The 120196-nt window shown below is 48.1% G+C and overlaps 1 protein-coding gene across 2 annotated transcripts; it reads right to left on the bottom strand.

The window, feature by feature from the left end:
• Positions 1 to 15517: 15517 nt before the first annotated feature.
• LMCD1 (LIM and cysteine-rich domains 1) lies at positions 15518 to 75571 on the bottom strand. 2 transcript variants are annotated; one of them, XM_012647221.1, is made up of 6 exons: positions 75329 to 75571; positions 45562 to 45650; positions 41012 to 41267; positions 32701 to 33036; positions 17942 to 18157; positions 15518 to 16179 (listed from the first exon to the last, which is right to left on the bottom strand). In XM_012647221.1, exons 1-6 carry the CDS (start codon positions 75368 to 75370, stop codon positions 16021 to 16023), a joined length of 1098 nt encoding a protein of 365 aa, XP_012502675.1. In that variant the 5' UTR covers positions 75371 to 75571; the 3' UTR covers positions 15518 to 16020. The 2 variants fall into 2 exon arrangements, with proteins under 2 accessions (XP_012502675.1, XP_012502685.1); XM_012647231.1 differs by lacking the exon at positions 17942 to 18157.
• Between the last annotated feature and the right edge of the window lie 44625 nt (positions 75572 to 120196).

Genomic DNA, 120196 nt, shown 5'->3' with positions numbered 1-120196 from the left:
ACAGTACACCCCCAGATGTGAAAGTTCCTGACATTGAGTAGGCCCTCAGTGAAGCCATTTATTTATTCAACTGGTATTTGTTATGCACCTACTGTGTGCTAGGCAGTGTGCTAGGCCTTGGGGTAGACTGGTGGCTCTACCCTCATTTGATCTTGGTGGAGTGTGTGCTGAGTGCCAGGCTGTGAGTGGGGGTAGGAGACCACATTAAAAGGTAGATTTTATTGTTACTCAGGTTTGGCGAGACCAATGGATCAAGAGTGACTGCCACTGAGAAACTGTTACTCACAGTTCCCACGGGGAGGTGCCCTGTGCTGCTGGGGAGGCAGAGGGCTGGGGGGAGCAGGAGCAGGAGCCTGGGGAACAGAGTCTGGACAGCAGGAGCCTGACAAAGGGGGCAGATGGGGGGGCGTGGACCTGGGATTGGCTGGTCTGCGTTCAAAGGCAAGCTCGCAGGCCAGTCCTTTCCTGTCTCTAAGAATTGGCTGGCCCTGGAGGGGGCAGTCCCTCCTCTGTCAGCAAGTCCCCAGATGCCAGGGTATCAAGAATACAGAAAATAAGAAAATATAGTTAATTCAGAGACACATGCTCTGGCACAAAATGCTTGTTCCCTTGAGACACTTACAGGCCAGCTTGAGAGGACAGTCCTGTAGGCAATGAACCGTGGCAAACTTAAAATCGGGAATTCTTCTCTCATTCATTCCTTTCGTAAATATTCATTCCCTCATTTGGCACACATTTATTGATTGCCCACTATGTGCCAGGCACTGTTCAAGGTACTGGGGAATAGGGCACAGATAAGTCCCCTGCTCCGTGAAGCTTACCTTCTAGTAGGGGAGACAATTAATAAGTAAAAAGCAAATAAACAAGATGCGCTCCTATCTTGATATGTTTCACAAAGAAAACAAAGCAGGGGGATGTCATGAAGAATGACTGGGGACCAGCCTTTCAGATAAGGTGGTCAGGGACAACCTCTCTGAAGAGGTGATATTGGAGTTGGTCCTGGATGGCAAGAAGGTGCCAGCCATGTGGTCATCCCATGTGATGATCTGGGAAAGGAAGGAGCATCCCAGGCACAGGGAACAGCATGTGCAAAGGTCCTGAGGTTGGTACTGGGTTTATTTGTTACAGCTCAGGCACAGGAAAAAGGCCCGTGTGGCTGGAACACAGTAAGTGAGGGAGGGGAGGAGGGAGATGAAGATGGAGAGGTTTGCAGGTGCCAGATCTTACAGGTCACAATAAGGAGACTGGATTTTATTCTATGGGGAGACATCACAAACTGGGAAGTAGGAAGACTTGAACTGATGCTAAACATTAGCTTGTGGGGAATAGTTCACAGGAGGCCAAGCTTGGAGACTAGTTGGGAGGCAACTGAAGTCGGCCAGGTGAGCAATGGTAAGTGTCTTTTGAGTGCATAGTGCCGTGCAGGGCGGTAAAGGTACCACAGTCCTGGTCCTCAGGGGCTCACAGTGCGGCAAACAGACTGCCAGGGAATAGCCCCTCACCTCACTGGGACAAACACGAGCAGCTTGTTGTCCCCTGGGCCAGCTGTCTCTCAAACTAGGCCATGGGGTTCTTGAAGTTCCCAACTTTCCTGCAGAGCTCTTCTGCTGGGAGAAACCAGCAGCGCCTCTTTGTAAAGTGGCCCCTGCGGAGCCTTCTTGAGGACTTAGAAAGCTGAGCTCTGCCTTGCAAGGCCAGGGTCACCGCTCCCTGGAGCAGCACATGGCAGAAGGTCCTGGGCCCCGAGCTCTCCTCTCCACTGCCATCTAGGAGAAACGTAAATAAGAATCCAGGGCCCGCAGCGTGTGCCTTGAGCCTGGGTGGCTCTGCCAGGGCCTTGCGCCATTGTTTTCCTGCCTCTTGTTGCAAGTTCCCACTGGAATACACGGCTCGGAAGTGTGTCCCCAGGCCAGTCAACGTTTTAGTGTGGACATATGAGACTGGAGGTCATATTTTGTCTCTTGTGGCTCATCAGACCACAGCCAGATTCTGGGGAACAGGGATGCTATCGGCTGGCAGAGACCAGGCTCAATATGCATTCAACTCATTGAGGCGGCAGCATTTTTGTTTGTTTTTAAACTGAAAATGAACAGAGGGCCAAATTGCACTGCAGGCAGAGTCTAAGTGAAGAATTACAACCACGCAACAAGAAAACAAGTGTTTAGAATGTTTGTTCTTTGCTTACCTACCTTAATTAAATCCTCTCACGAGAAGAACAGCAAAGATGCTGATGACAGCACCATTAATACTTGCAGCTTGTCTCACTGGTCCCACTGCCACTCTTAATAGGAGTAACGTAGACAGAAGTCAGGGGCAGGAACCAGGGCCACTGGGATCCAGCCCCAGCTCAGCTCCTCTGAGCCACGTGGCCTTGAGCGAGTCACATTTCTCTCTGGACCTGTTTCCTCACGTATAAAAATCCCTCAGCACATCTCATGATCTGTGAAATGCAGTGATCCCTTTCCCGTCTGCCCCTGTCCCCCATGTGACCTTGGGCTTGCTGCCTAACCTTTGTGAGCCACGGTTTCCTCATTTGCAAAAAGAGGGTTAATCGCACCCCTTCATCCACATGCGCAAAACACGGCATATGGAAGTGGGTCCCCGGGACACACCCTTCTAGGCTGCACTACTGACAGTACCTAACCTACTTGCTTCAGCTGTCCTGACATTTTCCCTCTTGGAATTTTCCTCTGCTCCACGCTGACTACGTGGGGATCTGTGATGACGCAGGCCAAGGACACAGACACAGTAGCTTTGAGCTTTGCTTTCCCAGTGCCACGGGGCTGTCAGTTTGGGGAGAAAATAGGACTGAGCAAGTCCTCCCCAGTTGTCTGAGGCCGGGAGCTGCGACAGATCGTTTTTCATGTGTGTGATCTCTCGTCTCCCAGGCGGAGTCAGAGTTTGGTTGGATTGAAGTGGTCATCCCAGGGTTAGCTGGTTCTCTCCCTGACATCAGCATCTTGGGTGGGACAGACACCCCAATGTCCTCTATCGGGAAGACCCTGAAATCTGGTCTGGAAACTGGCAGCTCCAGGGCCAAAATGCTGCCCTGTTTGGTTGGTTAGTTTAGGAAAATAAACTCAGGGAAATTTCCCCTGGTTCTTCTCCTTTGCATCACCATGTGGGCATGGGTGGTGGGGGGTGGTTGTGGGGCTGGTTGCTCTTGTGTCGTGTGTGAAGGGAGGCTGGGCTGGGCGAGACTTGGAGGAGAATAATCAAATGTGCCTTGATGATCTTTGCCCAAATCTCCAGCCTCATCTGTAGCCGCTGGACTTTTCGCTGGCCCCCCAAGCTCCCACTGACACCCCCTTTCCTGCCTCTCTCCTTTGAACCTCGCTGTCAAGTGCCTGCTGTCAGTCCTGCCTTAAGGAACTTGCGGAAGGAGGAGGGCCTGGCGGGCCAGGAAGGACAGGGAGCTTCTGCTCCTGTCTCTGTGTATGAAGCAGTCGCCAGCCAGGGATGGGTGTTTTGGGCACGATCTGAGCTAGAGCTTTTCATGCCTGGCTCCTGCAAGCCCTGGGGGTCTGTGGAGAGGCCTCAGAAGCTGCCAGGAGAGGCGGAGACTCCCCAGTAGGGGTAGGGGGAGTCTCTAGCTCCTGTCCCCCTGCTAATTCTTGCAGCCCTACTTCTATTTTACTTCGTATGTGGAGAGACTATAAAATTTCATTGATATTAACAGTTCAAAAAATATTTGAATATGCCTGAATTAGCCCATTAGTACTGCTGAAAGGATGCCCGTTTCGAACCAGTTCAGGGGAGCGCCGATGTGCAAACGCAGGCCGTGCAGGGACAGGGCTGTCTGCGGTTCACACAGCTCTTGGCTCTCACCTGTCCAGTTTGGTCCACCTGAGACATGGGCGGGGGGATGGTGTCATCCCGCCTCACAGGTGAATATTGAGCTTGAGAGCTTTCTCGTGATGTGTGAGTGTGTGGCAAAGCTCACATCCGAGCTCAGGCTTTCTGCCTTCTTGGCCAGGCCTTCTTTTGTTTCATGTCTAGAGCCCCCAAGATCTGGGGAGCCCTTGGTGGCTGAAAGGGGACCGTGGCTAGGAAAAGCCTAAGCTACTCTGCCGGCAGTGCTCCTTGCCAGGGTAGCGACGAGATGGGTGCGGCGAGGGAGCATCAGGACGGTGTCCTAGCCTTCAGCGGCCTCGGAAAGTTCTTCTCGCTAAGTAACGCCTGGACTTCTCTGATGGGGCATTTGGTGCTGGGCTACGTATACCTTTTCCTGAAAACCGCCATTGGAATGTGTGCAGGAGGGGAGGGGAGCCCAGATGCCTGGCCTCGAGTTAAGGGGTGTGTGTGTAAGCCCCCTTTTCCCCCATAGAAAGGAAGCCTGAGGCTACAGGAGTCTCTAGCAGAGCAATCGCCAGCTCAAGTTGCCTGCAGATGACTTAGCCTTCTGGAAAAAGCCATCGCCAGGCAAAATAGCTTGGATTGTGCGTTTTAAACAGAACAGACAAGATCCAGATTACTGCCATTCTTGTTTTGTTTTGTTTCCTTTTGCAAAATTTCCTAGCATGGAGGATGCCACCTTGTGTCATAAAACCTTTGTCTGGAACTGGGTTTGCCTTTATGTTTTTGAGGTGGAAAGAAATTTCTCAGAGTGAAGGGTGCCCTGACCACTCCCACCCATGTGAAATCAGTCCCCAAGCCGCCCTTCATAGGAAATGGGTGGCCCATAAATAGGCCACATGCGCATTCTCATGCCAGGGGATTCCTCTGCAAGACAGTAGAAAGCTATTGGGATTTTGGCAAAATCTGGAGAATCTCACTCTAACTTGCCGATGAACAGCTAACAAAACCCAAACCAAAAACATGCATACGTGTGCCTGATCGGAAGGTGCTTGCCTGTGACTCTGAACGTGAAAGAAGAAATGAAAGTCAAAGGATGCGCAGGCCTGCTGAGGGCCACTGCAGGCTGCCAGGGGTTTGCGGACTTGAACGACTGCCTTCTCAGTGGCAATAGTGGTTGTCTCTGGAGCTGCCTAAACCATGGTGCAGTCATTCCAAAATAATGGGTTTTGGTTTTAGGCCATGGGTGTTTCATCTATAATCTTTCCCGTTTTCTTCTAGACTCTATTTTAACAAAAATTTGTTTAAAAAAAAATGCTTTGTTTTAAAAATGTGAATATGCAGGTGCGCTCCTGGCTCTCAGACCCACACGCCAATCTGGGATGTGTGCTCATTCAGCCCCGACGGAAGTGAGCTGCATAAGTGAAGTTACCGTCGTCACAGGCGGCGTTTAACTTCTGAAAGGAAACAGCAGTTTTCTGTCGCTGCTTCCAAGTGAATCCAGGCCTTTCGCCAAAGCACGATGTCTCTCCTACACGGAAAGGTGTTGGCTGCCCCGACCTAGAAATTTAACTCGTCAGATCCTGTCACAGCGGGTCTCAAACCAGCTCCCTCTCTGAGGCTGACGTCTTTCCACAAGTTGTTTCACACTGATCTGACGTGTTTGCGCCGGGCTGTGCGTGCCGCCCGCTTAAGTGGGGGCTGGAGGGAGAAACGCTACCGTGTTAAATGTGCGTTGTGACTCTAAGATCCCCCATTCTAGGAATGCAATGATTTCGTTTGATGTGTACTTTGGAATTGAAGAAACAAGACAGTTAACTTCTGTCCTCCGTTTAACTCATGGAAGACAACCCTTTATTGACCTTGAAAGATACAAGCTGTATTTTTAAAATACTGTTCTATAAGTTGCACTTTGTATAAATAGAGACCACATTCCCCCCAGTTTGTCTAATCGGCCACGGCAGGGGTCAGCAAACTGCGGCCCACTGGCCAAATCAGGGCCACCTCCTGATTTTCATATATAAAGTTTTATTGGAACACAGCCACGTCCGATCATTGTCTATGTATCGTCTGTGTCTGCTTTCACGTGACAAGAGCAGAGTTGAGTAGTTGCAACAGAGGCCGTGTGGTCTGCAAAGCCTGAAATATTTCCTATCTGGCCTTTTACAGAAAAAGCCTGCTGACCCCTGGTCTAAGGTTATAGGGGTTGCAAACCGGCTGCCCAAAGGCCAGTTGTCGCCTACAGCCACGTTTTGCTGGTGTTTTAACAAGTGAGCCATGCAAGCAGCCAAGCCCCAGCTGTCGGCGCCCGGCCTGCCTCCTGCACTTACTCCTGGAGCACTGGGACCCGGCCCCTGGGTTAGCAGGTTCAGAACAGGTGTGGGCTTGGGCGTGAGGAGACCCGGGCTGTGTTCTTGGCTCTGCCTGGAGCTTGCCGTGTGATACTAATAAACTTACTTCGATTTTCTGGCCCTCAGTTTCGCCAATTCTCAGGTTGAGGGGTCAGATAACCAGACTTCTAACCAGCCCTTTCAACTCTAGTGCGCTCCGGCCTTGCTCCTCCAAGCCTGGTCCTCAGACCGCAGCTTCGGCGTCACCGACACCGACTGAATCGGCACCTGCACTTTGGTGAGCTCCCGTTTGAGAAGCGCCTCGCTAGAAGGTCACCTTCCTGCAGTGATGTTCGTGGCAGATGCTGGTCTCCACTTGCTAAATGGGAAGTCTTTGGAGATTTAAATTTCTGAGTTTTAATCCTAGGGTGAGTTAGGTGAGACATAAAGCATATGGTCCTATTAGTATAACATTTCCCCAGCCCCCTCCCAGCTAGTATCTTAGGACTTCGCGGGACCGTCTGTGGGTCTGAGGGTCAGTGCAGCCACTTGCCATTCTTAGAACATGCACAGCACAAACAGGACAGGCAACGTGTGGCTTTGAGATGGCAGGTAGACCTCGCCAGGAAAGAAAGAGCATGTGCGTTCACACTTGGGCGTGTGTGTGGCAGGATGCTGAAATGAATCAGCGGGTAATATTTGGGCACTTTCCAGGTCTCAGAGTAAAGAAAAAAATTGATGAGCAATTCTGATGATGGGCTTTAAGAAACATACACACAATTTTTAATAAAATCGCTATTTCCAAGAGTAGAAGAGATTGCAATTGAGTCATCTTCTTCCGGGGTTCCCTGCTGGGGAACACAAACAACAGCAAGGCTAATAGTTGGTTCTTAATGAGCACTTACTGTGTGCCAGGAGCTGTTCTAAATTTGTTAATGTGCATAAGCCCATTTAGTCTTCAGAACAACCCCATAAAGTAAAAACTATTACCACCCCCATTTTATAATGGAGTAACTCTGGAACAAAGTGAAATGACTGATCTAAGGTGCCACAGTAGTCAGGATTGGAATCTGAGGCGTCTACACCTGCATTCGTGCTGCTAATGATGATATTGTGCTGCCAGACGTGTTGGGTCTATACGGTGAGTGAGTGGGGAAGACCAGACCTGCAGTGCCTATTTGCAGGGGGCTGAGTGATATCTCGGGAAGGAACATGTCTGGGATTCTGCTGGGATCCGGCCATGTCTGAGTAGATGATTGTCTATTTGTTCTCCGCGGATAGATTGCAACCCCTTTAGGGCAAGAGCCACGTCTGCTTGGTCCACTATTGTATTTCCAAGGCCTGGGACAATGTGTTGTTGAAATTGCAAGGGGGTTTCAGTCTAGGTTCAGTTATTTGTTGCACAAAGATCCAATTACTGAGACAACAAAGATTGCCAAGGAAGAAAGGAATTTTTTAGTACGACAGACATCTTGTCTTTTTGTCAAGAGAAGCTGCCTCAAATCCGTCTCTCCCACGAACGGAGGTCATGGGCTTTTAGAGGGGCCACGTGCCTTGGTGCAGGTCATGGTGTAACTAACAAGGGGCCTCGCCCACTGGGACAGGTGGTGGGGAATTGAGAGTCATCAGGAAGCCAGTCCACTGGCCTCAGAATCTCAGCACCTTTGTCTTGCAGAAAAACCACCATTTCTGGGAAACTAACTACTTGACTAAACAGGTCAAGTGGTTAGTTAAGGGATAGCATTATATAGGGGTTATTGAAATTTGTTCAATGCGGGGTCATGGTAGGTGCTGAGTAAATGCTCAGAATCAACTAGTGAGTGAGTGAGTTGCCCATTATTTGGAAGACGAAACAGAGTCTGAGATAAATATAGTCTGGCCACAGGTCGAATCAATCACACAGTCATTTGAGACTGAGAACCTAAAGCACCATCTGCAGGAACCAGGGAGGGCTTCCTGGAGGAGGGAGAGCTGGTGCTGAGCCTCGAAGGCAGAGGCAGCTGGAAGGAAGGCTTTTCAAGTGAAAAGTTCAGTGTTTGTATGCTCGGGGCCCAAAATGTCACAAACGCCTCCGCTGTGGACTGGGACCACACAGGCAAGGTACTAAACAAACAAACACTCTTCTGCTTGGCCTGGGGCTTTGGCTGAAGCACATTCTTCCTCCCAGCTCTGGCACAGAGGGTCCCCTTGTGTCGGCCAAGGACGCCTGCCCATCTGCTCCTTCTCTGTGTCCCCTTATCAGCTGAAGATGAACTCCACAGAGCTCTCCTGTCAACTGAAGCACAAACCATTCCCTTGTAGGGCAAAGGCTTGCAATTCCTTGTAACAATATTTCGTAATTTATATATTTGGTTAAAAGCCAGAACTTGTGCCAGCAGCCCACATAGTCTAACATGCTGGGATCATTAGCTGCCTGTGTCACTCTCCTATTTTAAAACTTTCCATATTTGAACTCATGGAAGTACGTCCTTCACGTTTATTAAACTTTTCCCATAAAAACAGTTTAGTGTGTCTCCATCATCTTTCATAGAATTAAAAACAAAGGGCCGCGATAAAACCCTTTAGACATTGCCTTCAGGGAATACCATTTGATTCAGGCCTTTTAAAAACATTTGTCTTATCTTGCTAGTAATTTTTAAAAATCGAGACAAATGAGAATTTTGGTGGCATTGTAATTACTCTGAGACGAGCTCTGGGCGCTGGCTTTCCCCCGGCCCTTGCTGCAGCTCTTCCCAGCCTCCCGCGAGAGCCTCCACTCCCCAACCCTGTGACACAGGCTCAGTCTCTTAGATGCCCGGGTTCGTTCTCCTCCAAGACTGCTCCTTTTCTGTGCTTGGCTCCTGTCGTTTTAGCTCCCTGGAATGCCCAACCGCTCTTTGGAAAGCTGAGCCAGCGCCACCTTGCACAGAAGGCTTTTCTTATTTTACTTCTGGGTCTACAAAGGGACTCTTTTTTATAAGGCGCCTGCTTCCTGTAATTGGGGTGTGGCTGTCTTTTCTGATTCCTCCCCCTGCCCCACAGCAGCTGGCTGGTCGAGGCAGGATCAAGGCGTTGCCAATCAGAGTACCGCAGCCTGCTGAGCACAGAGGCTGGTCAAGGTCTAGGCACGTGAGCCATGTCGAGCCTGCCAAAGTCATCTCTGGAAAGCCCCAGGAAGAGACATTACTTTTTAACTGGGCTCACTGGCTGCAGGGGCAAAAGTGAGCCCAGCTGCTGCTGGTGGCTGTGTTTGCAACACCTGGGGGAACCTGCCTGAGAATGGAGCCATCTTGGAGGAAAACAGAGGCGAGAGATGGAAATAAGGAGCAGAGTCTTTTTTTTTTTTAATTTTTCACGTTTTTATTTTTTAAACTTTTATAGATCTGGGGAGTACGAGTGCAGATTTGGACAAGTGCAGACACGGACATATTGTGTAGTGGTAAAGTCTGGGCTTTTAGTGTACCTATAACCCAAATAGCGTGCATAGTACCCCACAGGTTATTTTTCATCCTTCATCCCTCTCCCACCCCTCCCGCCTTTTGGTGTCTCTAGTGTCTGTTATTCCACTCTATGTGTCTGTGTGTACCCACCGTTTGGCTCCCACTTATAAGTGAAGAAGCAGAGTCTTAACTTACAATTTGAAACTGCTGTATCCAACTGTTCCTGAAGATGGCATTTCTCTTGAACTTTCTGACCAGAAAATAGATTGTAGAATGCAGATCCCTTCTCCCCTTTTCTTTTTGTTTAAACTGGCTTGAACTGTACTTCCCACACTTGCGACAGGAGAGACCCGGATAATATTTCTTCTGTCTGGAAGTCTAAATCCTTTCTGTCTTTCAAGAACCAATGTCGTACCAAAGTCAGAGCAAAGAAACGATTTATGCTGTTACCTGCAGTTTCTATTATAAGAGAACTGAAGAAATCAGACAAGAGATAATTTTGCTTCGAACTGAATCAGACTGAAGGCAAATGCCTGTTGAGAAAAAGGAGAAAACGTATTTCTTCCTTCAACAGTATCATCTCTAGTCTTGGCTGGTCAAAGGCATAGAGAGATGCCGTTGTACAATCTCATCTTTCATGTAACGTTCTCATATTTGAAGCCAAACATTTGCAGCCAAATTCTGATAACCCAGTGAGTGAAGCTCTAATGTCACTCTTGCTCATGCCCCCATGGGACAGCCTTGATTGAAAATTGCTAAGACAGTAGATTTTAAATGTTCTCACCACAAAAAAAATGATAAGTATATGAGGTAATGGATATGTTAATTAAGCTTGATTGAGCCATACCACAATGTATACATTTAGCATTGTGTTGTACACTATAAATATATACATTTTTGTCTGTCAATTAAAAACAAATCCAAATAAACTAGGAAGTGTCATGGCTTCAGAAATGTGTAATTCACCCAAGCTACAATGTGAAACGTCTTGGTATTAATCCCACTGTTTTTGGCTACAATTAAAATCCCCAGTAATAAAAAACTGTATGATGATGAAATATATTAAACAACAAGGAAATGTATTGCCCTACATAAATTATAAGGAAATCAATTTTCTCATGTAATAAGAAGTCCAGAGGTTAGTTCACTGTCTCCATAATGTAATCTAGGGGTGGGGGACCTGGGGGATTGGGGCCACATGTGGCCTTCTGGATCCTTGAGTGCAGCCTTTGACTGAATCCCAATTTTACAGAACAAATCATTTTATTCTTATTTATTTATTTTTGAGACAGAGTCTCACTCTGTTGCCTGGGCTAGAGTGCCGTGGCGTCAGCCTAGCTCACAGCAACCTCAAACAACCTGGGCTTCCTCCTGCCTCAGCCTCCCGAGTAGCTGGGACTACAGGCATGCACCACCATGCCTGGTTCATTTTATTTTTATTTATTTATTTTTGAGACAGAGTCTCACTCTGTTGCCCGGGCTAGAGTGCCGTGGCGTCAGCCTAGTTCACAGCAACCTCAAACAACCTGGGCTCAAGTGATCCTCCTGCCTCAGCCTCCCGAGTAGCTGGGACTACAGGCAAGTGCCACCATGCCTGGCTAATTTTTTATATATATATTTTTAGTTGTCCAGATCATTTCTTTCTATTTTTTTAGTAGAGATGTAGCAAGAGATAGTCTTGCTCTTGCTCAGGCTGGTCTCGAACTCTTGAACTCAAATGATCTGCCCGCCTCGGCCTCCCAGAGTGCTAGGATTACAGGCGTGAGCCACCACACCCGGCCAACAAATCATTTTAATAAAGGGATTTGTTCTGTGACATTTGCCAGCGGCTGGCAAGGGTAACACAAGATGAGCCTGGAACCCTTTATTGTGCCAGAATGTAAATGTGCTCAAAGAATGATGGGATATGTCAAAAGGAAATAGCAACCAGCTTAAGGAGCTTCCTTTGGCCAAATGTGGAGACAATTTGAGCATTAAAATAAATAAGAACAGTAATTGATAAGGACAGCATTAAATTATAAATAATTTAATGAAAACTGATATAAATAAATGAATTAATAAATGGGGAGAACATAGAGCTTATCCTTATAGTAGACTGCTAATAAACGTTGAAGGAATGATTCAATTGGAAAAATCAACATTTGGCCACTGTGGTAGTAATAATTAATTCAATCAAGAAACATCAATGGATACTAAGAATCGGGTGGAATTTTGATGAGGAGTAGAATATTGACAGTCTCAAAGTATCTCTCTGCAAAATACTTCCTAAATACAAAGGAAAAAAGAGTAAGCTTACAATGGAAAAATATGCAGATATTAACATGATCAAATGTTCAAGATTAATATCAACACTAATGGAACAAATGCAAACCCTATACCATCTGATTGGATGCAATGAAAACATCATACTTACCTGGTATTCCTACCAAAAATGCATAACTTGGGCCTAATTATGGGGAAATACCAGACAAACTCGATTTGAAGGACATTCTATTCAATAACTGGCTTTACATCTTTTAAGATGTCAAGGTCATGAACGTTAAGGAAAGAACAAAGAACACTTTCAAACTGAAGAAGACTGAAGAGACAAGATGACTGAATGGGCTGTGATCCTGTACGGCATCTTTTTGCTAAAAAAGACAGTATTGGGACAATCGGGGACGCTCGGAGATTACATGGTAGAAATGTAATCGCCGTTGATGTTAATTTCCTGATTTTGATGGTGGAACTGTGGTTGTGTAGGAGAACGTCCCTGTTTGTAGGAATTACACACTGAAATATTCAGGGATGATGGGCATTGCGTCGGCAACACCGTCACATGTTTCTTTGTTCTCGTAACTTTTTTTGTAAGTTCTCTTGAAATTCTACCAAAAGAAAAACAAAGCACAAAGCAGGGTTATTTCCTCCAGGGCACCTCTTTTCATTAAGGAAGAGAACTTTTCTAAGACACTCTCCAAGTAGAAGCCCCATTGGCCAGGGTGGAGTCACGTGACCATTCTCTAGCTGCAGAGGATGCTGGGAAAGCAAGTTTATATAGTGGAAAGTGAGTTTACATCATGGAAAGTGAGTTCTTCCCACAAGGAGGAAGGCGGTAGGGGTGGAGAATGGCCATGTGTACGCAGTCATCGTGTGTGCCTCGGTAGAAATTTTTATATTTGATCTTGGCCATTTTGGAATACAGTAAGTGCCATCAGCAAAAGTGAACCATCCAAGAGCCCTCGGTTGTTTATTCTTTCAATTAGGTGCCGGAATTTGTACTAAGCGTTGGGGAATTATCCTTTAAGAAGTTCAAAGGTGGAACCTTGCGTGCACAAATAATTATAGCTCAATAAAAGCAGTGCAAACATCACTGTAAGCCTGGGGTGTTAGGAGCTTCTAGATAAAGGGCACCTAAAGCACCCCGAGGGAAGGGAGCGGCCAGGGGAGTCCTCCTGAAGAGTGAGAGGGGTGGGAACGGCCCCTTTCCCTGCCACACAGGGATAGAATCATGCCCAGGTTAACACTGTGACATGTGAAAGCCTCATCCTTCTGATTCGGGTACAGAAGCCTCTCAGCCATGGAGGCCCCCTGGACAGGGCGGTGAGTAAGCACAATGTGGCGAATTCCAGGACAAGGGAACAGCCTGAGCATTGGCACAGAGGTAGGGAAAGCAGGGGCACATGTAAACTATCCTTCTGGCTTCTGAGAGGGAGCAGGAAGGAAGGTGGGCTGAGGCCAGGAAAAGTAAGAAACTTGATTGCCAGGCAAAAATGTTTCACATTTGTCTTGTGTATGCAACAGGGAGTCCCTGATTGTTCCGGAGGAGGAGAGTGCATCATGAGACATGTTTCTGGGAAATTCATCTGGAAGCTGTGTGTGGAGAGGGTGGGTTCCTGGCAGGGAGACACCCTAGGAGACTCTTGTCACACTAGGCAGAAAATGTTCGAGGTGGGACATGATCTCGGGGAGGGAGGGAGAGAAAGGATGGAAAGGACTGGACTGAGTGACCCGTCAGATAAGGGGGGTGTCGGAGACGATTTGGGTGCTCCGAACGCAAGGGCGGGTGTCCTTACAGATATGAGGAGGGTGGGACAGGCTCTAGGTTGTGCCCCGTGGGGTCTATTGTGGGCGATCACGTCCACCCACGATGGTGTGACCCAGCGGACAAAGTCAACCAAGCGTCACGCTGGGGTTTCAACTGAGAAGAGATCATGTGCCTGGTAATCTCCCAGCCGTTACTAACTCCGGCTTAAATCTGTCTGAAGGGTCCTCATTGTTCCTAGGACAGAGACCAGACTTCCGTCGTTGCAGCAGGCTGGCCCTGCCCACCTTCCATGCCTCAGAGCCTACCCTCCTCATGCTGTGCTCTTGCCACACCAATCTTCTTTCAGTCCTGTCTGTGGGACGTGTTCACCATTGTATCTCTAATACCAGTAAATAGGCATGGAATAAACTGGTGCAGCTTCAACCGCAGGGCCTTTGCACGCACCATTCATGTATCTACCTTGAACCATTGTCCTTTCCCTCTTGGCTGACTAAGGGTCTACTCATCTTTCAGCCCTCAGTTCAAGTGTTGCTTTCCCAGAGGCACCTCTCTCGACATTCTTGACTAGGTTCAATTTATATTTTATATTATATTATGTTTTATATTACAGCATCCACAGTTGCTATAATGTTATGTTGACTTGCGGGAGGATCTGCCTGAGGCCCATCTTGCCCACAGACTGTAAAATGCACGGGTAAAGGGTCATGGTTCTTTTTGTGCGTGCCGTGCCCCTGTATTCAGCATGGAGCTGGAACTCTGTGGTGCTCAACGAATACTTGTGGAATAAATCAATGAATGAAGAATGAGTGTTTCACTAGTGCTTCAGGGAAGGGCCAGAAAAGCAGGTTAGGCTTGAGAAGTACCTTCTAGGGTGAAGAGAGTTTGGACAGACAGAGCTGGCCTTCAGGTCACCAGCCCATAGCTAGCAACGGCACAGGGAGGAGCTTGGGCGAAGGGAGCTTGTGCGTGTCCAGGAGAAATAGGGAAATAGAAATCCAGGGAAATAAAGGGCTCTAAGGCCAGAAAGACAACTAAGCCAAGTTTTGGAAGGATCCAAAGGGCAGAGTGAGGACTTTGTCCTTAGCTTGATGGGCGGCGGGGAGCCGTGGAGGTTGAGTGAAGGAAATGACCCGCTCGAAACTTATGTTTGAGAAGATGTCATGACAGGGTGACTGGGGAGGGGACCTGGGAGCCGGAAGCCACCACCTTAGGGTATCACGATAGCTTTGGCCAAACTTGGAAAGCACACGAATGGGCGCACTGTAGGTAAGAGATAGTGACAGCAAAATTTGGATGGTGAAAACCACCGGTGACCGGACTGTGAGTTTCTAGGACTTGTGTCTTTTTCATCCTTACATCCCCAGTGGAAAAGATACAGTTTTTTCTTAGAAATCGTGGGAAGGAAATTAATTTGAGGGCTGAAAATGCTCAGAGATACCATAAAAGGGAGATAAAATCTGGCCCAAAGATCTATTCTATTTGGCTTATTCAATGTTCAGTTAGAAACATCTACAAACCGAGAGATTTCTCAGGAAAGTCCCACACAGCACTCGCTGGTGGAGCTCAGGTGGCCCTGTTTGGCAGCTCCCAACACCGGTGTTATTCTCAGAGGGGTTCACTCATGGCCCGCCTGGGCTCTGAGGGCAGCTGAGTCAGGTCCCTGTCTGAAGAGAAGCTGATCAGGCCCGAGGAGACCATTTTTGGGTGTGCTGTGAAACGTGGCACGCATGTTACACCCGTGATCTGGGAGTGTCTATAATGGGAAGGCAGGAGGACGGTTCTGCCCTGAGGGCCCGCGCTCCCACTGGAAGTCTGAGGACACATGGAGGGAGAGACTCATTAGCCTTGACAGTATTTTCTGCCGGCACCAACATTCAAGGTCATGGGGTTAAATAGATGTTGTAAAATCACTGCCATGCTGTAAAAAATCAGATAAAAGGGTGTTTGCAGAATTCACAAAACTTTTATTGATATGTTTATCATGCCACAAAAAAAGTTGTTTATTTAAAATTCAAATTCCACTTGAAAAAGAGGCAACAAGTGATAGTTAGGGTCCCAGCCTGCTCTCGGAGGGGCTCCCATGCCCACAAAAAAGCACTCGCATTCTATAGCTATGTGATGCGATCACTCAGAACTGCAAGTCGGGAAATTCCTCCCACAGCTCCCCCTGCAGGCTGTCGTTTGTGTCTGTAGTTAGTTGCAGGTGGGAAACAACAACAAAACCAAAAAAGCACTCCATCCCTAGACTTCTTAGAACATTTCTGGTTTTGAAACTACGGACCCTCCAGGATCCATTACCACCCAACCTGGAATATATTTATATTCCCGCTGAAAAAGCAATCACTTTGTGTTGCTTGCTGGCTCTTGCATTAGACCCTTAGGATGGCCTCAGCACACCTGGCTCTCCTCCCTGGTGGGATCCCGCGGATTCTGGCTGCGGGCGGGCAGCCGCTCAGGAGCGTTTGGACTTGCTGCAAGTTGGGCACAGAAGCTGCCCCTTGGTGACGATGTACGCCCGGCCGCTCAGCAGCTGCTCGCAGCCCTCACAGACAAAGTGCTTCCGGTGCCACGCCAGGTCTTCCACGCGCTGGCAGTCCTCGGTGAATATTATCTGGGGAGGGCAGCAGAGGAGATGCATGACTCAGGTTCGGTCCCTAGGTAGAGACGGTGTATCTAGGACAAGTTACAGGGGAGTGGTTCGTTCCATCCCATTCTTATTTCGACTTTTAGAAACCTCAGTGGAGAAATCTGACATAAATTTGAGGCAGAAAGTACAGTAGTTGGTGAAGGTCATGGATGCATCTTAGCTTCCAGGATGGAAACAGAAATCCTCCACCACAGGCAGGCTTTACTCAGCCAGCGTCCGTGATACTCTTTGGGCCAATTCCAAAGTCCCTGTGTTCTGAGCTGGGATTACGCACCCCGGTGAAGACAGCTTAAGGGCAGATAAGCTGCCAATGGCCAATCTTCAAGAGCAAGAATGCAGAGGGTTGGAATAAAGTGTCACTTTGGAGCATATGTATGCCAGGAACCCCTCAGGCTCGGGCAGAATAGCATGGTGGTTATGGGCCTTCTGATTTTGGTGTCAAACAGGAACCAGATATGGGCAAATTAGTGCATCTCTCTGTGCCTCAGCTTCCACATCTGTAAAATGGGGACACAAGTACTTCCCATCCCATAGGGTTTTATGGGAGCTGAATGACCTACGACATATGCCATGCTTGGAGTAGTGACTGACACAAAGTCAGTGCTGCGTGATTGTCGTTGGCCTTTCTGAGCTATACTTTCTTCAAATGTGAAATAGAGACAGTGTGAGCCTCTCCTGAAAGAGTTATTGTGAGATGCTCATACGTGCAGTACACAGCAAATTACTGGCCTGCTATAAGCCCTTAATGAACGATGGCGAATCGTTATTGTGTGCATACTGTTGTCCCCTCAAAAATGAGGTTAAGGGGCAGGCCTGCAACAGTCCTTTTGGTTCTTACTATCACTCAATAACCTAGTTATTAGGCAAGAGGACTACAGAGTCTTAACTTCACACGAAGACCAATATGTAGGTGGTGGTGGGAAGCAGATTTTGGCTAAATATGAAGAAGACATATCTAGCCCTCACACATGCCAAAGATGGAGGCAGTGCATGGCCCGCTACTACGGGTGTGTAAAGGGTCCTTATCATTATTAATATTGTAATCAGTGTGGCTATTATTAATATACCTTAGAGTTCCTCTTGTCTCAGCCTGTATCAGAGTCTTGAATCCTTTCCATGGCATCTATAACTATTGTGTTGTATTGTGTTACGTTAATGTATTGTGTTACGTTGTATTGTGTTACATTAATGTTAAATCATTATATTGTATTGTATTAAATTATATTATCATAAGACTAATAGCAGGTACCATTTATTAGTTAATAGGTTAGGCCCTGTGCCAAGAATTTTCGTGCATCATCTCATTTATCTTCATGGGATGGGTGCTATTCTCATCCCCATTTTACAAGTGATAAAACTGAGGCACAGGGGTTGGGTAACCGCATGACTATACTAACAGATGCAGGTCCCTGTTTGAACGTGGGCAATCGCCTCTGGCACACCTGCTAATGCGCTTCTGGGTACTGACTAAGTGCCAGACATTGTGTCAAGGACAAGGCTCGAGGGCACTCAGTGTCTGACCCGTCCCAACAGCCTCAAGGGTGGGAATTAGTATCAGTCCCATTTTGCAGATGAGAAAATGGAGGCTGAGAGCACACAGTGAGGCCTGACCTCAGTTTCCCTATCTGTGGAGCACATCATCAACAAAGCCACACTCCCGTTGGGCCCTGGACTCTCCCCGCAGCAGTGGGGGTACCCCCTCCGCCTCCAGCCCACTATCTCCCACCTCATCGCAGCCGGAGCACCGGGGCCGCAGGCTCTCGCAGTAGTGGCGGCCACACCAGGGTGCCCCGTTTTTCCAGAAGTAGATGAGGTCCACCAGCGGCTCGGAGCACTTGACACACACAAAGCAGACCGGATGCCACTGCTTGTCATAGCCTGCCCTGTCTGCATAGACCACAGGGCTGTCGGCAGGGACCGGGCCCTTGCAGAGCTCGCAGACCTGGAGGATGGGGAAGGATCACAAAGATACGAAGAAGTCAGGAGAGCACAGTGACACGGGTTCGAATCCCAGCTCCAGCCTCTCTACTTCCTGGGTGACCTTGGGAAAGTTACTATACTTCTCTGTTCCTCAGTTTTGTCATCTGCAAAGTGGGATGATATTATTGCCTGCCTAAAAGGTTGTTTGTGAGAACTAAATAAAGTTACTCATTTAGTGCAGTGATTCACAAGTTGTTTGGTCTCAGGACCGTTTATACTCTTAAAAATTATTTGAGATCCTCACAGAGTTTTTGTTCATGTGGATAAAAGCGATTGATAGTTACCACAAGACAAATTAAAAGCAGAGAAAAATTTAAGTATTTGTTTATTAATTCATTTAAAATGGCAATAATAAACCTATACCATGCTAACACACAATTTTGAAACTAAAACTATATCTTCCAAAACAAAAAAATTCAGTGAGAAGGAAAGTTTAAGACATTGTGTCACATTTTTGCAAATTTCTTTGATGACTCCCTTAAGACAGCCAGATTCCAGGGCTGCTCTGCACTCCGCTTTTGCAGTATATTGTTTTGGTTGAAATATAGAAGAAAATCTGGCCTCACAATGATACAAAGTTTGAAAAGGAAGGCAGGGGTACTTTAATAGCCTTTCAGGATAACCGTGGATGTTCTTTGATATATAACAAAATTCAGCAGACAGTGCTTTCTTGTTCGTTGCACCGTGAAATCCAAAAGCATGTCAACGAACCTTTCTTACCTGGTTACGTTAAAACCTGTTGGTCCACCTTGCACTTTGAAGGGATCTTTTACCCAGGCGCAATTGTTTTTTGATAAGCTTTTTATTTTTGAGTAGTTTTAGATTTACCGAAAAACTGCAAAAGTAGTACAGAGAATTCCTATGTACCCTGCACTTAGTTTTCCCTGTTCTTCACATGGTACATGAATATGGTATATTTGTCACAATTAATTACCCAATGTTGATACGTTATTATTAACTAGTGTCCAGACTTTATTCAGATGTTCGTAGATTTTGCCTAACGTCCTCTTTCTATGCCAGGATCCCACCCAGGATGTCACATTACATTTAGTTGTCGAGTCTCCTTAGGCTCCTCTTGGCTGTGACAGTTTCTCAGACCTTCTTTGTTTTTGGCAACCCTGCCAGTTTTGAGGAGTGCTGGTCAGGTGTTCTGTAGACTGTCCCTCAACTGGAATTTGTCCGGCGTTGTTATCATGAGTAGGTTGGGAGGAAGATCACAGAGGCAAACTGCTGCTGTCCTCGCGTCCCACCAAGGCTGCATCCTATGGCCAGGACCGATCACGGTGGGGTTGGTTTGACCGCCCGGCGGAGCAGTCCGTCAGGTCCTCCACGGTAAAGTAACTTTTTTCCTCCTTTCCATACTGTTCTCTTTGGAAGAAGTCACTGTGTGCTCCACGTGTATAGACGGCTCTACTTCCTCAAGGCTGAATTTGTCTGCATAAATTACTTGGAATTCATGCGTAATTTTGATCCCACAGATCCACCAAAAGGACTTTGAGAGCCATGGATTGGCACATCCTCTGGACTCAGTCGACGTTAGCTCATGATATTTCTGGACGTCTGAGTGATCAGTTGATTTGAGCCTGTCTCCTCCACTAGGTGGTCAGCTGCAGAGGGCAGGGAAAGGCTGCTTGGCCACTGCTCTGACCCGGGACCCTCTATGGGGCCCAGAACACATAGATTCCCCATCTGCAGTTGCTGAATAAAGGAATGTGCCACTTGCCACGGGGCCTTTGCACTTGCTGTTCAGGGCACCTGGCACATTGTTCCAACTCCTGTTTGGCTGGTTAACTCCTTTTCATTCTTCGGATCTCAGACTTGAAGATCTTTTGTTCTAGGAAACCTTTCCTGACCCTCCTGCAAGGGCGATCAAGCCTGTATTAAAGCTTCTCTTCTCACCTTTCTGTGTATGACTGTTTGAATGGGTTCTGTCCACACTAGGTGGAAGCACCTTGGGAGCAGGAGCCACACCTGAGTACACCTGCCTTCACATACACCCAGTGCTGGCACATGGTAGAGGAGCAAAGAATGTGTGGCGACCTTTGCCCTCCAACCTCATACTTCCTACCTAGGGGACAACGGGTGAGTGTGGAAGACACTCGCAGATGATGCTCCCATCTGCACCTTGGAGACAGGTTTAGATGAAGTGCGGCAGAGGCAGGGCTCCAGAGACAGTTATGTGGACAGCCTTTGGGAGCTTTCAGGGCACTCTTGCCTTTCAGTGACTCATCATGTTTACTGAGCACCTACTGTGTGCCAACCCCTGGGCTGGAGTGCTGGGGACACAGCAGTAACCCAGACAGATAAGGCTGGAACCCTGAGGGAGCCTGGGACTAGGGGTGAGGGGGAGGAGGAAAAGAAATATGTGAACAAACAGATGAGATAATCACAGAGTGCGATGAGTACTATGGTAAGGGAATGGCGAGTGAGTGACTTGGGGACCGGCCAGCAGGGGCCACCTCAGCAGGAGAGGCCTCTCCGAGAGATGAGGGCTTAGAAGTCCCCATACCAACCTTCTGGGTAGGTAATGCAGGTACATAGGGGATGCACCCATTTTACAGATGAGAAAAGTGAGGCTCAGTGAGATGAAATAGCTTGTCCAAGGGTCGCAGCCAAGAAACAGAACTGGGATGCAAACTTCAGCCCTTGACTCCGTGGCTTTCTGTGGGAACCGAGCTCAGTCTGGTGGGGACACTGAAGTCGGGGGGTTATCTGAAGTGCTCAGAGGACCCAGGAGAGTGAGTTCCGATGTGGCAGAGGAATAGCACGCCTGAGGGCTGGAGGGGAGCAGCAGCTTCCCCACAGGGCCTCTGGGCAGTTAATGCAGCCGGCCCCTGGCTGCCTCTGGTCCTCTTTCCGTCGGGGCTCCTCTGTCTGTCTGTCGCTGCCCGTAACGCCTTTGCTGCCAGCTCAGGAGCCACGACAAGGTGGAGCTCAACTCGTGTCGCTCCTTAGCTGTGGTTCGGAAAAAGACTTCATGGGGAGGGTGAGCGTGCCTGGGAGAACTGGACTGCGAGAGTCCGAGATTCCTCTCTTCCGCCTGGTCCCCAGGAGCGGAGAGAGCTGTCGGCTGCTCCTCCATCCATGCCGGGCTCATCCCTCGCACGTTTGTAACGCGCCTACTCTCACCCTCCAAACAGTGGGGACGTGACGTGCTCAGTCCATAAAATCTTTTGGGCCGTTTTGGAGTCATCCCCCGCTCTTCAGCGCTGACGACGACGACGATGATGACGATGATGATGATGATGTGATGACCATGGCCGTCATGTCCTTAGGGCATGTCTACAACCGGCCTGCACTCAGGACTTGGCACTCACTGCGCACCCCTTACACACACCTGAGAGAGTTGTTTCCCTCTAGAGTTGTTTCTCTATCGGGGAAATCATTATTTTCTCTCCTAGATGTGGCACAAGCGAGGTTCAGAGAGATCCGGCGAGTGGCTCGACACCCCGCAGCTGACGGGAGGCACAGCTCGGCCTCGAACAGAGGCCAGCCCGACGCCAAAGCCAGGGTTCTTTCTCCTGCATCCTGTGGCCTCCAGATCTGGTGTCAGCAATCTGCGGCCCATGGCCAGACCCGGCCACTGTCTGCTCTTGTAAGACCCGTGAGAATGAAGAATGAATTTCACATTCGCCCTCCAATTAAGTGAAATGTTTTCTCTCAAAAAAAGAACTCCATTTTTCTCATCAGTAGAATTATATTTAAAAAAAAACCTGCACTCAATTATTATTATATTTTGAATTTCATCAATAAAAATCCCATGGAAATTTGTTTTCTGTCTTGTTACATAAAGTGCCTATATAATATCCTCAATTTTGGCTTTCGACTCACAAATCCTAAAGTATTTAGCGTGTTCCCTCTGCCCTTGGCTTTAGGTGAAAATTTAAACTTACTAAGCACTGACCGTGTGTCAGCCAACACAGAAATATTTATTGCTTTGCCACATAAAGATGGGGAAGCTCATGTTCAGAGTCTGAACACTTACCGTTCTTAAATTAAATACTGTAAACACACACTCCATATGCTCTTATATATTGAAGAGTCAATGAAAATAAAAATGGTGAAAATCAGGAAAAGAAAACCGGAAGACAAGGAACGTCCCTGTGCTGACAGCAGTTTCCGAGCGTCGTAGTTGGTGAGTGAATGTCTGTATCAGGAATGTGGTCGGTCAGCTGGATACATCTTGAACGGGGCCCGACTGCCTGATGATGTTCCTCAGAACGTGCTAGACTGGTGGTTTCGGTCGCGCCCACGAGAGTGAACGGCCTGAGTCCCTCGCCACAGTGAGACCCAGCTGCTGTTCCATGACCGCCGGGTCCCAGCCGCCCGGAGCTCACCGGGAAGCCGGCGGCGCCTCTGCGCCACGTACCGTCACCAACGCCTACGCATAGCCGGGACTGTAAACTGTTTTGCCAGGGCTGTTTGAGTGCAAAGTGAGTTTTCCGTCTGGCTTCTAAGTGTTACGGAGAGAAATTTCCAGCCCTTTCCCACCCACACAGAAAGGCCTTCCTGTCGGTCCCCCAAACGGCACTGAGTGGAGTAGCATCAAGATACGTCCATGGGGCTCCCAACCCCCAATGCCCAGATCCTGCTTGGCATGGATGCAGGGGAGGCGAGGGGCAGAGGTGCAACTGAACTTGTCTGAGCAGCATCGGCAGGTCCCCGCGACCCGCAGAAGGAAGCGGGGGGATGTGAGGTCAGAGAGGTAGTTTGGGGTGATTATGGGTGGCTTGGAACCCAGGTTACAGGTTGGGACTTCACTCTGGACGCAGTGGGGAGCCATCACTGGTTCTTGAGCTGAGGAGTGCGATGCTCTGATTTGTACCATGGGGAGAGGACTCTGGCGGTAGCATGGAGGAGGGCAGAGTCATGTTCATGGGGCTTGGTCTCGACCGTCTCATCTGTCGGAAAGTGTTTTTCAAGCCCCTCTTGGAGGAGTGTCCCCTCCCTCACTGTTCTCCCTAGCATCCCCGGCTCTTGGCCCTGTGACTACCAGTAGCCAGCACTTTTCAGCAAACAGTGGCACTATCATTTTATGGAGACAAGATGTCCTGTCAACATGAGTCAGGAAGCAATTTTCTCTCCTTGCCTCTGAGCTATTTTCTGTGCCCTTTTCCCAGCTGTCGCAAAGGATGAGATATCTGAGGTTGTCCTGGATGTGTCAGCCTGGTGGCCCCTTGGCCATCGGGGACAGGCTGGCAACCAAGATTGGAATGTCCAGCCTGCTTGGGTTGGCCTTGTTGTCCTGGCCTTGTCTTTCTCCACACAAACTTAATCTCCTCCCACAATCCTTGGTACTGAAGTTTATGATTTCTAAATTTCAATGGGTGGTTGAGAAGGAAGATCTCGAGTCAGGCTGCCTGGGTTTGTAGCTGTGTGACCTTCGGCAAGTTACCTAACTTCTCTGTGCCTCAGTTTTTTCACCTGTCAAATGGACATAGTTATAATAGCAACATCACGGGGTTGTTGCATGAATTAAATGAGATAAAGAAATTTTTGGACTTTATAAGGGCTCAATAACGATTAGCTAAAATCTCCTGTTATCCTTACCTCGGCCCTCCTTGTAGGCTAGAAACTAAGCTCAGAGGGGTTAAGGCACTTTCCTAAGACAACGAAGACATATTGGAGGCAGGTGTGGAGGCCTGGGCTTCCCTTCCGCGCCACCACAAGCACGCAGACTAGCAGGAGGGTCATTCCTCCCACCGATGAGCTTTGCTGTGCCCATGTCAGTTGTCTCCCGGTGGGCAAGGCCAGAGGGTCGACTTGTGCAAGTCACTTCGCCGTCTGCCACCGCTCCAGACCCAGCTCACTCCGTCCCTGGCCTGGGGTCCTGCTTCTCCCGTTCGCTGATCCCAGCCCCTCTAAGACAGTGGTTCTCAGGCTTGCACCTGCTTCCCCATCCCCTAGAGGGCTTGTTAAAACAGACTGCTGCCCGCCCCCCCAACAGTGCCTGATTCAGGAGATCCGGGGTGGGGCACAAGGATTTGCAACTTCCCCAGGGATTCAGGCAGGGCCAGGGGCCCTTACTTTGAGAACCAATGACACAGAGTGTTTAAAGATGACCCTATACATAAGCTCAGCAAAAATGATATCCAATTTGGCTCAGTTACAGCAAAGGCCAATTTGAATTCCTGGAATGTTTTAACTCTAGATTGTTTTTCAGAAAGCCCAATGCGGCCATTCTCTGGCTGTTTCCTCTCAAGGAGCTGCTGCGGGCAAGTAGAAGTTCTTTGGGATTATGGTAAAAGGCATGGGGAGGAACAGTTTATCCTGAGCATATCAGTTGGCTCTTGTTCACACTCCCCGCTATCTGAAAGTAGAGCTTGCTCATGAGAATGTTTCTAGCATTTTCCACATCACTTTGTTTGCAGACTGTTGTCCCCCTCGAGAGGAGCTGTGGCACAAACCTTTCAGAAGTAGAACGAATGTGAGGTTTCTCCCTGTGCCAGGCAAGTTTGCCCTGTCTTGTTCAAATAGTGCAGGATCCTTCATTAAAAAGGGTTAAGATGAGAGATTTTGAGTATTCCGTGCTTGGGGCCTCTGCAGTTGTGAGCGCAGCTGGGAGAAAGCTGAAGAACATTTTACATTCCTCTGTCACCTAAGCTAAGACCCTGGTGTGGTGTGTGGGGTTCCCCTAGTCGCACTGTGTTCAAATCATGGTGGCAAATTCCTGGACACTCTTCCAGCCAACATGGAATTTAAGTTCCTTTCTGCGGCTATGGCTCCACCGTAGTGACTCGAGCCTGTAGGACAGAATGTGGCAGAAGCCATGTGACGCAACCTCCGAGGTAGTCACGAAGGCAGTACAGCCGTCTGCTGGGGGCTCCCTCTCAGTACACACGTGGGAGCCGTGAGCGGACAGGAAAGAAGTCCCAGCATCCTGCGGCTGCCGCGCGAGGGTGACCGAGTGGAGAAAGCACACAGAGGTAGAGGCCGCGCCCCCAAAGGCCCTGCTGGTCTGGGCCCAGCTGTGTGTCTTCCGGGCATCCAGCCAAACGCGTGAACGAGCAGCGGATGACTGCGGCCCCAGCCGGCGAGCGGCTCCGAATGGCGCCGAGACGAGCTGTCCCGCTTGGCCCTGCCCAGGATGCTGATCAGTGGGCAACAGCCATCACGCTGGTTTGAGCCGCTCTGCCTTGGGATGGTTTGCTATGCAGCGTTAGGTATCCGGAGACATGCAGAATTATTAAGGCTTCTGAAATGGAAGTGACCAAGACACAAGTGCCTCAGGCAATGGCAGATTCAGGACAGTGGCCCAGGGTCACACGGCTGCAGAGCCGTCTCTGAGGACTGAGCTGTGTTGGCCTCCGGAGCGGGAGCAGCAGACACGGAGAACGCTCCACAGCAGCAGTGATCTCTGCCTCGGGCTTGCCAGAAGCTCTGTCCCAGTGGTGTTGTTTTCTTCTGGAAGGCTCTTCTCCAGAGGCCCGCCCAGTCTAAACCCAGAGAGCCTCGTGAAAATCTCACTATTACAATATAGTAAATATTAATACAAAGGCCTTGAATTCAGGCGCTGGGCTCTTTCCAACACAAATACTCAACAATTTATTTATAAACAGCGTCTCCCCATCTCCTCTTATGGTGATCGTTACTGTCTTCGCTTCACAGCCTCATGCATCCCAGAGGGATTTTTTCCTCTTTTCTGACCTGGCATCATTTCTGGCGTCCTTGGAGCTCTTGAGTGCTGTTCCCCCACATCGTGGCTCCGGCGGTGCAGAACGGGTAGGCTGGTGTGGAACGGGCAGGTCACGCATGGGCTTTGGGATGTGGTTCTTACCAGGCCTTCCTCACCGGTGAAGCCCTTGGACAAATCCTCCACCCGTCTGAGCCTCAGTTTCCCCATCTGTAACACGTGGCAGGCCCTGGCTGGTAGCAAATGCCTCACACTGGTGCTGGTGCTCACTGCTGTTAGCCACCCCTCCTCCTTGGCATTCTTCCTGGGGCAGGTACCAGCACCCTTTTCAAGAAGCCAGTCCTTGAGCCTGTGCTCAAGGGGGTGCCTGTGCGCAGCCTGTGCTCACCAAGCTGGGTTCGAGAACAGCCCAGACCGTGTTCTCTTGTGCAGGGAACATTTAGGAAGCCTTTCTGGCTCCATCTCCCCCTTCCTCACATAAGGGGTGAGGGAGATCCAGTTAGACATGCTAACCTTTCACCTTGCTTGGGAAAGCCTTCAATATTCACTATTTGCCCTTTACGGAAAAAGTTTGCCAACCCCTGTTTTAGTCAATGGAATATTATGTAGCCTACTCAAAAGAAGAACAAAAATGCTTATGAATGCCATGTGGCAACATGGGAAAGTATTTATAGCATAAAAAGTGGGAGAAAGGGAATTTTCTTTGGAAAACAGATCTCCTTGGATGTCACTAAAATATCTCCACTATAAAGAAGGGGGGAGGATGAGAAGCTGGTAACCGTGGTGATTTTGCGGGCTGCTCCCAGGCTCCTGCCATTTGGTGCCGAGGCAGGGGGTGGCTGGAGTGTGGGGAGCAGGGGTTCCTCTGGCTGAGCGACCCCAGGTTTGTCCCTGGGCTTCCCACCCTCCTGTCGTCCTGCTCAGATGGCTGGCAAAGGGGGGAAGGGTGGTGGTTTCCGATTCCCAAACGGGGCTGGCAGGAAAGCCAGCCCGCCTCCCATCCCACAAGCCAAACATCTGCTCAGACAAAGGCTTGGAAGTCCCTCGCCCACAAATATGTCCCTCTGTTGGGGCTGAAGTCCGGCCGAGCCGCCAGCTGCTGTAAGTTTCCATGTGAGAGGCAGACCTTTAGTGGGAGGGAGGGGCCCAAGGCCTCCTGACCCCCTCTCTGCATTTTTGTGGGGAAATGGGGCACGGACTGTGCTTCCAGCAGGGTCCGGGTGGATAAGTGGGGCCCATACTCACACATCTTTAGGATTGTGAGGAGGAGGAGCATCTTCGCTCTCTCGGGTTACTCCCCTCCTCCTAAGTGTGCTCTCTTGGGGCGATCGCTTGGCCTGGGATGGGGGAGGTGTGGGGGAGGGCAAGGCAGGGGAGGCTCCTGGCAGAAGCGACACTTACTAAAGAGGAGAGATTACATTCAGTGCTATGTTCTGGCTTCCTTTCCCCTTTCTTCAGTTACAAGTTCGGTGTGCGGGAAGGGGCGGAAATTCCTGGGCGAAATAACCATGCCCAGGAAATCTGTGTATTTAATTTCTGAGAAAATATCCAGTAAGCTCCCTAAATGCAGGGAAATGGCTGAGAGAGCTGTTAACAATCGGAGCATTTAAGATCATTGCCCGCACGGTGCTGGGGCCCAGATTCCACCCAGGTGGGGAGCACAGGGCTTGGCGAGTGGACAAGGGGTGAATTGGTGTGACCAGTCCACCAGACCAGTGTGAATTGGTCCAGGTTCTTGGAGCCAGCAGCTGCCTGGCCGTGGAACCCTTTGATGCCCGCAGGACCCACGGGAACCCACGGTGGAGGGAACTGGGCTGGGCCAGGGATGTCCTTCCCTTGTTCTTGGCACGCAGATAAGAGACTCCCAGATTCTTCAGTGGGCTGAGCTGGGAGTCCCTCCAAACCCTGCGTTCGCCCCAGCAAACCTAAACACTCACACGCACACCCCCTGGCGCTGTGGGCCCCACCCTGCCTAGGCCCCACCCCAAGGCTGCTCAGACTCCACACACCAGCGAAGCAGAAAGGCCTGGGGCTGACTCAGAGCCCCACCACGCATCAGCAAGCTGGCGAACCCTGCCCTGCCTCAGGGTCCTCATCTGTGTAATGGGTATAGCAACCCCAACGTCGCTCACACCTCTCACAGGGTGCTGCAAAGATTTAAGGGCATCGAGACCTTGCAGAGTGCCTGCTGTGCTGGAACAGCCGCCCGTCTCGCCTCCCTATTCTCACCTGATCCCCCCACCCCTACACACTGGGACAAGGGAGGGAAAGGGAGTCTGAGTATTGTTAGGTTTCAGTTGGCCTTAGTGATTGAAAAGGGCTCCTTGGGGAGTGGCAGGGGTGAGTCAGTATCTGGGGCTGGGATCTTCTGGTCTGGTATTTCCTCTGGAAGAGGGATTGCTCTGACAGCCTGGTGGCTGAGGGCATTTCCCATGGTGTCCCGCCTCTCCTAACCTCCGTCAATACGCTTTCAGAGGACTGCCCGAGGCAGGCGTGGGCGGCCACAGCTCTTGGGTTCGTTTCTCAAGTAGACAGAAGTGCCCAGGCTAATTTTAGGTTGCCCCGTCCTGGTCCTGTCCCTGGGCCCGTCTGAAGCCTGGGGTTGGAAAGCTGGGGGTGGGGTGCAGATCCGCACACCCCGGCCATCTGGGTGGGCTGCGCTGCGACAGCTCTGTGCCCTGCGACCTGGCTGGCCCGCATTAGCTGGGTTCACTCAAAGCACAGCCCTTTTCTGGAATTCCACACGGGCTTTTGCACAAGGCCTTTGGCAGTGCTGCTCTCCGGCATGGATAATACTTCCTACTGGGGACAGCTTGGTGGAGGGAGGATGCAGCGGCTGACCCCGCCGTGGCTGCGACCTGAGCCCCTCCCAAGGTCCCGGAGGAAGGACGTCACCCCAGCAGGCTGGCAGGGCAGGGAGCCAAGTGAGCCCCACTGAGGGCTCTGCGGAGGAAAGTTGGGCCGGTGGGCCTGACGCTGCTGGGACTCAGCGACATCAGGACGGGCGGTCAGGGTGGGTGTGACGTGTGTCCTAGATCCTGTGCCTGTCGCCAGGACCCCCACAGACAGTGAAAGGAACAGGGAGTGCCGTGCAGCATGCCCAAAGGGGGCTCCCTTGAGGTACCCCCCCCAAATAAATAATACATAAAGGCCAAGTAGATCTAGAAAATGCCCACGTTCTCGTCTCCTGGACTCTCACTATATAGCAGACTGCTGATATCATTTTTGCTGAGCTCACGTCTAAGGCGAGTTTTAACACTCTTAGCAGTGGTCCTCAAAGTCTGGCCTCCAACCAGCATCAGCATCATGGAGACGGGTTAGAAATTCAGATTCTCGGGCCCCACCCCGCACTTACTAAGCAGGGATTCTGGGCCTGGGATCTAGCCTTCTGAAGTTAAACAAGCCTTTCAGGTGCTTTGAGTTTAAGAAGCACCTAAATCACCTACTAAAGGCTCTGAGAAGTCCTGCCACGAGGAAACCCATGTTGTTTTATTTACTCTAATGTCGCCCAAACGGGCCACATGACCCTTCTGTGGCAACGTATTGGTTCCCGCTCTCAGGAATAAGCCTTGGGAAACGGGAAAGAACACGGACTAGATTTCTGGTGGACACCATTCGACTCCCAGTTCTGAGGCCCACCAGCCTGGGGAGGTGCGGCCTCTTCACATGGCTGGGTGGGCGGTGGTGAGCTGCCAATCGGCTCCTGTCCTGCAGCGCTGCCCTGGGCTCAGAGCAACACCCGCTGAGCTGAGGCTGCTGACAGTCATCATAACCGTCACTGCTACGAATAATAACAGGCAGGCGTTACCAACAGAGTTCCAGAATGTTTCACGAGTCTCTCTTTTTGCCCTTCATTTTCCCCCATAGATCTCTGTTTGGTTTGGGGGTATCAGGCTGAGTCCTACAATTTGCTCCCCACACCTGCATTCTCAGGTTGAAGGCCCCGACTATTCATGGCCTCTCACCAGGGGGGCAGAAATCAGGCTCCCTGCCTGGTGCTTGCTCTACGAAGGGGCACAAGCACACAAGACGGCCCTGGGGTACTCAGGGAGTGCAGCCACGCCCACCCCGGGATTTGCTCCCCGCCTCAAGCAGATAAACAGGGAGTTAAATAAGAGCATCCTGTCTTCTTTCTTCCCAGATCAAATAACTTGGCATCGCATAGTACAAAAGAATATTGCCTCTTACAAACTGCAGGGTCTTGGAACAGTTACCTAGTGGCTGAATCTTAGATTCCTCCCCTGTAAAATGGGTTTGGTAAAATTCACCCTACCAGGCAACTGTGAGAATTAAAGAAAGATCCTCATAGTGTGAGCACAGCGGTTGGGACAGAGCAGGGGCTTAATAAATGTGGAACTGGACTCTCACTGTGCTCCTAGGCAATGTGGCCGTCCAAATTGAACCCATCTTTCAAGGCCCAATTGAGTTCAAACATTCGTACATTCATTCATGGGTGGCATAGTTACTGAGCGTCTACTGTCTTTATCAATGACTCCTGTTGCAGATACAAAGCTGAATAAAACCTCAGCATCTAGAGGCCGTTACAGACATTGTAACTAATTACATAGTTACTGAATTAAAATTGTGGTTAGGGCAAAGGAGAAGTCTGTCTTCTGCAGCCAGCTCAGCCCGGCCCCACCCATAATGGGCTTCCTTCGGATTCCCTACTTATTTTCTGACTGTGGACTTTACCATGTACTGTCTAGTATTGTTATTTGAATTCTTCCCAAGTGTCACAAGTATTTCTTAAAGCTGACTGTAGACAAGGACGGGGATCTCAGGCTGCCTTTGCCACAGTTCCACACAGAACAAATACGCAGGGCTCAGTCAACAACAAAATACATTCTCAGCTTAGCATCTCTCTCTTGGGAATAGCAATGTGGAAATGTCACAATGACTTAGAGGTCTCCTTCCAACTTGGAATTATCAGACAGACAACTATTTGAGTGTGTACAGAAGGGTAGGATTGGGATAAGGCAAGGAAGGCCAGTTTATGGAATGTGGTAACTAGATCTGATTTTGCTGTTCTGGTTGTTTTTATAAAAATAGAGACGGGGTCTCACCATTGCCCAGGCTGGTCTCAAATTCCTGAGCTCAAGTGATCCTCCTGCCTCGGCCTCCCAGAGGGCTAGGATTACAGGCGTGAGCCCCCTTGCCCAGCCCTACATCTGATTTTTTAAAAAGTTCCTAGCACACATATTCTTCCTGAGAAATGGGTCTTTCCAACGTGATTGTCAAATCTGTAGCAGAGAAAATAAACGTTGTTCTTTCATCTTAGATTTCTCAGCTAAAACGGCGTGAGGCCACCGTTCTTTGAATGGCAATCCCAGATTGTGCTCATGAGATGGGGGCGGGAGCTGGAAGAGCAGGTTTCAGACAACTGGCCTGGGTAACTCCAGGGGAGAGGGAGCCCGCCCTCTCTGGGTGTGGCAGCAGCGTCCTTTGTTCTGGCATTTCCTTGGGTTGTGGGCTCATGTGACAGTTAGCCTGTCCCAGCACGGCAGGGGATGTGCTCCAGGACCCCGTGTGTTAGGACTTTTGTCTCCGAATGTCAAATACTATGGAGAGAAATGAGGCCACCTGGCTGATGGGGGCAGGGAAGCAAAAGTAAAGGGGCCGGGCGGGAACCCAGTGAGCCCTCACCCCATGTGGCACCAGTCTCAGGCTGTTCCTTTCGCCTCCTGTGGGGCCGTTCAAGGCAAACCAATCCATGAGGCTGACATGTCCCAAACACTGGCTGCTCTTTTGTGTTTTCTCAAAACGGCCTGCAGGGGCGCACCCCCACAGCACTTCGCAGTGCTCCTTGCTGGGGTTTGGAAGGCCTCTGCCAGAGGCATGTTGAAACTTAACCCCCAAAGTGGCAGTATTCAGAGATGGGGACGTGAAGAGGCGGTTGGGTTGAGGGCTCTGCCCTCATGGATGGATCGATCCACTCACGGACTAATGGACTGATCGGTTATCATGGAGGGACTAAGAAGAGGAAGCGAGACCTGAGTGACCATGTGAACACGCTCGGTCCCCTGGCCGTGTGCTGCCCGGTGCCACCTGGGGAATGTGCAGGGGGACCCCACCAGGAAGAAGGCCCTGCCCGGATGGGCCCCCGTGACCTTGGACTTAGCCTCCATAACTGTAAGAAATAAATTCCTTTTCTTTGTAAATTACCCAGTTTTAGGTATTCTGTTATAAGTAACAGCAAATGGACTCAGGCACTACTACAGGAGACTTTTGAAAGCACCGCTCGGACCATCTGATGCCTCTCATCAAAAGCCTGCCCGCAGCCCTGAGAACACAGTCCTAAGTCCGTGGCATTCTGCAATTTGGGACCGTGTCCTTTGCTTGTTTGGTTTCCTGGGGGGTGGCAGGCAATACAAGCTCATCGGTATTTGAGGGATGAATGGATGGGTGCCATGGCTCTCCACGGCGCGGCTCCGTGGCGACCCTCCCAGCCTTGGTCCCCGGCTCCCCAGGCAGGCCGAACTTTGAGTCACATGGGACTTCTTTTAATGCTCTGACTGCACGGTGCTTTCTCAAACTTACGGCTTTTGTTGCGCGTGCTCCCCTCGAAGCCTGAAGGCATGGATAACCCCTACTCACTCTTCAGAGGCGGAAGCCTACCCTCACCTCCAAGCAAGCTTGGGTGGGTGCCCTCTCTCTATGCCATGACAGTTTGGTTGCCTGTGACCTCCCCTGCACTATGAGCCTTTCGAGGGCAGTGTATTATTTTCCACAGGACAGTGTCTGGCACAGAGTAAATGAGCAACAAATATACGCCAAATGCATGAATTCATGAATAAATGCAAGAACGAAGGCACGAAGCCTCACGCTGGGGCCCTGGCTGTGCGGCCCGGGCCAGAGGCATGGGAGACACTTACGTATTCCACTTCTTTGGACGGGTCTCCGAGGCTGCCGTTGGTGGTAGGGGCAGCGGTCTCTGCGGCCTCTGGCTTTTCCTGTTGCTTCCCCTCCTCCTTGGGCAAGCCACCCTGCCCCGGGAGGGCCACCTCTCCCACGCCGAGGGCCTCGCTCTTATATTGCTTAACAAATTCTTCCATCACTTTCAACTCGTTCTCCAAAAGTCCACGGCAGCGAGAGGGGTCCTGGTCGTAGATGGGGAGCTGATGCATGAGCTGGCGCCGGCGGTAGTAGGCGCCCTCGGTGCCCGTCACTGGCTGCTTCTCCTTGGGGATGAGCTCCATGTACTGCAGGCCCTGGGGGAGGAGGGAGAGACGCGGTGATGCGGACGGGGCTCCATCAGCCAAAGAGGCAACGACAGAGTTCACTTAAAACTCAAAATGCAATACCTTCCAACAGTATCAGCATCTGAAAGACATGGAATCTTTATTTTTTAACTTAATGTAGCTTTTTTTTTTTCAAATTTAGAAGGTACTATCTGTCCATTGTCACAAGTAAGAAAACACAGATGAGAGAAAGAATGTAAAAAATATGCAATCTCTATCTACCTTGTGTGTAGGAAATGTTCTATATCTTGATCTCGGTGACAGTGCCACAGCAGTGTCTCTGTGTCAAGTTCAGCAGGCTGCACACACAAGATGCACACGCTTTACATGTGCATGCTTTACATGTTACACAGTCATTTCAGTGCATGACGGACCACACACAGCAGTGGTCCCATGAGAGTATAATGGAGTTGAAAAATTCCTGTCACCTAGTGATTTGTGCTCCAATTGCCTGCTGTGCTGTACGTGGTACAGTCACGTGCCACACAGGTTTGTGGCCCGGGCGCGACAGGCGACACCGCAGAGCGCAGGTGTGCAGTAGGCTGCACCGTGCAGGCTTGTGTGAGTACATTCTATGACGTTTGCACAATGATGAAACTGCCTAACCACACGTTTCTCAGAACGAATCCTTGTTGTTAAGAGGCCATGACTGTGCTTTGATTTAAAAAGCATTGAAAAAGTATACCTCACTGGCCCATGGTGACAGCTCGATAACAACTCTGTGTTTATCCTTCCAGACTATTTTCTATCTGTATTTATTAAAACTTATTTGAATTTTATTTTCTGTGTGTGCATGCGTGTGTGTGCCACTTAAGTGCGTCCTTGATGAGTGGCGCTGTTTCTCCTGTGACTGTGACAGCCCACGTTCACTGTGGGCTGAGAACAATCTCGACACGTGAGAAAAAGCACTTGTTTGCACCTGTCCATTTACGCTCTATTTGTTCATTAACCAGCTGGTCTCTACTTGCTAATAATAATTATTGTTTTATTGCTTATTCCCCAAAGACTACTGTAGTTTGCATTTTTGGATAGCGCTGGGAAGAGCAAGGAGTCTTACTATATTTACTCGTGGGCCAGGTTTTCCAGTAGAATTTAAATGAGGGTCATTTTGCTTTGTTCTCTGACGTGCAAATTATGGTCACAATTACCAGTTAGCCTCTATCCCCAGGGGAAAGCTGCTATTTCCAAACCTCTTCTCTGCTGTCATTTGCTGGAGAGATGCCAATTGATAAAACTCTTACAGTATAATGACAGAAGTAACACAAGCTGGCTGACCTCATAAAGCCTGTGCCCCACTTGGGACTGTCCTCTCACGGGCCCTGCACCCGATGTGCTTAATTTCTACCTTCGCTCACGGAGTTACCCTCCCTGGAAGAAGAAGCCCTCTCCTGCCTTTCCTGTTCTCACGAGCAGCACCATGTGCTTTGGCCTCGCCCTGGTCCCTGACGATCCCCAGCATGTTTGAGCCAACCCTCCGGCAGGACTGTCCACTCCCTGCGGGCAGGGCAGGCTGTGTCACCTCTACTTTGTCGCAAGAGCGAAGCCCTGGTCCTAGGCATGCCAGCTGTGTCACCGCAGCCACGTCCTTCCCTCCCTGTGCACAGGTTCCTCGGCTGCAAAATGAGGACCCTAAAGCCTAGGGTGGTTGTGGGATTGGTTAACAGATCTACAGCATCTACACTGTATATGCTGTTGATTTCCCCTCCCTTTCCATTTCGATCTGTGACTTTTCTGTCTTTTTAGATCTGTGTCTTCCATTAAACTCACCAGCTGTATACCTCAGAGCAGTCTTTCTCAAATGGTGTGATGTATGACGACCGTGTGGAGAAGTCACTGAAATGCAGACTCCCAGGCACCACACCCGCCCCCATCAGGATCTCAAGTCAGCAGTTGAGGTGTGGGTTCAGGAATCTGCATTTTTAGTAAGAGTCCTGGGTGACTCTGATGCAAGCTGTTGGCCCCTGGACCTTACTCGGACTACTATTTCAGTAAAACACTGGCGAGAAAAAATGCGATCAGCCAACCGTGCTTCTCAGGCATTGGGCACCGATCTGAGGAAAGGCTGGTGAATGAGTCTTGGCTTCTTCAGGCTTTTGCAAAACCCATGGATTCTCAAGGCAGAAATGTGAATTTTGGTAACGCATGAGAGGCCTAAACGAGCTTTTACTCTGTCCCAAGTTGTAGTCACAGATTGAAGCTCTTGAAGAGAATGGTGTGACTGAAGTAGATGTTCATTTTAGGTTTGCTGGCTTTGCAACATGGATTTTTGTTTCCATGAAATGGAATATTTTTACTTCGTTTACTTCATGGGCAATACTCCTTTAATTAAAAAAAAAAAATCAACCTAGTTTAAAATTGCTTTCTCTTAGAAAAGTACAACTCAGTCGTTATGGGCATACGGTAGTTCATGGTTTATTAATTTAAAAATAAGCAAAGGCGCCTTCTAACAGTAGAATCAACAAGGTCTCCAGTCAATACCTTTCCCATCAATATGACTGGAACTGTCTGAATATTAACGGGCTCACAGGCAGCTGTCCGACTTGGCTTCATTTATTTATTTTCGTTGAACAGAAATCTTCCCCGTGGTGGGTCCTGAGGATGGGGAGATTAGGGGAGATGGAGGCCTGGGAGCTGCGAGAGGCTCCCTGTTAATCCTGGACAAGCACTTTCCATTCCCGTGCAGACCGTGACCCTGAGCCTTAGCGCCAGCTTTCCTGATTCTGCCCTTTTAGAACCGCCTGTCCCATAGCTTAGCACTTGGAGCTGGACTCATTTTGGAATTGTGGGAGTTCACATGGAAATTCACACTGAAATTCATAATAAATCGTCCCATTTGTTGCCTGATCCTCCCCTGGGCACACAGACAAACAGAAGGCCCGTGCATCATACCCCCAACTAAACCGCTGGGCTTAGTCCTGACCCCGCCTCAGGAGACTGGGATTTTCCTCTTGGTCAGTATGAAATGACAGGTGGCTTCCGGCACCATGGCGGACAGGCAGGTCTGAAGAATCTCGTCTCAGCCTTCAGGGTGCACAAGGATCACTTGGAGGCCTTTCGAAAAAGCTTCTGGGCCCACCCTTAGATTCCGATTTAGGTGGTCTGGAATGAGCAGTTGGACAGGTTCTCCTGGGTGGGTCAGACACAGGACATCCTTCTCTGGGGGCAGCGGGTGGGGAAAGGAAGTGGGCCCATCAGAGACAGTGGGAAGAGGCAGCCCAACAGCCCACAGGCTGGGGCAGGGCAGAGGGCCCTGGGGATGGCAAATATACCCACACCACCTCCTTCCTAGTTCTTGCCCAGGGCTGGGGCTGCTCCTGGGATCTAGAGGATTTTGGAGGAGTGGAAACGAGTGGCTTTGCACACTATGCCAGAGTGGGCATCAGGCCTGGCCAACGTCCTACTAACTCCAAGTGTTGAAGCAGCCCCGGTTGTAGGCTGATTCAGCTCATGGGAGAGTAATTGCTTCTCCTACGAAGACAGCTGACTCTCCCAGGTTCAGTGGTTTGAGGAATGGCAGGAATAGCTAACACTTAGGGAGTGCTCACCATGTTCCAGGAACTCTTCCAGCACATGCTAACCCATGTAATTCTCACAACAGCCCTAGGAGGAAGGTATTAATGTTACCCCTTGGGAAACTGAGGCACAGAGAGGTTAAGTAGCCTCCCCAAGGTCACACAGCTGGTATGTGATAGAGACAGCTTTGAACTCCGCAGCTTGGGTCCCAAGCCCCTTGGAACTGCCTCTCTAGAAGATGGATGATTTTCAAAGAAGGAAATGTTCCCCAATTTCTGGGGCTGTTTCCCTTTGTTGTCATTTCAGGGTGAGTGAGCTGTGTAAGCATCACCTGGAGCCGGGAGCCCCCATTCCCTGGATGTGTCTGTTTCTCTGGCCTTCCAGGCCCCGCACCCTTCCCGGCTCAGCTTTACAAATAAACGCTGTGTCAGGAACCCTGGGGCAGCAGCCTCGCCAGCCGGCAGCTCACTGATCCCTGCATTCGCAGCATCCCTTCCCGGCTCTGTGCTGGCCGCAGGTGTCTGTGGCTGCAGAGCTAATGGGGTTCCTAGCCAGGGCCCTGGAGAAAGGGAGTTTCCCTCCTGGGGATCCAGGGTTCCGGTTACAGCTCAAAGCCCCAGCCGGGTGCCGCTTTGTCTTTGCATCGTCACGGCCACTGCATGCAGCTGCCACTGGTGTGTGCTTTGCCGTGCCTGGCCTTGCCTGGTGGCCTGAGACTGCTGCCACCGCCCCCTATTCACACAGCCATGGCAGGCACTGCTCATCGACCCCTGATGAGGGTTTCAGAAGCCCCCTCGACACTGCCCTCCGGGCAACCATTATCGACTGGCATAGACTTGGGGAGGGAGTGGCAAGGACAGAGGTTTGGGCCCAAGTCAACAGGTTGGTGCTGCTTTGCCCTATGAGAGAACCTGCCAGGTATCTCTCCAGGAAGCTGACTACGGTCATGTTCCCATAACCCATAACACGACAGGCGCTTTCGCAGACCACTTGGGAAGATTGGTTTAGGTTTCAACTTTTCCCTGAGGACCTTTCCCAGTTATCTGGTGCTCTGCACTCTGGTTGGGACATCTTGGGTGGAGAGGTTCCCAGAATCTGTCTGTATCAGGAGAGAAATAGAAAACGCAGAGCAAGGTGAAGTGCAGGTGCTCTTGTATCCTGGGTCGGGCGGGAGGACACGCTTGGGCTCTGGAATCGGAAGACCCAGTCCTGATTCTTCTCTTCCTGACTCTTGTCCTGCTGTCAGCCAAGGACAGTAAATGGGCTTCATCTTGCATGTCAACCCCAGTCAGTAGTGGCGAGCTGGAGTGCTGTGTTGAGAAGGATTCTGAGGGCCGACAAGGGCTCAGTGGGAAACAGTGCTCTAACTGACCAGCGATGTCTGCATGGGTGTGGGTGCACAGGGTGAGGGTGAGAGCATGCCACCCCTGCACAGGCTCCTCTCACAGCTCTCCTCCCCTGTAAAATGAGCTGTAACGTACTCAGCACATAGGGAGCGGCGAGATGTTGATGAGATACGTCCGCAAAACGCTCAGTGGATGCGGCTTCCTCCATCTTCTCCCTCTTGCCTCCCCCAAATCCTGGCTAGGTTTCAAAGACCCATTCAAGCTCCTCCCTGTTCTTGACAGCCTTGCCTAGAAATGCTAAACCAGGCTACCTGCTCCCTCTTGCCTCCCCTCCCACCTGCCAGTTCTCCTGGTTTGTCCCAGTAAGGAAGAGCCCAAGCTTTGGAGTCAGGGTGGCCTGAGTTCAAGACCTGGCTCTGCCACTCAAATTAGCTGTGGGACATTTGCTTAGTTGCATCATCTCTCTGAGCCTCAGTTTCCCCCTTTGTAGATGAGGGTAATGTTAATAGTAAATGCCTAATGGTGCTGGAAAATTAGATGAGATTGTGCAGGGATAGCTCTTAGCACAGTGGCTGGCGCACAGTAAAAACTCAATAAATATTGGCAATTAGGCTTATTGTTACCAGTCTTTAAAGGCTTAAGAATTTCTCTGGCTTGGAAGAATGACAGATAGCAAGATTTAGTCCCACTCCCAAAGCGCAATCAGTCTCGATGACTTGGTAATTAAAGAACGGTTGGGAGGGGGAGTGGGAAGGGGAGTCGTCCAGTCTCAGGAAAGTGACTTGCTTCAGCACCCCAGGAGCGGAGCAGACAGAGGGGCTCTTTGCAGCCGCCTGGCTTTATGAGCCAGCATTACTCACTGCCTGACGGTGCCGTCCCCTGATTAGTCTGGGGTCCAAGCGTTTGGGATTTTCACCAACCAGTTCCTGACACCCGCAGCCAATGCTTTTATGAGCTGCTTGCTTTAGTTTCCACTGACATCTTGGAGACCCACTTGAGGGCTTACCCAGACCTGGGGCTGGAGGCAGATCCGAGTTCTGAACCACCTGGCATGTCCTGGCTCTGCTGCTGTCTGATGCCACCCTCTGTGGCCTGGAATCAGCCCCTGCCTAGGCCCGAAAACTTGCAAAGGCCAATTAGCAATTCTGTCTTTCCTTACATGTGCAACGATTCCTGCCTCATGGGTTGGGTGAGCCCATGAATGCTGATATGTTCTTTTAAACGTGCTTTATGCTTTTCAAAAAGTACAGATTAAGAAAAAAAAAGTCTTAGTCTCTCTTCATTTTGTCTGTGAGGGATCCCCTCCCCCAAGCGACAGCTTGGAACTGTGCTTCTCAAACTGTCTCTGGCGAAGGGTCGAGGTTTGTTTTCCACTGACTGCAGCATGATTTGTGGTCTCACTCATGTGATTAGAATGTAGCGCATGCCCCGTGAGATTCCCACGTGAGTCTGACCGCAGCAGAATTGTTCAGTGAGACGAGTTCTCGTCTCATCACATGGTTGCACATCAAATTGCTAGAAAATTTTCCCAACATTTATTTTCAATTTCTGCACTTTTGTCATTGTGCACCAGTCACAGGGACTTTGTGGAAGGGCTCCAGTCCACAACCCACACTTAGAATACCTCTGGCTTGGAGGGTGACATTGCAGCAATCCTCACGTGCCCCGAACCGTGCTGGGTGCTGGGGCGCCACGGCGGACAGGACAGGCAGGGTGTCTGCCCTTGTGGGCTTCACTTCACCCCCGTGTGAAGAAGAGATGAGAACTAAGCACAGAGGTGCAAAAGGTAATCACAGCTTGCAATAAAAACTTATAAAGAATCAGAAAGAGAGAAAACATGTGGCATCTACTGTAAATTGAGTAGTTGGGGAAGGCCTGTTTGAGAAGAGCCCAGCCATGCCAAAGAGCAGGGAAAGAACGTTTCAGGTAGACGGAGCAGCAAGAGCAAAGCCCCCGGGCAGGGCAAGAGCTTGGCGTGTTCTAGAACCAGAAGGAGGAAGTCAGTGTGTTGCAAGGTCTTGAGTGAGTGAGCAGGGAGTAATCGGAGTTGCAGGGACAGGACCATGCAGGTCTCCAAAGGCTCTCCTTTTCTTCCAGTAACGGTTTAATTAAACGGCTTGCATTTCTAAAATTGTTGAAGCTTTTACAATTTTATCTCACTGACTTATAGAAACCATCTGGTCCCTTGTTACTCCAGGTGTGGCCTGGGGATCAGCAGCATCAGCATGACCTGGGAATGTCAGGAGCGCAGAGTCTCAGGATGGCCTAAACCTGCTGGGTGCATTTTAATGAGCTCCCGGGTAACTTATATGCACGTTGAGATTACAAGAGCCCTGGATCTTGAAGGCGGCTGCTTGGGGCATCACCTGGGAGTCCTTTAAAATGCTCACATACAGTGATTTGTACTCTGCAATGCGGAGCTTCTGATTCAATGGTCTTGGGCAAAACCTGGGTGTGGGGACTGTGTACAGCTCCCAGGGATTGCACGGAGCAGCCAGGGTGCCACCTTGTGTGAGTCACTTGCTGTCTCTGGGCCTATGTCCTTTCCACCTTCCTCAGGGCCTCTCTGACCATTTGCCCAAGACTTCTCTGGGTGCCTGTACCTCAGGGCCGTGTAAAACCAGTTTGCTCTTCCTTCTAAGACCAAGAGGCTTCAGCTTTCAGGGATAAGAAAGGCCTGTTTCTCTGCTCTCTTACAGCTTCCAAAGGGTATATCCCAGGCTACTTTGAGGGAAAATGAATGTCTTACAGATGAGGACAAGGACATTGAGAATTTTGAGTGATAAATCATCCTCTGTTCAGAAGTGAGGAACCCAAACAGAACAAAGAATGTGCCTGTACTACAGTTGGAAGGCCCCTTAGAGTTCATATGAACACCTACCCATTTCATGGATGAGGAAAACTGAGGCCCAGACAGTCTTCATTTCAACATAACATGATGTAGGAGCAGGGCTGAAACCACAGCCATTCCTACCATTTTTGTGACCATGACCTCCTGCTACCCCATCTTTGAAATTCGAAAACCCATGCCATAGCTAACATTTATGAGGATGTGAAAATCACTTGGTTGGAGGAAGCTGTCTTACCAGTTTCTGGGTGACTCCAGGGGGAGCCCACTCGTAGGTGATGGTGTCAAAGGTGGGATCCTTCCCAGTGGCAATGGGGTTGGTCATGATCATCCGGTTCCTCTTGTAAATGCGGATGCCGTCCCCGCCTTTCACCCGGGCGGTGAGGGTGGAGTACTTGGAGTCCATCAGCAAGCGGCCAATTTTCCGATCATCTTCTAGGTCGGAGCTCAGGCAGTGGTCCTCTTGACTGCATCTGCAAGACTTGCATATTTTCCTGGGTGGGAGGGGGAAATGAGATCAACTTCCAGGAAAGAGGCAGAGGCTCCTGCCAGCAGCAACTACCCTTTTGAAAGCAAGTTCAAAGTTTAACTTGTAGTAACTTGGAAAGGGAAGCAGTAGACAAGCGGTAACTTGAGACAAAAAGTGCCTTCAGGATCGGAAACTGCATTTGGGAAACGGCAGTCTTTCTATTGGTCTATTTGTGTGGAATGGGGAATGTGACTTTTATTGGTAAAAAGAGTAGCACATTTTTCCTCCTTGTGGTTGCCATGGCAAGGCTGGTTTATTCATCAGATATGTTCTCTCAACCTGGAGTCTGTGTGGCCCATAGCCTGAACCTGGCCCACAACCTGCTTTTCTAAATAAAGTTTTATTGGAACACGGCCATGCCCATTTATCTACATATTGTCTATGGTTGATTTGGGGCTACAGTGGAGCAGTTGCATAGTTACAACAGAGACCATCTGGCCCATGGGCCTAAAATATTTACTATCTGGCCCTTTACAAAAAAAGTTTGCTAACCTCTACTCTAAAGAATTATTAAAATTGTCTCCCAAGATTCATGAGCCATGGAACTTCAGCAACTTTTAAACTCTTTAGCATGCATGATGAATACGGTGGAAATTTTCTTCAAGAAACTGGTGGACAGGCCCGAGGCGGAAGGGGACTGGAGAGATTGATGTTCTGGGGAAGGCTCCGTCAGGACGCAGGGGAAGGAAACGTGTCCTGGGAGGGTTCACGTTTACTTGAAAGCCTCACCACGCTTCTCTTTGACAATTAAAAAGAAGTGGCTGCTTTGTGTCAGCTGGTAAGGTTCAGAAAGCCAGAGTTCCATGGTGTGAGAGGAAAACTGCTCCCCTCCCCTTCTGGCCTGTCACCATAGGTGGGCTGTGCTGTGTCTCCGATGCCCTAACACATGCGAGTTAAGAGCTTGTTAAGTAAAGTAAGCAAGGTCAAGACCAACCGCAGGGACAGGGACGGGGAAGACCCAAGCAAGAGAGACCTCTCTGCAGCTGTGTGATCCTGTCACAGCCAGGAGAGCCCAAAGGGACCTCTTTGCCTCTCCTGTACCCAGGCGATGGGCATGTTTGATGGTAAATATTGACTGCGGGCCAGCAGGGGCGTGCCTGCCTGCCTCTACACCAGCGGTTCAAAGCCAAGGTCAATTTTGTCCCCCAGGGTGCCTTTAGCAATGTCTGGAGACGTTGTTGTCAGTCCCAGTGGGGTGGGGCTGGGGGCGCTACCAGCATCTAGAAGGTGGAGGCCAGGGACGCTGCCAAACATCCCGCGCCACATCACGCAGGACAGCCCCACAGCCAAGAACCATCAGGCCCAAAGTGTCAACTGTGTGGAGGTTGGGAGGCCGTCATCTAACACGAAGAGAAGGAGGCCGTTGCAGCCTGAAAGGAGCTTACCATTGGGGTAGGAGAGGAAGAGAAAATCAGATAGAAACTATACCATAAAGCAGAGTAAGTCTGGGCCGGAAGAGGGTTGCATATATCTGGGGTGCCCTGCCGGCCTGGCCCCGTTCCGCAGGAGGTTAGTGAGTGGCGCGTGGAAATAGGCTCAGCCCTCACTGGTCATGAGTTTGGAAAGCAGTGGGTTGAAGAAGATTAAGGCTGCTCCTTATCTTTGATACGCTGATATGCGCTGTGGCACTTGGAACGGTATCTGAGAAGCTTGCAGTCCAACTTCACGTTCAGTGGGCTGCCATTTGAGAAATGTTAACGTCGATGATCTCAAGGATTCGTTCCAGCAGTACCAAACAGAAAACGGCCCTAACGGTGTGGCAGGGCAAGAATGAGAAGTCTTCTCCCTCTCACAAGAAAGGGGTGCTTGTTTTGCAGAATTGGGGCATTTTATTCACAGTCAGTAATATTCTCTGCCTATCGCGTTCGGAGCCAGGCATGAGGAGGCTGCTTCTCTAGGAAGGTGGGCGAGAGGTAGTGCCAGTGGCTACACGTGCGGAGTGAGCACAGAGAGCTGGGCACGGAAGGAGGAGGACGAGGCAGGGAGTGAAGGAAACCCGGCCAGGAGGGACGAGGAGGTGCCCTGACTCCAAGTCTCCCCCGTCCTTCCATGCATGGAGCTGGGTGAGGAAGCCGCCCTTTGCTGTTTTGGTTAATGTGGGATCTCAGGATGCTATTAGAGATGCTGGGAATGTAAACACTCGAAATAGAAAATTTTAACAAATATGACACGTTCTTTGAGAGTGTGTTAAGATTATTTCTCCTTTCATTCATGCTCTTTGTGCTGCCAGGCACGCTGCTGGGACTTTGCAGATGAGGAAGACACCCCTCTCACCCCACCCCCACTCTTTCCAGGAAGCCAGATTGTGGAGGACACAGACATACGCCAAAAGATCGTCAATGGTATTAAAATGGCCATTTCTGCAATTTGTCATCAACGACCTGGAATTGAATTCTGTCCTGTGATGATCAGTTGAGGGGCTTTCCTATCAAGCCAGGCTGGCCGGTGCTTTGATCATTTAAATATCTTTCAAGCCACCGAGAGTCTGAAAACTGGAGCATAAAAATGGTTTAGCAGGGTTTCCTCCCTAAAGTTCTGTGATGTCACTGCTTCAATATGGGCTGAATTGAAGTCCCTATGGGGATGACACTTGACATGCAGGACGTGCAAGCTACAATCTGCATTTCTCAAAGACAAATCCACTTGATGTTCAAATCATTTATTGGGGGACAAGGAAATACAGGGATTAAGACAATGCTAAGAGACTTCTGCTTCCAGCCTGAGAAACAGGATCCAAAATTGTCCTCCCGCCATAAACAGCTAGACAACAAGACACGCCATATTAAAAGGCCATGTTCGGATGCTGGACAGCAGGCAGTGCAGGACTGTGATCCTTGAGAGAGGGGAACGGGATGGAACGGACTCGGTGGGTGCACTCAGGGAACATTTTCCCCCTGCCTCGATGACTCTAAAAGGAGACACTCCAGATGCCTTCAGAGAGCTGAAGAGGAGTCAACCTTGTCCCGAGGCCCAAAGGGAAGATTCAGGACCAGTGGGGTCGAGACGATAGGGAAGCTGACTTTCTTCCAGGCAAGACAGAGCTCAAGTGGCCAATATAGAAGTGTGGAGAGTTCCCCCTCGGGGGAGCATTTTGGTCGTAGAAGGAATTTTTGGAGGGATGGGAGCCTGAATTAGATGACCTTGAAGGTCCCTTACACCCAGAAGACCACGTGAGCTGCTCTGAGGTCGAGGACTGTCAGGGAACGGAGCCAGAGACTGGTCTCTGCTTTGAAAGCTCGGAGCCCATGGACTGCAGAACGGGTAGGAGCATGGGATTGGGTTCTTGCAGATCTGAGTTCGAATCCTGCCATTTAGTAGCCGTCTCCCCATTCCCCACCCTCACTGTCCTGATCTATAAAATGGAGATGCTAATACCTACTGCTTAGGCTTATTTCAACTTTTAAATATAAAAGATTTCACTCAGTTCATTAGTAAGTCGTTATCATCGTCACTGCAAGACACAATGGAGGTCAGCAGCACTGAGGAGACACTTCCCAAACTTTGTTCCCTTGTCGAGTGCCCAAGGTCAATGCTAGGGCAGTGATGACAAAAAAATCCTTCTTTGCTACGGGGCTCCACAGAGCTTAGCCGCCCTCTCCCAGGGCTGCAGGGACAGCCACACAGCCTGTGCCCTACACAACTCCAGGGGGCGCCATCCACATAGCTGCTGACGCGAATACTGCCTGGAGTTGTGCGATGTGGTGGCCTCACCCTTGTTGTCAGAGTCCTTAGAGAATAAAACGAAAGATAAACTCTGCAAATCCAAGTCCAGCAGGATCTTAAGGCCCTCCTGTGCAGACATGAAGACCAGGTCCTGGCTTTTAAGTACTGTGGACAGAATGCCCTGTTTCTGTCCCAGGGGCCACTCTAGACCAAATCCCAGCAGCAGGGACAATGGCACAATGAGGGGAGACCGATCCCATCCACCAAGCCCCAGGGCAGACCCCTCCCACACAGGCACCAGCTAACCTCTGCCCACGTCTCCCCAGAGCAATCCTTACCGGGCTGGGCCTGGTGGCCTCCACCCTGCAATGGTTTACGAAGCACTAAGCTCCTTCAGATCTTTGCTTCTCCCCCCTAAAAAAGGCCTTTTTTCTTGTTTCTGAATCGGGCCAAGCAGGAGTGCCTTCCTCCTCAGCCGTCCCTCCCCAGCGGTGCGTGCACCCGAAGCCGTCCCAGCAGAGAAAGCAACTGGGGTTCCCAGAGAGGACAGCCAAGAAATGAAGGCAGGCAGAGTCCCTCCTGACAAAATCTATTACCTCCACGAATGCGGCTCGAAGCCCGAACACGTCCCCTTGCATCCCAAACACGCCACACCTCTTGCTGACTGCAGCTGGCCCAGGGACATCTGGAAAAGGAACAGAAAAGAGGGTGTTTTCCTTCCAAACGTCTTGGACCGGAGATGCTTGACCTCTGAGAGACTTGGCATGCCGGCAAAGGGACTGTGTGGGGTTCAAAGGGCTGGAGATCAATAAGCCATCACCAACTGTTTACCAGGAACAGAGAAGACCAGACCGGAATATGGAATGTGGTCCCAGGGCAGGCCAATGTAGAAGGGGGGCCTTCCCGATGAGAACGCAGTGGGGGCCCCTCCTTCCCAGCCTCCAGTGCTGTCGCAAAACATCCAGACTGGGTGGAAATACTCTGCTGTGAGTGACCGTCTGCTCCTCCCCCACGCTCACCCACACCCCGATCCACTTGTCACTGGAATGGAATCTTCCAATGTCTCCTCTCCCTCCTTTATTTGTGATTTATTGATAGGGTGTGATTAAACCAAAGCTACAGGCACAAACAAATGTGCATGCTGTCAAATGTTTATAGCTCAAAGCATAACTTAAATATTTTGCTAAAACATTCAAATTCATGAGCATTTAAAATCTCCTTTGGAAGAAGAACAACACACAAGACAGATTTTATTACTTGTCACCAGTCAAAGGTAACGAAAGTGCATTGGCTGCTGCTGCTGAGGTGTCTGGACTCAATGGTTCTCAAATGGCATCTTCAAACCAGGAGCATCACCCAGGAGCTTTCCAGAAATACAGACACCCAGCTCCACCCAGCCCTTTTGAATTGGAATCTGCAATTTAACAAAATTCCCAGGAGATTGGTATTATGTTAAAATCGGAGAAGCAGTGGGTTAGCATATGGATCCGAAATTTACCTAACTCTCCACTGGAGGTGGGGGTGGGGATGCCCGGATGCAGGGATGCACATTTACTGTGATTTTATCAGAAGCAGGGCTCAATCAACTAGTAATGTAAAGGGATTCAACAAACATAGTGATTCATTTAACCATTTATTCAGCATCTACTATGTACCAGGCACAGGGGATAGAGCAGAAGACTCAGGTGTGCCCTAGAGGAACTCACAGTCTAGGTAGGGGGACACTGAGAGGGAAATACATTCATCTCCTGCTCCTGGAAGGACTAAGTTTGAGGTAAGGGAAGCTGCCTATTATGTAGTAGAAAGGCATGGACTTTGGAGTCTGAGAGAGCTGGATTCCAAAGCCAGCTTTTCAACTTATTGGCTGTGTGGCCTTGGACAAACTGAGCCTCAGTTTCCTTACCTGCCAAATGGGTACAGAGATAACATATGTAAAGTACAGGACCACATTAGGCACTAGAAATGGTAACTTGCATACAGACTTTAGGAGCACCGAGGAAGGTGTTAATAAATATATATGGGAAATCCAGGGGGGCTTCCCAGAGGAGGTGACTTTGGATTTGGGCTTTGCAAGGTGGACAGGCAGAAGAGGGAGAGAAAGCAACGCCTAGCAGAAGGAAGAAAACGTGCAAGGATAAAAAGGCACAAAGGCACACTGAATAGGGTGTTGCAATCTGAGCACAGCTTTTGGAACAGTACTAGTGTCTATTCTTTTTGATTTTAAGAGGGGAAAAAACAAGCAGTGAAATTTGTGAAGCCATCATCGGCAGTGTTAGAATTCAAGGAGAGACATGGAAAGAGACAGCTATACTTCACAATATCTCTCCTTGCACCCCAAATCTTCCCACGATAATGCCTAGTTCTACGCCTCCCACTTGGTGACTGCTGTTTACACGGTGTTTTTGCAGACTCTGCTGTTCTGTTTAGCACATGTGTACAACATGCCTCTTCGGGGAGTAAGAGGCACATCGCACACAGTGGAGAGAAGCATGTTTATATTGGGGCCTGTTCAGTGCTAGATTCATGTTAAATGTGAAAATTAAGACAACACCCACCATTAACTTATCACCCTAAGCCGGGGAGCTTTCATTTGCAGGCAGAACTTTGCTCCCTAAAGCCATTGGCATATGGCCTCGCTAATTCCCACCTCTCCTTGACACCTTCAATTCTACTAGTTGAAATATAGTGATCCTCCCACACTTAAAATTTGAGCGATTCAAAGTTTATTTTGGGAGGCGTACAATTTATGAATAAGGATTCATTGTTGGACCGTTTCAGATATACCCAGAGGCCTGGAAACCAAAGAGATGTGTGGAAGCGTTTCGTAAGTGGCAAAATACCCTGCGTGCTTGAGCACTCTGCTCTTCTAATGAGAGCCTGATTGAACCGTCATCCCGCGAGGGCATTAGTCCCGATGCTTGGCCTGGAGAGTGGGGCTGCGACTCTGTCTGCTGGCTCAGGGTCTGGTCTAGAAACAGTGATGTCAGGCAACCCGTACGGCAGGGCCCTGGGCTGCGACGCGGGGGACGACCTTCTGGTGCCAACTCTGGCATTTATTAGCTGTGCAGCCGGAGACAAGCCATTTCCTTGCCCGGCCCAAATTTCTCCTCCATAAAATGAGAAAACCAGCCTCGACCGGGGTTGCCCAAGTTCTGTCCCACAGGATACTCCCTTTTTGAGGTATTACAAAGTGGTGCATGGTTGGGGGTGGCAAGAAGGGTTTTGTGGTCAGACACAGAGGGAGGGCGCCGGGCGTGCAGAGGCTTCCGGCCTTTTCCCTGCCACCCGCTCCAGGAGCAGGGAGGGAGCAGAGAGCGCGCAGCTGGTTCACGTTGGGAGACCAGGCCTTGCGGGCTGGTGGGTCTGGGGCTTGGTCCCGTGTTTGCCCTTCATTCTGCTGCACATGGGCAAGCGACCGGACTTGCCGGGCCTCACTCAGCGTCCTAGCCTGCAGGTGGGGACACCGGAGTCCAGCCTGCCTCACTGAGTTGCCACAGGGGCAAATGGGTCGCTGCCCACACACGCATGGAGTGTCCGTCGTTGCTGTTGTCGCTGCGTCTTGCGAGAAACAGATTGGGAGACCATGAATTAGATGTTCTCAAAAAAATTCTTTTCCTGCTTCAGAATTCAAAGGGGGGACTTCAGAGGAACTATTTTTCTAATTGCACACTTTATATTCTTTCCTATTCTCCTCTTTATTTCACATATATAAGAGTTCCTTCTCTGACTAGGTTTTTAAAAAGTAAAAGAAAAAAAAAAAAAAGGTCCACACACGTGTTCCACACTTGATGATAAACTCATTAAACGGAGCCGAAGCCACTCCTAGACCTTTGCTCTTAAAATGCTCCGCTCCCCAGGACCTGAGGAAAATTGACATTAAAATCACAACAAGCGCAAAGAAAGCCCAATGTAGTCAGGCCAGTGATGATGTAAAAAATCTGGCCTTTTTGGCCAGGATGCCAAACTAAATGTAGGTGCAAGAGGCAGAGCCAGGCAGTCCTAGACTCCATCCCACCAGGGCACGGTTTCCATGGTAACAGAGGGCCTTGCAAGGAAGAAATAGATTTGGGCCCTCGCGGCCGGTTTCCTGGCTGGCTGCTTCGCACAGTAAATAGTCATTTGTCTACTGCCGGCCTTGGTCCAGGAGCCAGACAGCCCCAGCCATCTGCGACGCTGAGAACACGACCTCGTTTACTGAGGAGAGGAAAACATCGTCGGCAACCGTGTTCCCAATGAGATACTTCGGTTTATAAACAGCAGGCTTCTCTGATGTGGACTGTCTCTAAGACGGCACAGTGTCTCACAGTAGCTAGGAATAGAAGAACTTAAAAGAAACCATCACTAAAAAAAAAAAAAGGTTTTCTTGGAATGCAGCATCTAATCTGTGCTTTCTCCTGAGGGGAGAAAAAAATGTTTTGACAATTTTCTTTGGCTGGGGTTAGTAGGATGTGGTTCATCTGATGGTGTCGTGGAACTGAACTGTGGCACGGCCTCAAACGGACTGAGGTCACACGAGGAGCCCCTGGGGATGCCAGGAGCGAGGGCGACTGTGGGACCACTCTCGTTTCAGCATTTGCCTTCGGGTGAACCCCGGAAGTCTTTGGGGGGAAGTGTCACCAAGAACAATGCAGGACTGAGAGGAAGAGGGATTCAAAAGGGGAAATGCCACGCGGGCTTAGGCACGAGCAGGGGAGTTGGAGTTGGACAGTGGGGGCTCTCCTCCCAGCTCAGTGTCTTCCTCCTTGAGTGACTCTGTTTCCTCCTCTGGAACAGGGACCGTCCCTACCCTTTGTGCCTCAGGGGGGCTGTGGTAAGCATGATGTAAAATTAAAAGGTTCTTTGTGAAATGAAATAAATTGTTTAAAAAAGTATCCAAAACTTGGACATAGGCAGAAAGGCGGATGGCACGGCCTTCCAGTGTCACATGGTGGCCACAAGGCAGCGGCTCCTCCCTCCCCCACAAGGGCTGCCTGCGGAAATTGACTTGGCTCGGCTCCGGTACTTGGTAAGGTTGTGTGTTAACTCGCAGATCTCGGTCCAGCAGAGACACAAATAATTTGTGTCCTTTTGAAAAGGATAACCCCCAAGATTTATTGTCCTGGAAGACATTACTAGTTCTGTAACTAACCCATCAATCTTGTCCTAACATTAAATGACCTATAAATACCTTACTCCTCAAGGCTTTGTAAACTGGCCTTAACATCTGTCTGGTTCCCTCATTAATGAGTAGAATAAAATCCTTGATAAATTTCACTTTATATTCGCACGAGAGTCACGATTTTATCTTTTTGAAAGTTGTATTTTAGCACAATCACATGCCCTCATGAGTCTCCATGGGTTTGCTTTCTGAGGTGGCGTGTTCTGAATTAACATAAAATTGTACTCAACGGAGACTTGTTTTTTACAGGTAAATTCTCTAATCATAAGTCTATGCGTTATTAAAGAGTATTGGTCAACACGTCTTGTTACTTAAAAACGAACTCTCCCCTAGGGGTTTCAGGAGAGAAGATGGGTGAGACGGGTTGGGGGTGGGTAAAGTTATGAGAAAGTCCAGGAAAGAAGTGGGATTATATACCAAAAAATGATCCGGAAACTACCCTACCACCGTCGACAACCCCAATAATAGTAGCTTTACAGTCCACAAAGTGATTTTACTTACTTATTCTTTTATTTACAAAAACAACCTTTCTTTGAGGTATAATCATTATTCCTAGTCAGCAGATGGTGAATGACCTTCAGTCTGAGAGCGGGGAAGTGACTTGCCCGCTCAGAGTGGTCTAAGTGGAGCTCCTTGGGAGGCAGGGCACGCGGGCCTCCTAAGTCTACCCTTATCCTGTACTGGCCTTTAAGTAAAAACGTTTTATCTTTTCCAATGAATATGATTATAGCTAACGTTTATTGGGTACTTATGTGCCAGGCACGTGCCAAGCATTTTCATATTTCGTTTAAGCTTCTTGGCAACCGTACAAGAAAGATACTTTATTAACCTCATTTTCAGATGAGGAAACTGAGGCTCAGAGAGGTTAAGCCTCTTCTTCAAGATCTGCCAGGAAGTGGAGGAGCCAGGACGAGGAACCAGGCAGATCCTACGTCACAGGTATGGTCTCGCCAATCTGCTGTAGCACTTTCCACCAAGCGTATAGCACTTCACAGTTTAGAAAGTATATTCGTATCCCTTATCTCATTCGGTTTTCACAACAATCCTAGGAAGTGGATATTTTACATTTTGCTCATGAGAAAAACAAGCTCAGAGAACTGACAGGATTTGCTAATAAGGGCGTAACTCACACACGTCGTTGGAATTCAGAGCCTGTGATTCTTACCATACTAGGAGTCTCCAGACCCCAGACAGCCTCCTGTGAGTCTAGCCTCGACCCTGGGCAACAGCCCAGTTGAGTCCAGAGAGGAGGGACAGCATGCCTGAGGGGTGGGAGGTCCTGGGAGGGCTTGGGCTGGGGGCAGTGGGACAAGGTCTAGACACAGTCGCCGTGTTCCCAGGATTTTCACAACCCTCTCCTGTTCTGCCCAGTAAAGTGTAGGCGTTTAAGGCAACAAACGGACTTCAAGTGTGGATGGCGAGGTGGTGGTCAGAGAAGAAAGCGAATCAGAACCACGGGCAGAGTTTGTGGGCAAAAGCACGAGGGCATGGGCTTCATGTAGTTTGCGCCTTCCTGGGAATCTGAAAAGGCCACAGGCCACATCTGCTTATAGCAAATCCAGGGGCTGGAACTCACACTGGGACCCAAGTTATGGAGATGCCTGCACGGACCGTGGCTTGGGGGACTACATGTTGGAAACTGTCTCCTAGAAACTGTTCTCACTTAAACAAATAAGAACAAAAACCACAACAACCAAGAAGCAAGTCATTTCTGGGTTTATTCCCAACTCTTAATAGTTTGTCTAATTAAGGATACTAGTGACCATCTCATTTTGAAGTGGTGCTGACCCACTTGTAAAGGACTAAAGGTTGCCGGGTGTTAGGTGTCACCGGGCTCCCATGATGCGGCCCATCTTACCTGTTCAAATGTATCTCTATTTCCATATTGTCTACTGTTTCTATCTAGAAACAGTAGATAGTATGGATCACATTCAGTCACATGGGCCTCTTGTAGTCCTAAATCCATACCGTGGGTTTCTGCCCATGCTCATCGCATCTCAGGGAGCTTCAGCCTCACCCACAGGGACCAGCTCAAGTCCCATCTTTTCCATTATAAAAAGAAATAAGAGCAGCTGTAACAAGTACTAGGACCTGTGGTTTCCAGGCACTGTGCTAAGCCTGACCTCATACGTATCTTACAACAGCCCTGTAAAGTACATACGTCGTGGTGGTTCTCAAGGTGTGGCCCGCGCAGCAGTAGCACCTGGGAACGTGTTAGCATTGCAAACTCTCAGGCCTCCCCCGAGACCTAGGAAATCAGACACTCTCCAGGTAGGGTCCAGGCGTCACCGTTTACAACCTCCAGGTGATTTTGATAAATAACTCAGGTTTGAGAACCACTGATATATCGTCGGTACCCCCAACTTACATATGAGTTAACTGAAGAGTAACTGTCCCAGTTTGCCCCAGACCGTTTAGTGCCTAGGATGTAGGACATTTATCACTAAGACCAGGAAAGCCTGGGACAAACCAGTAAGAGTTGGTCTCCCTCATTAAGTGGGGTTAAAACAGGTCAAATTAAAGTGCTAGAGCTTGGATTTGAACACAGGTATCTGAATTCTGAATCCACTTTTTAATTTAACCAATGCACTATAGTTCCATGCCAGGAAGTCTTTTCTTGATATTTTGGGGCCCTCACACTTTCTTTCTCAAATAACTCTCATAAATATAGAATTATAAATGCAATCAGTGCTAAGAAGGAGAAAAATAATGTGCCAAGAGATTGTCCTTTAGGGGATTTGGCCCCGGTATGGGTGTGTGTGGAGAGCAGTGCTTCTCAAATTAGCCAGATGTTCTGATTAACATAAAGATCACCTGGGGTCCAGCTCAAATGCACATTCTGGTTAAGCAACTCTGGGGCAAGCCTGACATTCCATAGTTTCACCAACCTCCCACGGCAAGCCAAAGCTGTTGGTCCAAGGACCACCGTTTGAGTAGCGAGGGACTACGCCAGTGGTTCCCAATCTTGCCTGCTCATTAGAATCCCCTGGGGATCTTTTAATACTTTCAAAGCCCAGGCTGTACCCCACGCCAATTTAGCCATAATCTCTGGGGGTTGGTCATAGGCATCAGTATTTTTGGAAGCTCCTCAAGGGATTTCGGTGTGCAGACAAGTTTGTGAATCACTAGGTCTCAGCCTTGTACCCTCAGCTGCTCCAGCTTGGACTTTAAGGCTCTCGGCGCATTGGTTTAATAATTCCCCTTCCTGAACACTTGCACACTTTGGTGGAAATGTAAATTGGTACAGCTGTTATGGAAAAACAGTATGAGGTTCCTCAAAAAATTAAAAATAGAACTGCCACGCAAGCCAGCAATCCCACTCCTGGTACACAGCCAGAGGAAATTAAATCAGGGTTTTGAAGAGGTATCTGCATTACCATGTTTTTTGCGGCATTTTTCACAATAGCCAGGGCATGGAAATAACCTAAATGTTTGCCAGGGGATAAAGAGGTAAAGAAAATGTGGCACACGCACGCGCGCGCATGCACACAGGAATATCGTTCAACCTTTAGAAAGAACAAAATAATGCCATTTGTGACAATATGGATGAACTTGGAGGGCGTGTGCTAAGAGAAATAAACCAGGCACAGAAAGACAAATACTGTATGATCTCACTTAAACGTGGCATCTAAAATAGTCAAACTCGTAGAAACACAGAATAGGATGGTGGGCGCCAGGGGCGGGGGTTGCGGGAGATGGGGAGATGTTGGTCAAAGGGTGCAAAGTGTCAGTTATGTGTGATGAGAAAGTTCTGGAGCTCTAAGGTACAGCCTCATGCCTATAGTTAACACTGTATTGTATACTTGAAATTTGCTAAGAGGTGAGATCTGAAGTGTTCTCACTACAAAAAAAAGGTGACTACGGTGAGGTGAGGGATAGGGTATAAGTTTGATTACTTCACAATGCATACGTGCATCAAAACATCAAGTCATGCCCCTTAAATACACACAATTTTTATTTGCTATACTTCCACAAAGGCAAAAAATTCCTCTTCTCACACTCAGCTTGTAGACCATCATTCCTTACAAGGAGAGTTTTTACGGGAAGTTTGACTTCTGTTATTGTCATTTCATTTTGGTCACATCTGCCCTGGCACAAGCCTGTCCCACAGGTTTTAGTGCCAAATGCAGTAATTTTCTTAACAACCAGATAGAAGGGAAACCACAGCCCTTCCCCTTCCTCTAAATTTTGCTGGCTGGCTGCCTCCCGTCCGGGGCTCTCATGGATACTGAGACCTTCTGTCCTTGCAGAGGCCAGGGATGTCCCCAAACCCTCCCCAAGTCCAGGCCGACGGGGGCACTGAGGAACCCTGCTAGACAGAGGAGACCGACCTGGGAAGGTAACACCCAAATGGTTACAAGCTGCACAGGAAGTCATTGGTTTTTTTGTTTGTTTGTTTTCCTTAGGAAATATAATCTTTTGGGGGAATGGCCTGGCTAGAAAGGCTCTTCTCATTTGCTCACTTAAGAACTCTGGGGTCTTGACAAGGGTGTGCACTTCTTCAACTTTTCGAAGCTCCCCAACAATCGAAATAATGAGTTGCAAAACAGGGCCACAGGATCTGAACACAGCAGCAAAGTCGATACACTCCCCAATACAATCGCTGTCTGTCCATAACTTAAGCTCTACATTTGCTGCCCTTCCTGAATGTAAACCCTCTGCCCGACCGCTCCTTCTGGGACAGGCCTGTGTGCCGCCAGAGGCGGTGGCCAGGGGGCAGGAAGCCCAGGGATGCTGGGGGAAGGCAAACAAAGACCCTTTCCCGTCTGTTTGCTCTTAAACAGCTGGGTGGCTTTTCACATCCGATTCCATAATATGTATTTTTTCTATTATAAAACAAACGTGCCTCACCTTGCTCCCCCCAGTGTTAAAGCAGAACCGTTGCTGTGTTTACCCCCCCGGCTTCTTGCTCACGCACCTCCCCAAGCTCTGGGAAGCTCCACGCTCCGGCTTAGGCTGTGGCCAAGAGAATCTTGTTTTCCCAAGTGTGAGATGAAAGAGTGGGGCTTGCAGCCCCAGTCCTGCAAGGGTCTAGTTTTTGTCCCAGGCGGCGTCAAGACGACTGGCTCAGAGTATGATGGCAACAGGCAGAGGGATGTGCAGACCTGGCTGCTGTCTTTCTCCTTCTTGGAACTTCCTTCCCCACCATCTGACCCATGTTCTCCATGGTGACGCGGAATCTGAAGCACTGCCCAAAACCACGGCGAGTCTCATGCAGGTGGCAGCAAGGACCTCGTCTACATTAGAGGTCATATGACACATTCTTCAGGGCTCTGTGTATACGTGTGCGTGCGTGTTCGAGCGCGTATGTGTTCAAATCTTCGGTTCTACCCTGGCTTGCTCCTTGGGCACTTCTATGCCTCTGGACGAGCACGGCTGTGAAGCAGTCCCTTTGATTTAGATACCCTTTTCCTGAACTGTGTAATGACAGTAAAAAATGCACAGGCTAAACAAGTTGAGATTTAGCCCCGCCGATCTAGTACTGAGAATTCTATGCATGGAAACCTTTTGTTTTGTTCTGTCTTTAAAGATCATCCCGTTTAAAGCAACAGAATAGGAACACAATTGGTGGCTGGTACGTTGGTGGCAAAAGTGCCCCAATCGGCAGTACTAGGGTAAAGATTCAATTATTTTTCCCATTAAATGGTTTGCACGTGTTAAATTTATCCCGTGGACTGGCTGTAATTGAAAGAGTCAGATGGACTTATCTCGTGATGTCAGAAGTTTCTGGTGGCCCACACAAAGTTTTAAACAAATGCTGAACAAGAGAACACTTTTTAGTCTAAGAAATGATTTTTTCTTTTTAATTTTTTGAATGAATTACTTCAGTCATTCATTTTTGTCTCTCAAGAGAGTTTGCCCAGGTTTAGCTCTAGGAGAACTTGCATTTGGGTCAAAATATACCATGTTCTCCTTACTGTCCCCCTCTCTCAACATGTCATGTTTAGTGGGTAAGATTAAGGTAAAGTCCAGGTGCCACGCAGGAGAGATGAATTCATGGATGCCAACAGGCTGCACGAGAACATGCGGGAGGTTGGAGGGATGCAGGAGGGGCCCAGGCCCTTTTCAAGACCGGTGAAAGCGGACTGTTGCTCCTGTGTCTCCAGCATCCTCCTGCACCAGCCGTCCCTGAACTTGGTCCTAGTCACTGTGTCCAGGCTCCTCAAGGAACATGTCCCTGGGGCAGTTTTGAAAAGGCCACTTCCTCAGGGAGGATTTTAACTTTCCTAGACTAGACAGCCTCTATGATCTCCTAACCACCGCGGCTGGCCCTTTATGGAACTCTGCTACTCGGATAATCCCTTGCGTAGTTCTGCCTTCCCCTCTAGGGAAGGAATAATTGGAGACCACCAAGATTCACATCATCTGGGAGCAAAAAGGGTTAATCTGGCTATAAAAACAGAGCAGAAAAACAAATCCATATGTGGAAAGGAAATAGAAAATGAAAGGTTTCTCTGTTTAAGACCCTACCCCTGCTTCCCCCTCCCCACCTTGGCCAGCCAAGCTTTACTGATTTCAGACCAGTTCAAGAAAAGCCGGGTGCCCAGCCCCGGGGAATAAAAGGAGCAAGCATATGAAATCCGCCTCTGGGGCGGCTGACGGTGGTGCTTCGAAAGCTGTAGCCCATCTCAGCAGGTGACCCTGCCATCTGCACCCTGGATATTTCCTGAGTAAAGCACTGTTACAGGCACAGTTCCCTTGGTCATCTGGTCTACTAACGGGGTCTACTAGTACTGTCTACCTCTTACCACGCTATCACTCGGCATAAAGGAGCAGACACCGAGTGCTCCGCCAGCCAACACGGGACTGTCTACCCCTTGTCTTTTCCTTCCTTCTGTCTGCCTTTTGGATACTTCCACTCTTTCGTGTTTTTAGCACTTTCATCAAAATATAGGCAAGGAGGCGGTAAGACTCCAATCAGTACATTTTTCAAGGATTTGCAACTCTTGGAAAGGCCTGACATGAGGCACGTTTGGACAGAGGAGCCGTAACAGTTCTATGAAATCACGCGCATGGCCAGGCTCCGTCTCCCAGTTGGCACTGGCGACAGTCTTTGAAAAGGGGAAGCCTGGAAACAGTCACAGAATATCTCTTTTATCTCTCGAAGGTGATGGAGTTGGGATCACTTTGAAAAAGAGGAGTATGGGACAAGCAAAAAGTTCCAAATCCTAAACTGAGCATTTTGTTGCTGGGCGATTGGATCTGTGGGATGGCGTGTGGAAAATCTAGGAAGTTGGCGGTCTCAGCGCAGGACGCGATTCTTTTGTTTAACGTTCTGTTGGCAGGGTGAACATGATGATGACCGAGGGCAAGAGGAAACCAGCCTCTGTGCTGCCAGCTCCTTGCTGATAGCCGGCGTCTGCATGCCACTGTTGCCAAAGCAGGCCCACAGATCTCATGTGTAAGGGACCGCGCTGGGCTGGAGTGATAGGATTTTTAAGACTGAACTAATATTTTCCTTTGACACCAGCTCCCTTTGAACTAGCTGCAGACACTGCCCAGGCTCATGTGAATAGTGAATTGTGCAAAGGCAGTCGGACAAAACCAGCCGAGGGGGCAAAACCATTCTCTTGCTGTTTGTTTGAGAATCACCCAAGTTTCTAGAACAGTTGGCCCATTATTTGAGGGGCTAACTGCTTAATTGAGTTGGTCAGGGAGAAGTTGGTCCTATCTCCTTCTATCTCTTCATTTTTTATGGATCTTTCGAGACCGTGGAGATCCTCAGAGGGTGGGCGCTGTTTTAGTCGTCTATGAAAGGGATTCCTCTAGTGCAGGAGCCGACCTGGCATTTCTTGCCAAACTAAGAGCTTCTAGAGGCTCCAACAAAATCTTTTTTTCTTGGAGTTGTCTTTTTCCTTCCTTAGATATGCCCTCCAGCTTCTGAGAAGATGTAGTGAAGCCACCAGCCTCTCTCAGACCCTGATGTTATTCAACCCTCCTGGGAATCTTATCCAAAGATTTACCAAGTAGCTCAGGGAGAGTCAAGATAGAAGAAAATCGAGTCCCGTGGGGACTTGTTACTCTTCCCCACCCCCTCACCTGCAGCTCCTAAATGAGAACAAGCTGTTGGTGTCCCCAGGCCTAGTATCCTCAGGTTACACTTGGAAATTCAAACCTAATTGGTTTCACGGTTCTTAGATTTTGGCTCTTTCTCAAGGATAAATCTGTTAGATCGAGGCCGTCAATGCCTACTTACACCTCCCCAGTTTTATAAGATGCTCCTGATTTTAGCAGCCTGATGTCTTAGGAATGTCGCCCTACAAGAATGTCATTTGGGGTGTGTGTATGTGTGTGTGTGTCTGAATTCTAAACTTGCAGCATTACAGATCTTTCCAAGGATAACACACTTTTTATTGGAGTTAATTTTGGAAATAGGGGAGACTTAGCACACACACCAAGTTGGAAGATTTTTAAATTTGTCTGAATCTTAATATCTTGAAAGGAAATGTGCTGTATAAACGTACAGCACTGTTATTAAAAGTCTGAAGGCTTTGCTTATGCTAATGCTTCCTGCTGGGAATCTCATGCCTGAATTCCTAGGCTAACTTGTGGGACAATGGAGGCATTGAGACAGGCACACACAAACACACACACACACACACACGTGCACACGAGCACATGGAAAAGTATTTCCTTCAACCGACATTGGTGCCTTGATAGTAAAATACCACTTGTGTTTAGTGTAGTGCCTCTAGCAAGATGTTTCCCTGGTTTAAAACAAGCATCCTTCTTATAAGTGACTCCTTCTCTTATGATACTATGTGTTTTTAAAACTAATGTTAAACACACTATTTAGTTTAAATATTTTATCCTTTCCTGATTTCCCCCCTGCATAATGATCTAGCTGTACACACTATATGTAGTTGGATTCTGCATGTAAGAAAATCATAGATTCTTAGAACCGAAAGGACCTTAAAGAATATTTAGGCCAATTTTTTCTAAGCTCAGTTTTATGAAACAGAAATTAGCCAATGGTCATTCATTTTGTAAATAATTCATTTTCCAAGTCTCACTTTTAAAACTTATCTGACACAATTCAAATGTAAAACAGAACTACAGAAACCAAGTTACTTTATAGAAAATTATCTCTTGAGTAAATTTAGAATTATTCATTTTCTGCATGCCCTAGGAAAGATGCCACAGTCCTGCATGCCTCTGAGCCTGGCCACATGCAGTTCCTGTTTGGACCATTTCTCACTCCCTTCACCTGAAAAACTCCTGTTGTCCTTCAGATGTCCCTATCATACGGTCCTAGAAAACCCCGTACCTTGCACTTCTTTGTAGTACCCATCATAATGGTAATTATTTAATCGTGTGCATAACTTTTTAATGTCATTCTTTCCTGCTAGACTGTAAGTGCTAGGAGGGCAGGGCCCCACGATGTTTAGTTCATTGCTCTATGACCAGTGCCTAGAATAATGCCTTGCTCCTCAATAAACATTCGTTTAGATTCTTTTATAACACTTGCATTTTTGTCTATCTATGCTTTGTGGCACGTCAAAAGCTAACACTTGTTAGCCATTCCACATCTGAGGCTGATGCCTATTGGGAAAATCGGAAGGAAAAGGACCCACCCTGATTTCCTGTGGCCCTGGTCACCCTCACACCTCTGGCAACCCCCTTCTCTGCCCTTCTCAATGACCCCTGCTCCCCCTGTTCCAAGGTTGTAGCACTGAACCTTCTCCTCTCTTCTTGGAATATACTCCAGTAGTTTCAACCATTCCCTGCAGCTCTCACTTTTATTCCAGGAGTGGTTTCAGCTCCCGGAGTCTCTTTGTGGACAGACCAATGGAACCGCCAACTCACTTTCTTTGCCACCTGAACCCACTGGTTCTGCTCTGGTTGTGGTCTCCCTGCCTGTCCAGTCATCTGGACCTGACGTCTGAATCCCAGTCAACTTGCTCAAGGCAAGGAGACTTGGAAAGAAATGCTCTTCTTATTGTAGCAGAACTCAGCTTTTCCTCATTGAGTGCTCTGTTTCTAGTACTCTCACCCCCTGTGTGGTGTACCCAGAAGGTAAGAGATGCTCCCCTGTTGGGACAGCCAGTTTTTTTTCACCTTCTGGAAGGTGACTCATTAGAGAGAGAAAATCAGACTTTAGAGAAACTCCACCGCAGGCTTCTCCATGAAATAGAATATATGCAAGCACCAGGAAATTGTGAAAACCCAGGCCAATCGGTGAGAGTCATCAAGCTTTATAGACTTTCCATGGCATTTCTGGTCTTGGCTCATTGCTTTGGAATATCCCTTTACCCACTCCTGCCCTTGCGAGGATTTGCTGATGAGGTGCTGGGGAGCTCAGTGGCATGTTGGAACTTACAGTTGACCTGAGCCCTGGCTGCATTTTCACTACCTGGGTGACCCTGGCAAGTAGTGTCTGCTCTCTAAACTTTGCGGGTTTTTTTCATCTTTAAGATGGTTCATAATCCCTACCAACTTCGTGGGATGGCTGTGAGAATCCAACGTGATAATGCACTTAAGATGTTTTGAAGACGGCAGCGTGCCGTAGAGAGCAGGGAGAAGCAAACATCAGATGTTTACGAAACCTCACATCCCTCCTTCATGCATTTTGTCCTCCACACTCCATCTGTGTGACCACTGACTTATAATTTTTCTTTAAATATAACACTTCAAAAAAGCTTATTTCTTGAAAAAACTTTATCCTTAAAGTATATACAAAATAGAAAGTAATCATAACAGATTATAATAAATTTGACTCATCAAATTCTAGCTAGATATGATCATGGCTTTTTAAAAGTCCGAGCCTGGGGGCTGCTTGCCCTCTGTTTAAAGTGAAGCTGGGCAAGTGTTTGAGATGTTAAAGACATGTTAGCACCAGGGGGAGACTTTCTCCTTGATACAATCAGAAAGATGAAAGAACTGAAATGAGAGAAAGATCTTGACTACCATTCAGTGTTGCTAATGCACACTGTGACCAAGAAGCCCATGACCCATGCTTCCAGAATACTGTGTGTTAGGTGTAGAGGAGAAATAGTACAGGTTGAGTATCCTTTATCTGAAATGCTTGGGACCAGAAGTGTCTTGGATTTAGGACTTTTTTTCGGGTTTTGGAATATTTGCATATATATAATGAGATATCTTGGGGATAGGACAGTGAAAAACATGAACCTCATAGATGTTTCAGGTACACCCTATGCACGTAGCCCACAGGTAATTTTATACAATATTTTAAATAATTTTGTGCATGAAACAAAGTTTATGTACATGAGGTCAGGTGTGGAATTTTCCACTTGTGGCGTTGTTGTCACTCAAATAATTTCAGATTTGAAAGTATTTCAGACTTTCAGGTTAGGGATGCTCCACCTGATGAGGGCGCTGATTCGGGAAGAGGCGGAGCTGTGGACTGAACTGCCTGCATTCAATTCATCTTCATCGTGACTATGCAACTGTGGCAATTTACTTAATCCCTCTGAGTCTTAGCTTACTCACCTGTGAACTGGGGTGGTTGTAAAGATTAGGAAAAAATGACATAGCACAGTGGCCCATGCTTGGTAATTAACATTTGCCTCGTGCAAGAACATGGCTTGTAGGTCAGCCCCTCACATCGAGGACAGGCCACGGTTGAAGTTTCTGGTGTTTTGGTTCTGAGGAGCAGGGGACAACTAATGAAACTAAGGAGAAAATTTGGGGCCATTTCTCTCACTAGCAAAGAAAAGAGAATTAAAGTGATTCATTGGACCATTCAGATTTTAGAAATATTTTAGAAATATCGACCAACAAAGCAATTTCACCCAGAAAGACTTTGAACAGATTTACTCACTCCTTCAAAAGAGTGTTCATGGTCAGCGTGGTGTCAAGGGCTTGGCTAAAATTATAAAGCAACGGGAGGTGTTGATATTAAGCACTTTTAAAAAAGAGAGGGCCAACTCTAAGTCTTCAGGATAAGAAGAAATACGATGAGTCCAGGGCCTTCTCAGAATTTCTTGCACTTCAAAGAGCACGTACTTGGCAATGATTCCGGCACTTTCCTGAGTCTGGTCAACGTGGCTGAGGAAAGGCAAAACTCTTAAAATCCGTACTGATGGAACTTTTCCACTGGCCCTATTTTGGTATAAATATTCATCAAGGACTAGAAACTTGAAGTAGATATTGGTCTGAGCTATGAGTGGTTTGGACTAAATTTCAGCCTGTTTCCAGGCGTCTCTGGCTCTTGTCTCAGGAGGGCCAACCCTTCGGAGATGTGGCTGCTGTTGCTCAGTGATCTGGGCCAACTGCCTCCCCAGACCATGGAAACCAGGGGAGTTTGTTCTCAAGAGACTTCCAGCCAGAAAGAGAGGGCCTCAGGAGGGTTCAGACGAAGGTTCGAGTTAGTTGTTTGAAAAAGGAAAGTGAATCAAGACTAGGCTCGTCCACCATCCTAAAGCCAATCTTTTTGTAGACAGTTTGATGAAGGGGAATAAAACTTGGGAACGTACGTCAAAAATTCAGGGTCTGGTTTGGCATGCTGCCTTCCCCCATTCCTCTACTTTCATTTCTTTTTTCATCTTAAGATTCCTTGGAAAAGCTACCAAGGAGTCTCCCCCAACTCCCCTGGGCGCACTCTCTCCTATGTTGGCCCAGGTCAGAGGCATCATGTGTGGGGGCCCCACCGAGGGTCTGACAGGTTAATGGCGACTCTACTGCACGGCTGTTTTGCATCCTCCACTCGCATGTTCTCTCTCCCTCTTTCTAGCCCCTCAGGATTTTCTGTCCCTGTCAAGGAGGAGTTCACGGCTGTTCTTACCTCTTTCAATGCCTTTCCTTCACTCTCCTACTTCCTGACTCCGTTCCATTCCCTTTTCTATCCATTAATATTACTGAGCCCTTAGTGTCTGCTAGGCTTTTAGGACACACAAAGGAGAATAAGGCATCGTTCCTGTCCTCAGGGAGCTTGCAGATGGAGAACTGCAGCATGACCGGGATATGATGGTCCGAGCGTTAAACAGGCCAGATGCAATTGCAGATGCTCCAGGGCCATTCAGAAAATTAAGCCATGGGAGAGGAAATCCATGCAGGGAGTTCAGTGGAGACAGAACTTGGTCGGAACCGATGGCTGCATGGAGGAGGCACTAAAGGAATGGGTGGGATTTTGGCCCATGGAGAAGGAGGCCCTCTCAGCATGCACGTGTGCAAGAAAAAGTGTGTCCAGGGAATGAGTGACAGATTGGTTTGGGGGAAGCAGAACATTGTACTGGAAGATGTGGCTGAAAAGGGGCCCATCCCATAGAAACTTTAATGCCAGACTAAAGTCAGTGGGAAGATTTGAGAGAGTCCTAGTGGCAGCTCCTTGGGACAGAAATTTCCCTTAACATGATACCTCCGTGGGCCTGCAGCAAGCACTAAGCCGTCTAATCCTTCGTCCTCACGTTCTTCTGCTGCTCGGATGCATATGACTTTCCCACTGTTCATCAAATGTAGTCTTTGTTATTTTCTAACAGTATATTCAAAGTAAAATTTACACACAACAAAAATTCGCAAATCTCAAGTATTCAGTTGTTACTTTATATGTCTATCCCAGGTGACCACCATCCAGACAAAGACAGAGAGAATACGTTCAGTGCCCCAGAAAGGTCCCTCCTGCCCCTTTCTAGTCAATAAACACCTCTTCTTCTAAGGGGGTCACTGCTGTGTTTCCTTCACTTGGATTAGTTTTGCCTGTTTTTGAACATCATATAAATGGAATTATAGACTGTGTACTCATTTATGTCCGGTTTCTTCTTCCATCCAACATGTTTAATATTATTAACCCGTTTATTGCATATATTAGATTTTTTAACTACTAAGTAATATTCTCTGATATAAATATACAACGATTTGTTTAGCCATTCTCCTGTAGATGGAGATTTGAATTGTTGCCAGTTTGGGGTATTATGAATAAAACTGCTCCAAATATCCTTGCTTAAGTTTTTTTTTTTTTTTTTTGTGAACATCTGTACTCATTTCTGTTGGATGAATACCTAGAAGTGAAATTGTTGGGTCATAGGGTAGGTATATATTTAACTTATTAGACACCACCAGTTTTCCATTGTGGTTGTATCGTGTTACATTCTCTCTGGTAATGCATGTGAGTTCCAGTTGCTCCACATCCTCTCCAACACTTGGTATTGTCAGTGTTTAATTTTACCATTCTGCTGGGTATGTAATGCTATCTCATGTGCTTTTAACTTGTATTTCTCTGATAAATGATGATGCTGAGCTCCTTTTCCTACACTTTTAGCTATTTACACATCTTCTCTAGTGACATGCCTATTCAAGTCTTTACCTATCTTTTGAAAATTGTATTTTTAATTGATTTGTAGGAGTTATTTGTACATTCTGGATACAACCCATATATATATATATATATGGGTTGTATATATATATATATGTATATATATATGTATATATATATATATATATATCTTCTGTGAATATTTTCTTTCTGTGAATTGCCTTACACTTTCTCAGTGGTATCTTTTAATGAATTCAAGTTCATTTTGATGGCCAGCTTTCAGATTTATTTATTGAATACTCTCTCCAGATGGAAAACTTACAAGGATGCATTACCTATAGCAATAAGTGATGACAACTTCACAAATAATTTTTTAAAAATCTTGGATATTACCTCTATATGTCAAGGGTTTCTTCTTTGCCTCCTTAAGCTTCTCTGATTTTGTATACATATCCCTTCCCCTTTGGGTTCTTTAAAAATCAGATGCTTTACATGTGGAGCAGTGCTGATTTTTCTTCTGTTTATGTCATGGGCTTGAGGTTCTTTTCTTGGTGCTTTAATGTTGCCTAGTCCCTCTCTCTTGCTATGCTATGCACTTTAACACATTAACTGCCATGAGAAGTGCATTTAACTCACTCTAGTATCGACCCTAGGGCTGCGTGAAACATATATAAAATCTTACATGTTGATGTTCTTATTGTTACAATGAATATTGACATTTTAACTCTAACAATGTGGATTAAATGAATAGAAGTCAATAAATTTTGTTGTTCTATTTACGTTTACCTTTAAATTACACTTGAAGTTTTTATTCTATTTTTGTAATAAAACACTGTGGCCCCAAGGAAAAGTTTCTGTTTTTTGTACGTGGCCATCAGTGTGTTAAAAATCCTCTTCCAAGAAACAGGATAGTTTTGGTGGCAGGGAAGTGGCCTTCCCAACTGGGTGAGGATAGGAGGAGAGGGAACCCTCCTGGCCAGGAGTTGGCACGAGTCACAGAACTGATCCCCAAACACACACTGGGGGATGTCTGCTGGCCATCTCACTAGGCCAAAAGCTGATATTAGGTCTCCCTGAAGGTGGGAAGGAACCCAAGAAACAGCTGCTCTGACCTTAATCCTGACCCATCTGTAGGACTGAGTAGGTAAATTGGAACTGGAACTTTAGGAAAATAGTGGCCATTGCATCATTGAACCTACCAAGGAAATAAAGAGAACCAATGGGGAGGAGAGAGAGAGAGTTAGTTTAGCTCAAAATAAGAAAGAGCTTTCTAATAATTAGAGGAGTTAAAAAAATAGACATCCTCAGGAGTGTTCCTCAGTGGTATTCTGACAGCTTCCGGCTGCCTGGTTCATCTCACTTTTGAGTTTCTGGACGGAGCAGTTAGACAAAATAGAATTTTCAGAAGTCTTTCTGAACTCGAAATGCTAAGATACCCTGGATTCTAATCCTAGCTTGTTCACTAACTAGCTCTGTGACCTTGAGCAAGTCATCTAGCCTTGCTGGATCTGTTTTCTGATCTGTTAGAGAAGGAAGTGGAGCTAGAGAATCTCTAAGGCCCTTTCCACCTCTTCAAAATTAATTTTAATTGCTGAAATACACGGTACGAACATTACTCGAGTAAGCATATGACGATTTCCCCTGTGACGCTCCCACGTGCAGCGGTGGGTGACGACAGCCGGTTAATTAGCTGTGAATCTTGTTACAGGCTGTGTTTTCCCCACGGGCTGTTTGGGCCTGTTGGCTGTGTAGGAGGACAGACTCGAGGAAACAAAGCGTTTCCATCAAATCTTGCCCTTTCTTCAGGTCCTTGCAAACACAGGGATGTTCCCTATAATGTTATTTTCCAGAAAATTGGCAGGGAATCACCTGGGATTTTTTTCCCTCTGTTTCATGTACCATATGCAACGGACAAAAATCAAGCCCAAGCTTCCTAGTGGCATTTCCGTATCCAAACATGTGCTTCCTTTCGAGACACCACCTGCTCTAACACACACAGCAAGAAGGACCCCGCGTGTCCAGTCTGAGTCAGACATCTGAAGTAAGAACGGTGCGAGAGGAATTGTTTCGATACAAGATTCTGGATCTTGTTAATCAAGTTCCCATGTTTCGAAACGCTGAGCTGTTCCTCACAGCTCATCAAGGGATTTCTTTTCCTCTCATTATCATTTAAGCGGCTTCAGAGTTTCAGGGTGAAACTCGGGGCACACACACATCCCGTGGTGCTCCGAACGGTGTGTTCACGCTCTGCTCACGCGTGCAGTGTGTGGGGTCTTGCGGATGTGTGTGTGTCTTCCTTTCTTTCCATACATATTGCATATCCTCAGTTATCTTTTTCTTTTTTTTCTGTTGTCACAACACGAATCTATATCTTCCTGCAAAAATTCAACCTCAGTGGGGGTGAGTTAGTTTGCTGGAACTCCAGAGTTTGCGGGAACTCCAGTGTTGGGCTTGGGAGAGCCCGAAGCCAATGCCGTGACAAGTTTTCTACATGCTAGCTGGGCAGATCCTGCCACCCTACCACCCCAAAGGGTTTCAGTCCCGAGGAAGAGGAACAAGTTCTCCAATGAGAAAATAAAAGATGTGCATCTGTGGATGGATGGAAACATTGGAACGTATTTCTCCACAGGCCAAGATGGATGATACTCCCCAAGTTGGAAATTAGATAGGAGGGAGAATATGGGTGTCAAATTTGCAAGGCATAAAACTGGACTGTGACCCGATCCTGACAGCTCATTCATCCTCATCTCTCAACACTCAGTTCCAACGTCCCCTCCTGGGGATGCCTGCCCTGACCTCCCCAGGTAAGATTAAGTACTTCCTTTTCTGATCTCCCTCAGTCCCACATATGTACCTCTGGTCAAGGTCTCCAGGCACTGCTACGATTCTTTCATGATTTGAGTAGGCTGTTCCTTTTCTGAAACCATCAGATTCAGGGAAATCTTTCCTTTTATTTCTCCATTTCCCAGCTCAGTCCCTGGCATATAATAATTGTGTAATATGTTTTAACCAAGTAAATTCTTAAAGTTGGCCAAATCAGAAGTGTGTTAAAAAAGTTTCATCAAAGTAATGTTTTTATTCTCTTTACCATTTCATTAGCTCTTTTAATGGTGATGATACCCATGTTTTATATTCATTCATTATATGTCAAGTTCTGTGCTAAGAACTTAAATAACTGTCCAGGCATGGAGGCTCACACCTGTAATCCTAGCACTTTGGGAGGCTGAGGTGGACAGCTTGTTTGAGATCAGAAGTTCAAGACCAGCTTGGGCAACATTTACAAAAAACTTAAAAAATTAGCCCAGTGTGATGGCGCATGCCTGTAGTCCCAGCTACTCGGGAGGCCGAGGCAGGAGGATTGCTTGAGCCCAGGAGTTTGAGGTTGCTGTGAGCTATGATGCTGCCACTGCACTTTAGCCTGGGTGACAGAGCAAGACCTTGTCTCAAAAAAAAAAAAAAAAAATTTTGAATTTAGATGATTATGAGTACAATAACTTTCAGGTCCATTTTATTGATGAAGAAACGGAGGATGAGAGCTAATATGACTTGTTTGAGATAATAGTAGATAGTGGCAGAGCTGGGATTTGAACCCAGTTTGTTTACTCCAAGAGCTTCAGATCTCAATCCACCATAGCTGCATGTGTATGCATGTTTTGTTAATATGTGCACATATGTGTATATTTGTGTGTGTGTGTGTGTGTAATACTTTTAAAACTTTATCTTGATGAGGGGGTCTTAATATTTTTGGGTTCTTCAGGTTTTCTGACATGAGAGCATCTCTCCTCAGAACAATGTTTTAAAGGCATAAAATAAAATTGCAAAGAAAACCAATATTACTGAAATAGTACAAATATATAAAAGCAACTCTGTGATGTAATAACGTGTCTTTATCAAAGTAATGAATAAGATCTAGCAGTGGATCTAATTACTGCAGAGCAGGGGTGAGCATAAATGATACATTAAGGCTCTATCTTAGCTTTAATAGGATAGGAAACCCTGACTTCCGTTGGTATCGAAGGTACAGGGGCTGCTGAACTTCAGGGCTTTTGCCATCATTCATAACAGAAGGAAGTACCGAATTTCAGTTAGAGGTTAGGGATGTAAAGATACAATATTTTTCCTCATTTAAGTTCCCTGACACCCTCAATTCTATCCACAGATCCCTGGTTAAAAGCCTCTGCTCTCTCCACTAACAAGATTTCAAAACATCCCCCTCTCATACTTTCCCTAAAATAAGAAGCCCCCAAATGCCGGCCTCTCCTCCCATGAGAGCCAGATCCCCTGAACAAGGAGACTGGCTGGCCACAGAGCCGGGGCTGGGCTGGGGAGCGCAGGCGTGCCCTGGTGTCTGGGGTGGCTCTCCTCCAAGGTGAGGCCAAGCTGGGATCCCCTTTCCCTCCACTTCTTTCAGCCAGCAGATGCCCAGAACCAGTCACCTGGCTGGGTGGTCAGCTTCATGAATCAGTAGCTAGCAACGCCACTGAGTCATCAGCCCAAATAGCTGCTCTCTTCTTAAGGGCAGGTTTCTTACAGGGTTGTTAGTCAGCCAGAAGCCCTTTCCCTGTGCTCCTGCCCTTTGGTGTCCCTGACATCAACACCATGGAAAATACAGCCTAGGACATTCAGCTGTTTCTGAAGCATGGTATGTAGAGCAGAGACAACTGGTCTACCAGCGCATCTCTGCAAGAAGGCTGAAAGGGCTGCTGGTCACTGGTGGGGCCTGAGAGCTGCCAGCAGTCCCCCTGGCCTCAGACTTCTTTTCCCCCTTCTTTTCCATTTGGTGGTTTCTTCCCAAAGGCCCTGTTTAAAATATGGTAACTGGGAGAATTATGACACTAATTTCACTGTCACACTGGGAGCTGCTGGAGTTGGGATGTGGCTTTGAAGGTGTGGGTGGGAAATCCGAGGGTGGGTGAGAAAAGAAGGGAAAGGTCTGTGAGTGTGTTGGGCAGAGGAGAGGTCAAGGAACACACAGAATCATAGAATCGTGACATTATTTGGCCTTTTTCCTGCCTTAGAAAAAATGAACTCTACTAGACTCAAGTTTACGTGACAGGGGCCAAAGCTTTCTTTGTCTGGTGTTCAGAGAGGTGCAGATGCCTGGTAACATCCGGCAAATGCTGGGCAGTTTCTGAATCGGACTGTCAATGAGTTCAGTGGGTTGGAAGAGCTTGTGTGTGAAGCTCACAGTGATAATCTCAGTCCCTCTGCCCTGGATTTCTGCTGCTGCTGAATACCTTCATGCTTCTTGTATAGTGGAAAGAGCTTAAGTTTTGGAATCAGGGAGGCCTGAGTTTGGTTCTTAACCTGTCGATCACGTGACCTTAGGCAATCGTTTTAAACTCTTAGTCTTAATATCCTCATGTCTAAAAAGGACACTCATATTTTTGTGTGGTAGTCCTTACAGCTAAATGAGATATGCGAGAAAATGTGAAGCATCTCCACACCCTCAAAAGATGTCTTTTCTTCCTCTTTTGCCTATCTCCAAACTTGTCTGTCCTAACAGAGAACAGATAAGTCTGTTGGGAGGCAAAAGTCCAAATAGATGATAAAAGTAAGAACAAACACATCCCAAGAAAAAAATATGAAGGGGTTTGCTTCTGATATAAAAGAGCAGATAGGAGCCAAGGAGTTGATTTGAAAACTTCACAAAGCTTTGTAATTGCATTATCATTTCTGTATTTGTGAAAACAATTTCTGCATCAAATATTTAGGCTTAGATACCAAATATACATTTCAGCCACTAAAAGAGTCTCAGCACACATATGAGACCCAACTTTGTGTTACCTCTTTCTACGAAAGTTTTATAGAAAGCATGTTCTAGAGCTTTTGCAGATCCATGCTATCGATAAATGTGAAGCTCCAAGAACGGTTCAGGACACCCCAAATGTTCCATGTGAACTTAAGGAAATGTTGTGATCTTGAGAGACTTCTGTAGAGGTGGCCGGCGGCCCTGCACCTGGAGAGATCGTGGCAGCTGCGGGCCGAATCCTCTTCCTGTTATCAAGTGGTAGGGGCTGTAGGGATGTTTCCAAATGAAGGCTCTTCAAGAGCAACAGCTGTCTCTTCATTTTGGATGTCCTGACAAGCTGCTCCACAGTTCGACTTTCAGTGGAATGGAGTTTCAGGCCTATTTTCCATAATCATTTGTTATTTGGGAGATGGCCAGTGTGAAGGGAAGGTCGGCGGGCTGGAGGCAGAAGGAAGCCTGGTTCTCATTCAAGTTCTGCCACTTCCTAGGACAAGTGACCTATCCAAAGTCACCCAGTGAGTAAACGCCTGTGGTTACTGTAATGACTCAGCCCCCCTGCCAGAAATCTGTTCTTAAAATAAAGATTTAAACGGTGTTGGATGAACGGAGGGGAGATAAGAACTCCCAAGGCCTGTTACGTATCATGGCAAATCTCCCCTTTATTATACACAAACTGTTTTGAATGTGCAAGTTGGATAGGAAGGATGATTCTCCTTCCCAAAGTCACATCGAATACCTCCCCTTGCTGGCTCCGGCGGATGTTGGCAGGAACTGTCCCTCACCTCTCTACTCTACCTTTTTCTTCACCAGAAGTGGCTGGAAGACAGGGGTAGAAGACAGACACATACGAGAGCCATGCGGCAGTCCCTCTTTCCTGGTCCCCAGCCTTTGCTGAATTCAGCCTATTCTTTTTCTTTCTTGCCATCTTTGGTCAGTTAATGTGGAGATAAGATCAAACTAAGGATCCTCAGACGGGAATGCCCAAGTCATCCTCCCTCTTTGCTACTTGTAGGGGACCGGGTGCGCTCTGGGCCAGTCTCCTAGCCTTGGAGCTGAGCAGCTGAAATTAAAACCCAGAAATGATCTGTGATTAACCCTTCCCTGCCTCCCACCACCACAGTGGTAGATACACTGGGGAAAGTCAACTGTCAGCCCCCAGCCCCACACACTCAGACACACCTGCAGACTAGGACAAGAATCTGCAATTTACAAAGTAATGTCTTGAGCATCTGTTTTTGGAGATCCTTTAAGAGGAACTTGGATAATTTATTTCCTTTTAAAAAAAAAAAATAAGGCTTGCTTTTGGGCTAAGTTGCTTATACACCTATGGGCATGTCTCCAATGTCTCGGCTATTAAGGTCTTTAAGTGACAGTTTAATATGTTTTTAAGATTGAGGGAGCCAACGACAATTCTGGAGGAGCCGTGTTTACGTTGGAACGGCTTGCCCGGGTAGTGTGCCAGCAGCTTTGCACACTGCAGGAACTGGAGGTGAAAGCAGGAAGGGCCGAGTGCAGAGGGAAGGACTCGCCTGAGGCCAGGAAAGCCAAGAGGGATGTGATGTGGAGCAGTGCGGAGAGAGACGCCCAGCTGAACCTGGCAACGCACTTAGAAGTACGGTCATTTAATGCTCCTTGGGCACTGTGTTGAGGGGCGAAGAATAGACTTTTTGCAGCAAGTCCATTTGGCACGCACCCAGTCGACAGTGAACATGCTCCTAGATCTCTTTGTTCTAGTCCTCACTAAATTCCTGCAAATGGCTCCTGGACAGTCCAGGAGTCTGTATTCTCGCAGAGCCTAGCTGGCTTCAGTGCACCTTCTCAGCAACCTCTGATGATGAGCTAGACCCCTCTGGGCCTCAGTTTCCTTATCTAAAAGTGAAAAAAGAGCTCCAAGTCCCTTTCCCAGGCCCCAAATTTTGTAACTCGAGAGTGAAATGCTCACTGACTGTCAATCTGTGTTCGAGAGGAAAGACTCTATTGACGTAAGCAGACCATGCATCCTCTAGGTGAGAAGGCAGACAAGATCAAGGTCACGGTCCTAGCTTCTCAAGGCTGAGCAACTGGCTTAGGTTTGGCTGAATGAAAGTTAGTTGCTCTTCAGATGGGACAGTCATAAATAAAAGTGTGTCCTTCATTCACCAAAAGACTCCTTTCAGCATCCATACATCTGCTGAAATATACCACCACCACCACCACCAAGGATGATAATGGCTAACTTAATTGAGTGCTCAAGTGCTAAGCCCTTTATATACATCATCTAATTTAATTATCGCAGACACCTTGGGGGGCTAGATGCTGCTATTGTTTCCTCAATTTTCCAATGAGGTGAGGATATCAACTCAAAGTTAATTAGTGTGCCCCAGAGCACACAACTAGTAAGTGGTAGAGCTGGGATTTGAACCTGGATTGGAGGCCAAAGCCTGTACTAATAACCAGCATTCTTAATAAACAGTAGAAGAACAAATCCATAATAGTGATTGGTTTTACCAAGACATGGGTACACTAAAAGCCCAGAGCCCACCGCTGTACAACATATCCATGTAACAAAACTGTACTTGTACTCCCCTAAATATATTGAAATTTAAAAACTGACATTTGGCCTTCAAGGCCCTTTGTTGACAAGGACTCTTGGCAATTTCCCCCTTCTCTGGGAACTCTCTGTGCTAGGAAATCTCTCTTTCCTAGTAGAAAAACAAACAATGGCTCAAGAGCAGCCAATGGGTGCATTTGACTTCCTAAGGGTGAGAAAAGTTGGGGACCCTCTAAGCTCTGTGACCATGTGTGTATGTGACTCATAGTGAGTCCTTTAGTCTGTCTGAGGTTGGTTAGATGACCTCTACAGCCGCTCCAGTTTTTGGATTTTATGTTCTCTTGAAGATCTTTTCATGACTTTACAGTTGCTAGGGATTCCCACCCCCCTCACCCCTGGAGGCCAGGGCAGTGGAGACAGTGTATATGCCATTTTAAACCATTTCTGATTTTGTAAAAAGGTCCCTTGCACCTCTTAGAGTCTATGAAATTGTTCCAAAATGCCTAGGTGTGATTACGCATCCTGAAGCCAAATGATATAAAATGCCCCCACTGTTGCAGATTTGAGGAGTAAATACGCAGTGAAAACTTTTCAGCATGCTGCTGATATGACACAGTACTTAATCACTTCTGAAACACGCAGTTCAGCAAGGCGAGCTTCTTCTCAACTCTGCCCTTCCCTAGGCTTTTCTGAGTTGAAGGCATTGGTTAATCTATAAAGCGATGATCTTTCTCCTGATTGCTGCAGTCCCAAGAGGTAAAAAATATCTGCCCTTTCATCTCTACCCACCACATTCTTTCTCTAAGCCTGTAATTGGATCTAAATGGAAAATAAACCCTTTGCAGGCCAAGGAAGTTGGCACTAGAGGGTGACAAGAAGGAGAACATGTTCCACCTCTAATCTGGATAATCATACTCCCCTATGAAAAGGAAAATAAAAACAAGGCTTCCTCCAAGCAGTGGCCCAGACCTGTGGTGAGGAGGGGGGTTTCCATATACCTCATCTCACTTCACATGTTAACCATCAACCAGCTTAGATTCAAAATACCCAGAAATCATTTTACTTTCCAGAGGACAATGGAACTCGGCCTCTTTAGCCCTGAACTCTTCTACTTTGACAGAATTTGGGAGGCAGTCAGATACCCAAATATCACAGTGCTGCAACAAGATAAAAAATAATAATGCATAAAATGTGCCCTGTGCAAAACTACTGTCTCAGCTGGACAGATACTCTCAGTGGGTCACTCACAGTTTTTTGAGTCCTGCTGTGTGTGCCGTGGTGTGCCATGTGGGAACAGAGATGAGCAAGAAAGGTTGGCCCTTAGGAGTTCAGAAAAATGTGTAGAAAAAGACAAGCACAGCATGCATAAACTCACTACTAGGTAGAAATTAGTAGGTATCTTCCAAAGGTCTAAAGTGTATGGGAATTTCACAGAAGGAGAGATGACTTGATTCTGCAAATAGTCTGGCAAATGCCACGAGGCATGGGACATTCTAGAAAGATGCCCAGATTAAGTCTGACCGGGTGTACACATTCAGAAAGATCCAGGGGATTCCGTGTGGAGGTTTGGGGCCGGTTGTCTGTTGAAGAGCGTAGCTATAAATTAGATGGTGAACGCTGAGCCTCTAAGCGGCTGGCTTGCATTTTTATTTTGATCCTGACATAGTCTTCCCCATCCCCATTCTACCCTGTAGGTAATGGCAGATGTTTAAGGATTAGTCTTTACCCTGCAAGACTAAATTCCCTGAGATCAGAGTTTAACAATTATTGCTTTGGGAGGTTAACCCAGTGTCACTCACTATTCCTGCTACTGTGGATAGTGCAGGAGTGGGGCCTGTCATCCCCACATTAGAGACAAGGAAACTGAGGCTCAGAAAAGTGACTTGGTCAACACTGTGCAGTTAAAATGTGGCGGGGCTGGGTTTGAATGCCTAAGGCTTTGCTTACACTCTGCTGCCTGCTGGAACTAACTTTGTCACCCTGGGCCTCAGTTTCCCAATCTGTAAGGCCTAGGTTGTTTCTCTGTCCCCTCCCCATTCACGTGTCCTCTAAGTGTCCAGCCTATACCCTCTCCCAGCTGCATTCAGGTAAACGACCAGCCGGTGTTGGAGCTACAGCCGCAAGCCCCTTGTGCAATAGTTTAACTGTGACCTTCTGGGCTCCCCGCCAGCCCTTCTTGAAAAGGAAACATACAGACCCCGGGGACAGAAATGCGTTTCCTTGTGCTGGAACTGCGGGCACTGCCAACATCACCAACTAAAGACACTGGTTTTATGTGTGTGTGAGAGTGTGTGTGTGTTGGGGGAAAAACACACAACAGTAGGATGACAGCAAAAAGGGAGACTCTTTGCCAGTGAACATTACACACCTCCAGTCCTCACCTCAACCACCTGAGGGGCAGGGGGAGGGGAAGCTAGAGTTTTTCAATCCGCAGACCATAAGATCGTAAAAAAAAAAAGTTTTATCTTAATTATATGTGAACTAGCATCACCAAAGACCCTCTGCAAATACTTTACGCAATTGCTTAGAGAGCGCACGTGGAGGCGTGTGCCTGTCAGCCCAAACGCGTATTCTCAACCATCAGAGTTCCACGCCTCTGGGATTTGATGAGTTTCCTTCTCATCACCTCTGGGTACGTCTCCAAGACAGATGGGAAGGGGAAGCAGGGAGAAGAAAGAATCTGGATTAAATACAGACAGGTCTCCGCTCACCTTTTTAACTCCCGGGTTGAGGTCCTTAGCCACCTTTGCCATCTTCTCCTGGGGCGGACACGGCGCGGGGCTGCTCAGGCGGGGACCGCGGGGACTGAATGGCCAGGTTCGCACGCAGGCCGGGGCAGCTCTGCGCGCAGCCGGCGCAACCGGGCGCTTTAATTGGAGAGCGGGACTCCCTCTAAAACCTCGCCAGCCAATCCGCGCGGGTGCTCGCGCGTGGCCAGCCAATCCCAGCACGAGACTGTCCCCTCCCTCTGGGTGGCCTCTGCCGGGAGGCCGCGAGCGGAGCCCTGACGTCAGTGCGGGCCCGCCCGCCCGGGAGGCTCGCTCCTGTCCCCACGCCCTTCTCCTTTAAAGGACAACGCGCCGAGGGTGGGGCGGGCGCTCGGCCCCGCGATCCATTCAGGTCAAAAGGGAGAATGATCAAACGGGAGGGCCGAGGTATTTTTAGTGAGCCGGGTCCAAAAATAAATGCTGAGCTGTGTTCCCCTGCCCACCCTCCTGCCCTGCGTCGGGGGTGCGGGCGGGGCAGGTGGTTTGCAGGAGCCCTGCTCCCCTGGCTGCCTTCCCCAAACCTGGGCGGGTTCTCCCATCACCAGAGAGGAGACAAGATTCCAGTGAGTTATGTTTTTTTTTTTTAAACTTAACATTTGTAAAGTATTAAGCTGCTTTCTCATAACTTGCTTTAACACAAATCCTCCCTCTTCTGCGAGGAAGAGAACTCTCTCCCAATTTTATAGATGCTCCTGTGGACACATTTTCTCGGGCATTATTATTATGACTCCAAGTTGACAGAAGACGAAATGATCAGAGAGGGTAACTGGCCCACCTGAGAGAATGAGATGAAGAACGCACCTGGGGAGAAGGGGCACGGGGTTATAAACTATACACTAGGAAATCAGTAATTTTTAGACAAATGAGGTCGGGCAGGCCTGGACAGCAAGATCCATCTGATTTTGCACATCCTTCGAATGCAGTGTCCTTGAAACATCGAACAGAACTACTGTCATCGGGCACAAGTGGCCAGGTCAACCCCCCCACCCCCATGCCTTGCTGCTTGCCTGTGAAGCCGTGTCTCTCCAGTGAGACAGTTCCACAGACGTGGATTCCCAGAGGCACTGTAGCCCCCTGCCCTGACGGAGGATTAAACACAAGCCCTTTTAATCCCGAAGGGAATCCTGCTGTGTCTGTTGTGAGGTTTCGTCCTGTAATCCACGGTCCCTCGGTCCCTCGCTGGCAGTGCTCCCTGCCAGAAACCGGGATTCCGGTGGGCTAAAATAAAACTCAGCTGCACGGAGGCTGCGGAGTGGTCTCAAAGTACACCGTTTGGAACAGATTTGGCAGGCCAGGGGGCTACAGGTCACACTCTGGGGTTTTCTCTCTTATTGGAGGATTTTTCCTCCTTAAAGCCTCCTCCAGTTGAGTTCTCATCATCTTCAGCCATCTGAAATCTCCGCCACGGATCCGGAACTGTGGTTCCTTTTTGTACATTCCCGCAAAGGGCTTTCCATTGTCACTTGTCTTTTCCAAGACGACGGATGGCCTATTTCTTCCTTCACGGATTTCTGCTCTAACTGACCTCTGTCTTGCTTGATCCCAGCTATAGCCTCAAACACCTGGCATACGGTGGAGGCTCCGCACGCATTCGGCACGTGAATGGAGGTTGGGTTCTGGCTTTTATTTATTTGTTGATACATAATGATTGCACATGTGATATTTTGTTACATGCACACAATGTGTAATGATCACATTAGGATTTCTATCACCTTGAACATTTATCATTGTTTTGGGTTGGAAACATTTCAAATCTTCTCTTTTAGCTATTTTGAAATATACAATATATTGTTTTTAACTATAGTCACACTACTGTGCTATGGAATACTAGAACTTATTCCTTCTCTCTGATTGAATGTTTGTTCCCATTAATCAACCTCTCTTCATACCCCACGTCACCCTTCCAGTCTCTGATAACCATCTTCTACTTTCTACCTGCAGGCAGTGAGCAGGCAAGGTGGGAACAGGGAGAGGTGGTACAATGGCACCCCTGGCCTGGTTTGTGCAAACTTCCAAGGTGGGCTGCATGTTAAACCAGCATGTAAATAAACAGTAGCCAACAGAAGCCTGGCTTGGGAAAGGAGGTTTCCACGTGAATAGTCCTTTCAGTAGTAAATCCCAGGAACAATAGTGCTAGACTGGGATGTCATGCCAGAAGCTTTTATATTTCAGAGCTAGGGGAACAGAAGCCAGGAGTATAACAAAGGCAAGCCTTATCCCTTTCAGACTAGGCAAAAAGCCTACCCAGTGAAGTCATTTCCCATTCCCTTCCCAGCCACCCTCCTCGCCCTATCTTGAAACATCATTGTTCCACAGAATAATGCTAATTTTATTAACTTTCACACTGATTAGCTCCAACCACAGACTCCCTTTCCCTCTCCTTGTTTTTACCCTTGGATCTAGGTAAAACTGGGGAGGCAGATTAGTGTGACTCTTTCTCAGAACATGAGAATCAGGAGCTGCTGCTTGGGGTGACCTGTTCCCTCCCTTCTGGAAAAAGACTCTTTGCTGTAGGCAGAGAGGTGATCTCTGCTCTCTGCTGGAACTTGTTGTCTCCCCAGCTGAGGATGCTCACTCTGGTCCTTTACACCCTACTCTCAACCCACTTGTTCCAGGGACCTATAGCCAGAGACTTGGCCAGACACCTGGACAGACAATTACAACTTGGGACTGTTCAGGAAAACGGGGGAAATGTGGTCTTTGCACCTGAGCTCTGCAGTCCTCATCACTTCTCTTTGGAAGGAAATGAGGTATCTTTTTTCCAGGATGAAAGAGTAGAGAGATCTGATTTCCACAAGATTCATTGCTTTGTAGCTAATGGGGCTTATTAGAAGCATTCATTCATCCATCAAGCAGTTTTGGGGCATCTGCCTTAAGCCAAACCCTGTGATAGGTGCGGGGGACACCCAGGTAAATCAAACATTCTTTCCCCTTGGAGAATGTATTGGTTTAATAACTAACACTGGGGCTCTCTGATCTACCAAGCTCTTACTTTACTTGAACTTCAAGACAACAACTCTCAGAGAAAATGGAAATTCTCAACAGTCTAAGCTTTATCCAAGGCCATACAGCTAATGCGCGGCAGAGCTGAAATTCAGGTTCAGGGTTTCTAACTTCAGATTGTGTCCTTCCGGCTGCACCGCACTGCCTCCCAGAACGACTGCAGAGGACTGTTTATAGGCAAAGAGTAAGCACTTGGAGTAAGAGGATGCTGTTATCATCACTGTCACTGGGTTTGTCCTGCCTAGGATTTTTGACTCTGAGTCATGTGCTCTTTTGACCGTTCATAAATTAGTTAATCAAATGAACAAACATTGGGTTGGGAGCTGCTATGGGTTAGGTCCTGAGCTGAAGATGCAGCCGTGAATAGACAGAAAGGTCTCTGCCCTCGCACGGCTTCTATTCTAGTGGTGGTGGGAGAAAGGCGTTGAACGGGTAAGCAGATAACTAGATGACGTAGTTGAGGATGGCAGGGACTGCCTAGGAGGAATCGGTGAGGAGAGACTTACTGGATGAGGCCCCTTTAGATCAGGTGGTCCAGGAAGGCCAGCTGAGCAGGTGGCATGTGAGCTGAAACCTAAAGAAGGAGAATGAGTCAGCTGTAAGTAAAGTTGCTGAGGAAAGAACATTCCAGGAGGATAGAGTCATGAGTGCAAAGACCCTGAGGTGGGCACGGGCTTGGTGTGTCTGAGGTCAGTGTGTGGGGACAGGGAGAATGGCATGAGGGGACCTGGGCGAGTTAGGCAGGGGGTGGATCACACTGGGCCTTGTAAGCCACTATCGGGAGTTTAAATTCTTTTCTGAGAGCAGTGGGATATTTGACTTCTGACATATTTGACAGTGCTTTTCAACTGGAACATAATGTGAGCCATGTATGTAATTTTGTAATTTCTAATAACCACATTAAAAAAAGCAAAAAGAAACAGGTGGGATATTTATTATGTATTCTATTAACCCAATATAACCAAAATGTTGGCATTTCCACCTGTGATTGATATAAACAATTGTTGAGATGATTTACATTTTGTGTGTGTGTATGTGTGTTTCATGTTTGAAATCTGGTGTGTGTTTTGTACTTACAACGCATCACCATTCAGATTAGCCACCTTGCAAAAGCGTAAGAGCCAACATGGGCCAGTGGCTACCACATTGGACAGGGCAGTCACAGAGTGTTTTAAGCAGGGAAATGGTGGTGTCTGATTTACTATGTAACTCACAGCACAGACATCAAGAGATCCTAACAGGAAGCTAGCTGGTAACTAAACTCATGTCAACACCGCGGGAGACAGGGAGGGGCTGGGAACCAGTAACTGATTGATCTACTGTGGTTTACTATGTGTTTGAAACACTGCGTTGGGAGGGACAAGTGATTTGCCTAGAGTCACAAAGCTAGAAAGGGGCAGAGCAAGACCTTGAACCCAGACCTTTTGATTTCATGCCAGACACTTTCCTAAATCTGTAATAATCATGGGTCGCAATGATGTTTTTATTGTTACAATGCGGCAAGCATGGCCCAAGTGGTTTCAATGTGCAAACATGAGTGATGGCTTCTATTTGGTTTTGATTTTTTCTTACATATTGTATTCATTAAAAATACCTAACATTAAGGGTCAGTAGATATAAATAATCCATGGGCCACATAGTATATTTTAATTAACTGATATACATATACATGAACCCCATAATATATTTTAATTTGTATCAACTTGGACCACCATTTGTACCATATATATGTGAATTGTTCACAACTTAAATTTTTTTGGTTTCTTTCTCGTCATTTTCATGGTAATTTTAATTTTAAAATAACTATCTAATCTTCTCCAGATTTTTGGACGGCCTCCTAGATCGGGAAAGTCTTTGCCTATAAAGCTAAAACATGTGGATAAAAACAAAACGTGATTGTTGGACCCAAAGCAGTGTCTTGCCCCACAGTCTTCGCCAGGGGCAGCGAACGCTATGAGGGGAACGTGCCCATGACACGGTAACGGTGGGTCAGGCATCGGGGGCCTGCACTTGGATCCTGGCTCTGCTAAAAATGATGAGGCTGCCCATCATCCTGCAGCTCACATGTATTATAATTTCCCGGGAGCTAGTGATAAACTTGCCCTGGACGTCAGACGCACATGCCTCCTGCTAGCGCAGTGGAGCCGCTCCCTTCTTTGACAGGTCATCACGGAAGTGGGAAGAGCACAACATTTAGCCCTAGAAAATCTGTGCATGTGTTTCAGCCCCATCACACAAGTGAGCTGGATGATTCGGGCAAGATATTATACTTTAGAGCTTCTGAGTCTCTGAGAAATGGAGATAGTGGTCTTTATTTCCCCTGGCTTACAGTGTGTTCACTTGCTCGTCTGTATCTGTAACAGACAGAATTCTAAGATGAACCCCCTGACCTGGGCCCTTGTATCCCCTCCCAGTGCCTGTAACTTGCTCCTAACCGACAGAACACAGCAAAGGTGTTGGAATATCACTCCCAGGGCTATGTTGTGTGTTATGGCAAAGGTGAAGGGATTTTGCAGATGTAATTAAGGTCCCTAATAAGTTCATCAAAAGGGAAGTTTTCCTGCAGGGGCTGACTTAGGTGAGCCCCTTGAAAGAGGATCTAGAAGTGAGACACAGAAGTCATCTCTCCTTTGGTCCTGGGGCCTTGAAGAAGCAGGAGCCATGAAGTCTGCCATCTGCAGGGAAGTGAATTCTGGCAACCACCACGTGAACTCGGAAGAGGACCTGAGCGTCAGAGGAGACCTCATACCTGGCTAACACCTGCGTTACAGCCCTGTGAGCCCCTGAGCGGAGGACGCAGCTAAGCCAGGGCTGAACTCCCAACTCATGGAAATGATCAAGAGTAGTGGGAGTGTTATTTTAAGCTGTGAGCTTTGTGATATTTTGTTACATAGCATAGAAAACCAATATTATCACCCACACAATTCTTGGGTCTGTTTTAAAAATTTAATTCTGTGCTACTTCTTGGAGTAAAAAAATTTGGTACCTCCTTTCAAATGATAGACTTGCGCTCTCGATTCTTACAGCTTCCTGGGGCAGAGAGTTCCATGAATTGAGTGTCTCCTTTGTAAAGCATTTGTTCTCACGCCGGCATCAAGAAGAGGATTCTAGTTGTGATCCTGGGGGATTGACCATATTGCAAAGTTAATTGAACCAGTTGTAATGTTTCGTGATACATTCAGCCTGTCCGTCCTCTCAGAGTCTGTGCACGTGAGCAAGTCTCCGTCATCCTGTTTCCGGCAGCGGGACCGGAGCGACCCGGCTCGGGGTAGCTGGAAGGAAGTGAACACACACCTGGTATTTCCTACGTGCCATGAGTGTTTTATGAGATTATTCCTTAACACGCCCCCAAGGGGCAGATGTTGTTATTCCTATTTATGGATGAGAGACTGAAGCTCCCAAACTGGGCCTCACAGCTAACTGGGATCCAAACCCAGCCCAGGATCACTTAGCAGACCCCTGGCTTCAGCTGAGGACCTAGCCTGGGCGAGGGCAGGGAGACTGGACCTCCCGCCTCTGGGAATCGTCCTGCATGTTCTCTGTGCCCTGCAGATCCGTGCTCTCCTCCTCCTGCTCTGTGCCTGGAGGCTGACCCTTGGGCTCCAGCCATGGGCTCCTCTGCCGTCTTCCCTTTGGGCTACGCCAGCCAGTGGCCCCCGTGAGAGATCAGAGGTGGGTGCATTTATTCTCCCCACTGCCTCCCTGTTGGGCTGGGCAGGGTTTGGGAGGTGGCTGCATCCCCTGCCTACAGCCACACAGCCCCCACTGGTCTGGTGACAGCTCTCTCCCTTGGTCTCTTCAGGTCCCGGGTTGCTTCCTCCTTCCTTAGGGATTCTTTGAACACTGTCGTCTCCTTTCTAAATAGCCCCTTTGTCAGACCCCTTTAGCCACCCCTTCAAGTGTGTCCAACCAGAACACTGACCCACGTGGGAGCAGAAGTGAGGGTCAGAGGTGCTCCTGGGCGAGCCTTTGCTGGCTTGCTCAGATGTAGACTTCCCTGGAGGTTGCCTTTGCATTCCCTTTGTCTATTGGTACGTGCATGAATTAAAAGGACTTGAGGCTTGGGAATTAATCAGAATAGGAAAACCAGTTAGATCTACTGGGAAAGCAAGACAGAAACTCAGGGCCTTCTCTTAGGCTAGTCTGCTGGCTGCTCTGGGGTCATGAGGACAGTGACCGTGTTCTCCTTCGGCCCCTGACAACGACTTTAGGCACTGAAGCTCTTGTACTTCGGTCTGCTTATCTCCAAAAGTGGGGCTTATTCAAGCATGGGAAGCTCCTTATTAAAGGAACATGAAGGACATGAGAGAGGCAGGTAGTCACCACCACCGTTTCCATGGGGGCATGGAACATAGCACCAGGGCATCTCTCATCGGGCAGTAGGGTGACAGTGGGCAGACACTTCCTGGGAGAGGTTTCCTTCTCTTTCCACTTTGCCCTTCTCCCTGGGCTGAGAACTAACCTGATCCCAGGCCATCCGGCTTCTCACACCCAGGAAAGCCTGCACACAAAACTGACATATACATTGGGGATGCAAGGAAAATAATTGTTATTAAAATAATTGTTAATAAAAATTGCTAAGAAAATGGGGCTTATTGTGAGGAGGGGTGTGGGCTGTATGCCAAAGCATGGTTTGAGCCCCGATGGCCCTCCCACCTGGGAAGCATCCGTGGGCCGGGGGGACCAGTTCACTTCGGTCTTGTCTTGACTCTTTGGGTACTAAGGCTTTGGTGTGAGGCAGGGGGAACCTCGAGCGATTTGCTGCCTGGACCCTCTTACTGAGCTTGAATTGCTGAACTTTGCTGACCTTCATGGAGCTGGCAGCCAGGACGCAGTGAAGCACTTGTTAGGTTCCGTGTGGCCCGCTGGGGTGCGGTGCGGGGATGGCTCACTGAGGGGAAAGCGGGTGGAACTGGATTCAGGGGCAGTGCTGCAATTTCAAGTTCTCAGTCCAAGAATCGTTTTGATCCTCGGGGGAAAGGGAGGCTAATGGTAGGGGTGGCCTAGCTTGATGAGCAGAAAGAGATAATATGGCTGCAGCATGGAGTAGGACACAAAGGACAAGGATACTAGGTCACAGTGGGAAGCCCGGGCCAGTCACTCAATCATGGAGGAAAGGCAAGAGTCGGGGAGGAAATGGGTCAATTCAGACATCACCTCCTGCATAACTGAGCCTGACTTTGGCTGGGGTTGGGAGGTGTCCAGGTCATGGGTTTACAGTGGCCTGTCAAAGAGGGGACTGTCCAGTTCAAGGGACCCCCTCAGGATAATTGGTATCAAGTGCCATTTCTGAGCCACCACCATGACCTTGCCAGGCTCCATTCACCGAAATTTCCCTGAATCCTCCCAACATTCTCCTGAGGCAGGCGGTCTTACCCCATTTTGCAGAAGGGAAAACTGAGCCCTGGGGATGTTAAGTAATTTTCCCAAGGGCACATAGGTGGTTGCAAAGCCTGAAGTTGAACCCACATGTGTCACACTCCAAAGTTAATGCAGACAAAAACCACAGAACTAAAACATGAGCAACCATTTCTTGGGCGTCCACCACGTGCCAAGCTATGCTATGCTATAGGGCCTGGACCCCTGGCATAGAAATAAAAACAACTTTCTTCCTCCCTCCCTACCACTTGACACCTGTAATTGTAGGTGACCCTCAACAACCTAATTATGGGGACTATTTAGAATAAGGTTCCATTTTAGAATAATGTTCTACACACCAGGTAATGGGGAAAACTGAGCCTGTTCAGCCCATGGGGGAATCTCTAAGCAGTGATGTGGGGAGGGAAGTATTGTAGCACCTGTTTCCCAGGAGAACTGAAGAGACGGAGGGAAGATAAAGATCAGTATAAAGCCATCATTAGCATCTTTTCCCATGATCACATTTTCCGTCGTGTTTGCCATTTGGCATTTTAATTTTCCAAAGCCTCCTAACACCGTGTTACCTGGTAACATCTCCCTATGAGATATTGAAATCCCTTTGTTCTCCAGGGAAGGGAAATGGTGGAGATGCTTCTGTATATTACCTGCTTCTGAGGTCCTATTGGTGAACCTGCGTCACTGTGACTGGAAACCATTTCCGTGGCTTGGGTTCAAGGCCAGAGTCAGACTGAGTGGTGCCGGAGGTGATGTCTGAATTGACCCATTTCCTCCCCGACTCCTGCCTTTCCTCCATGATTGAGTGACTGGCCCGGGCTTCCCACTCTGACCCAGGGTCCTCGTCCTTTGTGTCCTATTCCATGCTGCAGCCATATCGTCCCTTTCTGCTCATCAAAACTTACCATCCTAAGTCCCGTCCTCACAGTCCCCTGTCCAGCCCTCCCCCACTCGGTTTGGCAGCACACTGTTGAGAAAATAAAAGAGTGAGGTTTTCAAGTGAGGCATATCTGAGCTTGAACCTTGGCTGTACCATTTGGTAGCTATGTGGCCACAGGCGAGTTAATGCCTCTCTCAGGTTGTTTTGGCTGTAAAAGGGAAGTGATGAGCCCTCCGTCAAGGGGGGGGGACCCATTTGGAGTGAGGGAATGAGTGTACAGCGCCCAGCCCACTGCTTGGCACAGGGTAACACCTACAGTTTCCTTCCTCCCCCAAGATTCCCCTCTTTCTAATGTCCACCCAATTCTTCTTTACGTATCACATGGAGTTTCAGCATAACGGTTCCCATATTGCTTCCTCTATTCCCAGGGAGATGAAACTGTCACATCAGCCTGAATCTGCAAAGATTCTTCTCCATGCATGCCCGCAACGGGTAGTGGCTGGGCGCAGGCAAGGGTAAACCTCCTCAGATGGTTAGTGGGCATCTACCCAAAGCAAACAGAGGGCCTCAATGGTATTCCACCCCACCTCCATGGCACCGCAACAGGATGTGCTACCCTCTGCTTGGATGCTTTCTGTGTCAAAGCTCATTCTCTCACCAGACAGTTTCAAGTGTTTTGGGGACAGCTCTAGTTGCTAGAATGTTTTTTACCTTGGGCTGACATCTGCCTTCCTGGCACTGTCACCCATCTGTGCTTTTCCAGCCTGTGGAATATATTTGAAGGGCTCTTCCTTTTCCATACAATGACAATCTATGAGAAAACTATGATCATATGCTCAACAGGTCTTCTCCAGGCTTTAGGCACTCTCATACGCCACCTAAGTTCTATTCCACCGTTATATTCCACTCTGTGGCTGTGGTCCTTTCCCCCATCTCAGTGGGCTGTGGTACAAACTGTAGAGGGGTAAGAACACCTGCTTTGGAGTCAGACAGATTTGGTCCCATTGCTGGCTGGCCACTCACTGTGAGCCTCAATGCACCTGTCTGAAAAACGGAGGCAGTGCTGTCAATCTCACGGTACTGCCATGCAGGTTAAACGACCAGAGGTATATAAAGCACGTGGTCTAGTGCCCGGCATGGAGAACGTGTTTGAGACCTGGTAGCTGTGTCATTACTGCTTGCTAATTGCCAGGTGGGGTAGCCGTGATATTTGGTTCTCTTAGAAAATCTTCCCAGTGACCTTTAAGGTTTTACTCAGCCTAGATTTGGAAGTCCTTTCTTTCCTCATTACAGGAAAATGACATTAAATATATGTTCCACTATGTCATTACAATCGCAGATTTTTAGGAGGAAAATTGGATAGTCAACTTACTGTTCAGTGGTCATTTTAAGTATGTTCACTCAAGGCAGGTTATAATTTAAAAACATGATGTGGGTCTTCTGTGGCTAATCATACATGTCCTAAGAGGCCCTCTGGGAATGCAGTGGAATGTCCAGATGGCAGAATTCCAAAGCTTCTGAGGGATGAGTGTGTCTGTGGCTGATGAACAAGGTATGAAGACACCAAATCCCCCTGACGAAGCCCAGCGACACCGTGCCGCTGGTCAGCCTTTCTGGAAAGAGTGGATGAGCTCACCCAGGAGAAAGGGGTGGGTGGGAGATTTCAGGAAAGATTCTTAGTTATCAGAAGTTAGGCGGCGAAAGATCCGGGCCTTCCTGTTGATTTCCCCAGTTGTTCTCACAGCCCGAGACACATGGCTTGGCCATGATGTCATCTGACCGGGATAGACACGCTGAGGCCAGAAGCTGTCAAACAGATCCTGGATCATGACGGAGGGTGGGAGGGCTGTGCTATGCGAGAGCCACATGAGTGTGGCGTGAGTAATGCTTTGCAGTAGGGTATTATCACGCATCCCATCACTGATGGGAAACAAAAAAAGAATTGAATTCTTCAAGGTATTCAAAAATAATTACTATTATCTATGCCCCCAAAACCTTACTATTCCCAAGATAAGATCCAGCATTTAGCAGTTCCACCTGTTCTCATGCTAGCAAAGTATTTTCATATAATCCTGTTGAATGCAGATGGCCAATTTCAATCATATAGTTCATTCATTCATTCATTCATTCATGGAATTCCTCCATTGGTCATTCTGTCATTCCATTTGCCCATTGGTCGTTCAGTCTTTCAGTCATTCAACAAATAACTATTGTACGTCTCTTTCTGTACCAAGAGCTCTGCTGGGCGCTGGGAATGCAGCAGCAAAAAACGATACACACAGGGGGCCCATTGTCCCAGGGAGACAGTTATCAAACAAGATTACAACAAAAGGTAATGAATGGGGGCACTATGACAGGAAAAGGATGGGCCCTGAGGAAAAAGGAGTTGAGTTTGGCCGGAGCTTATGGCTTTCTATCACCAAACGCATCAGATTCCAGCGGCTTAACTTCTAGGGCATCTAAAGAAATAACTCCAGGCTCTCCTCTATTAGAAACAGTAAGAGCTGACATTTGTGGAGCTCTTGCCGTGTGGCCAGGCACTGAGCCAAGCCCTTTGCAAAGACAGCCACACTTCACCCTCTCAATAATCCTCTGAGTTAGAGACTCTAAACAGCCCATTTCACAGATGAGGAAGCTGAAGCTCAAAGAGGGGAGGTGACCTATCTGTAGTCATGTGCAGCCAAGTGGCAGAACCAGCAGTCAAACCCTGGTCTGTCTGATTCCAGAGCTCACGATAATAACAATGAATGCTTTTCCTCCCCACACCCAGGAACTGGAAAACCTATGACAAAAGTTGCTTAGAAATCAGGGCAAGGAGTCTCTGTACCTTCCTCATTTACTCCCAAAGAGCCAGAAGCCCTTAAGTGAGGCTCAGACCCCAGGGGAACAAGAGCAAGAAATTGGGGTGACCAGGTCAGAGAGCATCTTGAGGTGAGCTACGCTCCTATATCCCAGAGGCATGAGAAAGCTTTGCGAGAAGTTGCCTGTAAAAGTAGAAAGACCTTAGGCAATCCAGCCCAGAAATGAATCAATCTCACACTCACATGTGCATTTTGAACGTAGCTAGAATAACATAAACAGAATTAGAAACCTAATGTCCACATGACATCTTTATTTGGTTCTAAAGCAATCCATTACACCCGATCTTTTCCTTTTCAATGATAAAAAAAAATAAAGTGAGTCAGTCATTTTTGTAAAAATAGGTTCTGTATTTCAAAAGAAAATAAATTGTTTTCTCAAAGAACACAGCCTTCTCTCTATTTTTTCTCACTCCTGTGTTCCCGCCCTCCACCTCAGTGATACGTGCCTTCTGTCCAGATGTGAGATGATTTTGAACTAATTTGGAAATCTTCATGCTTAATTTAGAAGTGATTCATCCACAAATTGAGTAGTACCTAAGTTTGGCCAGAGATGGGGACAGGACAGTTACTAATGCTGTTGATTCACACTTGCCAGTAAGTGACCCGCCTTCTATCTTTTGAGGTGTTACTGAGTTGCTGGGATGGCTCAGGTGGAGTCTGCACAGCTGTGAATGCCACGGCGAGCTGCCTTGGTGGCGTTTCTTGGTGTCCCCGCGTGGTTTGGGATGGCTCTGTGCTCACGGGTGTTGCTGCCACAGTGCCACATGTTGTAATGGAGGCGTGAGTGATGAGCGTTTCCTGTGTCTGCCGCCAGTTCCACTTGGTCATTCTGCAGTTATCGCGCGCTTGGTCCATATGTTGTCGCCTTTCCCAAAGGGACTCTTTGACCCAGTATCTCAGGTTTCATTAAAGATGGCTCCTTGCCTTCCACACTCAAGAACAGTGAGCCTCAGAGCCCAACCAATCTGCCTACATGTCATACCGCTACATACTACTACCTCTTCTTGACAACAACTGGTACTGCTCTAGTGGAATACTACAACTACCGCCACCACCACTTACGTTAACGCTAGTAAGCAATAATCTGGAACACTTACCATGTTGAAGGCACTGGATTTTCTTTCTTTCTTTCTTTTTTTCTCTTTCTTTCTTTCTTTCTTTCTTTCTTTCTTTCTTTCTTTTTTTTTCTTTTTTATTCCTCTCTTAAAAGAGAACATGCCATGGGTCGAGGTCTTTATATGCTGTATCTCAATTAATCCTCACACCAGTTATGTGTGATAGGTGCTATCTGGATCCCTATTTGGTTTAAGAAGAAACTGAGGCTCAAATAAGCACAGTACTTCACCTAAGATCTCATTGGCAGTAAATTGCAGAGGCATTACAAAACCCAACTTATCTGGCACAGGAAGATCACTACTTTCTACTTCACGATCTTTCTCACCCCCTCCTGTCATCTGTGCTGTTGCTTACTTAACAGCAGGGCCTGACACACCCCACACTCACACGAGCAAGGCTGCAGGAGCAGGCAAGTCATTCTGAGCATGTGGTCCTTTTAACCTACTGATATTTCGACTGCCCTCTGCATCGTCCATGACAGCACATCCTACGAAGGATGAGAGAAATCCCAGCATTAGCACGGACTCAGAAGGATGAGTTTTGCAAGCTCCTGGTGTCCTCTGTGGTGGATACTTTTCTTATAAATCTCCAGATGTGAGAGTCATTCTCTAAGTGGTTCTTCCCTTTGCTGCATGATTTCATTTCTCTACTGTACAATGTTTCATTTCTTTTAGTGAGAACGGTAGTTTTCTAGAACCAGTCTGAAGGCATCTGTAACATTTTGTGCAAACTTTATTTCTCTAAGTTGAACAACTCTAACCTCTGCCTGGTTGTACATTTGGAAATTGGAAATTATTTCAGGGCTTCTAATTGCAAGGAGCCTCTAGTGAGTGGTGACTACCAGTGTCACCTTTAGACCCAGACAAGAGTGGCTCCAGTGCTGAGGACCCCACTCTGGCCCTCCTTTGGCCATCTACTCCTCTGGGCCAGGCTTTAAGTACCTGGACCCCAGAATTCCTTGTTTGAAGGGTCTTAATCCCACTTCCAGAGCAGAGTGGATCTCTTCTCTGGGTCCACTCTCCTCCAGGATGGACCTCGTAACAGCTTACCCCTTAGCCCAGGGAATAACCAAGAGCTGGGTGTTAATAGGGTGTGAATGGAGTTTCAGCATCTGCACGAATGTGAGCAAGAACCTTGAGGAGTGGGATGGAGCTAGGATTGAGAAGAGGAGTTGGGGACAGACCAGGGTCCAGAGAAGAGCCCAAGAACTTGGAATTCAAAGCCAACCTTCCAAGCTGTTTCAAAAACATTTGTCATGGTAGGAGGACAGAATATATTTTTATTAAATGGTGCGTTAGCTTGATTTATGACTGTTACATATTTAGATATACACCGTGTGGGCCCCACTTGTACCTTTTTGCTCTGGATCCACCAAGTGGTGGGGATATGGGCTGTTAGCTACCACTGGGGCGACCAGCTGTCCTGGTTTATCTGGGACTAAGGGGTTTCCCCAGGATGCAGGCTTTACAACGCTGGCAGAGAAAGTCCCAGGCAAACCAGAGATAGTTGAGTAGGTCACTCTAGATAATCCACCATCTATAATATTAGTGACTGCTATTGATTTGTATAACTGTGCATAACTTAGAATCCTTCTTGCTGAGGAAAAAAAAGGGACTTCTATTTATGATTTCAGCATAGTAGGCTGCTAGAAATTCTGTTTAATGATAGTTCTGCTCTCAGAGTCAGGAGATAATTAAAGGTCATTTAGCCGTGGGCAGGCCTCCTGCCTTCAGGGCAGGATGAAGACTATTAGCAGTGGCCTTTGTGAAATTGCCACCAAAGTCAACCGTGAGCCTTCACCAACCACTAGAAGAAGTCTCTTCAAAAGTCAAAATAAATATCTATACCCTGGACTGTCTTATTTCTCTAAGAACAAGGGGGCTGGGGATGGTCACGTGTGACACTATTCCTATCAGTACCCAGTTCAGACTGCTACGATGGTCTGAAGTGACACCTTTCCAGAGAGCTTATGGATAACTCAGGGCTGTGGGTATTTTGAGGTATTTGATAACTGAAAAAAGATGGGTCGAAAACATCTTTAACCAGACAACTCTCTAGGCCAAATTGAGAAGAAGGCAAAGTTCATCTCCACCTGTGCTGCTGATTCTGCTTTTGCCACCAACTTGTTCATTCACTCATTAATTCACTCACTCATTAATTCACTCACTGATTAATTCACTCACTCATTCATTTAGTTACTCATCTGTTCACTCATTCATTCACTCATCCATCCATTCATTCACTCACTCATTCATTCTTTCTTTCCTTCAGCATATTAGGCCAAGAGTAGTAACATTCCAAGCAAAAAGAGCTGCAAGAACAAAGGTATGGGGGCCACATACTCACTTGAAGGCCCAAAAGCAGGCCAGAGGGGTGGGCTAGGGGGCTGGGAGAGCAGGGAAGTGGAACAAGATGAGGCCTGAGAGGGGGGCAGGAGGCAGATTGATAGGGCCTGATGGGCCACAGTGAGACTTTGGGTTTTGTTAAGTATAACAGAAAGGCAGTGTGGAAGGCTGAATAACGGTCTCCAAAAGGGATCTGCGTCCCTGGAACCTCACATGACAAAAAACGGGCTTTGCAGATGTGAATAAGTTGAGCATCTTGAGATGAGAAGATTGTCTGGGGGGCCCTAAAAGTAATCACATGTATCCCTGTAAGAGGGAGGTCGGGGAGAGTCAGTGCGGACAGGGGAAGACAAGGCAATGCAACCACGGGGCAGAGATGGGAGCGATGTGGCCACAGGCCAAGGAATGCCGGCAACTTCTAGAAGCTAGGAAAGGCAAGGAACAGGTTCCCTCTCCCCTCTCCAGAAGGAGCGTGTCCCTGCTAACAGGTTGATTTCGGCCCAGTGTTATGAATTTTGGACTTCAGCCGCCGAACTGGTACACCATGCATTTCTGTCGTTTCAAACCATCATGCCTGTGGTAGTTCGTTACAGCAGCCAAAGGAAACTGGTACAGGCAGTTCTTAGCTTCAGGCTGGGGGATGACATGGTCTGATTTGTATCTTTCAATGAGCACTTTGAGAGCTTTGTGGGGCAGAGACCAGAGAAGACAGGCGCAGAAGCAGAGACCGTCCTGGAGGTTCTTGCCGGCACGCAGACGGGACACGGTGAGGCCGTGGAGGGGGAGAGAAGCGGTTAGTACTCAAGATTTTCTCTGGAGGGAGAAAGAATCACAGTACTTGCTGATGGATTGCCATCGGGAAAAGCAGGCTCTGAAAAGCCATCGACGACTTAGTCTGAGTGTAAGTGTGCTTTTTCATCTCAGGAAGAAAAAAAACTTGTAATTTTTAAAAAGAAGCACAGGTTAAGCCAGTGGTGGGATTTCAGGCTCTGTTCGCCTCCAGATGTGGCGGGGGCTCAGTGCGTTGTGAGGTTGTGGAGTTTCCCTAGAACATCCTGTTATGCTCCTTAGCTGGTCGCCTGCTCTGTTTAGAAGCTGTCACGAATCCTTTTTTAGAAGTAGAGAGATTGCAAATCAACTGATGATATTGTCCATGTGCTCTCAAAGGGGATGTTTGTGACACTCCTGGGGGAGGCATATGAAAGATGGAGTTCGAATGATGCAATATTGACATTCTTAGGATACTTCAGTGGTTTCCTGCACTGGTTATCAAGCTTTGCTATGTTTCTGATTAATCTGGTGAGCGTAGGACGTACGCAGATTGGAGAAAGGCAGCTCCAGAGACTCCGACTGAGTAGGTTGGGACAGCCATTCTCAGACTTTAAAGCCATCGCCCGGGGGCTGGTTCAATGCAGGGTGGGATCTGGTGGGGCTGGGTGCAGCCTGAGAGTCTGCATCTCTGGCGAGCTCCCAGGCGGTGCTCACGCCGTTGGTGTCTGGACGACACTTGGAGTAGCGAAATTCGTAGGATCGTTCTCAGAGCTCTAAGCCCCTGTGTGGCAAGGATGAGCCTGTCTCTGATTTGGATGTGATACCACATGTCCCAGAAAACAAAGGCAGCCCCGGACACGTTGCCAAGCCCTCTGTGCGATGGCCCGGCTGTGGTCCTGGTGCAGCAGGTCCTTTTCCTCTCTAAACCAGTGACACTGCATTCCCCACCGCTGAGCTCAGAAATGTCTCTGGGCCAAACCCAACAGAGCCAGCTTCCCAGACTGGGTTGCGAGGCTGCGCTTTGCCAGGCTCACTCCCGCCAAGGTGCCAGTCGTGGGCTAGACGACTTCCTCAGCCCAGCGGTGTCTGCCCTGCTCAGGACCCACGAGGGCTGCACACCCGTCAGCACGCCGTGTCTAACACACAGCCCTGGCCACGCTCCTCCCCCACCCCAGCCCTGCCCTGGCCCACAGCCCTTGGGGAAGGTGCAGTTTCACTGGCCTGGCCCCCAAGCCCACATCCAGCCCAGCCTTCACCATCCGCAGTCCACCCACATGGAGCCACATGCCCGGGGACTCACTGTTAACTCAGAAACCTTCCTCATACTATGGGGAAGGAGGACACATAGCGAGCAGAGAGGAACAAGGTTTGAGAGGCAGTGCAACCTAGTGGCTAGGAGTGCAGGCTGTGGCATCAAGCCCTCACTTGGTCACACCTCTGCTGTGCGACCTTGAGCTGTCTCTGGGCCTCAGTTTTCTCATCTGTAAAATGGGAGAAACAAAACCTTTCTCTCCGTGCTGTTGAAAGGATTCAATGAGATCATGAATGGAAGGGCTTAGCTTTGCAGTGGGCATGGAACAGGCCTCAGATTAGCAATTACTGTATTACTGTCCGTCACTCCCTTCCCCTCCCCCTTCTCCACCTCCTTCCTCGCTCTTGTCCTCAGGATCGCGGGGCCTCCACAGAAGTGCAATTCCTGGCATTTTCTCTAAGTAAAGTTCCACAGGACTGGGAAGAATTGATTACAATCCAGAGACCGTTTTTGATAGTTGGGCAATAGGAACGGTGTTGAACTGTCCACTTAGCTACATTATCAGGAGCACTTGAAAAGGAAATCGATGAAGACAGTCATCATTCCAGCCATTAGTCCATACTCGGAACAAACAGGAATGTCTAGGTCCAAACGTTTCCCCTGTAAAGCTTTGTTTACCTTGGAGACCAGCATCGACACAATCAGGTTTCAGGACCAGCAGCGTGGGAAGGCGGGCAGGTAAGGACGGGGGAAGCCCTTTATAAACCCAGCATCTGGGGCCACGGTCAACAGCTTCCTTCCTAGAGTGGGAAGGGCGCTTTGCTGCAGGGGATGGGGGATATTTCAGGGTTGCTCCTTTAGATTAAGTATTAGTAGTCAGGAACTGACATTCCGGATAACCGCATCTGGAATTTAATGTCAATGCAGATAAAGTCCGGAGATGAGTATTTGCTAGGGTCCAGCCACCTCCGCCGCCAGTCAGACAAGCATTTGTCTGTGGGTCACACTGAGCAAAGAGACGCAGGCCTTTGCTAGGGTCATTCACCCACTCAGCAAATGTTTCCAAGGGCCTAATGTGTGTCGACCACTGTTCTAGATGCTGGCGATGTAGCAGTGAAGGAAACACATAAAAATCCTTGTCTTCCTGGAGCCCAGCTTGCAGTTGGGTACACTGTTAGGTCTATAAACTACCTGCTTGCCTCGGCCTGAGTTCAGAGACATCAAATATTCCAGGTCTTGGGGTCTGGTGGGGGAAGGGGACTTAAAGATCGTCTCTCCTGCTGGTTCGTTATGCTCCTTAGGGTCACACACTTCTTTGGGAGTATTGTAGGAGCTGTGAACCCTCGGTCGAGCTCTGCAAACTTTCACCTTCAGTTTCAGAGAGTTCATCCTCCCCACCTCCCCGAATTCGAGCCCCGGGTTGGAACCTCTGATCTGGTGCTGCCATCTTGGGAATGTTCCTCAGTATCCTTGCAGAGAGGGACTTAGTGCAAGGCATGGATTTTTTTTTAAAGATGGGGAACTTGCTCCCTCCCAGACAACCCATTTCATCCTAGAGCTCTGGCTATAGACTGTCCCAGTTTCTTTTTCGACCCTGTTCCTGGTCTGTCTGTCACCCCCGAGGCTGCGATCTGGTGCAAATGTCTGGCAACCTACTCACCGGTGTTTCCATTCTTCTGGAAGGCGCAGAGAGAAGTGTCTGCTTCTCCCAGCCTCCCAGGTGCTGAGGCTATTACAGGCTTGGTGACTATTCTTTCCCTGAAAGGGCAAGATCTCAGCAACCTTTCTCCTCCCTGCCTCTCCGTAAAGACGCTGGCCTGAGACAAGCCTTCTTGATCTCCCCACCCTCTGCTTACCTCCTTATCTGAAAATATCAGTGCATTTGTAATGGAGCCAAAGGAAACAGAGACATGTTTTCAAGGCTGGCGACTTGCTTTTTGAGCCTGCCAGAATTTATAAAGCTTAAATGACTTCTCTGTTCCTGCGTCACATGGAAGGAAAAAGGAAACTCTTACCTTCAGTAGGGTGGAACAGCCTTGTCCACGAGGCACCCCCACCCTCTGCGGAAAGCCAGTTTTTCTTTTAACCTGAAGTCCAGGCCGGGTGAGATCCTTCCAAAGGACAGGGCAGAGACCAGACCGTGAGAGCTCTCTACGGGGGAAGGGTGGTGCGGACACATCGCGGCCCCTGAAGGGGCTGATGTTCAGACCAAGTCTGCCGCGGACTTGGAAGGAACTGGGTCTTGTGATCTAGCAGACAGGAGCTCTGCCATGTTTAAAAGCACGGCCTGCCGGATTGGAGGGGTTGTATTTATTCATGAGATCGGCCGAGCTGCAAGGTGGCGGGGGCTGGGGCGTTGGAGTGAAAGGATTTCATTTTCTTCAGCCCACTTCAAGCTGTTTCCGAGCACCCACAGCTGGCTATTGTGGGCCTGCTGCGTCCTGGGGAGTCGCGTAGGAGCCAGCTGAGGAGGAGTAGTGTTTGCTGTCACAGGTCCTCAGCGTCACGGAATTGGAGTAACAATGATTCTTGGTTCATACACGCACTGAAAATTTCACATTTAACAATGTAATGAACATCCTGATCTCGAATTTAAAACAAACCCTGGGACTTGGACAGTAACCTACATGTAAGCAGAGGGCTCCCCGCTCCCCTCATGCCCGCCGCCCCCGCCGGAGGTCGCCACCGTCCTGAATGCCGCGTCCGTCCGTTTACTTCTCAGATGATTTTACTGCTTCTGCACATACTCTTAAAGATGTGTGCATGTGATAAAAGGTGATTATACTTTACGTAATTTTAGGGCCTTAGTCTTTCTACTGAACACGTGGCTGAGATGCACCCCCAGTGCTGCCGTGCAGTTCATTCACACAGGCTCTCACCGCGGTCTGTGTAGATGCCGTGTGCCCCGGGATGTCACGCTGTGGGAATACCCCACAGTTATTCATTCCTTCTCCCTCTATGGGCTGTCTGGGTGTCGCCAGAATTTTGCTCTTGTTAACAGTGCGGCCTTGAATGTTCTCCTGTGTCTCAGTTTTCCGAAGTGGTTGCAACAATTTACGTTATTAACGGAAACATACAAGAGAATCTTAGATTACATTAGGTCCAATGTGTGGAATTGTCAGATTTAATTTTTTTCCCCTGAGCTGATGGACATAAGAAACAAGTGTTCTATCGCTGTGGTCTTGATTTGCCTTCCCCTGACAGCTGATGATATCGACTAACTCCTCTCTCTTTCTCTCTCTCTCCCCATTTCCTCTTTTGTGAATTATCTGTTCATTTCTTTTGCCCACTTTTTCCTATTGAATTGTTGTACCTTTTTTAATTACAGATTTTTAAAAAGGGGTTCTTCATATGTTCTTGTTACTAATCCAAAAGGAGAATTAATATCTACATTTTATCCATGGAGAAACTGAGTGTCCTAGAGGTTAAGTGACCTGCTCAAGCCACGTGGCCGTACACGGAGGGCCAGCATTTGCTCCCAGCCCTGTTTGACGTGGCGAGTATCCGAAATACCTGGTCCATGCTGTCTTCCTCCTGAGCAGTCTGTGGACCTGCAGTGTGAGGTCTGGTTCTTGTCCCCGTTCTACCACCAACAGGCTGGAGAGCGTGAGATTGGTCCCCATGTCTTTGGCCTTCAGTTTCCTCTTCTGTACAATGACAGATTTTTTTCTGGTAAAGTTCTGAAGACCTGTCTCCAGCTTTTCTGATTCTTCTTGCTACTGAGTGTCAGAGTGGCTGATGTGCTGGGGGAGGGAATGGTCCCCATCAGCCCCCACTCCATCTTGTCCAGTCCACAGTGTGGCGTGCGTGCTCTTGGACAATCAGGTCTCAGCCAGCAGCTCCAAGTGTCTTCCTCGCTCTGGGTTGGGGGGTCTGCGGTGAACAAAGATAGTTCTAGCTTCTCGTTTACTCTTCCTTGTCTATCGTTTGCCATGATACTTGGTTATCATTTCCTGGATACAGGAGTCTCCAGGAAGCCACTGATGAAGCGTAGCAGAAGAGAAAATTAAGGAAAATCATCAGGATAGTTTTCATTTATTTTGCCCGTTCAACAAATGGGTATTAAGCACCTACAATGCACTGGGCACACTGGGCATGTTGTGCTCTTAGGTGTCAGATAGACTCGAGTTGAATGCCTCGTACTAGCTATGGGGACCTTGACCAAGTTCCTTAACCTCTCTGAGCTCCAGTTCCCCCATTATTAACACAGGGCTAATATGCAGGTAGTGGTTTTAAAACATGTCTTCAGATCCACTCTTCCCATCCACAAGTGGCATCGATACCTCCTCCCCTTGAAGCAGAGTGGGTCTCTGTGGCCGCTTCAAGGAGCAGAATGGGCGGAAGTGATGCCGCCTCACTCCCAGGACCAAGTTAGAAGAGGCCAGGCGGCTTCTGCCCCTTGCTCTTGGGACATGCATTCTGGAGCCACTGTGTAAGGAGCCCAGAGAGTCTGAGGCTCCCACCTGGAGACCCCACGTAGGGGGAAAACACAGAGGATGAAGGAGGCCCAGGGAGCCCCGCCCTTCCAGGCCCCTGCTGGTGTCATCCCAGCACAGATCTAGACGCACGAGTGAATACACCTTTGAGACAGCCCTGCCCCAGCCACCATCTGACTGCACCCGCACGAGAACTTGATGAGATAGATGGCAATTATAACCACGTTTTACAGATGAGGAAACTGAGGAACAGAGTTTAATCAACTCACCCAAGTCACAAGCTGGTGTTTGATCTAACATTGGATTAGGCCGTCTGGCCCCATGGTACCGTTAAAAATGAGTGAAGCCAAATCCTTGTGCTTGGGAAGTTCGTATGTCCCGAGACAGACAGATGTTCAGTGTAGTCTGATCAAGAAGCATCTGGATGGAGTCCTATCAAGTGCTGATGTTTATCTCCGGGGAGACATACTGGGTTGAAAGGGGAGAATTTATCTCACTTTTTATCTCATTCTTTCATGTATTGCTAGGATTTTTTCTTTTACATTGAACATCTTACTTTGCTAATAAAAGCAGTCACTGTCTAGGCGGATCTAAGACAAGATGTGACGGCGGTGCGAACAGAGCTGTGGGCCAGGTGCTGTGGGCATCGGAGGAGGTGGCGCCTCACTCTGAGAAGAGGGTACTGCAGGTGGCTAGGGGTGCACTGGATGCAGGTGAGCGGAGAGATCCTTCCAGTAAGAAGGAGCACTTGGGTAGAAGCAAGCACTGTTGTCCTCAAAGTAAGAAAAGTGTCAGCCCAGGGTGTGGGGCGTAGAGGTACTCGGTTAACATTAGATTCCCAGTTCAGTGCCCCAGGACAGAGGGTGACTGTTTGGGCATCTCTCCTGGATTCTGACTCATTAATATTACTTCAGTGAGGAACTTTTGGTAGCCATCCACAGGGAAACAAGCTGCGTTTCCCACGATGCACCCCCGACCACGCAGGAGAAGCTGAGGTTATCGCTGGCAGAAGGGGCACACACAGGCGGGGGTCAGCCTCTCCCCACCCAGCTCTCGGATTCCTCTCGGGTGTAGCGTCCCTCGCTGTGTCCCCATCCTCCACCTGCAGCTCCAGGCGTGGGGGAGAGGACAGCCGTTCCTCCTGGGAGCTCCCCCAGAAGCCTCAGGCTCCTCTGCGCTGCCAACCTGTCCTTGACCCAGTCACTGTGGCCAGGGCAATGACCTGTGCTGGCTCGGGAGGCCTGGCCTGCCTGGGGCCCCCCGTCCAAACCCCATGCCCTCAAGGGGGAGACGGTAGCTCCCCTCTAGGAGAACCAGGGCGATGCTCCCAGAAGAGAGGACAGACACTCTGCAGGCAACGTGAAAACGAATAAAACTGAAAAAGCGTGGCTTTAGAACTCAAAAGATGGTTTTATTATTACGATATGAGCTCAGGCAGGGAGCCCTGAAATGTCCACGGGGAAACTCCTCGTTGTCTCTCTCTCTGAGCTTATAACAGATTTGGGTTAACTGGGGCAAAGCTATCATAGAACAGGGCTCTTTCTGTTTCTTTCCTATTTTCCTTTCTTATCTCCATTTTCGGATATTTTCAAGTCTGGGGAAATGTGATGCTTTGGAATATATTTTTAATGTTGTTTCTCATCCAGGAAGTGACTTACTTTCACAGATGCTCATTCAAATCCACTGTTCTCATTGTTTTCTCTCTTGGTGTTTCCAAAGGTGAGCTCCACGGCCGGGTCAGCACAGTTGTGTGAGGGGCGAGGGTTCATTCCCAGAGTATTTTTGACACTGCAAAGCTGCTCTGGATGCAGACCCTAGAAAGGTCCTGTGTCACTAAGAGGTCTGGCGTGCTTATCGTGGCTTCAAGAAAGCTGTGCTCTTTAAAGTGTCCCCATTTTTGACTGGTAACATCTTTCAACCGGTGCGATTGGGCCATAATGCATGGACACCCACAGCATAAGGAATGGGCCTGTGATTAGGGATTCGGGCTCTAGAATCAGACCCGTGTTGAAATCCTGGCTCTACTACTTCTTACCTGTGTGATCTTAGGCAAGTTACCTAACTTCTCTGAACTTTACTTTTTTTTCATCCATAAAAAGAGCGTAACACTAGTATTGAGAAGACTAGATGAGATGATGCAGGTAAACTTAGTCCAGGGAGAGAGCAGACCCACTCCCTGCACTCAGGTAACTAGTAAGGAAATGCACAAGCTCCTGTAATATGGCAAAGATGCAAATGTCGGCTTCTGCGTAAGTCTAGATTCCAACCCTGGTTTTCCACGTAACATCTGGGTGAGCTTAGGGTAAGTTGCTTCACCTCCCTGAGTTCTACTATTGTTATCTGTAAAATGGGGATAAAGATACAGCCTCACGGAGTTAGGAGGAGAATTAAGGCACAATGGCCAGCACATCGCAGATGTTCAGCAAAAAGTACTGGCTTCGCCTCCCTTTCTTGCTGAGGAGCTGGGCCAGCCGGGATGCCCGAGCCGGGTCGGGTGGGTGATACTGCATGGCACAGGCCGGCCGAACTGACTGGGGTTGGGAAGAGAGGCTGTTTCACAGCGTATCTCAGACACTGTCACTTTAGTGCTGACAATGCCTAAAGCTCTGCCTCTGGGTACCCAGAAAGTGCTTATCAAATTATTTTTCCTTTTGATAAGATTTGACTTGCAGGACAAATGGCTCTACTGTGCCTGTAGCAAGCATTATTCAACACATAGGAAAGCCAAGTGCCAGTGGCCAGGAGGGACCTCAGCCGTCTCTGCGTGGGGCCAGGCTTGTGCCGTGGACGGCTAGCGCAAACACATGCTGCTTCTCTCCCAAGTTCTCCGGCAGCTGAGTGGAAGCACGTGTGGCATTTTGCTGCCATGACCCCATCTCAGAAAGTGCTTCGGGAACGATTAATTGCGATGTAAGAATTGGGGTGGGACTGCTTGGCTTCCAGAGTGAATAATTCACTGAATACAAATGGTACCCAGCCACCGCCCACCGAGAGGATGCCACTCTTCACCCTGGCACTGCTGCAGCTCCAGGCTTGCTCGGTAAAAGGCAAATCGGTGGCAGCCATGGTCCGAAGCAAGAGTAAATAAAGATGGGTTTGGCTGGAGCTGAGACACGTGCGAGTTCCTTTCAGAGGCCATCAGCAGCAGTGAGCGAGAATGATATAGGACATGATGTTTGTCGCTGGTCAGTCACTTTCTTCTAAACCTAACCTGTTCTCGCTTTTCTGCTCAAGTCCATTCTTGTCTTTCCTTCCCATCTTGTCTCCCGCTCTGCCTTCAGTGTCCTTCTCATTGTCTGACCGAAGAGTGACTCTCAGGGCAGCCCTGCTCACAGTTGGCTTGCGAGAAGCGAGAGCTCCCTATCCCCACAGACTGATTCCCTCTAAAATATGTTCCTCACTGTCTCCTTGTGAGGGCCTGGAAGTCCTCCTCTGCCATAAGGCCCTGGGATTTCAGGAGGCTCATCTTGTGGGGGAAATAGATCACTTGCAAAATTAGCACCAAAACCCATGGATGCTCAATGCACTGGTCAGCTATTGCTGGATAACAAATAAACCCAGAATCGGTGGTGTACAACAACGGGGTGTTTATTTTTCTCAGAGGTCTGTGCATTGGCTTAGGTGGCTGGGTTGGCTCTGCTCCACATGTGTTCATTCTGGGAACAGGCTGAAGGGGCAGCACGTCCCTGGGGACTCCATTTCCTGGGGGCGGCAGAGGTATGAGACGGCCAGCTCAAGTGCACAGTGCATTTCAAGCCCTTGCTTGCATCACATCTGCTAACATCCTGTTGGCCAAAGCAAGCCCAAAGAGAAGGGATTGGGTCATACATTGCCTTTTGTGGAGGAACGGCATGGCTTAGTGGCAAAGAGTGACAGATTCAGGGAAGGGTGAAGAACTGGACAGATAATTCACTCTGTGACAACTGCCAGCGGCCGAGCATGAATTAGGTGTCTTAGTCCAGGGAGAGCAGGGAAAGGAGATCTGCCAGATAGGACACATGCGATGCCACGAGGGGAGGTGAAAAGAATATAGGCAAAGTGCAGTGACTCTCCAGATGGGGCAATGATTTGGGCACCTGGAGACAAGGTGTGGGCACTAGACACCCAAGAGCAGAGGCTCTCAGACTTGAGCTCGTGTCAGAATCACCTGAAGGGCTTGTTCGCACATTGCTTGGGCCCCACCCCCAACATTTCTGGTGCAGTAGATCTGAGGTGGGGCCTGAAAATTTGTACTTTTAACAAATTTCTAAGTAATATGGATGCTGTCTGTACAGGAGCCACACTTTCAGAACCACTTTTAAGGGAAGTGATTACTACTGAGGGCAAGCCGCTACCCATCAGTGACAGCTCTGCCCGAGACTGGGCTGACTCTCTCCCCTTTGATGTCATGTCAGTCCTGTCCCGGCACCTCTGCCTTGCGCCTCTCGTGCTCAATCATCCCTCCCTTGGGTCTGAGGCCTCCTCTTCCCCCTAGAGAGCTCCTCTCTCCTTCTCCTGCTCTCTAGCACCTTGCTCTGTGTTTCCCTGCTCTCTTTGCTTCTAGAAGGTGCTAGAACCAGGGTGTGACTGGAGTATGTCCAACAGACATGGTCATCACCCAGGCAGCTGAATCACAGTCTCCAAGAGAAAAACATGCCACGTTTAGGATGGAGACAGCAGTTGATATAAAGATAATATCCCAGGAAGTATCTGGGTCTTCTGGCTCCATTCTCTGCTGCTTAATGTTTTTGCATCCGAGTTACACCTTTATACTTTCACTTCACAGGGGTATTTGGTGCCTAGTGGCAGCCATCACAAGACACTGACTTTACTGGCTTGTGAGGGATGAAAATGGTTCCCATGGGGCCATAACAAGTGTGTCGTTAAACTTACCCAAGAGTTTGGGAAGTGGTTGGAGCTAAACCCAACTCACTCTCAGAATTCTAGCCAGTATTAGCGTTGTGCAGAACCACTGTATGACCCCCAGTGAGCCCAGCTCAACCCACTGGACTGCAGTGCCAGGGAGACCACGGTTATGGGTGCCCCGAGCACACTTAAGCTCCTGCCTGAGCCAACTTAGTGGTCTGAAGATGTTTATGTTAATAGCTGGTTCTGAGGTGGGGAGGAGAGACAGAGAGAGAGGGAGAGGGAGAAGGTGGCTACGACACTGGAACCTACCAGTGGCTCCCTTATTGCTAAGCACCCCCTTTACATTGGGGTCCATGTTGTGCACAACAGATATCTTTTCTTTCTTCCTTTTCCCACAAGCCCAGGGTCTCAACCCACTGTGTCCTCTTCTCAATAGCCACCACTGCATACCCCATCCTTTGGGACCTTCTCCTCCCAGCCTGGCTGGGGACTGGAGCAAGTCTCATGACTCTCTTTTCCTGCCACTCTGGAAGACAAGTTCATAGGGACTTTTTGCTTAATTTAATGCTAACTGCCAGGGGCCCACACAATCTTATTGGCCATTTTTGACATTTCTTGACTGCCTCCGAGAGGGTAGATAAAAGCATCATGGTCTTTATCTTCTTGATTGTAGGGCTCTGTAAATTCCAATTGCCTCTGCCTTGGCCTTAGTGCAGACATCTTTCATGAAGGGGCCTTTTTTTTCTGTAAATGAATGAATGATTTTCATCTCCTCTGTATTGGTTTTCTATTGCTGTGTAACGATGTGCCACAAAAATAGCACTTGAAACAACACAAACGTTTATTACCTCGCAGTTTCCGTGGTTGGAGTCTGGGCACAGCTTACCTGAGCCCTCTGCTTGGAGTCTTACCAGGCAGCACTCCAGGCATCGGCCAGGGCTGTGGTCTCATCAGAGCCTCAGCTGTGGAGAGAACCACTGCTAAGCTCCCTCGGGCTGTTGGCAGGGTCAGTCTCCTGTTTCGTCTCTCGTTGTCAGCTGGGCCACCTCAGCCCCCAGAGGCTACTTGCGGTTCCTTGCCAGATGCCCTCTCCACAGGCCACGTCACGGCATAGCAGCCAGTGGCAGAGTCCCCTTCACTCCAGTCCGCTGAGATGAAGTCTTACTTAGAGTTATGTCTTCATGGGAGTGAGACTTTCCATATTCACCTTTGCCATATCGGATTGGTTAGAGGCGAGTCACAGGGCCCGCCCACACTGGGGGGCAGGGCACTGTAGGAAGCGCGAATAGCAGGAGGGTCTGTCTGTCACATCCTCCTCCCAATCCCAGGATGTAATGCAGGCAGGATGGTAGGCACCTCCTAGTCCCTCAAATCACTCTGCTCTCCTGAGGACCTTCTGCTGGATGTCCCTCTGTTCTGGAGACTTCTTACTCCACTAGGAAATGAAACCACAGAACATTCCCACAACGATCCTACCATTTGGGAAAAGGACGTGGGTTGGGTGTTGTCCCCACCGTGTATTTCATTCTCAGCACTTACCCTCAACAAATCCTGATTGAACACCTGTGGGGGCTGGGCACCGTGTCAGACACTGGGGAGACAGTCACGAACACGGCAACGTCCCTGCTCTCAGGGACTTCACATCCTAGCTAGGGGAGAGACAATGAACAACCAAATGAGGACGTGCCTAACGAGTGACAAGTGCTATGACGATCACAGAACATGGGTAGCGCATGTCAGAGGAGTGCTTTAAAGGGACGGTCAAGGAAGGCCCTCCGAGGAAGTGGTGTTTGGGCTCTGCCTTGAGTAATGACATGGTGCCAGCATGTCACGATTTGGGGAAGAGAGCATTTAAGATAGAAAAACAGCAAATGCAAAGGGCCTGAGGCTGAAAAGGGACTAGGCCTGTTTGAGGAACTGCAGACCCCTTGTCTGGAGCTGAGAGAGGGAAGGGAGCTGGCAGAAAGGAGGCTGGAGACAGGCCGAGGGCTGATCTCTCAGGGCTTACGCGCCGCGCCAGAGTTTGATTTGATTCGTGAGTGATAGGAAGCCATGGGGGTTTTCGGTAAGGTGTTATGTAATCCGGTTTGTGCTTCGTAAGGCCCACTTGATGGAGAACGGGGTTTAGGGCGGCAAGAGCAGAAGCCAGGAGACCCACACCGAGGCCGCGGCAGGGAATGGTGCTCTCGGCTTGGACTGAGGTCCGGCAGTGGGGCTGGGAGGCACGGCTGGAACTGGAACGTACTGGGACTTGCCTCATTTTCCTCCTGACCTTGTGAATGGAAAACTCTCTAGTTGCTCACTAGGTAAAGAAATTGGTCCTCAAACCCAAAGCGATCCATTTCTTTAGCTTTGTGAATGTGTGGGAATTTCTCTATGAGAGAGTTAAAAAGCCACGTACCTCTTTCCCACACACCATCCTTGGGCAGCCCTCTCGGAGGCCCCGGCTGCCAGCTCTCAGCAGCACGAGGGCTGTCCTGGGAAATAATCAGAATTTTGCTGACTGAAGGATTCCACATGCTAGACCCTAGTGCAAGCTGACTTCTGCCCCATGGTGCAATTGTAGGGCAGCGAGAAATATTTTTTAACAGTGCCACTAAGTTCCCAGGGCAAAGGAGGGGGCTGCATTTTTGTGTTGAAGCTTGGAGCAAACACTTCTTGCTAACACAGAGGCACAGTCTAGCATCATGGCCAGAACCCAGAGTCAGGAGTGTCTGGGTTTGAACCTCTGCTCTGCTGCATGGCCCCAAGCAAGTTACTTAGCTTCCCTGTGCCTCAGTTACCTCATTTGTAAAGTGAAACAATAATAACAGTGCCCTCCCAGGCTGCTGCTAGGAGTAAATGAATTAACACTCGGAAAGCACCAATAGAGAATAAAGGTAAATGCTGGAAAAATGTTTAGTAAGTTAAAAACAATAGATCAGGTTTGATTCTCTTGAAGACCCTCACGATAACATAAGGAACCTATTAAAAATGAAAGTTGCTTCCCCTTCCTTTACTTTATTGATTTAGAGAGACAGGGTCTCATTCTGTTGTCCAGGCTAGAGCGTAGTGACTTAATCATAGCTCACTGCAGCCTCCACCTCCTCGGCTCAAGCAATCCTCCTGCCTCAGTCTCCCGAGTAGCTGGGACTACAGGCATATGCCACCACGCCCAGCTAATTTATTTTTTATACAGATGGAGTCTAACTATGTTGCCCAGGCTGATCTTGAATTCCTGGCTCCAAGCAATCCTTCTGCCTTGGCCTCCGAAATTGCTGGGATCACAGGTGTGAGCCACCGTTCCTGGCCTCTCTTCCTTTACTTTAAATGTCAGCATATTTATTGTGGCAAACGTCCCCCCAGCCCCTGGGGTTTGGGGTCATACGGACCTAATTTTACCCTTAACTCTGCCATTTACTGGCTGTGTGACTTTGGTAAGTCACTTAACCTCTCCAGCGGCATAATTTTCTTCATAAGTAAAATACAAAGAATAGGGTGACATGCTGGTAAATTGTTACTAACTGGCTTTCTGGGAAAAAAAAAGGCCCATATTTGTAGGGTTTGCTGATTTCTGTGTAAGTGTATCCACAGTAGCCGATTTCAAGCCGTCTCCGTGATGTCACTAAGTGCAGTTGGGAAGAAAAGCACAAAATCTTCCCTTGTGAGCCCGTATGTGTTGGCTTCAGAAAATTCACCAACAAAAGAAATATGCACCATTTACCAAGCACTTAATATGCATACAGCACTAAGCAAATCTAAGTGAAACCGAGTTTTTCACTTAATCTTCAAAGCGACCCCATGGTGAAGGTATTGTATTATCCTTATTTTACAGTAGATGCAACTCAGGCAGAGACAGGTAATTGGTAGCAGGAATGTAAACAACCTAGTCCAGTGCTCGGCCCCTGGGACACTCACGAAGAGGTAGATGTTGACATTGTTGCTTCTACAACAGGAGGAGAGAGACTTCCTAGTATTTATGCATTTCTATAATGTTCCATTGGTTTTCATAAAGTTCACCCTCGATTGTCAGACTTCTAGAGGAACTAAAAATTTAGCCCCTTCCATTAAAATGAAGATGAGAGTAGGAGGTTCAAAGAATCACTCCTTTAGTTATTTAGACAAAAGTTGGGGTTCCACTCTGCTACATATTTGGAAAAAGGCTTGGGGTGGAGAGAAGATGTGGATGTTTGTTGAGTACCTACTACGTGCTAGGTGCTTCATATGCATAACATCGTTTAATCCTCCCAGAGGTTGAAAGAATTATCCTTGCCCTGTCCCCCATGTGACAGATGAAGGCTCAGAGAAGTGCAGTGACCTGCCCAATTTTACATCATTAGTAAGTGGCTATGCTAGGATTTGAACCAAAAAGAGTGGGCAGAACTTGGTTCCTTTCATTGCGCCATGTGCCGTGCTTGGGCTTTCCTGTGCTGTGAACTTTGACCAGGCGGTTTTCTAGAACTCAGATTGGAACTCTGTGAAATAATGAACAGAGCCTTGCTGACCACGGAGCACCTCTTGGCAGCTGGCCCGACCCGTCTCCCTCTGACCACCATCCATAAGAGCAGTGGCACAGCCAACGTCACAACCGATGGCCTAGGAAAACACAGGGGCCCTGCCGAGGGCTTCCAGGCCTGTTTATATTAAACTGCCCAGACCATGCCCCTGGGATGCCCAAAGCCCTAGCCAGTTGTTAAGAAAAATTATCAGCCAGTGCTCCATTTCTGGTCACCAGCTATACGCATTCCAAAAGACAACAGTCCATTTTGGTGCATGACCGAGTTAACTTTGAGACTGCGGCGATCCAGCCCAACCTGTTAGTACTCACGTTCATCTCATTTGCTTTAGGTCCAGGGCCTATATTCAGAGCAGTCTTGACTATGACTTCTTTTCTGCATGTTCAGAGAGCCTAACTGGGTGAGATGACATGGGAAAGTGCCTTGGTAAACACTGACAAAAACGTGGCTACTGTGCTACCTTGGGTTTTCTGACCCAGCAAACTGAATGGGAGGGTGTCTTTAATTCCTGTTTAAGGGAGATAGCAAGCCAGCTTATTTTTCCAAGCCTTACAAGGACCCCTGGAATATCAAAATGGAAAGGGTCTTCGTTCACTTAATCATTCAGTCCTTCATTCATCAAACATTATTTGAGCATCTGCCACGTTTCAGAAACTGTTGAGTGTCCAGGTGAAAAGATAAACTTCATATGATTCCCATTGCCACAAAGCTTATGGTCTCACTGGGGAGCAGCTTAATAAAACAATCCTATAAACACATCTAAAATCGCAATTGTGAAAAATAGTGTGAAAGATAAGTACATGGTCCAATGCAAGCTCTTAATAAGCGGTCTGACCCGGACTGGGGGAGTCAGAGAAGGCTCACTTGAGGAAGTGCCATTTGAGTTGTGAGATGGGTAGGAGAGAGAATCCCAGGTAGAAGAACAATGTGTGCAAGGCTAGAAGGTCGGTAACATGGCTTGTTTAAGAGTGGGAAGAAGATAAGAGTGGCTGGATCACTGAGTTCAAAGGGGAGGATGGGATAAGAAGAGTTTGGAGAGGTGGGCAGGAGCCAGGTCCAGGAGGGGCTTGTCACCAAGGGAGAGCAATGGGAAGGCACCGGAGGTGTCTAAGCACCGTGGTAACATGATTCGTGCTGTCGTTAGAATAGAGGCCACTGTAGAGCATCTGCGGAGCACCGTGGGGAGGGAGGAGAAGGCAGGTGGGATTCGGGGCTAGGGAGTTTAGATGTGTCATTTCAGCAGTCAAGGGGAGAGATGATGGTGTCTTGCCCTAGGATGGGGTATTGCAAATGAAGAGAGAAGTGGAGACATTTCATTCTGGGAAGATTTAGAAGGTTGCACTGAGAGGGCTTGATTTTTTTTTTTGGTTAGGAAGGGATAACAGGCATCCCGGAGATGAATTTCAGATTCATCGCTTGTGTGAATAGATGGATGTAAATCTCATTCGCTGACATGGGAACATTAATAAAAGACCAGGCTTGTGGAGTTCGTTAGTGAGCCTGGGCTAAGTTATGCTGAGATAACAAATGACCCCCAAATCTCAGTGGCTTACGTAAACAAAGGCTGATTTCTTGCTTGTGCTCTGTGGCCACATGGATCAGCTGTCCTTCTCTTCCTCATCGTCTTTACTCTGGCACCATGGTGATGGGGTAGAGGTGGCCCAGAAGGCAGAGGGAGAAGAGAGAGGGCAAACCACAGGCTAGTTCTTAAAGCTTTGGGAATGACATGCATCACTTCTTACTTTCCATAGGACAAAGCAAGTTACGTAGCTGTGGCTGAGTGCACAACCCTCCTACAGTCAGGGGCACCCCAGGGTGGGTGACAAATATTTTGAACTATAATAAAATCTACCAAAGGAAAATTCAAACTTCAACTTCATCATCTGTAAAATGAGGATAATAGTGTTTACTTAGTAGGATTCTCCTCATGATTAAATGAGTTAATGTGTATAAAGTGACTAGAATATTCACATAACATACCCTTGGCTCAGAAAGTAAAAATAGTTTGCCTAGTGATGCCCATTGATGTGTAACACCTGCTGCACCTAACTACTGATGCGTGGAAAGAATAAAATTCCATCTGGCAAACATTTTCTGAGCATATACTATGTACCAGGCACTGTGCCAGATGGGAAGACATTCCCTTTAAGGTAAAGGGAAATAAGGCAAAGAGATATGTCAGTAAGTACAAAACCCAGAGGTCATGGATAGTGCTAAGTCAGGGTGGCTGGCTCTGGACTTTCATTTTTCCTTTGCATGAGGTAACGTGTCTGAAAGCCACAAGATTTCTCAGAAGTGTTGATTCTTGACCTGGATCTGAAAACCTTAAAGGTTTCATCAGCTAGGCAAGGTGGGCAGGGTCTTCCGGGAAGAGGGAACAATGTGTGCACTCGTGGAGCTGGAGCTGCCTGGTACCTCTGTAAACCGCACATGACGGGATGAGTCGGGCATCAGTGCCCACCGCTCCCCAGCCCAGGCCCCACCAGGAAGGATGGGTTGTCAGGGTTTACTAATGACCTGGTTGCACCGAAACCTCTCAGCCAGCTACCTGGCTCTCATTTTATTCACTGGGATATTTGGGCCGAGGGAGGGGTGGGGAGAAAAAGTTAACATCAACTGCAGAGCAGTTTTGGGATAAAGAGGGGTAGAGAGACATTTAACAGTTATTATAGGGAAAGGAAATTTGAGGAAATGCTTTAAGGGAATTTGTAAAGGATATTTGGCCGTGTGATACTCAGTATAATTCCCGTCCTCAGTCTTCACTCCATAGACTTCCAGTAAAATGTTCTTTATTGTCCAAATACTAGAAGGACTAGATTTGTGTGTCTGTGTATTTGTGTGTATGTGTGTGTTTGAAAGGAGGAAATATGTTGAACTTGACCGTAATGCAACGGCAGGCTGGCCAAGAAAGTCCAGGGACATTTGGGTTACAGATTCAACGGCTCGGTATTGCTAACATGCAAAGTGAAGTGCAGGAAGTGTTAGGATGTGGGAATACAGAAGCAGGCAGGGCAGTGAATGGCTTCGAACATCAAGCTGAGAACTTAGACTGGGGCACCCAAAGTTAAAAACTATTTACAAGTGCACAGGACTAATGTTGCATGGGGGACCGGAGAAGGAGAATGACAACTCCTTGGTAAAGGTGGCTGAGTGTCCTCACATGCTCTCGAGGGAAACTGCCAACACTGGTGTGATTGTGGAATGAGAAAAAAGGGGGAGAATTTGGTTCAGTTTCAAGGTAAACAATATTGCTTAAACAAATCAAAAAATAATAATAATAAAACCGCTGCCATATCTCTATGTGGTGTTGCCATGGAAAGAGCTATTTTCATCACATGTGAGAACAGGAAGCCACATTAAACAGACAGAAATGGTCAGAATGAGAGCTTGAAATATCCCTGGGCTGCCCTAACTTAGCAACATTTTTAGAGAGGGCAGTTTCTTCATGTTTATATGATAGGAATGAGAAAAATGAAAGATTGCAAGGACCTATTTCTTCCATTTTCCCATTCAATGAGAAAATATGCCTAAAATCCATGGAACGGGGGAGCTATTCCAAGTAAATGACAACTTGCTGAGTGAAGAATGGTCCCCGATGGCGAGTCTGTGACCTCATGCCCGTCCCACCCTCTCTTCCCAACCCCCCTATCATCTTTGAATGAAGTAGCATATCTCATTGCCTTCAATGTTAAACGTATGCATTAAAAGTATTTGATAAGTTGTATTTGACTTTTTAAGGGACATATTATGCTCTTGTAAAGTCTGAAAAACTGTAATGAGGACATACAGATCTTTCCAACAAAAACATGTTTTAAAAAAGAAGCACATTCATAATGTTGGAAAACATAAAGCATAGCCAGAACTTGGAATAAGATCCTGGAGCCCCCTTAGGTGTCTGATAAAATGATTAGCGCCTGGGTGAGGGGTGAAGCTCTGGGCTGGAACCGGAATGTGTGCAGTCTTGGGATTCCGGGGCGCTGGTCCGATGCCCCAGAAACCAGGGAAGAAAATAATATTTTGTTAGCATGTCTGGCTCCTCTGCGGCCCTGTGGTCATGACCTTAAAGTTGACACAGTCTCTGAGGCTGAAGAAGGGAAGGGTTGGCAGTTTTAGGCAGCAAAAGGCTAGGACATTAGGTCTTGTGTTTTCTGAACAACTCGTGGGGAAAACAGGTCTCAGCTTGAGAAGCGGATTTGAAGACGCACCCATTTCAGAGAGAGACGAGAGGCTCAGATACCACCAAATGTTCTTTCCTGCCTGTTTGGTGCTCTGCGTAACCTCTTGATTGCTCACATTAATAAACACCGGGTATGAGGGCAGAGTGCACAGACTAGAACTTGACTGAAAACAATTCGGTTGGTGTGGGAATGTAGGGTTTGATTATTTTCTCATGATGGCAACATTTCTTAAATTTTTGCTTATGACATGAGCCATGTAGGTTTGCTTTTTCTGGACAGCTGCAGGTCGAGGAGAAGGGGTGCAGAGCCACTTGAATACCCGAGTAATGTTGGAATCACATCCAGTTTAATTCAGCACACACTTATTGAGCCTCTACTATGTTCTAGGAAAAATGCAAGACATCATAACAGAAAGAAAAGCAGCATGTCGTCTCTCCCCTGAAGAACTCACAAAACCTATTGGTACAGACACATCCACATATAGCTGGGATTAATGCTAGAATCCTAAAACAATGGTGTGCGGTGCAGGAGCTGGGCATTTCCTATGTATTTGATCTCATTTAGTCCTCACAGAAATTCTATAAATTGGTGCTATTATGATCACTATTTTCCAGATGAAAAAATTAAGGCTTAGAAAAGCTAAACATTTTACTGAGCACCCGTAGCTAGTAAGTGTTGGAGACAAGATTTGAACATGGGCCCGTGTTCTTTCTATTATATTAAATACTCTGTCATGGGCTGAGCTGGGGATCCAGGCAGGCCACAGAAAGGAGGTGACATTGGACCTGAAGAATGAGTGGGATGTGTCAGGTAGTCCAGTGGTGGGGGGTGGACAAGGATGTGCGTTCCTGGGAGAGGGAACAGCCTATGCAAGGGCGGGGAGCCCGTGCCAGGAGTCTGCCACAGCTCAAGTACGGGCTAAGCGGCAGCGAGAAGGGGCCAGAGATAATTATTCAGCTTTTGAACAAATATCTGTGCGCCAGTCATTGGTGGAGGCACTGGCCATCTACTGGGGACAAAAATTAGACCAGGCTCTGCCCTCATGGGTCCGTCCTGAGCCATGATGTAAACATTTCTATGAACATGCCAATAAAAACTACATACAAGCTTGGAACATGCTGAGAAGTAACATAGTGCCAAATGAAGTAGACTGTGGAGTCACTCCTCTGTGACAAGGTGGCATTTCAGTTGAGATCTGAAGACCAAGGGTGAGCCAGCCATGCAGAGATCACAGAGAAGGGCATTCCAGGTGGGGAGAGCAACAGGGGTGAATGTCTTATGTAGGAAAACTGGGCCATGCGACACGTCCAGCCAAACTTACATGGCCCGTGTTCTTAGGTCCGTCATGCAATCATTGCAGGGGGCATGATGTTCGATGCTCCTACAGGCTCTTGCAGGAGGGCCCCATTCTGGAAGTCCTTCTGAAGGGAGTGCGTTTACCGTGGGTTCTGGATTACATGGAAACCACTCACGCGTTCGGCCCTACTCCTTTTCCAGACAGACCGGCGGCCTGCACCTTCCTCAGGCCGCGCACTGTTACAACGTGCCTGCCGTGTGTGTTCTGCTCTGGCCCGATCCCCGCACTTCCCCACCTGAACAAAACTGCCACTGATCAAATTGCCACATTTTAACCAAATGACACCAGTGACACTTCCCCTTTGTTTTTACTGTGGCCATGAAGAATGAGACTTCATTGATAGTCTCCTAAGTATTCCCTTTCTAAACCTGGGTTAAAGGAAGTTTTTACCACTGACATCATTTCTTGACTGTCAGCTTCCCTTAGTTAGACGTGTCTTTCCGCATCCGCCCACCCTGTTCTTGGTTTGGAATGATTCTTGGAAGGCATTTTTGTTGTTCAGCAGGGAGAGGAGACAGGAAATGTACAGACTTCTCAGTTGTTTCCCCTCTGCCAAAGAAAAATCGTGCAGGAGCTGTGAGGAAGCAACGGAGAGTGACAAAGGGAGCCAAGTCGCATGTCCTTCAGCTTCTACCTGCCTCCTTCGCCTTGCGCCTGCTCGGCCGCCACGTCCTTTCCGCTAAGTTACCAGCTAAAGATGCCATCCCTGATTCACCCTTCTCCTGCTTCCCCACCCCATGGGGGCTCACGTGAGCTGGACTGGAGGGGCATGTGATCCACTGCTGACCAATCAGCACCCTCACAGCCACGGCCTGTGCCTCAGGGATGGGCACATAATCCAAGCCAGGCCATGGAGCAACAGTTCCTTCCACTGGAAGGCTGGCAAAGTCGAGTCCTGGTGGGCTTGTTGGGCTGGGAGGACACAGGCCTGTGGCTGCTGTTGGCCATCTTGCAAAAAGCTGTGGCAAGAGATGAACTGAGACAGATTCCTGAAAATATTATTTGAATACCTGGATCCAGGCAAGCCTGAAGCCAGTGCAGTCCTGGACTTCTCAATTACATGAACCAATAAATATAATTTTTTCTTCTCTGAAGCTAGTGTGAGTTAGGTTTCTATTCCTTGCAATTCCGGGGGTTGTGTTGAATACGTGTCCACAGCAGCTATGTTGCCCTGCCTCTCGTAACCATCACCCCTTGCTTGTTCCTTTCCCTCATTCAGAAGACATTTATTAATCTCCTACTGAATGCTGGGTAAATGGCCACTGTAGCAGACAATGAGGCACATCCATTTCTCACCCACCCCCACTTTTCCTGGCTGGCAGAGCCGCCAATCATTCAGCTTTGCCTTTCTCCATAGAGCCATGGGCGGGTGTCAAACTTTCTCTATTCTGCACGGTGGATCTCGTCCAAGAAATCCTCTTTATTCCTTTCTTTTCTTAAACCAAATTTTGGCTAATTAGAAGGGGCGCGTGATCAACTTTTGGCCAATGAGGTTTGAGGGAAATATATGGGGGGGCACTTTTGGGAACAGATTAGGAAAAGTCTCCTTTCTTCTAATGAGTGTTATCTCTGTTGAGACCCCGGAACCGCAGCGAGGCAACGGAAGAGAGAAAACCTGGTACTTGATGACATCGTGGAGCTACTGAATTAACCCACTTGGGGTCCTTTGACTGTGAAATCACAAATTCCCTTGCTGTGGAGACTTTGAGTTGGTGTTTTTGTCGGTCCCAGTCAGCAGGATTCCCGCAGATACAGACGCCCAGTGAGCACTGACCATGGACGGGCAGCACCGCGCCTCTGGGCGGGTTGCCCACCTCAGCCAGCTGGGTCTGTGCGGAGTGAGGGCACCGTGTCCTGCGTCTGGTTTTGTGCTCTGTGGGCTTGGACGCTCGGGTGATTGGGCTCCAGGGGACTTGCTAGTAACAGCCAAATCCACCTGAGAGAGGTGAGAAAGAATTAGAGAATCAGTTTGTGAATTTGCACTTGAAATCCAACTCCAGTCTAGACCTTCTCTCCCTGTAGATAAATCGTCAGGGGAAGCCAATGACAGATAGAGGGTAACTGGGTGAGCTTGGAGCTGGAGCCAGAACTAGGAGACTGAGTTCTCAGTGGCCTGATTGTAGTGGCTCCTTCACCCGGCCACAAAGGACTAAAGCCTTCATCTCCACCATCAGAATGTACATACAGAGGCCGCAGCTCCCCATCCTCCTCTGCCCCTCTTTCCTCCAGGCCTCTGTGCGTGCTGTTCTCTCTGCCCTGCACACTTCCCGCAGCCAGCTCCATTCACCTGGCTGACCTCTGTTTGTCCTTCAAATAGCGGGTTAGTGGCACCTCCTCCAGGAAGTCTTCCTTGACCTTACCCTCCCACCCCTCAGGCTGTATCTGGTCTGGTCCCCCTTTCGGATTTTTATAGTTCCTTTGTGTTAATCTTAGTGTTTCATTTTTCCCGCTGCCCTGCAATTGCCTGTTGACTGGCTGCCTCCCCCTCAACTGTGAGCTCCTGTGGGGTAGGGACTGTGTCTGCCCTGGATCCTGCTGTGTCCTGGTTCCCAGGGCTTTGCCGCTTGGCCTCCTAGATCCCCAGCACCTGCCGAATGAACGTGAAGAGATTCACAGAGCTCGCACCCCAGCCCCTGGCTCTTACTCAGGTGGCTGCATCCAGTGACCTTCTCGTGACTGTTTTTGTGGGTCAGTTGCTGAATATTCACTCATCTGAAGTTTTCATTTCTTCCGGAGTTACTTAAATTTCCTGAGCTGGTAACTTCCAGCTACGCCCAGTCAGTCTGGGTGTCCTTGTTTGGATTCAGACAGACCTGTGTTCGTGAGCCCTCCGTCTCCCTTCCTGTGTGAACTTCGGTGATTTTCTTAGGCCTGTGAGCTTTAGTTTCACCACCTGTAAAACGGGACTGACGCTGACAACCCTTTCTCATAAGGTTATGGTGAGAATTAAATGAAAAGACGTGTACAAAATGCTGTACGCGCTGCCGCTGATACACTCATTGTTCAGTCCACATCCTCCGTTATTATTACAATGACGCGCAGTGCCAGTCCTCGAGGGTGGGGCCGGAGAGGGAGAGTTTCTCCTAGAGGAGTTGAGGGCCGACGCTGCGTGCCCTTCATCACGGAGGAAGAGAGAACTCAGGGTTTCCGCCTTGCATTTCCAATAATTACGATTTTCCATAAATAGTTTCTTTTTTAAAAAACAAAATGTAAGAATGTTTGAGTCCAGCCCAAGAATGTAGGTTATGTTCTTTAAAAAGAAAACGTCAACAGAGAGTTGGGTGACTACCAGTCTCGTGCTGATCTTTCAAGTAAAGCAAAGAGGGCATTCCATGGAAAGTATCTGCAAAGGGCCTCATCGGAGGGGAGTGGATTCTAAGTCTCCTAATTCGGAGGGGAAGGGGGTCAAATAACTGGATGTGGCAAGACTTTCGGTAGGAGCATTGTAAAAGCTGAAAGGACCCAGCCACTGCCCCGAGCAGTGTGTGGGTGGCCTAAGAGAGGCAGCACGTGTGGTGGGGCCCCTGGGCCCAGGCTCCACCACTCCCTGCACAGGCCGAGCTCTCTGGAGCTCAGTTTGACCATCTGTGCAATGAGCACAATGGTAGGTGGCTGGCCAGCAAGAGCAACATGAGGACTGAGTGCCCAGCCTCGCTTGGTAGCATCCTAGATGCTGGTGGTTTCCTTCCTTCTCCTCCTTTTCTTCTTTGGGGACTACTTCCTTTATTGCTGTTGCCACTTCTGTCACTGCGACTTCTACTGTTACACCTTCCGTTACTACTACTGCTTCTTTTACTACCAATCCTACTGTCATTGTTAGTGCTACTAAAATGACTTCTGTTACTATGACTACTACTATTACTGCTATGATTTCTTCTGTTTGTTCTACTTTTTCTACCACTGCTATTTCCTCCTCCCACTACTTGTATTACTACTGCTACTTCCACTACTACCTCTGTGATTACCTCTTCTAAGACTATTGCTTCTATTGTTACTTCTTTTATGACGACAGCTATGACTTCTACTATTACTGCCTACTGGTACTTCTACTACTTCTACTACCACTTCTTCTATTACTACTACCACTACTACTACTACTACTACTAGATTTAATCCAACCAGCTCATTTTATGAATGGGAAAAAGAACCCACTCATGATCAGAATCAGAGAGAGGGCACCAAAGAGTGGATTTGGAGGGGGCTTGCGAGGTTGTCGTGTCCGGACTTCTCACGTCACAACAGAAGAAAGTGAAGCCCGGGAGGTTCACGACTTTGAGCCAGTAAGGGTAACAAGGATTCAAACTGGTGCATAAAAATGTCCCCTTGGAGCCAGCTTGCAGGGGTTTGGATCCTGCTCGTGTTGTAGACCTGCTGTGGGACTTTGGGTTGGTTGTTCGGCCTCTTTGTACCTCGTTTCCTTGTCTATAATAATGGTACCTCATTCACTGGATCAGATGAACATGAAGTGGGTCAACAGCTGTAAAGCACATGAGACAGCGCCTGGTGTGTAGTTAGTGCTGTGTAATTGTTAACTGTTACAATTGCTATTAACTGTTGTTATGTCATGGAACCCTCACAGAATCCTTTAGTCTACCTGCTCAGCTTGGCCAAGCCACTTTTGGAGCACCACGCCGATACAGATTGAGTTTTCTGGAAGCACATCCTGAGATGTTTATTATGCGCACAATGCTCGTCAGGGGCCAACTTCAGTGAAAGGGTGGGGAGGAGGAGGGGCTGGGCAGAGAAGAAGCTGAACTGTTATGCATGCCTGACAAAGACCTTTAACCCAGTGTGGGGCTTAGGAGCCAGTACTGCCTGTCAGAGTTGTCCCATGTGGTGCAGAATGGCCAGGCCTTTATACTCCCACCTCACTCAGTCGCTGGATATGGGCTGCTCCCCAAACACCGTAACCTTGGGTGGGATGGCTCTCTGCAGCTAAGGCAGACCCCAGAGAGCCAAGAGCTGGAGGCAGCAAACCCTTCCCTGAAGGAGGATCTGGGAAGCACAGCTCTTGCTCTGCTGGGACACATGCCTCTTGAATTTTTAGGTATGCAAGCTCTATTGGTCATTTTAAAGATGGTTCCTCCTGAGCCATTCTGCCAAGACAGACTACAGAATGAACACCAGAGCTGGAGGAGAGCTTGTAGACCTTCTCATAAGTCCCCCTTATTTACTGATAGGGATTGTGAGGTCCAGGGAGGGATGTGACCTGCCTAAGCAAGTCACGAACCTGGGAATAGAGCCCAATGCAACTGAACTGAGTTTTAGATTTTATTTTACTTTAAATAATTTAAATTTAAATATCCTACATGTGGCTACTGGCTACTGTATTAGACAGTTCCATAGCCTTAGAAAAATGCATCCTCAATCTTAATTAAAGCCTTTAGTGTCATTACCGAAACAACAGGTTTTCTTTTTTCTTCTGACTCTTTTTCCCTTCCCAGACTGAGATCAGATTTCTGCCCCTATTTTAGGTGTCTTCTAATATCCTTTGATTTCAATTCATTTGAAGGACTTTGTTTGCAGATCTGTGAAAACCCGCTTACTCCCTTTTGCTCTTCTCAGCTGTTCGCAAACGTCTAATTTTCTTATCTGCAGACTAGCAATCTCTTATACTTCATTCATAAGGCATTCACGTAAACTTTGCATTTCAGCTGCTCAAATTTGCAAGAAACTAGCAATTCAGCTTCCCAGGAGTCGACAATTTGGTTTTTCCCCGTGCCTTTCCCCATCTCATTTTTGTGATTAAGCATCATACTTCTCCCTCTAAATAATCTCTTCCTGCCTGGATGAGTTGGCGTTTGTGGCAGGAGGATTCTTTGTGGTAGGGGACGTGTGCTGCAGAGTAATAGCAGCATCCTTGGTTGTCACAACCCGCTGATGCCCCCTGGCTGTGACAACCAAACTGCTTAACACCCGCTGCTCAGGGCGAAGTGCCTTCCTCTGGTCAGAGGAGGGACATGTGACTAAGCCGCAATGATCGGACTCTTCCCTGCTTGGAATTTGACTCTTTGGCTGAGGGAAACATTGTTGGCATTGATTAGCCAAGAACACTGTATCCTAAAGACTGGGCCTGGGTTCTTGCTACCTAGATGCTCACAGATGCCCTGGTTTCTAAATTTCTGAGGTCTTTGTAAAAATCTTTTAGTTTTCCTTTGATTCTATGCGTCACCCCATGTCCTTCAATAAATTAGTGGTGCCCCACAATGCCTGGCTAATTTTTCTATTTTTAGTAGATACAGGGTCTTGCTCTTGTTCAGGCTGGTCTTAAACTCCTGAGCTCAAGGGATCCCCCCTACTCGGCCTCCCAGAGTGCTGGGATGACAGGGGTGAGCCACCGCGCCCGGCCAAGAAATCCTCTGTCTTTGCTACTTCACCAAGTGTTGGTGACGGAACACTCTATTGCTTCAGGGCACATTATCTAACTCAGAGAAGTATATCTGGATTTTTCTTCCAGGGATTTATCTTTTCCATGTCTCAGATAAGTTCTTCTTCTCCAAAAAAGGAGTTATTCATTTTTCTGGACTTGGAGAGCATCCAGTCTGTTTTCCTGGGGAAGCTAACTAACTCTGGAATTGTTCCATTCCCAGAGATGCGTAGTGCGGACTAATTTTGATGTTGCTGATGGCTCTCCCAGGGGTGTGTGCAATGAATGTCTGGAAGGCCCTTGGAGTCCTTCCCACCAGACTCCTGATATGCTATATTGTCTCAGCCATCACTTGTAGCTTTCTGAGTTTGCATGGGGCTTCCCTACTGTAAAATGTTAGGGGAAGAGCATTAATGGTAGGCTGGCAGTTCTCAGAAAAAACTTATCAAATCCATATCTTTAAATCATTAGAAGACATTTTAACCACTTAAGAATGTACTTTGGGAACTTGCCATTAAGAAAAAAATCCTTTCTTTCTTAAGCATTTAAGAATCATTAGTCCTGAAACTAAGAATTATATAGTGTCTCCTCTTTTCCCTTTGGCTGCTAGGAAGCTCATGGCCAAATTTGATGCTACTCATTAATTCTATGTTATCTCTATGGTCAGGTCTCATATGTTCTCTTTCTTCTTTTTCTTTGTCTGAATTTACCATTCCTATATTTATTTTTATAAACTTACTATACTCTTTATTTTAGGCCATTCCAAAGCCTTTGAGAAAGAATTCAGGTATAATGAACAAATAATTTTTAGTCAGTGGTTGCTCCTGTGAGGTTGATGCTATTCTGCCAGGCTGAATATTCGGGCCTGTTGTATTCCTTGATTCTAATCTTCCACTACTTCTGTCTTTGGGTTTGGCAAATGGACAATCCCCAAGCACATAACAGACAGTCACTTAATCATGTTTGCTTTGTTTTTGTTGATTTTTGATTCTTTGGATTGGAAAGGATCACAAACCAACTCACTTAGTTCATTTCAAAATGAGGGAAGGGACACTTTACATAGGAATCATAAACGAGTGGCTTGGTGAAGGCTGTCACAGCCCATGGAAGAGTTTCCTTTGCCATTTTGTTTCACCTGTCCAGTGTTTTAATAGGCAACATAACAAGGCAGAGATTACACTTGACTATAAAACAAGCAGCTCGGTCCTAACACGTTTCATTCCTTTGGGTTCAAATTTTGTGTTACCTATTTGACCTTGTGGTCATTTGCCTTGGACACATTTTCTGTATGGTTATTAACCCATTTCACCTGTAGGTAATATATGTATTAATACAAAAACAGAAATATGTTCCGAATTTGAGTATTAATAAATGTTTAGTCTTGAAGTAATTCCAGATCCCCACTGAATGGGCACCCACTTTATATTCTCCTGCAAACTCTTACCCCAAATTTTAATGGAAATTTTCCAGTGCTGAAAGTCTAACATTGAATGCATTAAACTCTGTATTATAGATGTATAGATGTATT

The sequence above is a fragment of the Propithecus coquereli genome, unplaced genomic scaffold (genome assembly GCF_000956105.1).
Source record: "Propithecus coquereli isolate 6110/MARCELLA unplaced genomic scaffold, Pcoq_1.0 Scaffold107, whole genome shotgun sequence".
Classification (NCBI taxonomy): Eukaryota; Metazoa; Chordata; class Mammalia; order Primates; family Indriidae; genus Propithecus; species Propithecus coquereli.
Note: the sequence above shows the minus strand (reverse complement) of the source record. Positions and strands in the feature narration are given on the sequence as shown.

What these genes read in the sequence shown, in the direction of transcription:
- LMCD1 (XM_012647221.1), bottom strand. Translation starts at nt 75,370, where the DNA reads ATGGCAAAGGTGGCTAAGGACCTCAACCCGGGAGTTAAAAAG. An exon ending in CTGGAGTCACCCAGAAACTG is followed by an intron (nt 33,037 to 41,011) that starts GTAAGACAGCTT and finishes CTCCTCCCCCAG; the next exon opens with GGCCTGCAGTACATGGAGCT. An exon ending in GGTGCTCCGGCTGCGATGAG is followed by an intron (nt 16,180 to 17,941) that starts GTGGGAGATAGT and finishes TGCCCTCCCCAG; the next exon opens with ATAATATTCACCGAGGACTG.